Source organism: Cetorhinus maximus, chromosome 1 (genome assembly GCF_964194155.1).
Source record: "Cetorhinus maximus chromosome 1, sCetMax3.hap1.1, whole genome shotgun sequence".
NCBI classification, from domain to species: Eukaryota; Metazoa; Chordata; class Chondrichthyes; order Lamniformes; family Cetorhinidae; genus Cetorhinus; species Cetorhinus maximus.
Window position 1 is genome coordinate 75,258,110 of NC_135879.1, and position 144,179 is coordinate 75,402,288.

Consider the following 144,179-nt stretch of genomic DNA (forward strand, 5'->3'; position numbering starts at 1 on the left):
TGAATCCTCCGGAGTCCTGAACTGAAGCCTCTTATTTCTGTCAAAGCAGCTTTGAAACGAAATGAAGTTGTCCTGTTCACACAAGCAAGCAGCAGCAAATTTTAAGCTAAAGTAGAAATGACTCGCATTAGCAAGCCCACTCACCCCTCTTATCCTGCCGGAGGATGAGGTTTTTGAAAATGTGGCTTGCCCACCTGCCCGTTGCGCCTGTGCGATGGCCTGAAAATCGCACAGGTTATGTAAACTCCTTGACAACTGGTCGACAAGGGCCTTAACCGGCCCATTAATCAATGGTGGGCAAGCATCCATCTTCATCGCGCGTGCGCCTAAGGAAATATCTCGAAGGTACATGTTAACATCGGCATGCTCGGCTGACGTCAACGCACTTTATTTCTCGGTCGATGTGTCGTGCGCAAACCCGCACGCCAACCTAAAAATCCTGCCCTATGTATGACACTCGTTAGACCTCAGCTGGAATATTGTGTACAGTTCTGGGTGCTGCATTATAGGAAGGATGTGAACACATTGGAGAGAGTGCAGAAGACGTTAACAAGAATGGTTCCAGGGATGAGAAACTTCAGCTTTGAGGATAGATTGCAGAGGTTGGAGCTGTTCTCCTTGGAGAGGAGAAGACTAAGAGGAGATTTGATAGAAGTTTTCAAAATCATGAGGGGGCTGGACAGAGTAGATAGGGAGAAACTGTTTGCATTCATAAAAGGATCAAGAACAAAAGGGCACAGATTTAAAGCGATTTGCAAATGAAGCAAATGTGACGTGAGAAAAAACTTTTTCACACAACTAGCGGTTCAGGTCTGGAATACACTGCCTGGAATTGTGGTGGAGGCAGGTTGAATTGAGGTATTCAAGAGGGCATTAGGCGATTATTTGATTAGAAACAATATGCAGGGGTACGGGGAAATGGCAGAGCAATGGCACTAGGTCATAATGCTCATTTGGACAGCTGGTGCAGACACGATGGGCCAAATGGCCTCCTTCTGTGCCATTAAAATCCTGTGGTTCTGGGTTATTGAGGGTGGGTGGGGGGCATGGGTCAGTATGTGTTGGCATGTCTGGGCATGGAGAGTGAGTGGGAGGTTTGAGGGGTAAGGGCTAGAGGGTTTAATGTTTAAGAAAACAACTGGGACAAAGCCCCAGAAAGCCAAGGTGGACTTTTTAAATGCCCTACCCCCGCACTCGGCAGTCCCTGTGGCCGCTTCTGACCTGTGTCTGGCAATGGCAGGCCTGACTCCATCCCTCACCCGCCCGCCCCCAGAATGAAGATCCTGCCTTCCAGGGCACTTTTTCCCCAGGCGGGTGCGGCGAGCCATAAAATTTCCTGTCTCCCACCTGCCAACTCGAGAGCAAAGATCCAGGCCTGTCTGTCAATTTTGTAATTTGCATGTTTGAAATGTTTCTTCAAATTATCTAACTGTTCTCAGTAGAACATTTGCTGCACGGTAACAAACTGCATTTCCCACTCATTGTGAACTTGGTGTCCAGTTTTCAAATGGAAATGCCACTGTTGGATCAGTTTAATCTAAAAAAGAACTATTCACAAAGGCTCTCAATGCTTCTGATTTTCTTATGACAAATCTATCCATTTTCACACTTAGGCAATCCTTTATTTGCTTTTCTTTCCTGAGACTTGTCAAACTCAGCCCAGCTTTCCCCCCATAATGTGGGTTAAATCAGAGGAAGGGGAAGATCTACAGGTAATGTAGGACTGAAGGAAGTTGGTCTCTTCGCCACCAATAAGTCAGAATCCCCAGGTTTATTCCCAAGGGCATTTGGCTTCCTTCAGAAAAAAAGCATGGGACCGTATTATAGCAATATAGGAAGAAGAGTAGGACATTTGGCCCCTTGAGCTGTTCCACCATTGAATTAAGTCATGGCAAAATTAATAATTGACCTAGCATCAATTGCTGTTTGCAGAAGAGGGTTCCACACATCCCATCATGCATCGAAGTTTCCTAATTTTAATCCTGAAAGGCCTGACTATCCTTGTGGGACACAACTTCCAATTAGAGCACCTGCCCATTATCTCCACTTTCTGTCTGCTGCCACTCAGCCAATTTTCTAAACAAGCCAATAATTTGCCTTCAATTATATGAGGTTCAACTTTAGCTAGCAGTCTCTCATAAGGAACTTCAGCAAATGGCTTCCAGAAGTCCATATAAACAACATTACATTCACCTGTCCACTACTTTAGTCCCTTCTTCAAAATAATCAATTGAGTTTCACCAGGCATGACCTTCCCTTTACAAATCAAAGCTGTTTTGTTTTCGGAAACTAGAGTTTTGCTTGCTTAAGGTTATAAACTGGTTCTGTATCACATTAAATCCTTTTTTGAACACCTCATGTTGATCATCTGCCATTTCACCGATTTTCAGATTCATTCAGTTTACTTCGGAGAGTCAGGTGACTTGTGGCAGCATTTTTTAATCAGTGTCTTTTCTTGTACATTTTTTTAAACAGGTCTTCTTTAAATAGTTCAATAAGTCTGGTTAGCTGGTGAAGGTGTCGGTAGCTCTCATTCAGTAACAGTTTCCTGTTGTCGTGACAACATTGAAAAGCACATTCTCCAAACATCTCACAAGACGCTCACTAACACAGATACTACAGGCTTTCATAAGGAAGATTCTTAATTACTTCTGCTAACTTCTGTGAAGATGCAATTGAGTTTATTAATAAGTTTGTTCATTATGCTGGGTTTGATTTTGATGTTGTTGACAAAACCCTCAAGTCTGCAGTGAATGAAGGAAAAAAGTGGCAATAAGGACAATGGTAAGAATTGTGAGATTAAAGGGCTGAATTTTGGTGGAGAACTTTTTTATGTGCCTGTATCTGAAAACACTGGCAACTAGAGGTTGCTGCCTCTTCTCCTCCTCCTTACTCAAGCTGCTGCACTTCTTGCAGCCCCTGTGGTGCTAAATGCTCAACCCTCAAGATGGAGGAGTCGAGGAGAGTGCAACAGATGGCCACAAATGTAGATACCCTCTCAGGAGTAGACTGTTCCTCTGGGACAGAGCAAGGAGCAGAAGCATTCTTGGAGCAAGCTGATTGTCTGAATTGATTTACTGATCGTTCGAATCCCTCCAATCAGGTTTCTGCCTCTCTCACCGTACCAAGATGGCTCCTAACAAAGTCACAAATTGCATCCTATGTGACTGTGACAATGGTAAACTTTCCCTCCTCATCCTTCTTGACCTGTCTGCAGCTTTTGGTATGGTTGGTTACACCATCCTCTCCACGAGCGTCCAGCTGGGTGGGACTGTTCTCGTCTGGTTCCAATTTTATCCATCTAATCGCAGCCAGAGAATTATTTGCAATGGCTTCTCTTTCTGCTCCCACAAAGTTATCCCCAAGGATCTATCCTTGGTCCCCTCCTATTCCCTTCTACATGCTATCCCTTGGTAACATCATCCAAAGAAAGTGTCAGTTTCCACATGTACGCTGATGACACCCAAATCTACCACGCCACCCCCGCTCTTGACCCATTCCAATGTCTCTAAATTGTCAGACTGCTTGTTTGGCACCAAGCAGTGGATGAAAAAAGATTTCCTTCAATTAAGTATTCAGAAAACTGTAGATATTGTCTCAGTCCCACCACTAACTCTATTCCCTAACCACTAACTCCAACTCACTCCCTGACAACTGCTTGAGATTTTACTCCTTGATGAGTTTCCACCACATTTCCATGTCTTCAATAAGAAAACCTACTTCTACTTCCGTAATGTCGCTCGGCTCCAGCCCTGCCTCAGCTCTTCAGCTGCTGAAACCCCCATCCATTCCTTTGTTACCTCTAGACTTGACTATTCCAGCACATTCCTGGCTGGTCTCCTATTTTCTATCCTCCATCAGTTCATCTATGGCTCTGCTGCCCATGGCACCAAATCCTGATCACCCATCATCCTGTGCTTGCTGACACAGTTCCCTGCAGTTAAGCAACATCTTGATTTTCAAACTCCCACCCTTGTTTTCAAGTCCCTTGCTCTCCTTAACTCTATAATCTCCTCCAGCCTCACAACCCTCCGAGATATCTGTACTCCTCTCTTTCTGCCTTCTTGGGCATCCCCAATTTAAATCACTCTACCATTAATGGCTATGCCTTCAGTTGCCTGAGCCTTAAGCTCTGGAATTTCCTCCCTACCTCTCTCCACTTCTCCATCTTTCCACCTTGCTTTCCACCTATTAAACATTCCTTAAAACCTTACCTCTTTGACCATGCTTTTGGTCATCAGCCCTAATTTCTCCTTGTGTAGGTTGGTGTCACATTTTGCTTTATAATGCTTCTATGAAGCTTCTATCAATGTTTTATCACATTAAAAGTGCTGTTTAAATAGAGTAAGGCTTCAGTTATAGACCAACTCTGCATCTGTGCTCGGGTTCTTGACGGGAGTCATGACCCATATCTGGAGTGGATAGCTCTTGTCATCCAATGATTAGTCTGCAACTTACTGGCCTGGCTGGAATGAAGGTGGCACTGAGGACAGGTACAGGGAGTCATACTGTCAGGTTAGCAGACACAAACCTGCATGATTTACTGCCTGTGGTAGCAAAAAAATTATACATTGAGGGAATGGAATTCCTTATGATTGATAAAAAAAATCAAGGTAAAAGCAAAATACTGCAGATGCTGGAAATCTGAAATAAAAACAAAAAATGCTGGAGAAGTTCAACAGGTCTGACAGCATCTGTGAAGAGAGTCAATGTTTTGAGTCCAGTATGACTAAAAATACCAGACTGGTTATAGGGATTATGCAAAACACTGTTGGTGCAGTTTATGGCACCTTGAACGATAGGAAGGCAAAGCCTAGTGCTCCCTTATTCTGCTTTTCTCTGTCCATGAGGAAGGAGATGTGAGTGTTCTTCCTGGCATAGAAAGCCTCGTGACCTCCTGGATAAATTGGTGTACTGTGAACTGGGATGTGTCACTGATATCACCTACTACAACCTGGAAACAGCCCGTGGCATAAAATGTGAGGACCACAGTGACAGGGTCAGACACTGCCGTCCATGCCTGTTTTGAGGTTTGAGTTGTGGGTGCTGCAGCTGACATAGCTTGGTGACAGCCTCCTTGATGAAGTGAAGGCACCAAGACTATTCTCTTAAGTAAAGTTGAGATAGAACTGGTCCCTGACAAGCCACTGTGGATATGGCCCTCCTCCTGTCTATGCAGCTGCTCCTGTTCTGTGGTCTCTTCCATGTTGATTCTCCTCATTCTCCAGCCCCAAAGGCATCCCTAGGAGACCTCCCATGACTTCAGGCAGACTCTCGCTGAGGCAATCAACAGCAGCAGCAGCTTTGTTGTATTTTCTACCTTGCACAAACATACCAACAACACAAAGAGGGTTGGTAACTCAATTTGGTGGGTCTTTTATTTGAAGAGATGAAAATATATAGAGCAATATCCAAGAGGCTAGTTAACACATCTGATCTCTAGGACTGCTCCTATCTCCTGCCTGATGATAACATGAGCAGATACATCACATCCTGTCTGGTGATGTACAGTAGTTTTAGGATGTATGAAGATGTTAATGTCTATAATGTTATTGAGAATTATTTTTTTAAATAGAGTTTAGTGGTGTTTGTGTCTGTTGGCAGAATTTTTCCTTCGTCGGGCGGCCTGGGTGGGAGCAGGTGGGGGCGGTTGTGGAGCCGACCACTGCACGTAATCGGCTCCGCGCCATTTTATGCGGGCGGGCCAATTAAGGCCCACCCAGCGTAATACACGAGTGGTAGCACTGAGCACTCCCAGTGTGGCAGGGGGAGGAGGAAGAGTCGGGTCCAGTGCTCTTTGAAACAGCTCTTCAATCTCCCTGAGGTACGGAGCTGCCTCAGGGAGATTGAAGCGGTTGTTAAAAAAATAAAAACAATGAAAATTTAAACATGTTTTTATTTTTCATTGAAACTTTTTATTTAAGTTGTAAAAGCTTTAGGAAACCTCTTCCCACTCGTGGGTGAGGTTTCCTAAAAAACGTAAAGGCCGTAAGGTTGGATGGGCTGCAAAAAGTTGAACCTAATTACTTCGTTAATGGCCTTAATAGGCCTTTTAAATATCGGCGGGCATGCAGCCAACTCCGGTGCGCACCCGCCGAACGAAACATCGTGAGACAGCGCAATGACATCATGACGCATGCCCGACATCATCGCACATCTTTTTACACACCAATGTGCTGGGCCTGCCCCCGCATGCTGACTGAAAAATCCTGGCCTACGTGGGTGTATGTGTGTATTTCTTAATTGGATAAAGCCAGCTAGTCTGGCTACTTTGTTGTATAGAAAGAAGTAGGTTTGAAATGGTAACTAGATAAACATGGGGAAGTTTAGAAACATTCATGTCAAGCGGGCAATTTGCATTTTAAAATAAGCCATTCAAAAGAATGGGTAAAATCTTGCACCTAGATAGAATTCTCCAAGCAATGTGTTTACTTTTCTCAGTTTACTAATAAAATTGATAGAATCAAAGGATGTCATTTTCAGAAGAGGTAGAATTAAAAACCTAGTGATACAATGGGAAATTTACATTCAAAGGAAAAGTTAGGTATAAACAGAAAGGAGTTTATGTGTGTAAGGCCGAGGCATTTAAGATCTAGCCAGCCTGTACACCTGCAACTGTGTCTGCAAGGAACCTCATTTTGACTTCCTAAGGTCAAATGTGCTTTGCCTGGAGTTTTAAATCTGAATTTTACTGTTGCCTTAACAGGGGTGTTACTGAGAGTCAGATTAATTAAAGGATTTTTGTAGTTATTACAGTAGTAATTTTGTAGCCATATGTATGTGCTTACAATTTTTCTTGTATTAATAAATGTTTAATTTAGTTTTATAAAAAAACCTCTTGAGACTTGGTATCTTATTACTACTGAATTCAAAGCCTGCATCTCAAAACATACAAATTACAAAAATGGGTTATGACAGTTGTTTCAAGTTTCCCTCAGGGATTTGAGAATCAGCCCTTACAATCAGAAAAGTCATAATAAGATACACTCCTTAAAGATATATTATAAAACCCACTTTCTTCTAACTTAAAGTTGTACTCACAATTATTTGTATTACATCAAAAGAAAACTGTTACATGTTTAAATATACAGTTGCACGAAGTGATAAGCTTATGAATCTCTGAAGTGTAATGGCAGTTTACTGATATGTCCAGAATTGGTTACTGTGAAGTTGGTTTGAGATAGCTGTATGTTCTCACAATTCTGGTTTTCTGTAGGAGTGTTGTGCTTGGAACGTGTCTTAGATCATGTTCTACTTGCAATTGGGTTACTTGATGTTTCTCGTTATGGCATTTCTCTGATTTGGCATTGGTTTAATCACAATGTCATGCCATTGGGCTTTCGTCATGGTTCTGGACAGATGCTAATGATTTCTGCTGGATTTCATGTTCCAACGGTCAGGTGTTGTATTCGTACCTTTTCTCCAATGTTTAAGTTGGGTAACTCTTCGTCCACATGCCTGTCATGTGCATCCTTCATTTTCCTGTTTTTCAATGAGTGCGTCTCGTACTCCTAGAAGGTATCAATGAATGGTGACTGAGAAAGGTTGTTGGCACTTGTCTGCCAAACGATAATTCTGTTGGTGAAGGAATGGTTGCACTGAGTGTTGTTGCTTTAGGGTGTAAAATTATCATAGCGACATTCACATGCCATGGATCCCAGGGATAGAACCTCTGAGCCATTGTAGGCTGTGAGCTTAACAGTGGTTAGTTGAGCTTCACTTTCCACTTCTGGGGTGTATGCTTTTCAGCCTGTGACGTGGTAGAATGTTAGCACCTACGCTCATATCAATTTTTGCACACACAGTATGTTTCCAGGCTTCTGTGGGCATACAATGTGAATCGTGGCATAGGCTTCAAACCGTACAACAGTATCAATAAGTTCTATGATATAGACTGTATGGAATGCCTGCTCACTGCCTTTGTTAATGTTCACCATCCAACCTTGCAGTCTAACTGGTCATTTAGTGGATTTGATGTTTGTGATATTTGTTTGCTAGATTGCTGTACCTTTCATGTTTCCGACTATGTCTTGTCATGATGTCGAGCCCTCTGTTATGGCTTTGGTTGCCTGGAAGAGCGAATGCAGTGTCCTCTGGTGCCACATGCTTTGCATATGCTATGGAAAACTGGACAATTTCTGGGTGCCTGTATGAGACTGCACCTCCTGCATGGCTTACTAGGTGGACATAGTACACAGAGCCTGTAAACTCCTTCTATCCGCAATGATTCCTTCATACTTGCATCTGCTGTTTAGCTTTGCTTCCAAACTGTAATCTTTGGGTTGGTCCAAAAAGTTATTTTGCTATCCTTCAGTAGCGGTAGAAGTTATTATGAACTCGATGATTCTATCTGCCAGCTCTGCTTCTGAAAAGTGGTAATCAAGCCCCTTATCTCTGCAGTGACTCACAGAGTGATCTATTATCTCCTTGGATTCCTGTCTGAAAGACATAATTTTGATACGGTGTATATGAAACTCTTAACTGGTCTTCCAGTGTAGACCATATTTTGCTTGGGTCTTTGAGGTCATCTTTTGACAATGGTGATGTGTTCAATCTGCGGAGACCTTCATTTCTTATGGCAATTTTGACTTTGAAGACTTGTTTGTCTGGTTTGGAAACAGATAGGTCCTGAAAACATAGTTCCATCCCTGAGCAAATTGGTCTCAATAAGGAAGTCTGTTGTCTTCCAAGTTTTGTAGTCAACCTGTCAGTATTTGCAAGAGTATCAATGATATTTGTGGTAGGAACAAATTTTCAGGCTTGCACAATTTTTCAGGGCTTAAATTCTGTGGCTCCGCTTGCTTGCGGTTCCTTGGATGGTGACACCCTGTTGTTAGACTTAGGATTGATAGCACAGTTGCTGCTGTCCTCCCTTTTGTTGGGCCCCACCCCCACCCCACTCCCCCACGTAGCTGTGTTTCAGGGAATATGCTCTGGCACCAGAAGAAATTATGTAACGGTGAATGTCATTTTCAGCCTTGTTCAAGCTTTTGGACTCTTTTGCTGGCCATGTGGCAAATGTTTAGCCATCCCCTCCCCTGGTACTCCCGATCTGGTGACCCACAGATGAGTTGCTCCCATTAATAGTCATGTGCTACATGTAATGTCTAGTGCTACACCTCATGGAGTCGGTTGTCTAACAGTTGTTTCTACACAAGCTGTTGCAGCAGTTAGACTCAGGCTTACACTCCCCTGATTTGCAGTTGCTCTATCGGACCCGATGCCTGTCTTTTGGAGCAAGATGTATTGTCCTGACCACGTGAATTTGTTGTGCAATGGACAACTGCTTTGTTGCAGAGTCACTCACACAGAAGCTTCCGCACTGCTGTAACTACTGCGAATATACTTGCTAGGTCTTCAAACTTCCACACACTGGAATTCTGATGCATGTGGAGAGGTTCAGTGTTGCAGGTTCTGCAAAATCTTCAATTCAAATCTTCAAACACCACCAGCTGCTACCATATTATGTTTTCTACCTTAAACAAACATCACACAAAGAGGATTGGTAACTCAATTAGGTAGTGTGGTAACTATGGTTTTATGTAATATGTAGTACACCTTTAAGAAGGATGTTATAAAGGAAGATCACATGATCACAACTGCAAAAAAGGAGGTCCCTGACAAAGCATCTGAAATTTAGGAGCTGAGATATTCTACATGCCAAAGGAAACCCCTAGAAAGACTGAATTTAAAAATTACTTAGCTGTGTAATTTGCTATTTTGAAAAAATTGTACTTGTAAATATAAAATGTATTTCCGAGTAAAGGGTGAGGGAAGTGGTAATTATGGTTTTATGTTACGTGTACTTTAAGAAGAATGTTAGAAATGAAGATCACATGATCTTGTGTAACCAATAGAAGAGTAGCGCGGCTACCTCTGTAGTTAGTAGTCTGTAATTAGTCGTCAGAAGTATGGAGATAGGGTTTGAGTTGAAAGCATAGATCCTTTTGATCCAGCCATGGACGATTGGTCTCATTATGTTGAATGCCTCGCATTGCTTTTCTAAGCAAACGAGATTATGGGGGAAAAAAAGAGGCAAGCGATCCTCTTATCTGTATGTGGGAATAAAGCCTACAGCTGGACTCAAATTTTGATGGCACCCAGTGCCCCAGATTCGAAAATTTTTGATGAATTGGTGGACCACGTGAAGGGTCACTACCAGCCAAAGCTCTCTGGAATAATGCAATGGTTCAAGTTTAACTCCAGAATTAGAGCCCTGGGGGAGACAGTTGCTTGTTATGTGGAAGTTTGAAACAGTTGACAGAACTTTATGAGTTTGGTACATCTCTAAAACAACATGCTCAGAGATCGTTTAGTGTGCGGTGTAAATGAGGGCATGATTTGGAAGCGATTACTGTCCGAAACAAATTTGGGTTTTAAGAAGGCGCGAGAGATAGCACTGGCCACAGAAAGTGCAGTAAGGGATTCAAAAGCCATACAAGGAACGCAAAATGGATCCGTCCTCTATGTTGGGTGGGAAGCCCCAGCCAAAAAGGGCGCGAAAATGCAAGGCTCTGTCGAGAAGCGTAAAACAGCCACTGCTGGTAGTAAAATAAAAATAAATGACTTAGCAACGAAAACAAAGAATAATGGTAATAGAGGCGGAATCAAGCAGTCTTATAACAATTGGCAGTTGAAAAAAATCAAATGATTTTATTGTCATTGAAATGGACACACAATGAGACAGTACAAGGAAAGAATCAGGCAAAATTTCAAACAAAAGAAAAAACCTCATGAAACCTATAATGTAGAAGAGCCTGAAGCGACAAATTTAATTTGAAGGTTGGAAAAACAGAACCAATATATGTAACAGTGAAGGTAAATGGCAGACCTGTTAGAATGTAAGTGGACACAGGAGCTTCCACTACAGTAATTGGCGAACAAACTTTAAATATCTGAATTATGATGAACATCAATTAAATTTAGAACAAACTGATGCCAAATTAAAAACATACACGGGTGAAGACATGCAAGTCAAAGGCATAAGCAGAGTTACTGTCCATTACGAGAGCCGATCAGCAAAGTTGCCAGTGTTGGTATTGAGAGGCAGAGCACCAAGCCTTCTAGGGCGAAATTGGCTAAGTGAAATCAGCCACTGAAATTCCGAAAGGAAGTTGGAAGCGTTCCTGTTTTGATAAAGGAGTGTGTAAGGGCTCAACAACCTGAAGAAATGATGGCTGTCTTAATTCAAAACCTGGTAGAACAGCAAAAGGAAGTTGAAGAGACCATGCTTGATGACAGAGTTCGAGACGAGGTGAGCAACCTCTGAAAGGAAAAATAAAACCTGCTGAAAATACAATACAATATTCCCTCAGGTCAAAGTTTGTACCACTGTAAAAATGCAAAGAGAAACAGAAAGAATTCAGCACTTCTCTGAATAAACTGAAGGGTGTGTTGGCAGAGAAGACACAATGCTCAATTTTCCAGGAGCCAGCAAACAAATACAAAAAAGAGGTGGAAGAGTTGAAGAATCAGCTACATGAAGCCGAAGAGGCAAAAGTCACTGAATTTTCTAAGAAGCAGAGAGATGAAGAAACTTTGGGAGACTCAACCACTGAGTCCACTCAAGTCGAGTTTACATCTGAAAGAAGTCTGGCCATATTGAAGTCGAAAAGAAGACCGAGATTAAAGTCAGCGCTAGAAAGAAGAAAGCATGTAGAAAGAAGACACAGAAATACAAATAAGGCTTTAATCCTGGCAGCATACGAGTATACTTTTGTATATAGGCCTGGAAATCAAATTGCAAACACCAATGTACTTAGTCGTTTGCCTTTACAAGAAAATGATGACCAAGTTCTTGTGAAAAAACTTGTTATATTGTTAAATTTATTAGATTCATCACCGGTACGTGCTAGACAGATCAGAGACTGGACAAGTGGCGACCCAGTCCTATCTTGAGTATGAGAACAAGTGCTTCATGGTTGGTTACAAGAGCCTGTATCTGACAAAATGAAACCATACTTCAACAAAAGACATGAAACAACCAGCCAGGATGATATCTTATTGTGGGGAGCATGAGTGATAGTTCCTCCAAAGGTAAGAAAGCCATTATTAATTGAACTACACAGTGCACATTCGGGAATTTCCCGAATGAAGACCATAGTACACAGTTATCCATGGCGGCCTGGGATGGATAGAAAAATAGAGAGTTTAGTGAAGAATTGTGTGCAGTGTCAGCAATTGCAAAAGTTGCCTTTAGCAGCTCTGTTACACCCTTGGGAGTGGCTAGGAAGACCATGGGTGCGGTTACACATTGACTATGTGGGACCTTTCATGGGAACAAAGTTTCTGCTCATTGTTGATGCCCACTCAAAATGGATGGACATATATGAGGTGAAGTCACCAACGTCTTCTGCTACAATTGAGAAGCTACGTCAAAGTTTTGCCATTAATGGACTGCCAGAAGTGGTTGTATCTGATAACAGCACGGCATTTACGAGTGCAGAGTTTCAACGGTTTATCAGTCTCAACGGTATCAGTCGTGTAAAAACTTTACTGTACCAACCTTCCTCAAACGGATTGGCTGAAAGGGCGATTCAAACGTCCAAGGCTGGCATGCAAAAGCTAATTGGTGATTCCTTGGTGATTCCTTGGCAATCAAGCTAGCATGCTTTATTTTTCATTATAGGACAACCCCTCACACAATAACAGGTGTCACACCTGCGGAGCTATCGCTGAAACGCTGTCTCAGGATGAGATTGAGCTTAATAATGCCAAATTTAAGGGGCAAGGTGGAAAGGAGTCAGAGATGTGAGAAAACTAGACATGACTGGCATAGTCGTGAGAGTATATTTACCGTGGGAGAGATGGTATATATGAAGAACTTTGGAGAAGGACCAAAGTGGTTACTGGGCGAAATAGTGCAGTGACTGGACCTCCATCTTACCATATGGAGGTGGAAGGCCAAGTCATACATGTGGAGACATGTGGATTATCTAAGGAAGAGAGAAACAAATCATCAAGAAATGATTTCACCAGTGTTCACTACCAGGTCAACAATTCCTGTTGAGAGAACTCAACCTAGTACAGATGTGTTTGATGTGTTGGATGAGCTGCAAGAGTTGAGGAAACAGATTTGCAGGTGCTCACCAAAGGACCTGATGTTCAGACAGCTCCAAAAAAAGAGGTTCCTGGCAAGGCATTTGAAGTTGTAGAGCTGAGATGCTCTATACGCCAAAGGAAACCCCCAGAAAGGCTGAATTTGTAAATTACTTATCTGTGTAAATAATTTGCCATTTAAAAAAACATTGTATTTCCGAATAAAGGGGGAGGGGTGTGGTAATTATGGTTTTATGTAGCGTGTAGTATACCTTTAAGAAGAATGTTGTAGTGTGTAGTATACCTTTAAGAAGAATGTTATAAAGGAAGTTCACATGATCTTGTGTAACCAATAGAAGAGCAGCATGGGCTACCTCTGTAGTTAGTAGTCTGTAGTTAGTTGTCAGAAGTATGGAGATGGGGTTTGATGTGAAAGCACACATGAGTAGCTGCTGAGTACCTTTGTAAATAAACAGAATGTGTTCCACCTAAGATATATCTGCTGATCAATTCTATCTATAGTACCAACTCGGCCATCCCTCAACAAGCGTGCAACTGAGATTCACAAGGCCCAACAAACTGGTGATGAGGATCCAAAAGATGGGTCCTAGAGGTCAGACATGTACACTTTTACTCTCGGACTGCTCCAATCTTCTGCTCAATGATCACATGAGCATATACATCTCATCCTGTCTGGTGATACACAGTAGTTTTAGATTTACCCCTTAAAAGTATAAGACATTAATTTTCAGCAGACAAACTTAATTTCGCAGAGTGATAAATAGACCAAGAGATGCCCAGAAGTTAAATAACAAACCAACAACTAACCTGTTGCATTATGCCATTAAATATCGTTGATTAGGAATTGTTGCTGGGTGGGATAACCATGTAGAGAATAACATGATGGCGAAGATCAATATTGAAAACTGGTCTTGCAAGAGGTGTAGCACCCTAATATTAACAAAATATTCTGCAATCTGTATGCCAATTCACCAATAAAGCAGGCAAGGCATATCCAACTAGTAATGTGCCTGCTCTTCCTGCCTGCCAATCTGCGACTTTAGTAGGCCAAAGAATGGGTGCTGCCTGGTGGAACTTCTAGGCCATTGTGTTTAACAGAGTTCTGACCGGGCAGCCTTCTTGATACTGAAAACTTGTTATTGGAAGGAGAGCCAAGGCAATATTATCCACCGTTTAACAAAATAATGAATAAATCTAGTAATTTTGTTTCACTGGGGAAGGGTAGCCTGGTGGTGTGGGCAATGAAAGAGAGATATTGAAGTACTCCAGTCCACTAATATTCTATTTTACTTTAGTAACTTTTTCCAACAATTTTCATCCCATTTCTCTCATTCTTCTTATGAAGAATCGGTTCTTGCTGGGTTACAATTCCTCTTTTATCAGAAATCCTCCAGCACCTCACCAAAATGACAATTGTTCAAGTGTGAGACTAGTTAGTGTCTGTTGCCATAGCAGGGTGAAACCAGGGGCTGAATAATGCGCTCCCAGATCAGGAGCCACATCGTGGAGTGTAATATGGGGTGTGGTGATGTCGAGCGCTGTTTCCGACATCATTATGCCAGCTTGCGATAATATGGGAGGTGGGTGGGTCAAAAAGTTGGAAACCCACCCGTATTATTCAGATGGCAATTGAGAAAGCAATTAAAGTCATTAATGAGCCAACTCACAGCAGTGAAGCAATAATATGCCTTCAGGCTGAGAAGCACAACAGGTGGGGAATCCATTTTTTGATGGACAAGGTTGTTTGGGCAGGTTTAAAACTGCAGCTGAGGCCAGAGTCTCAGCTTTGCAGTTAACCCTTCGGTGACTGCAGAAACTGTTCTTGTGAATGAACAGAGGAACATTTTGGTGATTGTTTCATCAGAAGGACTCTCTGATTCAGACGGCTGCATTCACTACCAAGACCCGTAGCACACTGGACCAAAATTGCTCATACTGATGCCATATTCACCATGACCGACCTCATTAGGTCATTGAGCCTTTTGTCGCACTGGGACCGGCTTCTTCTCACTATACCCACACTGTTGGCCTCTTTAGCCACCTCCTCCCACACAGCACGAGTCTGGCTGGGCTTCCTCCTCTTGCCAATGGTTGGCATGAGCTGGTCATGTCAATCATGAACTGCACACAGGAGGATACCATGTGTAGCATCACTGAATCTGGGGGGCGGTTTGGCTCTTTTGGTAAGCCTCTGCCCTCGCTCCAATCACACTGCCATCTATGTATAGGGACATGTAACAAATGTACAACTTCTCGATGCCAAGAGGTGGGAGGTTTGCTGATTTTTAAAATTTCTGCTACCTTTGAAGATTGGCATGGTTTGCAGAGATTAGCTACAATTTAAATACACTTACCTGGCCAGACTGGCAAATGCACAAATCTTGTCTCTGTATAATAAACCCAGTTTATTCATCTGCTGGGTCACCTGATGCTGTCTCTCGTGCAGGGGGCCCTTTAAAGTGCTGACCGTGACCTTGTTCCGGGATCAAGGCCCGCAGCCTCCGAGACCGGACATTCCACCCTCCAGCACTCATTGGGCAGGATGAAACTCTTTCGAGTTATCAACAGTCACAGATTGCAACTCTTTCGAGTACAATCACAGTTCTTAGTTTTCCAGGAGTGGGACATGAACCCACAACCCTCTGATTCAAAGGCGAGGGTGCTATGAACTGAGCCACAGCTGACACCACCCACCCTTGCTGCTAAGTGGTGGCAATCAACATATTATTGGGCATGCCCTGACAGCAGCCTCAAAAGTCAGAACGATGCTGATTTCCGGGTATGGAACTCACTGTTGGTGCGCGACCATATTATTCAGCCCCAGGAGTGGGGGCTCCCTACATTGTGTATTGCTGCATCCCAGACCCTCGGGCCTGGCATACTACTGATGGAGTTATGCCTGGTCACATCAGGTGTACTTCTCAACAATCTAGAGAAATGGGGTCTCAATAAGGAATACAGGCTGAGATCGTAACATGGACCCCTGAGATATGTAGGGTATTATTATTTTATGTGCTAAAAAGTCCCCTTACAAAGGGACAATGGAGATAACAGGGATTCTTTCTAGGGACTTGGCAACTTCTAGATTGATTGCTCTTCACTGGTTCATTCAACCTTCTTGGTATGGCAAGGATCGCAGGTGGACCGCTAGTGCAATAAGTACCTGCCAATGGCAGCCAAATTAAAAAAAAAAACTCCCAGTAATTTGGAAAATCTACCAGAGCTGGCTGCGCAGGTTCTCAGAAGTTGTGTCCAACACTTACATCAAGGTGCAGATTTTTGAGGCAACATCTTCACTTATTTCAACAATTGTATGAAATCCTGCTCCAGGCAATAATCTTGCTTGTCCAGAGTACGTGCGCATAATTTAGATGCATGTTCCCCCTGACTTTTGTCCATCCGTTTTAATAGATGGATAATTGGGGCCAGCAAGGCTAAATTTCCAGTGTGGACTACTGGCAGATGAGGCTCCCTACTGGAGGTCCAATTTTGTAAAATTGAACCAACCATGTTAATAAGAACTGTTTTGTTTAGTTGTAATTAAGAGGTTTAAAGGCTCTTGAATTCTAGTCTTCCTTTGGAGATGGGAAACAGGAGCCAGTTCTGTTTTTGTGGCAGGAACCTGCTTCCAGTGCGAAACAGACTGGATTTCAAATTTTCCTGGGGGTGAGCCTTTAATTGATATGGGGATAGATTTCCTGTCCAATTTAAAGGGGGCAGGAGTGGAGACAGCTTTCAGACACCCAAGCCAGCCTCACTGAGACTGCTGGTTGCCTTGAAGGAGAGAGTTTCTGTCAAAGCCTGTCACTGCATCATAGGGACCCGAGATGACCCAGGGGAGCTGGAGGACTGGAACCCATGAGGGAACAAAGGGAGATCCTCTCCCCGGAGCATGGCAGGAGAAGGCCACCTCATCATACAGCAGGGGCAACTCACTGTTCAATGTTGTCTCCCTCTGCCTCCAATTTCTCCTTCTATCCTACCTCCTGCCTCTCCCCTGATGAACTGTTACCTTCCTCAAGACCCATACCATCCTGGACAGAGCACAATGACCAAGACCCTTGCAGGAGGGTATTGCAGGACACCACTTTATGGAATCAGGCATCGGACTCAGTGCCATCTGAGCCTATGATGCCTCATCATTTGTTACCCTGATGTGTTGTCCAGCATTGGTCAAGACAGCATCTGTTCACCTGGGTGATGCATCGGTATACAGTCGCCTGTGAGACGCTGCAGAGGTTCACACTGATGAGGGTATTAATACCTGTGGCCATCTTGTCTAGAGAGTCACAGGCCGGAATTTTCTAGTCCCTCACGCCGGCAGGATCTTCCGGTCCTGCCGATGTGAACGGAGATTTTGATGGCTCTCCGGCCCCACCACAGAGGGGCTGGAAAATTCTGGCCACAGTCTTCTTCAGCACTTGTTCACAGTCATCTGGAGGTCTCTGTCTGTAGATCCTGTGCCCAGGATAGCGTCCCATTCTCCTTTGTGCTCCTCGTCCCTCTTTTCTGGCCTCCTGATGCCTGGCACTCTGCCCATCCTGTGCAGGTTGCTGCTCCTCATCCCCAATGGCCTCAAACCCTAAGGGTGCAGCACCCATTTCCTGCTGAACCACCCCTGTGCTCAGATGGGGCTCAAAAGCCAGACCCACTGCTCTGATTCCCACATGATATTGGGTGATGCCAGGCGGGTGATGACCTCCTGAACTGGAAAAGTTCTTAATTCTGGCTTCTTCCCCAGCTGACCTATGATGGGGTGCTGCAACTTTAAATTTAAAGGGTTAAGCCCTTTAAACTTTAAAAAGCATTTTTACTTACCTTTTTAAGCTTTTCCCACCTCCGTGACTTCACACAGACATGATCCTTGCCGCAATGCAGCTTGTCTGAATCAGCCAGCTGCCAAACACTGACCGCCTCCAGGAAAATTGCACACGTTGTAGGAGACGGACTTTTAATAACTTCTCAATGTGTTCATTGGCCTCATAATTGGTGTGGGTGAGTTATGAGCTCCGCGCTCGCCGCCACTCTCAGGAATATCGGGGAGGGTGGAAACGGAGGTGGGAACTCTGGCTACACAATGGGATGAATAACACGCTCCGAGATTGGGAGCGTTTCCTGCTTCGCAGAGTGTATTATGGGGCATGATGACGTCGGGCCCTATCTACGACATCATCATGCTGGGTTCTGCTAATACAGCTTGTGGGCGGGAGAAAAAGTCAAAAACCGGCCCACTACCCGCCCACATTATTTAAATATCAATTTAAAAGGCAATTCAGCTAATTAACTATACACATCTCATTGCAATAATACCCCTTCAAGGTGAGACTTAAGACAGGTGGGGGATCCGTATTTTTGAAGACAAGCTTGTTTGGGTGGGTTTTAAACCTGAAGTTGAGACCAGAGTCTCAGCTTTGCAGTTCAAACTCCATTGACTGCAGGGGCTGCTTATTTCAGTGGGCAGATGAATCATTTGGATATTTGTTCATAAGGAGGACTCCCCTCTGACTCAGAGGGCTCTTGATGAAATATTTTCCTGTCCATTACCCAGGGGTGATGGGTGAAAAGTGTCTGAGACTGATGGAGATTGTTGCCTCAGTTGCAGACACAACCTCCAGTGAGGAGGAGAGAAGGGATAGGAGAAGGAGAAGGGTGAAAGGAAGAAGGGAACACAGGGAGGCTCAGGATGCTGTGGTTCCACAGGAAGGGGGCAGAGCAGCGCCAGACCCCGAGGATCAGGAGGCACCCAGAAACCCTCAGCAGAGGTGCAGGCCAACTTATGGCACTCCAAGGGTATACAGGCAGAGATTTAGCTACCTGCAGCTGACCTCATGAGGTCATTGAGCCTTTTGTGGCACTGGGACCAAGTTCTCCTCACCATGTCAACACTGTTGACCTCGTCACCTTGTCCCATGCAGCAGGAGTCTACCTGGGCTTCCTCCTCTTCCCTGCATTCAGCATGAACTAGTCATGTCTATCATGTACTGCACACAGGAGGGCAACAAGGGCAGTCTCACTGAATTTGGGGGCGGCTTTGCCTCTTCTAGAATGCCTCTCCCCTTGCTCCAATGGTGCAGACATCAATGCATGGAAATACATAATAAATGTACAACTCCTCAATGCCAAAGGGTGGGAGACTTGCTGAATTGTAAACATTGTACTGCCCATGCAGATTGACATGGTTGGCAAAGATTACCTGGCTAGACTGGAAAATTCACAAATTTTCACCTTGTATAGTTCTGCTCTCCAATGATCATCTGATGGGTCACTCGACACTGTCTCATGCCAGGGGGCACTTTAAAGTGCTGGCAGTTACCTTACTACCGGGATAAGGCCCGCAGACTCCGAGACTGGACATCCCACCCTCCAGCACTCATTGGGGGATGACAGTCTGTAACCCGACCTTGATGCTAATTGGCAGCAATTTGCGTATTATCAGGCGCACAGCGACAGCAGGCCGGGAAGTCGGAATACTGCTGACTTCCGGGTGCGGAACCTGCCTTCAGCGTGCGAGCATATATTCAGCCTGATGTCGCAACCATTTCTTTTACCTGTCCACCTCCCTTCGAACCCAATCAGGCCCGGGAAAATCTGACCCGACTGTTTCAACTTTCTCCAAGAGTAAAAGCAATGCAATTGCCATGTCACAATGATATTCTTTTGGATATGCTTTTATGTCACTTTTGATCACTAAAATAAAACAGTTGATAAAAGATTGCATAGAAATAGCTCCATTGTTCATGTTTATTAAATATTCGATTTTCATGAAAGTTTTGTAAATGAGCACCAGTAACAATTGATTTGTGACAACTTTTTCAGAAAAAGAGAGAGGGCCTTATGTAGAGAACTATAAGCCTTGCAGAGCATGAAGTAACTGTCATTTCTGGCTGGTAACAAATCATCACTCTGAATAAAACTAATCATACGGCCAGCTTGAGTCACTCGATGCACTATTATATAACAGAAGTTTTTACTCTTACGTTTAAAAAAAATCACTTGGAAATAAAAAAAGCGTTGGTTATATTAAGCTGTGGAAGATATTAATCTATAGATGATAAACAAAATCATCTACCCATTGTAATTTGTTGTTGTGGAATCTGCATTTATCCTTGGTAAAGGTTGGAAGGATGTCAATTCCACTGATGCAATTGTCTCATTTAACAAGAGCAAGGTGACCCGCCCTTACAAAATTATAGATTTATCCCATCCAGATATTTGTTAGAGTAACAACCTGGCTCAAGCATGCCATGTCGGTTAAATAGTTAGACAGAAAATGTGTCTTTTAATTGTAAAAAAGATACAGGATTTTGCCTTCCAAATCCTTCTTATTAGAAAAAGGCCATCTATGCCATAAAATGCAGGCACACATCAGCCATATAAATTGACAAAGCAATGCACATGGTTTAATGTTCATTTTACAATGTTGTGATCTGTGAGGCCCTCTTGTGTTGAGGCCCTAGAATTATATTTGGCTCCTTCAGGACTAAAAGATTAACACAATATGTTTTCAAAATACATTGTTTTCCCATATCATAAGACGATATGGTTAAGGTTACTGTAATTAACTAAAGTAAGAGTCACAGAAAGTACAATGCATTAATGCCAACTTGCTCATGTATCCTCCATTTAGTATAATACCTACAATGGCAATTAATTGTTCTTCAGAAGCCAGTCTGGTGAAATTGGTCCCAAAGTGGAAAAGAAGGGCCACCACCAAGGCTTTTCTCCACGTGAAGATGGATATTCATCATCTCCATCTTCGTGTCCCTGCTCAGTCCTCTCCAGATGATCTATCAGATCTAATTCATCCATTCCTTCATCAAAAGTTTCAAAATCAATATCAGGCTCTAGGCGACGCAAAACAAAGTCCACACGACCAGCTCCCTCCATCTTTACTGGTAAATATATTCTCTTCAAAACACGTGTGTGACCTCGAGCATATGCGCTTACAAAATGTGTACCTGGAGGTAGTAGTCTCCAATATTCTCCATTAGTAACTACAACCAAAAATAGAAGACAAAGTTATATTAATAAAGCAGCAAGTGTAACCATGTTCTAAGAGTATGTTATGTTTTTTTTTCCAGAAATGATAAACGCATTTACAATGTCATTATTTATGGCAACCAAAGGAACTTTTATTCCTATAACTTGTTCCAATTTTTCACTTTTACCTGAAAGGATATTATGTCGGATTCCTCTGACTTTGATCTCTGCCCCTTTAATTCCTCTTCCTCTGTCATCCTTTACAACTCCTTTTATTCCTTGATGCACCTACAAGACCAGCACAACATTATGAGTTAGTTCCAGTTTTACTGAATAATGATGTCCCCACACAAATGGAAGTTCATTGGGGAGAATTTCAATGGGCGCCCACTTGCAATGGGCCCTTGTAACTTAAGGGGCAAGTATATCCAAAATATCCATCATTGAGTTGCAGGGGAAAACAAAAACATATTTTTTGCAATGGTGGATCTAGAAATTTTCTGAAGGGTGACTTGAGCCCTGAAAGCATGAGAGGGTCTAGGGCAAGTCCCCAAGAAACTTAGATTTTTGATGCTTTTTTCTCGCATTTTCCAGAAAATTTTGGATCATAATGGCTCTTCTTTTGCTGTAATAACAACAGTGAAGCTGTCAGTGCTCACCATTCTTACACAGTAAATCTGACAAAATTCAACAACTGGCACCTGGACATGTGCATTGAAACATGGAAATCTAGAAATTGCTGTCAGGGATACCCACCCCCTCCACGTGGTCCTCACTGATGCACTTGGCATTGAATAATTGCAAGTGTGAGAACTTGGGATAATTACCCTTTAGTTCTGCACTAAAAATAACTGAGAAAGTTAGGGTTGGTATATCTAGGAGTAAGTGAGTGTTTAACAGTGGAAAAAAATGATTATTACGATTGAAAAACCTCTCTGGTCCTGAAAAATTAACTTGCAAATATGAATTTCATTGCTTCTGATGAAAATTAATGCTGGGGATTGAAAAAAAATAAAAATAAAACAATTTTAAAAAAAATTCTGCGTTTTTTTTATTTCTCTCAATTGTATCTGTATTTCTCAATCTTTAATTTGCTTCCTGTAAACGATTTAAATGTAATTCATATTTCCTGCTTTTCTAAATTTCCTTTGCATGGTTCAGTGAGGATTCTTCAATTTGATTTGTTTAAGATTTTTGTTGTTGTTTGCCATGTTCACAGATACCACAGATCTCCTGTGGAGTGTGCCACATTGAAACACATGGCTGATAACAGGAAATCTCCACTGACAAGTCCATGAAAAATCTTTGGGCAACTGTATATGAGGTGAATGGCAAAAACTGGTCCTTCACCGCTGAGAGGAATATCTGGCCAATGTGGTTCAACCTATGAAGCCAAAACTGATGTTTTTTTGGAAGGTTATGTTTTAAATAAAGTAGCTGCACACAATTTGAAATATCTTAAGCATCCAATCAAATTTGACTTTCATCAAAGTTTACTTCTTTTTTACTGCTAGTAGGAGAAGAAGAGTTAAGGATAATATCACTGGGTGCCAAGTGATCATGGCCTAGTACAGCAAGCATGAGTTTGCTCATACCCTCATTGTGCCAGCTTCTGTGTTTTATTTTTATTCTTTCATGAGATGTGGGCATCGCTGGCTAGGCCAGTATTTGTTGCCCATTCCTAATTGCCCTTAAGTGCACACAAGTGTTCCAGTTCTAGGAACATGCACACGTGCTTAAAACCATTAGAGGTTCTAAGCTCTGCGTATATCCATGAATATATTTCTGGAATTTTGGGGGGGATCTTTGGGAAAATGCCCCAAGACTGGAAAAGATGCTGATGTCTATCATATAATGCAGAGATCAAGAAATGACTTATAAATGAATGGTACACGCTGCTCCAAGTTGACTCCCCAAATGGCAGTTGGGGTCCTATTGATATCATTGAAACTCAATTTGTACATCAAAAGTCTTACAGTCTAACTTGGGTGAATGCTCCATCAGTCCAATGGTTGTTCCCCATGAAGGCAACTCCAGGCAGGAATGAGACAGCAGGAAAATTGTCATCTCAGGGATACTACCAGTCTACTTCCATCAAGCAGAAAACCTCAAAGTCTGCGCCACAATTACTCAAATTTTTCTTTCCCCATTTGCTTCAGAATATTTAGGTATACCCATAAGACCCTGGCACTTTGTCCTCCATTAGCTTAACTACCTTCTCTAAAATTTTCCTTTTATTTATTATACCTCAACTTGCCTTAAATCAATTTGGGATTTACCTCTTCCCAAGTCCTTCTCTTTTATAAATGCAAAACCATCGTGGGATTTCCAGACCAATGGAGTTATTATAATTATTTTTTTAAATTAAAATATGGTGCATTAATCTTGCTATGCTGTCAGCTTTGCCATTTTAAATACCATGTAAACTCAGGGAATTGTTTGTCAGAAACCTGCTGTTCCTAGTTTCCCAGCAGAAACTTAGCAAAAAAAGACAATGGTAATTGGTAAGTCATGGTCATGATCACCACTTCACCTTACTCAGAGACAAAGTGAAGTGAAGACAAACTAGCTGGGCTTAAAGGAAAATCTTTGCCCCATTAAAAAGTAAAAAGGTATATATATGTTTTTCTAAAGATATATAAATATATATTTATATATTTTTAAGAACAAGTAAACTCATGGGTCAGAATTTTGCAGGGGGCGGGGCCTGCTCACTGACGTGTAAAATGACACGGGATGGCGTCAGGCAGAACCCCCGACGTCGTCCCGCCCCATTTAAATTTTCAGGAAGGTGGGGACGCAGCAAAATCAGCTGTGCGCCCGCCGACCTGTCAATGGCCAATTGAGGCCATTGACAGGACCATTTAAACAATTAAAGGACCTGCCCGTCCAACCTTAAGGTTGGCGGGCAGGCCAGGAGCCCCGGCAGCAAACAGATAAAACATGAAACTTCATCCACCGGTGGTATGAGATTTCATGCAAGGTTTTAAAATTTTTAATAAAGTTATTATGTTAATTATGAACATGTCCCATCTCTTGTGACATTGTCACATGAGGGGGACATGTTAGGGAATTTTTTTTTCTATTTTTAATCTTTTTAAAAGTGTCAACGATCTCCATGAGGCAGCACTTAGCCTCAGGGAGATGTGCACTCTTTCGTGCGCATGCGTGAAAGAGCGCACACTCGCTTTTAGGGAATCCCCCCGCCCGCACAGGAAGCGCTTAGCGCTTCCCACCGGACGTCACACTGGGCGGGCCTTAATTGGCCTGCCCACGTAAAATGGTGGCAGGGCCCGCTTCTCCGGTGGGGACCGGCTCCCCGCCCGCCGGAGATTGAGTCGGGCCCGCCCGCCCTACACACAGAAAATTCTGCCCATGATGTTTGAGATATCAAAAGTTCAAGTGAGAAAACAAAAGAAAACATTAAAAAGGAATTTAGCTGGTTAGTGCTTTAATGTTGATTTTTTTTTAACGTGGTTTTAGTCAGACAATACCACAGTATTCCCAATTGACACTTGATCCATGGATTAAATTCTTAAAAAAATACCCTTTCAATGTATGTCAAGAGGGCTTCTTTGTTTTCTTGCCAGGCGTCATAGAGGTCTTCTTCAGAAGGATATTTCTCACACCCAAGCTCCAATGTTATCTCAAAACAGTTTGTGTGCAGATAATTAAAATCCTGCATCCCTGAAATTACAAAATAGATGTGACAGTACTTTAAATGTGCCTTAACGTGTACAAAAGACAAACTGTTTCATGACACTCTTGTGACATTTGCACAGTAATCTAATACAAAAAATTAGAAGGAACAATCAAATGTGTTTCTGGAGAGAACTAATTGAGTGATGCGATGAGAAGGAGGGTGGGCTGGGCATCACCATGTGGGAAGTGTGTCAGAGGCAGCAGATTATGTAGATGCAGGGGCATGGTAGAAAATATCCCTGAGAAATTTTCCAATCCTTCCCATCCCAGATAAGCCAAAAAGAGATTTAGGAAATCCCGTCCAGTCCATCAGCACACTGAAGATGCAGGGAGGAGGAAAAGTGTGTATTTGCAGCTTGGCGGGGACAGGATTGGAAAGTTCACTTGAATGTTCATCTAGTAATATTGATGAAATAGGAAGAGGGAAAGAGAAGTCTTGTGATGGGAATGCTAGGTAGGAATCACTTTTTAATTGAGAAGCAGTTTTGCATTCTGTCTAGGGATACAAGCGCAATTTGAAGAATCTCCCAAGAAATGAGAAGAAAGTATTCAAGTCATGGTTGGGCTTGGGTTTGAAAGATAATTAAAATGGGAGAAGAAGCATTTGCCTTGAAAGAGGAACCCAAGCTTTTGGAGACAGCTTTAGCAATGGCAGAAATGGAAGAGTACATTTGACACAACTTTGTGATTGGATGCATCCTGCCAAGCATAACTCAAGTTGTTTTCCCAAAAATTAAGGAATATAGTTAAAGAATTTCTTTCAGGATGAGGTGTGCTGCTCAAAGTGAAGCCAATAGAATTGAGAACTGAGAAAACTTGAATAAGTATAGCAAGTCAAAATGCAATCACAGAGAGGTTTTAATCCAAAGAATTTAGCAGTAATCGGTGTTCGTATCACCTACTGCACAACTGAATGAATTCACATGTAACTGCAGTTAAGTGCTATTCATCTAATTCTTACATAAACTGTGTAAGAACTGAGCTACCTCCAGCAAAACTGTACCACTGTGCTCCATTTATAATGCCTTCTTTATTAGCAAAGTTCCCTCCACATCTTTCGTCTGATATGTCCGACATAATAGGATGCGCATCAGCATATGTCTTAGCCAACATCTTGAACATCTGGAATCAGAAATGCAACAATTAATCTGCTTTTATATTAATTAACTTTTTGATAAAGAACATTTCAAACATTATTCACAATATACCTGATCATCCGGAGTTGGTGAATAAAACTTCTCTTCTTCTGGAAGTCTTGATAAGTCAAAAGGATAACTCGCTACTAAATCTCCACCATGCAAACTTGCAGAGAGAACAAAAGGTATTTTCTTCATCCATTTTATCACTCCTCTTGTCTCAGGTGCTACCTAAAAGTATTAGAAAAGAAGTAACACATGTTGAAACATAATAGATACTCCAGTGTGGAATTTATTAACACTTCATTTCACTTTCCTTGAGGTGAACAGTGTCACATAAGTTATATTTTGCCAGAAGCCAAAACTATTAACTATTATCATAGAATCATCGAATACTGCAGCACAGAAGAGGTCAATTACCTTATCAAATCTGTGGTAGCTCTTTCACAGGGCTTTCTATCTAGCCTCACTCTCCTGCCCTTTCCCCCTTTTGCCTTTTTTTCTCCTTCAAGTATTTCTCCAATTCCCTCTTGAAAGTTACTGTTGAACCTGTAGGCATCAGCTTATCAGGTAGTGCATTCCAAATCCTAACCCCACCCCCCTATTGCATATACAATTTTTCTCATGCTGCCAATTACCTTACATCTGCAACCTTTGGTTATCAACCCTTCAGCCATTGGGAACAATTTTGCATTAGCTAGGAATAACTGGCAAGGGCCTAGATTTTGCATAGCTAATAACGATGAGGCTATCAGTGCTCAATGTTGTTATGGAATAAATCAGACAGCAACTTCCAGCATCTGTACTTGGATAATTGAACATGGAAATCTGGAAAATGCTGTCGGAAATCCCTGTGATTCCACAGAACGTATTATAACAGTACCTCGCCAATACCATTGCATTGATTCAATGTAATGTTATGAAGTTCGAGTGCTTCTCTACTAGTTCCCCAGTAAAGATGCCAGAAAAAGTTAGGCATATTCAGAAGTAAGTGAATTTTTAACCTCACTGGCCATGAAAATTTAATTTTACCAATGTGGAGTTTTATTCCTTCAGAAGCTAATTGGTATTGAAGATTTAATTGTCTGACTATATTATCTCTCTTTCTTAACCCCATCTATCTTTACCAATTGTTACTTCACTTCCTGTATATGAAATTCAGCTCCATAACGCCTGGTTTTTCGATGCTGCAGAGATGGGCTTTGGAGGATGGGTGTTATAAAATAAAGGATAAAGTCCGCAGGGTCTCGTGCTGTCGACCTGGGATTCTCTCGCTTGCTGGTCCTGGTAGATGCCTACAAGTTCCCACCAATTGATCTCAGCTTTGCAGGTCCAAATGCAGACTGCTTAGACTCAGATGTGGGTTCTCTGGCTACAGGTTGATAGCCACACACAATTTTAGGCAAGGTAGAGAGAGGGAGCCTTCTTTTCTCAGCCTGCTCTCCAACAAAATTGCCTCCAAAACAAGCAGGTTCACAACTTAAGTCTTTTTCCCTCTCGCCCATGTGATTTCCAGCAAATTATTAACTTTCCTTTTCTGGTGTTTTTCCTCCATCAATTAAATTGATTGTACTTTAAAACAAACAACCAGATCTTCCTCAAGTACCATATAGGTCAGGTGATTTCTTGGAAGAGGCCTGCTTGCCGACAGTTCCAAGGTGAACTTATGACTTTTAAAAAAAAGATCCCAGGTGAACATCCAAGTATTTAGACCATGCCATGTCCTTCCATTTTGTAAAAGAAAAATTCAGTCTTGAGGGATATGACTCTAACAATCTATTCAGCAGCAGGAAGGACTCTCATCCCAGCCGTACCCAACTCCCAACCCCCACGACCCATGCTATTTAAAGATATCATAAGCAACTTTCAGGTTAGTTGTTGCTTGAATTCTACTGGCTATTATTGTAATTGTAGAAGTGCTTGGTGGTTTTCTCTTGCCAGAGGCAGGCAGAGTGAGCATGCACCTTAACTAGATTGCTGATTTCCCCAAGGTGTAAGGTGCCACTGACTGTATGCACATTGCTTTGCTGGCACCGCGACTGAACTTTGAGATAGACCACATTGGAAGGGATTCCACCTTCTCAATGTTCAGCTGGTGCCAGATCATATGCATTACATATATATCATGCAAGTCAATGCCCAGTATCCTGGCAGCAATCATAATGCCTTCAATCTGTGGCAATTGCTGTTCCATCTGCATTTCAATCATCATGACAAACTAAAGGGACAACAAGGACAACCTGCTGACCATTGGGCTCATGATTTTGGTGCACAGACCACACACACATTGGCAGTGTGCATATTACACAAACCATGCTGTCACACAAATTGTGACATTGGGTACTTGTATAACACGTCACTGCCTGGACCAGACATGGGGGCAGAATTTTCTGCCTGTCGGGTGGGCAGGCCCGACTCAATCTCCAGCGGGCGCGGAGCCGATCCCTGCAAGTGAAGCGGGCCACACCGCCATTTTACAATGTCACATGAGTTGGGACATGTTCATAATTTACAGAATAACTTTATTACAATTTTTAAAACCTTGCATGAAACCTCATCCCGCCGCTGGATGAGGTTTCATGTTTTCTCTATTTGCAGTCGGGGCTCCTGGCCTGCCCGCCAACCTTAAGGTTGGACAGGCAGGTCCTTTAATTGGTTAAATGATCCTTTCAATGGCCTCAATTGGCCATTGACAGGTCGGCAGGCCTGCAGCTGATTTTGCTGTGCCCCCGCCTTCCTGAAAATTTAAATGGGGCAGGGTGACGTTGGGGGTTCCGCCCGACATCATCCATGTCATTTTACACGTCGGTGAGCGGGCCCCGCCCCCTGCTCACTGACAGCAAAAATTCTACCCAGGGAGTCCTGCAGTACTTGACAGAGTGTGTGCCAAGATTCACATTGGTCAGATGCATGCTGCGCAACATTGTCATCATGTGGGTACTGCCCTTGCCACCATCTATACAGCGACCTGCCAAGGAGGAGGAGAAATTGGAGGAGGAAGAAGAGGAAGGGAAGAGACAATCAAGCCAGTCCCTTTCTGGCTGGGCTGTCCATGATCAACTCATCTGACTGCTGTACCAATGAACAAAAGCCTAATTTCCTATTCACCAATTGTTCCACACCTTCCCTCTGTTACTGACCATCACCGCCTCCATTTGGCCAAAATGCTACAATGAAAGCCACCACAGAATAAAATTCCAAACCAAAGTTATAAATAAAACCATCCATTTTTTAATACAAAATGAAATGAAATTAAATCATCCCATACCCCATACAAGGGCCAATTAATTACCCTGTGCATCACCTTCATGCTCATCTTCAGTGCCTCTACCCGTCCTAGCGCTCCTATGCAGTGTTACCCCAATGGCTGCTGCAAGCCTGGTGGAAGGCTGCTGACTTTCTAGGGGGAGACTGCAGATTGCCTCGCAGGATGACCAGGAGCAGCCCTGGATCTCTGAGGCTCAGCCTCAGACTGTACAATCTCAGCATGGGTGTCATCAGTCTGGGTTGGCTGGATGACAGGGCAACACGCCATTAACAGAGTGGTAAGAGGACAAATGCTATTAGCCTGAGAGAGGCAACAGGTTCTTGTGCCATGGAGCCACTGCCACTCCATCAGGAAGGCATACAAGCAATCCTAGTAATGTGCTGGAGGACAGACTTCTGGACTGCAGTAACACATTGAAAGGCCCTTAAGCACTGGTATCTACAGCTATGATGACAGCAGTCTGAGCTTGTATGGAAGTGACTTGACCTTTCACTGCAGCACTATGACTATGGGTAGCTTCTGCTGCAATGGAAGCTAAGTGCATCATGGTTAGGTCCACAAGTGTGCTAACAGATTTGGCCATCATTTCCACATTGGAAGAATGAGATCCAAACTCTGCATAAAGCTCTTTGCCAAGTTAGTGGAAGACTCTTCCATGCACCTTGTCATTGACTTCAGCTTTCTGACAGTCCAACACAAGAACATAAGAAATAGGAGCAAGAATAGGCCATTCGGCCCCTCAAGCCTGCTCTGCCATTCAATAAAATCATGGCTAATCTGACCATTGTCTCAACTCCACTTTACTGTCTGTCCCCATAACCCTTGACTCCCTTATCAATCAAAAATCTAACTCAGCTTTGAATATATTTAATGACTCAGCCTCCACAACTCTCTGGAATAGAGAATTTCAAAAATGTATAATGACCCGCTGAGAGAAAAAAAACAATCCTCCTCATCTCCAACTTAAATGAGGAGTTCCTTATTGTGAAACTGTGCCTCCTAATTCTAGATACCCTTACATCATCTCAGCATCTACCCTGTCAGCACGCTCAGAAGCTTATAAGTTTTAATAAGATCACTTCTCATTCTTCTAAACTCCAATGCGTATCGACCCAACCTGTTCAACCTTTCCTCGTAAGACACCTTCATTTCAGGAATCAGCCTAGTGAACAGCCTCTAATGCAAGTATATCCTTCCTTAATAAGGAGACCAAAACTGCACTCTAGGTGTGGACTCACCAATGCCCACAGTTGTGAAGATTCTACTTTTATACTTCATCCCATTTTCAATAAAGGCCAACATTCCATTTGCCTTCTTAATTGCTTGTTATACCTGCATGCTAAGTTTTTATGATTCATGTATGAGGACATTCAGATCCCCCTGTACTAAAGCATTCTGTATGAACTTCTATGAACTTGCCCTCAAGGTTACCTTTACTAATTTGATTTGTCTGATTGAAATGAAGATTAAAATTGCCATGATTATTACAGTACTTTTCTAACAAGCCCCCATTATTTCTTGATTTATGCTCTGCTCTACAGTGCAGCTACAGTTAAGGGGCCCATAAACTACTCCCATCAGTGACTTATTTTCTTCACAGTAACAAAATCTCTCAAGTGACAGCAATAGCTTCACCATAGTAATACTAACTCTATATCGCAAGAATAAACAAAAGAGATGCTTTTTTAATAAAAATAAATTGAAATTACTTTACCTTCCTTTCCTCTTCCATTTCTCTGTCCATTTTTATTTTCACAATCTTCAGGCACTGTTATCTTTTAAATTATTTCTAACCAATGAAGCCTTGACTATTTTTAGATTTTTTTATTATAAAATAATTAACCTTATTTTCAGTATTTCTTGGTTTGCGCTATTTAGTTTGGAAGTGAGACATCAACTAATAAAACCTGACATCAGTTTCCTTAAAAATGTTTTGAGAGGGCTTTTCTTTCAATAACTATTAAAGCTAATACAGTATAATACAATCACCAAACTATCCTTGGCCACTGATTTTGTGACAAATCAGGAAAAACTGCTGCCTGTAGTTGCCAAAATTACAGTAGAAGATCGATGGAAGCCATAACTGCAAAGTTTATCCATGGGTTCCATTATTAATCCACCAAAGCTATTGCAGCGAATGGAGGAAACACCAAAGAAATTGTCACATGAGCAAAAACTGGCACTTAAAAAGTGCCTTTAAAGGTAGGGAAACGTTCAAAGTCACTTTATATCATAGGTTTCATTAAATGACCCTGACACCGAGTATAATGCTCAACATAGGAAGATTATGCCTCAAAGCATCAGTATGCTTTCAGAGGGCAGGATTTTCCACTCTCATTTCCAATTTCAGCCAGGAGAGTGAAATCTTCAGTCGAGTCATTCCACCAGCTCCCTGATAATCACTGTCAATTTAGGACTAGTAGCATTCAGATGAGAATTTAGCATTAAATTCACCCAGGCTTCACTCTATTGAGGTCGGATTAGGGTTTGGGATTCGCCTCACCTCACCCCTACTGCTGCCCCAGGTCAAAACTGGTATTTAAATGTGGGCCAAATTCAAAGCAGCCTTATACTCTGGATAAATGTTCACTAGTAATTAGATTGAAAATATACACATTAACCTGATATAAGTATCACTCTTCAGTGAGAGCACATTCCATCTGAGTGAGCTGTACTAAAACCCATATCGCAAAAGTAAAAGGCATTACAGAACTCCATTCTTTTTCTTTCATTTGTTCTTAATTATACCTAATGATTTATAATACTGCTGAAAAAAGAGACCTACTAATGAAGCTTTTCATCTTGCACTCATCAGGCCACCTATGCAAGGTAAACCAACAGTAGGAGGAACAACAATTTATACTGTATGAGAAGAGAGTGCTGATTAGTTGGCAAGTTTCCTGATAAGTGCAAGGCAAAAAGCTTTAATAGTATGTCTCTTTTTTCAGCAATACTCAAGTTCTGTACTACCAAATTTATAATACATTCATTATAGAGGACCTGAGAAAGGAAACTATCATTTCACATTTGCTGCTGATGAGCAAGGTTTCCCACCAGAAATTCTAAATCTGTAACAATCTCTGCCTTCTCTGCAAGCAACTTAACTGCAATGGTACACAAAAAAATAAAAGCAACATACAATCAATGAAATTACATGGTGAAAGTCAGCTAGTGTATGTTATATATTGTTGTACTATCTGTAAATATCTGTAAAGAGCTAGGAACTAATTAGCTAGGAACTAATTGTTGCATGTAAATGTTCCAGGGAGCCACATTTCACGGCTGCACAGGAGACTGGTGTGATGTGTAGCAGAACCAGTTCAAACCAGTCCTTTTCTTGTACAAGGCAGCATGGCAAGTTAAAGATAAAGAGCTCTCATCTTTCCAAGCTTAAAGTGTGCTTATTACCAATATTTGGGAACAAAAAGAGAAAAAGAACACATATCAGTAGCTTTAGAATGTAAAACAAAATTCAACATCATCATCAACAGAAAGGGATAAAAGAGTCTAATACAATACAATATGTTAACAGCTCATACCTTACCATTCCAATATGATCTTGGAATTGGGATGTGATCAACACGGCCTCCTCGTTTTCTTCTTTCTTGATAAAATACTGTTGTTAGATCTGGAAAATTTCTGTTCAAATCAATACTTTGCATATTTGACCGTCCAGTGGCCCATCCATTGAACCCAGGACCCTGCATTATTCAGAAAATTAATTTATTAGACGTTATTACAATGGCATGTATTGTTCATTGGACAGTGATAACTGAGTTCAAATTGTTATGTTATTCATTGATTTTTGTTAATGCCACTGACTCTCCTGAGTGGCCTTCTAGCCCCCACTCCTCATAAAGCTCAAGTCATCCAAAACACTGCTGCTTGTACCCCATCCTAAATCAAATCCCAATTCGCCATCACCCAGTCTGCCCTGGCCTAAATTTGCTCCAGCTCACTAAACATGTCAAATTTAACATTTTTGTTATTGTCTTAACATCCTCCATGGCATCTTCCCACCCGATTGGTGGAACATGGAACTTTGTTGGGTGTAAATCCAATGGTAGCAGAAGCCGTTTTGTTAATTTTGTTTCTGTAAAATTAAAAGTGGATGCCAATTATCTTTGCCATTGAAAGTAAATCAGGCAGTATATATAATAGCTAATGGATTTTCTACCACTGGTTTTATATCCCCAGAGAATCTAAGGGTCCTTGTTGACAACTCCTTTTAATTGTACTATCTGTTGTTCATCACCTGCTCCCTTAAGGCCACAATTGGTTGTTGCTCTCTCAACCACCTAGGATTCACACGCTGGAATCTCCCAAACTTTTCCATCTCTCCCTCTTTTAAGATCCCCTTTAAAACCCACCCCTTTGATTAAATTATTAGTCACTCTTCGTGACGTTTTTTTGGATCAGCATTCATTTTCTCCTCTTGCTTCTGCGAAGCACCTTGGAACATTGTTTTTCAACATTACAGGTGCTGGATAAATATAAGCTGTTGTTATTGTATATTTAGTTCATTGCAAATCCAAAATTTTGTTTATAATGTGGCTGTCAATATAAAAACAATGGTGGCAATGATGTACTGAGTGACAACATGTCTTATAAACCCATTAATGTTCCACTGTCCACCAACATTTCATTATGTTCCATTATTTGTTCAAAGTGGATGTTCAAGTATCTATGATAGTGTCAACTAAAAACAAAACAATACTTTTCATCCCATTGGCAGGGTTTCAGATGTTCAGAATGCCATGTTCCTTATCAACTATTTTAGAGCAGTTACTTGTGAGTAGACCTGTTCTCCATAAACCATAGTTGTATCATTCTGTAGCCTGTTCTTGCATGACTGTATGGTTAGCAATTATTTTAGCTGGAGAATTTTCAGGCCAGAATATGCATCATTTGCTTCTGCATCGCCAGAGTATCAAACATAAGATCAGAACTGTTCCTGACTAAAATAGGTATTATATTTATGTGGAAGAAAATAAAGCTTAAACAAATTCGGAAATCACAAAAGATGCAAAACACATAGAGCTGAATTTTGCGAGTCGGCGAGTGGGGGCAGAGCCTGCTCACCGACGCATAAAATTGATGCGTGGTGATGTAGGGGGGAACTCCTGATGCCACCGCGCCCGATTTAAATTTTCAGGAAGGCAGGAGTGCAGCAAAATCAGCTGCGTGCCCGCCGACCTGTCAATGGCCAATTGAAGCCATTGACAGGATCATTTAAGCAATTAAAGGACCTGCCCGTCCAATCTTAAGGTTGGCGGGTCAGCCAGGAGCCCTGGTGGCAACTAGAAAAAACATGAAACCTCATCCACGGGCGGGGTGAGGTTTCATGTAGGTTTTAAAAAAATTTTAATAAAGATTTTGTAAAAATTATGGACATGTTCCAACTCATGTGACATTGTCACATGGGGGGACATGGAAGGAAAATTTTATTTTTCTACTTTTATCTTTTTTACATGTAGAGCCGATCTCCCTGAGGCAGCACTTAGCCTCAGGGAGATGAGTGCGCTCTTTTGTGCGCATGCGCGAAAGAGTGCACTCTCAGTTTTAGGAATCCCACCCCCCCTGCCTGCACAGGGAGCGCATAGCACTTCCCTGCAGACATCACACTGGGTGGGCCTTAACTGGCCCGCCCACGTATAATGGCACCGCTCCTCCGATCGGGAGCGCCGATCAGAAGCGCGCCCGCACACACCCGCCCATCAACTTCACCCCCGACGGGGGGAAAATTCAGCCCATAAATACAACGATCAGGAAAAAGCCCTTTTGAAGTCCAATATTTTGACTTCAAATGAAAATTTAGAAATTCTAACCAGCATTTTAATTTAATCACCAGTTCCTTGTTTGCAGTCAGCCTAGTGGTACGTTAAATTTAAAGATCTCTGACAAGTTATATTTACTGCATTTTTCACAACTATTAGTATCACATTTTTGTTCCTGATATTATAGGTGGAAAGATATACTGCTTTGATTTTGGATATATTTTGGAAAGCATGTTACCAATTGTATTTGTGCTGGAGTCTCAACTATTCATTACATTTATTAATCATTTAGATAACAGAATGAGCCATATATCCAAATTTGCCAATGGCACAAAGATTGGAACCATAGTAAGTAATGCAGACTACAAAGCACTAGTGTACCCATTCTTTGCTTGTCTACAAATAGACATTGATAGATTAAGTGAGTGGGAGAAACTGTGGCAGATGGACCTCAATGCCAGGAAGTGGTATCAATTATATAAAGGGGTAAACGTTTTGTTACATTCACCATTCACTAGGACTCCAAGGATAAAATTACATAATTTAAGCTTATCAAAGTCTAAGGGCAATTTGATTGAGAGTTTTAGGATCTTGAAAGAAATTGATGGGGTAGATAAAGAGAACCTTTTTCTGCCGGAGAGATGTCTAGGGCAAGGGGACATAACTTTAAAATCGGAGCACACCCATTTAGGAGAGCAACTGGGAAACACTTTTTCACACAAAGGGTGGTAGAAATGTGGAACTCTTTCATGCAAAGAGGTAGATGCTAGCTCAATTAATAATTCTAATTCTGAGATTGATAGATTTTTGCAAGTCAGGGGTATTAAGGGATATGGAGCCAAGGTCAGAGCAAAGTTCAAAACACTAAAATCTCCCCTAATACAGATTTTGCATCTCATTGTGAGGACTAATTTGTTTGGGCAGGATCTTTAGGTTGGTAAGTGGGGGGGGGGCAGAGCCCGTTTGCCAACGCGTAAAATAACGCGGGATGAAGTCAGGCAGAACACCCAACATCACCGCGCTCCATTTAAATTTTCAGGTGGGCGGGGGCTCAGCCGAATCAGCTGTGCGCCCGCCGACCTGTCAACAGCTTATTGAGGCCATTGACAGAGTCATCAACCTCATTAATGCACCTGCCCGTCCAGCCTTAAGGTTGGCAAGCAGGCTGGGAGCCCTAGTGGGCTTCAGAAAAAGCATGAAACCTCATCCAGGGGCAGGATGAGGTTTCATGTGGGTTTTTAAAATTTTAATAAAAGTATGATTTAAAGTGATGGACATGTCCCAACTCATGTGACAGTGTTACATGAGGGTACATGTCAGAGAAATTTTGTTTTTGCACCATTACCATTTTTAAATTTGGCGCCGAACTCCCTGAGGCAGCATTTAGCATCAGGGAGATGAGTGTGCTCTAAGAACGCACTCTCAGCTGAGGGAATCCCCCTCGTCCACACAGGGAGCGCATAGCATTTCCCGGGGGAACGTCACGCTGGGCGGGCCTTAATTGGCCCGCCCACGTAAAATGGCAGCCTGATCGGAGGTGCACCTGCCTGCGCCTGCTCCTGCACTTCCCCCCAAACGGGGGGAAAATTCTTCCCTATAAATTATTGATGCAAGTGGATCATTGTTGTTGAGAAAACTTTTCTTAATTACGCTCTACAAATGTATTATATTAAATTAGATCTGCAACATTGCAGTAGTAAATTGGTCACAAGTCCTGCACTGGGTGCGTCAACACAGAAAGATATTCTAGATAAACAGCATTTGAGAAGGAAGAAAACAAAAGGAAGAGGTAGTGTAAATAAGACACATGCAAGACAAGAAATGGAATAACCTGTAGAGCGCTTCAGCAGAAAACAGGGGAAGGTTAAATTGCACGAGCCATAAAGATTGTAAAGATATACATGTGGCTGAGGAATTTAAGGCAGGTAGAAGTTAGAGCGTTAAAACTGGATAAAGTGTGGTAGGGCCAGCAGCCAAGGAGCTGAGAGTGAAGCAACATGTCAACACCAAGAGTGCTGAATAACATGCCAAAATAGTGGTCCAACAAGAGGGTCGCCACCCCAAGCTCCAACTCATTCAATCAACCCATTCCCAGACAGCACATCCAACCTATGGGGAGGATTTTTCTCTCATTGGGTGGGCTCGACAGGGGCAGGTGGGGGCAGTCAGGAAGACGGCCGCTGCCAACGATTGGGGCCTGACTGTGTTTTCACGCTCGCAATCCAATTAAGGTCCGCCCAGCGTGAAACGCATGCATCAGCACTCAGTGCTGCCTATGTTGGGGCGGGTGGGGGGTAGGAGGGCAAGCACAAGCTTTGTGCATGTGCACGGGTGCACACTTGAAAATCTTCCTGAGGCACAGAGCTGCCTTAGGGAGCTGAACAGTTTAAAACATTAAAAATAAAGATTTCTAAAATGTTATAAAACATGTCCCCTCATCTGACTCTGTCACATGAGCTGGGACATGTTATTAATTAAATTTTTAAATATAAATTTTATTTTTATTTGCTGTTGGAAACCTCATCCCGCTCGTGGATGAGGTTTCCTAAAAAATGCAAAGGCCGCTCGGCCTTTTCGCCTGCCCGCCAATCACCAGGTTGGACAGGCAGCGAGAAATTTCATTCAATTACACGTTTAATGGCATTAATAGGCCTTTTAATTGTCGGCGGGTGCGTTGCTGACTCGGGCATGTGCCCGCCAACCGAAATATCGTGCGAGCGCGCGATGACGTCAGGACGCTCACCCGGCATCATCACGCATCATTTTATGCTCAGTCGGGTTGGGTATGCGCCCGATGGGTGGAAAACTCTGGCCTATGTCACCAGTGTTCCCTGTTGAAGAGAAAATGGAATCTGTAGTTTGGTCTGACAGCAATAGTAAGAGGTATGGCCGTTAAGCTTCCACGATTGCCCTGGTCTCCAAGAATTAATGGACATAGCAACTCGTGAACAAAAACTAGGCTCAGTTTCTTTGAACACTTTTTTGCGATGAAATCTCCAGGAATACATCCAATTGAAGATTGTAACTCTAGACAGAGGGCTGCAAAGTGACTAATAGAAAGGAAATGTGTAATGCTGTTGTAATGCTCAGAACAGGGTGGACAACTAAAGACAATAAAGTCAGAATGAAAAGGGGACAGGGGATAAAATGGCAAGCAATGGGGATCCTGGGATCAAACTTGCAAACAGACAAAGATGCTTGGCAGAGTGGTTAACTAACTGGCATCTGGTCTTCTCAGAGTAGAGGAGGTTGCAATAAGAGCAGCAAGTACAGTATGTTAGGATGGAGGGAGTGCACAATAACTTCTCTCTCATCTCGGTGGAGTGTTTTTAACCCTTATTAATGATATAGGAGCTGCATGGCAAGATGCAAGAGGAAGGAGAGCAAATGGTAGGGGTGGTAACAGAATGAATCATGGTGTCATGGAGGGGATGGTCTATTTTGAAAGTGAAGAAGGAAGGATAAAATATATATTGTTTACACTTACAAAAAGAAGAAAAAAATATATATAAAATATATTTTGTAGTTGGACCATATTGGAAATGATGGAAATACCATGTCAAACTCGAAAGCTGGTGGGGCGGACAGTGAAGACAAGTGAGATCCTATTCTAATTTTGGTAAGAGGAAAGAATGAGACTAAAAGCATGGAAAACGTAAAGGACACAGCCTAGAGTCCTGTGTCCAATGGTGGAGGTGAATCCTTGGCTGAGGAAAAGGGAAGTTATTTCAGAAGTCCTGGTGTAGAAGGTGGATCTATTGGAGAAGATGCAACTGAAGCTGAGGACTAAGAAACTGGGAGATTAGAGTCTGAATGGGAGATTGGGGGTCGGGGGGGAGGGGGGTGCGGTGTGGGGGGGGGTGGGGGGGTTGAAAGTGTAATTCATGTAGTTGTGGGAATTGGTAGGTTTTAATTAATTCCCAAAGATGAGAGAGAGAGAATTAAAAGAAGGGGAGGGAAGAAATGGACCACATAAAGATTAAGGAGCGGTGAAAATTTGAAGCAAAATTAGTGGCATTTTCTAGATCATTGTAAGAGCAGGATGCAGCACCCACACATTCATAAATGTAACATGAAAAGAGGTGTGGGGGGGTGTGGGTTGGTGTTGAGAGGACATGAATTGGTTTGGAATAAATAATGCTCAATATATCTACAAAACAGTAAGCATAGATAGGACCTTTTATTGGGAGGAAGTGTTTAGAGTTATGAGAAAAGTTGTTCAATATGAGAACAAGCTGGTACAGGTGGAAAAGGTTAAGGCAGTTAGGACCTCACTGAGCTGTTAGAGGTAGGGAGGCTACAGGCCATTTTGTAAGGGATGAAGTTGTAGAGGGACTGTACATACACAAGGGAGAGGTGATGGTTGGGGTCAAAAAATGATAATTTGTTAAAGTGGGAGATGGTATTGGAAAATCAAGGATGTAGGTAGGTTCAGGATGGACCAGGGATAGGAGGTTGGGTGGGATGGTGGTAGAGTCAAGTTAAATGAAAATAAGTAATGAAGAGGGGCAGGATGAAATTATTGGGGGCATTCCTATTTGCATATCTTAAGTTGAATTTTGTGGCCTTAAAAAACAAGCCAAAGCTGCATGAAAATCATCATAGTAAACTGTAATATACTCTGTTTTGTATGAAATAAAAAGTTTATTGTAAGCAATGCCATGGAAGATCTCCTGGTATTTATGCTATTAGGAACTCAAAAAGAGAAACTAAGTTACCTCTTGAGATGCTATTTCATAGCCATCGGGATTCATAGAAGGCAGTAGATGGATTCTGGTATTATTGATTAAAGTCTGAATCCTTTTGTTTCCATTTAAATATTCAGAGCACAAATACTGTGCAAAATAAATCAGCAGCTCTCTCCCCAATGCTTCATTGCCATGCATATTTGCAATATATTTAAATTCCGGCTTAACTGAGAAAAAAAGTTTCATTATTAAATGATCACATAAATAATGTATTATACTTCTTTTGTCAACAGAGGGGATACTTAACCTAACCTACCCAGTGGAAATTGGCAGGATCAGACCAACCCCCAGTTTTATGCCTAAAGTCAGCATGTTAGGCAGGTTACACAAAGCATGGCTGACTGGAACCCATCACTTACCCACCAGGTAGGTCAGGTTAAGTTTATCTTAAAAGATTTACACATTTTTTCTTTTACACATAACAAAATAATTCATGTAAAATTACAGACTCAATGACCCCAATTTTAAGTCCCCAAGAAGGGAAAATTGGAGGGGTTAAATTTTAAAATTCTACCTTGATGCTCAACTTGTCACCCTTCAGGCCATTTAAATTTTTCTGCTCTAAATCAGCCCTTCAACAAGCCTCCCTTGATGAGCAGGCAGGGGCCCAATTAACAATCAAAAGTCCTGCAATTTAAGGCAGGAGTCTGGCCCTGATGGCTGCCCAACAGTGGATCCAAGGTAGTGGGAGAAGAGGTGGTGATGGGTTCAGGTAAGTATTAAAGATTTGCTACATTTAGGAACTCCTCGTGGACCAGGAGCAGCAGGATTGCTTCTCCAGTGTTCCTCCCCAGTCTATGCTTCCTCTCTAAGCTCACTGGAACCCCTGACCTCCTAAAATGTCCTCTTTCCTTCCACTGGCTGTAGGGGACCATCCTCATGGGTAGTTGGCTACGGCCTCCTTCCAGTCATGTCTGTCCCATCCACACATTCAAGGCTGTCAATCTGACCAGGTGCCAGGTAGGAATCAGTGAACAGCTATTTAAATGATGACCTACAATTAAAATCAACAAGGCCTGCTCGCCCTTGGCATTGCCCAAATGCTTTATACTCAAATCCAATTAAGTCAATGGAAAGTAAAATTCATCAGGTGTAAAATGGGCAGCCCACCTATTCCTGACACTTACTCACCATGTGGCTTAGATTTAAATTTCCCCAGGGCAAAGTAACAAAGACACTGAAAATGAAAGGTAAGAGAAAAAATGGGCAGAATGAATTAGGGAGCTACTTACGAAATTCATGTTCCCCAGGATTACTTGAAAATTCAATCACATAAAGGTCTTTGCCTTCAAAACTGCGGCCAATAGTGTACATTGTTGAAATAGGTGCGCACACAGATGTCGTCTGTTTCAGCAGCTTTGTCATTTCCAAATAACTGTGATATTTGAATTGGAACATAGTAAAGGGTGTTTCAGGTTCATCCGTCAAACTTGAATCTGTCAAAAAAGAAGACTGCTATTTACATTCTAAGCTTGGTATTTTTGTAATTTTAACAGAGTAAATGTCCAGTTTTAAATGGACAAAAAAATGAAACATATGGCTGTACAGGAGTACAATCGTCCCCGGCCTGATTTTCCTCAATGCACTATGTTCATTCTGCAATTATGAAATCATTAAAAGGTTGGTCTGGCAAAAGGCCATCGACCTGAAATATAGGTCAACATTTTCCCCCCGTTAGGGGGGAAGTGCGAGAGTGGGTGCGGGCAGGTGGCCTTCCGATAGGCGCCACCATTTTATGTGGGTGGGCCAATTATGGCCCGCCGATCGTGACATCTTCCAGGAAGTGTTGTGCGCTCCCTGTGTGGGCAGGGGAAATTCCCTCAGCCGGGAGTGCGCTCTTTCGCGCATGCGCGTGAAAGAGCGCACAGATCTCCCTGAGGCTATGTGCTGCCTCAGGGAGCTTGGCTCTGATTGAAAACTTTAAATAAAGGTGATAAAAAAATTTCCCTGCCATGTCCCTCATGTGATACTGTCACATGAGTTGGGACATGCCATAACTTTTATTTTAAAATATTCTGAAATTTTTAAATCCCTCATGAAACCTCCTCCCGCCCGTGGATGAGGTTTCATGTTTTTTCCGAAGCCCACCTGGGCTCCCAGCCTGCCCACCAACCTTAAGGTTGGACGGGCAGGTCCAGTAATCATCTTAATTAGTTTTTTAATGGCCTTAGTAGGCCGTTGCCAGTTCGGCGGGCGTGCAGCCGACTCAGCTGTGCGCCCGCCAAACTGAGGATCTAAGTGATGCGGGGTGACATCAGGACGCACGCCCAACATATCCCCGCGTCATTTTACTTGTCGGCGAGCGGACCCCACCCCCGCTCGCCGACCAGAAGATGCTGCCCATTAACTCTCTTTGTCTTTCCATAGATACTGACTAACCTGCTTTCCAGCATTTTCTTTTTAGGATTATTTTATGAAATAAAGGAGTTTGGAGATTTACATTTGGCCTGGTTTTATGAACCTACTTTTCAGGAGATTGATCAGGTATGCAAACGTACAGCTTCCAGTTCAAATAATAATGAGGTTTCATTATCACAACCCTGGATCATGCTGTCATATAATTAAAATTGGGCAGTAACAGTGAACTCCTACTTAGAAGAGACCTGTGACAGAAAGGTTGGAAAATTTGGTTATGTAGTACCCGTATTTTTGATACATGTACACTTCTGGTGTTAGCCATGCCAGGCGACATTTTGTTGAAGTCATTAGCCTGGGAGTGTAGGGCAGAAATATGCAGAGTAGACAGTTTACGGCGTCAGTCAGTATTTAAAGCTGATTTGACTGTAGCATTGCCAGTTTTGATTTCAACACTCCAGCTAATTCCCCTCCTAATCTCACACGGTTGAACATGTGTTTAGCAGCAGAAAAGATCACTGCACCAGTACTATGTAAAGGTATCATCAACCACTTTTAGGCTAGTTGCTGACTGATTTCCACTGGCTTTTGCTGAGTTAGGAAAACTATTTTGTGGTTTGCCCTGCTCCTTAAAATTGGTGAAGTCTACAGGAAGCTGTATGGCATGTAAACAACATGGTTTTCTAGATCAGTGTGTTGAAGAACCAACTAGAAAATGGGATATTTTAGATCTTGTGTTGTGCAATGGAAAAGGTCTAATTAATAACCTAGTTGCAAAGGAGCCTCTGAGTAAGAGTGACCATAATATGATTGAATTTTACATTAAGTTTGAAAGTGATGTAGTTCAGTCCAAAACTCGGTTTTAAATTTAAACAAAGGAAACCATGGAGATATGAGGGGCAAGTTGGCTGTGGTCGATTGGAAAACTATATTAAAAGTTATGATGGTAGACATGCAATGGCTACCATTTAAAGAATTAATACATGGCTTACAACAAATTCACATTCATTTGAGGCACAAAAATCCAACAGGAGAAGTGATTGAACCATGGCTAACAAGAGAAGTTAAAGATCGTATTAGATCAATGGAAGAAGGCTCTAAAGTTGCCCAAAAAAAAGTAGCAAGTCTGAGAATTGAGAGCATTTCAAAATTCAGCAAACGAGGACCAAGAAACTGATAAAGAAAGAGAAAATTGAATATGAAAGTAAACTAACAATAAACATAAATATGGCATATAAAAAGGAAAAGATTTGCAAAGACAAATGTGAGCACACTACAGGCAGAGAAAGGAGAATTTATAATGGGGAATGAGGAAATGGCAGAGAAACTAAACAAATACTTTGTGTCTGTCTTCACAGATGAAGATACAAAAAACCTCCCAGAAATACTAGAGAACTAAGGGACTGGCGGGAATGAGGAACTGAAAGAAATTAGTATTAGCAAAAAAGTAGTACTGGAGAAATTAATGGGACTAAAGTTTAACAAATCCTATGGGCCTGATGATCTGCATCCCAGAGTGTTGAAAGAGGTGGCTGTAGGGATAGCGAATACATTGATGGTCAACTTCTAAAATTCTAGAGTTTCTGGAACAGTCCCCGCAAATTGGAAGGTAACAATTGTAACCCCACTATTTAAAAAAGGAGGGAGAGAGAAAATTGGTAACTACAGGCCTGATAGCCTGACATCAGTAGTAGGGAAAATGCAAGAATCTATTATAAAGGAAGTGATAACTGGACACTTAGAAAATAATCGTAGCATTGAGCGGAGTCAATGTGGGTTTATGAAAGGGAAATCATGTTTGAGAAACCTGTCATAGTTTTTTGAAGATATAACTAGCAGGGTAGATAAGGGGAACCAGTGGATGTGGTGTATTTGGATTTCCAGAAGGCTTTTGATAAGGTCCTATGCAGGAGGTTAGTGAGCAAAATTAGAGCATATGGGATTGTGGGCAATATATTGGCATGGATTGAGAATTAGTTACTGGACAGGAAACAGAGTAGGAATAGACAGATCATTCTCAGGTTGGCACGCTGTGACAAGTGGGGTACTGCTTGGGCCCTACCTATTCACAATCTATATCAATGATTTGGATGCGAGAACCAAATGTAATATTTCCAAGTTTGCTGATGACAAAGAACTAAGTGGGAATGTGAGTTGTGAGGAGGATGAAAAGAGGATTTAGACAGGCTAAGTGAGGGAGCAAGAACATAGCAGATGGAATATAACGTGGAAAAATGTGAAGTTATCCACATTGGTAGAAAAAACAGAAATGCAGAGTATTTCTTAAATGGTGAGTGATTGAGAAGTGTTGATGTCCAAAGGGACCTGGGCGTCCTTGTTCATAAGTTACTGAAAGCTAACATGCAGGTTCAGCAAGCAATTAGGAAGGCAAATGGTGTATGAGCCTTTATTGAAAGAGGATTTGGGTACAGGGGTCAAGCAGTCTTGCTGAATTGTATAGAGCCTTGGTGAGACTGCACCTGGAGTATTGTGTACAGTTTTGGTCTCCTTGCCTATACTTGCCATAGAGGGAGTACAATGAGGGTTCACTATACTGATCCCTGGATGGCAGGATTGTCCTGTGAGGAGAGATTGAGGAGACTGGGCCTATATTCTCTAGAGTTTAGAAGAATGAGAAGTGGTGTCATTGAAATATACAAAACTCTTACAGGGCTTGACAGGGTAGATGCAGGAAGGATGTTTCCCCTGACTTGGGGTCTAGAACCAGCCGACACAATCTCAGAATAAGGGGTTGGTGATTTAGGACTGAGATGAGGAGGAATTTCTTCATTAAGAGAATGGTCAATCTTTGGAATTCTCTACCCCACTACTGTAGAGGCTGAGTCATTTAGTATATTCAGGACAGAGAGCAATAGATTTTTTAGATATTAAACATATCAAGGGATATGGAGGCCATGCAGGAAAACGGTATTGAGGTAGAAGATCAGCCATGATCTAGTTGAATAGCGGAGCAGCTCAACAGGCTGAATGACCTACTCCTGCTCCTAGTTCCTCTGTAAAGGCCACTACAAGGCTTCTGCTCATGCCACTTGTTCCCAGTAATGGGTGGTGTGGTTTACATCTCCCTTGACCTACAACAGGGAGAAAGAGCAGAGTGATACAGAGGAGGACAAGCTGCTCTAAGGAGGAGGTGTGGGGAAAAGGGCTCTCGGCAGGAGGCCATCTCCTTTTCCAGGGTCTTCAGGGAGCAATTCTCCTATCTGAACCATGAGGCAAGCTAGCACTTGCAGTACCCTTTCCCTGTCCCCTGACTGTAAATTGCTTGTGCCTAGTAAAACACCATGTGCAGATCCTGCCTCTTAAGTTAGCCTCTATATCATGCACAATGCCATTATCTGAGCTGGTGCCTGTGAGCCTGAGAGTGATTGTTCCTTCATCATCACTTGTCTTCCTGCTCTCCCACCCTTGCTCTTCCAACACCACCTGGCCAGGTTGCAGTTCTTGGGTAACTGAAAGGAGAAAGGCACAAGGATAGGCTTGTTGTTAAGGGAAGAGGTGGGAAGTAAGAACATCTGAAGCTTGTAAATCAGGAGATTGTGGGATGAGGTGGGTGGTGAAGTAGGAATTAAGAAGCAGGATTAGATATGAGGATAGTGTCATCTTTACTTTCAGCCTCTCTGCTGGCCACAGTCTCAGTCATTGCCACTGCAATGAGTACTCTCTCCTACATTGGAATAAGGATATGCAGTCATGCCTGCTTCCAACAATTAGGTGTTGCTGCCTCTGGTTATGTACTATCTTGTCCTGCAAGAGAGGGGGAATTGTGTCAATGAATATGGTGAAATCTCTTTGGGTGATGTGGCTGTCATGGTTGAATAGCTGGCAGAGTGTGCAAGCTGTGAGATGTTGGGATGAGGCTCGCAGCAGTGCTAATTGTGTGAGATAAGGTAAAGCTAGAATGTGAGAATATGAGCTGTGACTGATAGAGATTGTTGGTAGGTGTGGTGCATTGAGCAGTGTGTGAGGCTCGTGGTACAATTGGTGGGATAGGGCCTCTGAATATTCATAGAATAATAGAATCATTGCAGCACCGAATGAAATCATTTGGCCCATCGTGTCCTTGCTGGTTCTCTGCGGGAGCAATTCAATTCGTCCCACTTCCCGCCTTTTCCTTGTATCCCGGCAAATTCTTTCCTCAAATAATTATCCGATTCTCTTTAGAAGGCCTCGATTGAATTTGTTTCCACCACATTCTCCAGCAGTGCATTCTAGATCCTAACTACTCGCTGTGTAAAAAAGCTTTTCCTCATGTCGCCAATGCTTCTTTTGCCAATCACCTTAAATCAGTGTTCTCTGGTTCTCAACCCTTCCTCCAATGGAAATAGTTTCTCCCTAACTAATCTGTGCAGACCCCTCATGATTTTGAACATATCTATCAAATCTCATTCTTTTCTTCTCCAAGCAGAATATCCCCAGCTTCTCCAATCTCTTCACATTACTGAAGTTCCTTGTCCATGGAACCATTCTCATGAATCTTTTCTCCACTCCCTCTAATGCCTTCACATCTTTTGTAAAGTGTGGTACACAGAACTGGGCACAATACTCCAGTTAAGGCTGAACCAGTGTTTTATACAGGTTTATCATAGCTTCCTTGCTTTTGTACACGATGCCCCTATTTATAAAACCCAGGATCCCATGTGTTTTATTAACCACTTTTTCAACTTGTTCTGCCACCTTCAGAGATTTACACACATATACACCCAGGTCTCTCTCCTTCTGTACCCCCTTTAGAATTGTACCTTTTATTTTAAATTGTCTCTTCTCATTCTTCCTACAAAAATGTATCACTTCACCCCTCTCTGCATTAAATCGCAACTCCCATGCTCATTCCACCAGCCTGTCTACGTCCTTTTGAAATTTATCACTATCCTCCTTACATTTCACAATAATTCCAAGTTTTGCGCCGTCTGAAAAGTTTGAAATTGTGCCCTGTGCATACAGTCTAAGGTCATTAATATGTATCAAGAAAAGCAGTGGTCCTAATACCAACCCCTGGAGAATACCACCACATACCATTCCTCAGTCCGAGAAACAATTGTTCTCCACTGCTCGCTGTTTCCTGTCACCAGGCGACATCATATCCATGCTGTTACTGCATGTCCCTTTTATTCCATGGGCTTTGACTTTGCTGACAAGCCTGTTGTGTGGCACTTCATAAAATCCTTTTTCAAAGTTGATGTACACCACATGAACAGCATTACCCTCATCAACCTTCTCTGTTACCTCATCAAAAACTTGAATTAGTTAAACAGGAGATGCCCTTAACAAATCTGTGCTGGCTTTTCTTAATTAATCCACATTGGTCCAAGTGACAGTTAATTTTGTCTCAAGTTATCATTTCTAAAAGCTTTCCCTTCACCGATGTTAAACTGACTGGCTTGTAGTTGTTGGGATTATCCTTACACCCTTATATGAGCAAGCGTGTAACACTTGCAATCCTCCAATCCTCTGGCACCACCCCGTATCAAATGAACACTGGAAGATTATGGCAAGTGCCTCCACAATTTCCATTAATTTATTATTTACATTATTCAGCATCCTTGGATGCCTCCCAACTGGTCCTGGTGACTGACCTCGGCCATTTGTCTGAGGTCATTGGATGTCTTGCACTGCATCCAGGCCATCCAGGCTCAACTTCCAGCATTGACCACAGCAGCTATTTGCTACCACTGTCTTTACAGTTTCTGGCTGGAGGTCCTCTTAGTCCCATTTGGATAGAGGACACTTCTATTCTCCTGTCCAACTCCTGCATCGAGGCCTCCAGTGTTGTGGCATAGAACATCGGAGCACATTCTGTGCCCTGATACACCAGTCACTCACCTTGATGGTCAGACACTCTTCCCCAGTCACTTCCAGCATCTCCTCCAGTAAAATTGTGCCTGTTATTTAAAAGGTGCAGGCTGGCTTTAAGTCAGTCGACTTGCTTGAGCTTGTTTTAACTTCTCACAACTTTGTGCCCCTCACTCAGATGTGCAGTCATTTAACAACACACGAAGTGCTGGCTGCACACTGCTATCATATAAATGAGCAGGCAGCACAAAGTTTACCATGCTGTCTGCAATGGAAGCAATGGACGGGGGTTAATCATGCTTCCCCATTCCCATGCCTGTGTTCAGGCCTTATCGAATTTCACGGCAAGAATCTGTGCGAATATCTAGTGCAGATTCACAAATTTGGAATGGTGGGTGGAATTTTTCTAGCCCATTGGAGATGAGCTGGGAGGCAGGTGTGCTGGTAATATGGTGGGTGGAGGTGTCAGAAAGGGAACCCCACATCTTCCCGCCACCACGGCATATTGCTAGCAGTAGTAACCTTTGCAATGCAACAGCCCCCTTGCCAGCCAATTAAGCCACTTAATTTCCCAACTAAGTGCCACCTTCCTAGCCCATGGGCATTGTTCCCACACTGGGAGGGCCTGCTGCTGCACAGGGAGACCACCAGATAAACCCTGGGGCCACCCAGCAGGGCCCTGGTTGGGGACAGCTCTCCTACATGGGCACTCCATGACCAACGGAAGGAGTGGCAATGACAAAGGCCTCTCCCAAGGCAACACAGCCACCGGTGCACCACAAGGGTACATTTGCCCCTCCCCCACCAACCCTGATGTCCAGGGCTTGTGTGCCTGGCTTTAGCTTCTATCCTAAAATCTACTTACTCATCAAGGGTGCCTCGCCATTAAGAAGCCCTCATCTTGGAGCTGCAGCCTCAGCACTGGCCACAACTAGCAGTGGCACTGCTGAGGCTATTGAGCTGCCAGCCCTCTGAATGGGTCTGCAGCTTTATGGGATGGACTGCCGCCCTCCATTGAATGGCAGTCCCAGTGGCAGCCAATTAACAGGGTCAAAGGTTGGCTCCTGCTTTCAGCCCTGGCGGTGGGACTTCACTGTGCACGGAAAAATTCAGCCCATTCTGTCAGGCTGATGGTGTGTGAGATATCACATTCGCATGGATACTTGCAGCTTGAGTCACTGGATAATAGAGCAGACCAGGAATGCTGGCTATTTCTGTTCCTCTAACCTCTTGGTTCAGAGACTTGAGTACAGTGTCACCGCCCACTCCACCCCCCACAGTGCTAGAAGAGATTAGTTGAATCAGGACAGGCAGGGATTAAATATGGATTCTTTCTGTTCTTTCTGGAGGCCATTTTAATCTAATCCAACCTTCAATAAAAAATAAAACCGAGCAGTACATAAACTGGACAGTCAATCTGATCCCATCAGGTCCAGCTGATGGGATAGATTGCAATAGTCCTGATGTCTCAGTGTTGAACACTACAGGACAGTTACCATTGACTCACTGGCTGCTGTGAGACTTCTACCTCTTTTTTCATCTGAATCAACTTTGTAAAGTGTTGTATATGGGACAGAATCTCATTCAGTGTGATAGGAAGAGTATACTCTTTCAGTTAATTATAGCTTCTTACTGAAAATATGCAAGCTAGGTTTCACAGCATAATGTCCAATCTCAAACAAAATTAGTTACCTACCTTTGTATTTTCCTATAGGGTCATAACAACCCTCCTCTTCGCTGACAAAAAACCGATCACAGTCCATGAAATATGGCCATGCCATTTGAATCATTTCAAATGAATGTTGACAGTCTCTTTTAAGTGCCTCACAAGCATATCGACAAGGCTTCAGAATGGTGTTGTTTTCACAACGTGGAGCAATGATGGAACAGCCCAGCAGCTTGAGATCAGTATTGCATTCTCCATTCAGTAAGTTGTCCAAGACACTGATAAGAACGTACTCTGCACTTATCTCAGCTTCTGCTCTCGATATTTGACCAATCAAGTTAGGAAAGATAATCTTTGAGTAAGATACACCAGAACAGTAACTTAGATAGTTATTCGAACACTGTGCTGTAGAAACATAAAATAGAAGTTTGTTTAATCAGCTGCCCATTGCCACGCTCTGAGATAAGTTATGGTAACAGACTGATCAGGTCCTTACTTTAAAGTCCATGCATTAGGGATGAGAATAGATCATACAAAAAAAACACAGAAACCAAAATAAGTTTCATTTTGTTTGGTTTTGTCAGACAGTACTAGATTTAAGGTTTGAATTGTTTAGCTTTAGATGGCCTGGATTTTATGTATGTAAGTAATGATAGCAAAACTGTCAGCGTATGCTGTCATTACCTTGTGAAACTGACAGCTACTACTACAGCATTCACACATGTGCAATGAAGGATGGAAATCCAGAGGTTGCTGTCAGTGACTCCCTGCTCCTCCACAGCGTGTGCTGTTGAAGTCCCTGCTGACAGCAATCTTTTGGAAATCACTGAACTGATAAGATCTCCCCGGTTTTATGCTTTAATATTGTTGTAAACTCCCATCCCGTGAAAAAATTACAACTTGTTAATCAGGTGAAACTTGCATTTTGATAGCCTATTAAGTTGCCACTAGTGCTGAAAAATGTCTTTGCCCCTGGAAGTACTGTGGGTCTGTTGCATTCATTCTGGTGTGTTCTGGCAAAGGATAATTCTGCTCCTCTGCAGCCACTTGACTGAGTGACTGGACAGTTGGGGCAGAATTTTAAGGCCCCGTTTCGGCAGGGATGGGGCCGTAAAATGCGGTGAGACATTCTAAACCTCATTGGCTTCGGCGGGAATGTAAAATCTCGCTGCTGTAAAATTTCGCCCTTGGAGTTTTAATGCAACTGGAGAATCCAGGCATGACCAATAGACTCACTTCATAATTATTACTTCAGCCTCAGTACTTTATTTCCAAGTCTGGAAAATGGTAGTGAGGTTGATCAAAAACATTTTTACTGTGTTGTCATGCCTACGAAAATCAAACTCATGTCTCAGTTTATGAATTAAATCAGCAAAACACAATGTGAGAACACACATGTGTGAGTTAAAAGTATCAGGAAATATTGACCGTGATCTGATAGAGGTTTTTAAGATAATGGGTGGGTTTGACAGGGTAGATATAGAGAAAATGTTCCCACTTGTGGCAGCGACCAGAACTAGAGGCCATAAATATAAGATAAATCCAATAGGGAATTCAGGAGAAGTGTCTTTATGCAAAGAGTAGTAAGAATGTGGAACATCTACCACAAGGAGTAGATGAGGTGAATAGCATAGATACATTTAAGGGTATGCTAGAAAAGCACATGAGGGAGGAAGGAATAGAAGGATATATTCCTGGGATTAGAGGAGTGGGAAGAAGCTTGTTTAAAGCAAAAATATTGGCATGGATCAGTTAGGATGGATTGGGCTGTGCTGTAAACTCTGTGGAGAAACTTGTTTGTGTAATCAGCAGCGCTATGGAGACATTACCTCAGTTTCCCAGGGGCAGGCAGTGTGGCTCTTGTGATCTTCTTCAATGATAAAGCTGAACTGCCTGCCCCTGGGGAATCAAGGTAAGTATGCACAGAGCTGCTAGAACACTAATGAATTTCTCTCCCTCAATGCCACTCGATATGACACACTGCTGTGCAAAATATTACAAGGTAATGAAAAGCATCAGTATAGAAATAAAATAATTGGCTAACATTACTGATGTGAATAGATGAATAATTTTTTTGTACACATCCCACTGTATACAATTATAATCATATTCCTTAAAGAAATGTGAATCAAGATACTTCAATCACCAGTATTTGTACATAAATTGACATTTCTGCCTAGTCTTTAAGTGAATTTGGCTGGGGTAGGGTCATGACTTGCATAACCATTTGGTTAAATTATGTTTCACTGAAATTTTTAACTCCAAAATTGCTTATAGAAGTATGGGGATAATAAAAAAAATTGGCCCTTACCTGTTTTTACAGCTTCAACCTGACATCGTCCTGAAAGAAAAAAGGTATGGTGTTCAGTGAAAAAGAATAATACCAGTGCTAGACATGTGCGAGGGCCATTTGAGGTCAATGGGAATGAAAATTGAGAGAGATGCATAACAGACGGCTTAATCAATATGATGAGTTTTACACTATCACCTGAAGTCAAAATCACCCCCAGGGATTTGAAACATATTTTTATATGTTGCTATTACTTATAGGACACATACTGGTTTCACACAACGGTAAAACCTGGCAGATTAAATGCTCCCAAGAGATCCATAAAGGCTTTAAGGGTTATGGAAGACAAGCAGAAAAATGTAGTTAAGGCCATAATCAGATCAGCTATGATCTTATCGAATGATGGAACAGGCTTGTGGGGCCATATGGACTACTCCTGCTGCAATTACTTATGATCTTATGGACCCTGTAGTGCTCTCAATTTAGATGAAGCAGAACACTGCACATACATGCTTAATACATTCATGATATCCTGCTGAGCAATGACTAAACACCAGTGACACTTTAGTTAAGGGTCAAATGTCCTGTCAACTCTTTACCAGCAGGAAATTTGAATTTCCACCAGGTGGGTAGGGTTAAAATCATTCCTTAAATAAAGCAAGTTCTTCCTTCCTTTTCACTTTATGCTGCATTATCTCATTTCAGTGAGCATGCGGGAAGCAATTCTACAATTGGTCCCTGATCTAGTAGAGATAACTGAACAGTGGTCTAACAATCCCTGAAGTACATGTGGCAGGATGCTGGGTGCTTGGCTTTGGCTGTGATTCACCCTATGATCAAAACTTTTGCTGATACTTAGGACCCAGTAAACCACAGGAAAGGTGCTGGGGAGCATGATAGTGACTGAATAACTCAGCAAAATCCAGTAGAAGCCTGTCAATCTTAATGGGAAGGCCTCATTTAAATACATATGTGCAGCCAACTGCCCAGCAGATTGACAGCCTGGCCAGCAGGAGGGAGTAGGGATTTAGCAGCAGGGAGCTGCAGCTAGGGACCAATGGGAATAGCCCCCAACAGTAGAATACAGGGCAGAAGGCTCCGAGTGTGATTGTGATCGGCATGAGGGAGGTCTGAGCACATTTGGCTGAAGGCTGAGGCAGCTCAAAGCTTTCAGTGTGAACTGGGGGCAAAACATTCCTCCTTCCTATTAGGAGCTTAAAGACAGGCAGCATTATAAAATTTAGCGGAGCCTCTTGTGATCAGTCAGTTCCACCGGCCACTTTTTTGCTAGCAGGTGTGGTGTGGTTAAAAATATGTCACAGCTCCAGCTACATCAATAAGCAGTGACTCCTGAATCTTAAGTCAACCCCCACCTTCTTTTAGAGGAAGCCTCTTCCAGAGTGGGAATTGCTGCCAATGCAGTGAGTTGGAGTTAGGTTGCAAAATTCCAGTATTTTAACTACACCACCCACTCTCCCATCTGCTTGAATTTTAAATATCCTGAGAAAAAAATTGTTGACTGAAGCAAATTTTTAGGAAAGTGCTTTGAGCGATGGGAAGCTGATGGCCAGGTTACACAATCTCAGCATCAGAAAGAACCTAACCATCGTCCCTTGACGTTCAATGGCATTACCATCACTGAATTCCCCCACTATCAACATCCTGAGGGTTACCATTGACCAGAAAGTGAATTGGACTAGCCATATAAATACTGTGGCTACAAGAGCAGGTCAGAGGCTAGGAATCCTCTGACAAGTAACTCACCTCCTGGCTCCCCAAAGTCTGTCCACCAACTACAAGGCACAAGTCAGGAGTGTGATGGAATACTCCCCACTTGCCTGGATGAGGGCAGCTCCCACAACACTCAAGAAGCTTGACACCATCCAAGGCAAAGCAGCCCACTTAATTGGCACCACATCCACAAACATTCACTCCCTCCACCACCGGTGCACAGTAGCAGCAGTGTGTACCATCTACAAGGTGCACTGCAGGAATTCACCAAGGCTCCTCTGACAGCACCTTCCAAACCCACGACCACTGTCATCTAGAAGGACAAGGGCAGCAGCTGGATGGGAACAAGATAGATGGGTTCAAGAAGGCAGCTCACCACCACAATCTCAAGAGCGACTAGGGCTGGGCAACAAATGCTGGCCTAGCCAGCAACGCCCATGTCTCCTGAATGAATAAAAAGAAGAGCCTGGATTTTGTGGTTGTAATGACAGGGAATCTATCACCATTTGCTGTTGTTACAATTGTGAAACTGACAGCAACTTTTGGTATCGTCACATGCACAGTTAAAGGAGGGAATCCAGAAATTGCTGTTGATATTTCCCCTCTTGTCCACAGGACAAGAACAGGGCTGTTGAAGCCCCTATTGGTGGAAATCTTAGAAATCTTTTGAATTGACATGAACTTCCATTTTTCACTGAGTCTCATGTGACAACACTTGAAAAGGCTCTGCCTTGTTGAATAAAGTGTAAAAGCTTTTTTTCAAAACAGTCAACAAAGTTAATAATGAATGCTGAACAACCTCCTTGATCCTGAACAGCTAATGTTACAATTGTAGAATGTTAAATGCATCCATTACTATTAAAAAAAACCCATAGATATTCAAAACAATAAAAAATATCTTTTAAAAATGTTTGTTTAAGATATTTCACCTTCTACCTTAATTCACACAGATATGTCCTGATCTTTATTTCACTGCCTATAAAATGGTTAACAAGTAAAGGATAATCAGTGCTTTTTACTTCCTGGCTTGATGTCTATGAGAATTCTTCAATGTGATTACCAGCTTAGTTTGCTTGATGACAACAATATTGCAGACACCACAGGCTCCCTAGAGGTGTTGGCAAAATTAAAATACCATCAGAAAATGTGAAATCCACACCGCAGAGATTCTTTGTGGGCAGCTTTATTCAAGTTCAGCAGTAAGTGCTTTTGCTTCACCGCTGGCAGCAAAATTTGGGCCATAATAATCTTACTGCAAAGTAACATCTTTAACATTGAAAAAGCCAATCACAACACCACATACACATAACAAATATTACATAGGTTATACAGCGTAGAAACAGGCACAGAAACATTCAGCCAGGCCATTCAGGCCAACCAGTCCATGCCAGCATTTGTGGTCCACTTGAGCCTCCTCCCATCTTTTCTCACTTAAATCTATCATTGTAACTCTCTATTCACTTCTCCCTTATATGCTGTCTAGCATCCCCTTAAGTGAATCTATCATATTTACTTCAACCACTCCCTGCGATAGTGAGTTCAACATTTTTACCACTTTTTGGGTAAAGAATTTTCTTCTGAATTCCCCATTGGATATCACATTAAGGCTTGTACTTTTCCATGGGGGAAGTGCTGATGTAGTGGTATAGTCACTGGACTAGTAATCCAGGGTAATGCTCTGGGGACCCAGGTTTGCATCCTGCCATGGCAAATGATGAAGTTTAAATTCAATAAAAATCTGATCTTAAAAGTCTAATGATGGCCATTGAAACAATTGTTTTACCATCCTTCCCTGGTCTGGCCTACATGTAACTCCAGAACCACAGCCCTCTGAAATGGCCTAGGAAGCCACTCAGTAGTAGCAAACTGCTAAAAAGCCAATAAAAAGGAATGAAATTGGATGGACCACCTGACATCGACCGAGGCACCGGAAATGACAACAGCAAACTCAGCCCTGTTGACCCTGCAAAATCCGTTTTACTAACATCTGGGGGCTAATGCCAAAACTGGGATAGCTGGTTACAGACTAGTCAAGCGACAACCTGATATAATCATACTCACAGACAAACATGGAGCAAGGAAACCTCCTGCTGATTACCACGCGCTGACCCCTCAGTTAATGAATCAGTACTCCTCTATGTTGAACACCACTTGGAAGAAACACTGAGGCTGGCAAGGGCACAGAATGTACTCTGGGTGGGGAGTTTCAATGTCCATCACCAAGAGTGGCTCGGTAGCACCACTACTGACCAAACTGGCCAAGTCATAAAGCACATAGCTGCTAGACTGGGTCTGTGGCAGGTGGTGAGGAAACCAACAAAAGAGAAAAACATTCTCACCAATGTGCCTGCCACAGATGCATTTGTCCATGACAGTATTGGTAGCACTGACCACCACACAGTCATTGTGGAGATAAAGTCCCATCTTCACATTGAGGATACCCTCCATCATGTTGTGTGGCACCACCAGCTTGGGAAATGGGATGGATTTCAAACAGATCTAGCAACTCAAGACTGGGCAACCATGAGGCACTGTGGGCCATCAGCAACAACAGATTTATATACAACCACAATATGTAACCTCATAGCCTGCTTTATCCCCCACTCTACTAATACCACAAAGCCAGGTGATCAACCCCGGTTCAATGAACAGTGCAGGAGAGCATGCCAGGAACAGCACCAGGCATACTTAAAAATGAGGTGTCAACCTGGTGAAGCTATAATACAAGACTACATGTGTGCCAAACAGCATAAGCAGCAAGTGATAAACAGAGCTAAGTGATTCCACAACCAACGGATCAGGTCTAAGCTCTGCAGTCCTGCCACATCCAGTCATGAATGGTGGTGGATAATTAAACAACTAACTGGAGGAGGAGGCTCCACAAATATCCCCAACCTCAATGATGGGGGAGTCCAGCACATCAGTGCAAAGGATAAGGCCGAAGCGTTTGCAACAATGTTCAGCCAGAAGTGAAGGATGGATGATCCATCTTGGCCTCCTCCAGAGGTCCCCAGCATCACAGGTGCCAGTCTTCAGCCAATTCAATTCACTCCACGTGATATTAAGAAATGACTGAAGGTACTGGGTACTGCAAAGGCTATGGGCCCTGACAATATTACGGCAATAGTACTGAAGGCTTTTGCTCCAGAACTTGCTGCACGCCTCACCAAGTTGTTCCAGTAGACCTAAAAAACTGGCATCCATCCAGCAATATGGTAAATTGCCCAGGTATGTCCTGTCCACAAAAGCAGGACAAATCCAACGCGGCCAATTACTGCCCCATCAGTCTACTCTTGGTCAACAATAAAGTGATGGAAGGGGTCATCAACAGTGCTAGCAAGTGACACATGCTTAGCAATAGCCCGCTCACTGGTCAAAATCCTGGGGCTCCCTCTCTAATAGCACTATGGGTGTACCTAGACCACGTGTACTGCAGAATTTCAAGAAGGCAGCTCACCACCACCACCTCTCAAGTGCAATTAGGCACGGGCAATAAATGCTGGCCTAGCCAGCGACACCTACACCCCATGAATGAATAAAAAATACTAATGCTCAGTTTGTGTTCCGTCAGGGTCACTCAGCTCCTGACCTTATTACAGCCTTGGTTCAAACATGGGCAAAAGAGCTGAACTCTAGAGGTGATGTGAGGGTGACTGCCCTTGACATCAAGAAGCCCTAGCAAAACTGGAGTCAGTGGGAATTGGAAGTCAACTTTCACTGGTTGGAGTCATACTTAGCACAAGGGAAGATGATTGTGGTTGTTGGAGGTCAATCATCTCAGTTCCAGGACATCACTACAGGAGTTCCTCAGAGTAGTATCTGAGGCCCAATCATCTTCAGCTGCTTCATCAATGACCTTCCTTCCAACATAAGGTCAGAAGCGGAGATGTTCACTGTTGATTGCGCAATGTTCAACACCATGAGCAACTCCTCAGATACTGAAGCAGTCCATGTCCAAATGCAGCAAGAGCTGGACAATATCCAGGCTTGGACTGACAAGTGGCAAGTAATATTTGCACCACACAAGTGCCAGGCAATGACCATCACCAACAAAAGTGAATTAAACCATCGCTCTTTGACATTCAATGGCATTACCATTTCCGAATTCCCCACTATCAACATCCTGGGGGTTACCATTGACCAGAAACTGAACTGGACCAGCCATATAAATACTGTGGCTACAAGAGGAGGTCAGAGGCTGGGAATTCTGCATGGAATAATTCACCTCCTGACTCCCCAAAGTCTGTCCCCCATCTACAAGGCACAAGTCAGGAGTGTGATGGAATACTCCCTACTTGCCTGGATGAGTGCAGCTCCCACAACACTGAAGAAGCTTGACACCATTCAGGACAAAGCAGCCCATTTGATTGCCACCCAATCCACAAACATTCACTCCCTCCACCACTGACACACAGTGGCAACAGTGTATACCAACTACATAATGCACTGCAGGAACTCACCAAGGCTCCTTAGGCAGCACCTTCCAAACCCACGACCATTCTCATCTAAAAGGACAAGAGCAGCAGACACATGGGAACACCACCATCCGGAAGTGCCCCTCCAAGCTACTCACCATCCTGACTTGGAAACATATCACCGTTCCTTCACTGTCGCTGGGTCAAAATCCTGGAACACCCTCCCTAACGGCACTGTGCATGTACCTACACCACAGGGGCTGTGGCTGTTCAAGAAGGGAGCTCACCAGCAACTTCTCTCGGGCAATTAGGGATGGGCAAAAAATGCTGGCCTAGCCAGCAATGCCCACATCCCATAAATAAAGAAAAAAACGTAGGGAAATGAATCTTCTTGTGAGTCCTGAAGGTAGTTGCACAGGACTACTGTTTGCAAATTGTGGTGGGTCTACTAAATGTTTCAGGTTTATATTTCAGATTTCCATTTTTTATCTTTTTCCCCCACTTTCTCTCCTATTCCCCCCATCTCCTTTCACTTAATTTTTTTTTTCTTTGCCACATCTTCTTTGCCACTTCAGCCAACTGTTTTTATGCCCTTTTGTTCGGTTAATGCATTTTCATTGCCTTCTTGAGATGATCTTCCTACAGCATCCATAAGTTTTCACTACTTTCCAACTTTTTTCAAAAAATCTGTTTGAAGACCACTCAAATGAATAGCTCCTCTCTCTGATGGCCTCAGCATTTCTGAGTCTATTTTAAACTGTTTTTCTCCCTCCCTCATTTCATTAAGGAGTTCCTTTATCCTTCAGTTTCCAGTTGTCATGGTCAGCACTCTAAACATAAGCCTGTCTTTTCTCTTTACAGATGCTGATGGATCTGTTATGTACCTCTAACACGTTCAGAAATGGTTCTGTCTCTATGCTCCCTGTTAGCAGGTTCTGCAGCATTAGCTGTGTATTGATTTGTCAGAACTCAGTCTCAGTTTCAATTAGCTGCTGACCTACAAGGCATCATGGGATTGTAGCCTTTGGATTTAGTGATTGCTCACTTGGGGGCTGTCCAAATCAATCATTATAACCAGACTGCACCATACGCAGCAGCAGAAATAAGGTGCTAGTGAGTGAACAAATATGATGATCTTGCAGACCCCTGAGATTCTCTTACAGAGCCGCTAGGGTGGAAGGTTTCCATTATAAAAACTTAAGGTACTATCTGATATGTCACTGATGGGGAAAAATACACATTGATTGCCTCGGAGACACAGAAGGTCTTGCTTCTGAAGAAGACCAAATGGTTGCAAGTAAGAACATAGGAAATAGGCGCAGGAGTAGACCATACTTGAGCCATTCAATTCGTGGCTGATCTTCTGCCTCACCTCAACTTGCCCGCCCACTCCCCAGATCCTTGTGTTCTGTAGATGAGACTATATTGGTGACCCTCCAATGACATTATTTGGGAAAGGGATGCATATGTTTGACTTTAATTATTATCAATGATGGTACTATTTTACATTTAGAAAGAGCCTATCCTTATAAAATTGGCAAGAGGCCAACGAAAGCAATTTGATATTATTTTCTTGTATTCTAAGCATGGTTTGCACTAATTTCCAACGTCATTCTGCTAGGGTTCCTTCTGCGTAATAATTGCTGCTAATGTATTTTCTATTTTATTCAACGGATAATTGTAATGGTCCCGCAATTCCCGCTTGAAGTCAACAGACCTTTGGCTGGTCCGTCAAATTTTCTCTCCACAGGTGGGACTGGAAAATGCCGGCCAGTGATTCTCTTTTACCAATTGTTTGGCTGGGGTGTACGAAGGAGACAGGTAATGTAGGGAATTATTTTTCTTATACTTTATACCATATGTGCTCTACTTCCTTTCATCTATATGTAATAAAAAAACTCCAACCTTTCCACAAATTTCGGAGTAGTCAGGCCTGACTCACCCAAAATACTTACCATTTTAGGGCTTCCTTGTCTCATCTTGGACTGTTTTAATAACGCTGGCTATGGAATGACAATAGACAAACCCAGAAAGTGTCATTTGGTATCAGCCTGGTTGCTGTTCCAGGGGTACTCAAGCTAGGGAAAGCATTAACTGAACTCGCAGTATAGACCTACACCAACTGATTTGCTGTCACCTTGAAGAAATGTGGTGGTTGTTAAAGCAGCTTAGGTTGTTTCCAAAGCCACAAGGAGGTTTGAAGAAACAGATTATTGATCTGTTCTTCCCAGTCTGAGGTGCAGTATTTATCACGTGTGACAGTGCTTAGTAGATCTATTGATTAAGAAATAGTGCCAGATAAAAGAATGCAGCTAAGTAATTCCTTGAAAGAGAGGAACCTATTGCTTGTCATTCACTTCAATCTTCAATATTAACAACACTGATAAATTATTTTTTCAGAAAACATGAACTAATTGTTCAGCATTAATCCACGTTCACATTTCATACTCCTCATTTGGAATTTAAAATGTGCTACCATTAAAAACAATAAATTATCTATTTCTTATAACATTGAAAAACAACCCACTCCTCTTAATTCAAAGCTACTAATTCAAATGATCAGACTTTTCAGATTTTTGTATTAAATTCACAATTTGTTCTATTGAAATCATTTGATAATTCATAATTTTATGTGCAAAATGGGACTTTGAATCATCAGGAGTAGGTTGTCGTAACAGTGAACTAATTAATTTTACTATCACCATAAGCTTTATGTCAATGGTGGATTAGGATTGCTGTTCTGTGTTTGAGGAGCAGAAAATATGGTGTGAAAAACTCAATTTACTATTACCAAATCATGTGTTGATTTTTTTCTTTGCTACCAGCCCAAGGTGTCGAACGAGTGATAAAGTAATGTGTTCAGCAGTAGTTTAATAGACTGACACTGGGGAATCGATCCCTTCACAGTAGGGGAGCTGGCAGCAGGCCGAGAACCCGCTCATTGCAGCAGTGGATTTTGCCATGGCTCTTGAACTCAGCTACAGTATTAGCACCAACCTCCGAGTTTCCCAGCCAAATACAGAGTGCAACCATAATGACCCGTTCATGTCAATGGAAGGATTTCTATTTAACGGGACGCCAGGCAGAGGGGGTTGCCCTCCAATGACAGGCCTTGGAGATTGGCAGGTTGGCAGAGTCCATGGACATAGGCAACAGAGATGAGGGACACCCGCATACTTGGTGACAGGATTAATATCATACTGCAACTTAGCAACATAACAGTCACTCATGTTGAATTGCTGTCACCATTTAAAGAAATGCCAAGATCTGCTGATTCTAGGTTTGAACCCTCTCCCCATGTCAGTTTTAATTTGTGTCTTTCATCTCCGACAGGTCCTTTCAAGGTTGATGGTAAAACTGGGCTGGGAGGAGGCGAGGTGTCCTCAGATAAGTGTGAGCGCTCTGAGGGTAGCACCGTCACACGACTAATGCCCACCTTCCACCAGTGCAGATATACAAACCTCCATGGGGAGTCCAATAGATGCAGTTATGTTATCTTATGGCAGTGAGGTGTGCATCATATGTGAGCAGGAGCAGATGCTATGGACAGGGACAGCAGTAGAAAGTTCCCGTTGGAGGTCACAGGACTAGCTCTGCTCAGCTGGACACAGGTGCTGAGCCTTGGGGGTCATCCACGAGGACAACTATTCTGTAACAGCAAGGAAATGTGTGAGGATCTGTCAGCATTTCCAGAGGCACAGCCTTCTAGAGAGATTGGAGGGATCTGTCTTTACCATGAGTTCCATGATGTCTCAGGCATTTGTCCGCATGCCCACCACCTGCATGGAGAATCAGATGCGGCAGGCAACTGAGTGTATGTTGGCCCAGACTAATAGCCATCACACCCAGTCTGCCATTTTGAACGGGATGGAGGAAAACCTCGCCTTGGCCATTCAACACCTCACTAAAGGGCAGTAAAGCATTCTCCAACTGTTGGAAGATTGGCAAAGGACACATGGAAGTGGGGACTCTTCTCAAGGTGCTCCCACTTCTTATCTCTTGCCCCCTCACCATCAGACAGAGGTCCATATGTTGCCTCCTGTCCTGTTAACCGAGTCTGCCCCTGGACAGATGCATATGGGGCAGTCTTTGGTGGGGTCCTCACAGACTCCAAAACTCAGAGGATGGGCACCAAGGGCATCTCAGCTGTCAGAGCAAGGGAATGAGCAATTTGTCTCCAGTTCTGTGGCAGCCACAATGGTTATACCGCATAGAAGTAATAGAAAGCAGAAGAGGAAGACTTTATAGTTGCACAAAGGGATTCAAATAGGTGTTCATGACAATGCCAATGTTGTTATGTATACAGAAATATTACTCATCAAGCATTCCATTTGCACTCTCCATTGCCCTGCCTTCTCTATTGTTGCCTCCTGAATTCCAAATGGCCATTAACCTTCAGAGAAGGATATGACTAGACTGGACAATGAGTAGATTGTGTAAATGTGATGGAGGGATTTTTGACTGTGCAAATTATTTGTATTGGCGGGGGTGAGTAGTCAGTGGGTTTAGCACTGTTGTGCCAAATTGCTTCACACGCTCAGGTTATCTGAACTATGCTTGGATGAATCTATCCCGGGCTTATCTGGCAGCTAGGTGAGCATCTGCAGGCACTTGGACCACATCAGATCAGAAGATGCCAAGCAGTCTGTGCCTCCCTCATCCTGTAGCTTCAGTCCTTTCTACAGCACAATATTGTGTAAAGCACTGTAGATCACTGGTATTCTCAACAGCCTCACTGGTTCATACTGAAAGGTACTCCTTGATCTGTCCAGGCACCAGAATTGCTTCAGCACCTGATGCTTGCTCAATGGCCATCCATCAGTTCATGTGTCTCCTGTTACACCTTTCCTGTGCATCAGTGGTAGAGTTCTTTACAGGAGTCATCAGCCAAGTCCCCAGAGGTTAGCCTTTGTCTCCAAGGAGCCATCTGATTATGCTGTGTGGAGTTTGAAAACCTGTGGGAGTTGTGACTGTTGCTGAATGAAGGAATCATAGTAGCACCCAAGATATCTTGTACATGGAACCTTCCACTGGTCATATACCAGCTGTGATGAACAATGTATAATTTTTAAGTTGAATGTTTATATGTGTGTATTTTTGGGTTAAGGAAGGTGGAGTGGTTTCAGTTTCATGCAGTTGGTATATGAGCCTTGGTGCCCAGAAGTCTGGATGGACCTGTGGCTGAAAAGTCAGTCTTTTGGGTTTGTTTATTTTTAAATGAGGTTTTTAAACCCCTGAAGTTAAAGAGTTGGGTTAAAAAGGGGCTAGAAGTTTAGTGATTTGGGGGAAAAAAACAAAGTAGAAAAAACTGGCTGCTGCTTTGCGACAGTGGTAAAGTGACACAGAGGCACAGAGAAAGACAGGGAAGAATTCAGTTAGTGTGTGTCGGAGAGTGAAGACAGGATTTTCAGCTCTCTGAAAAGCTCTCTACAAGGCTACTGGGAAACTGAGTTTAGGGAACTTGCATGTTTGCTCTGCAGTTGAAGCAATGATGAGTTTAGAGTACAGTCCTTGGGGAGAGATATGAGTTGGGTAAGAAGCATCAAGAATTCACTGGAAGAAAACCGTTTGCATCTGTGCCAGTCCCAAGCAAGGAGCCTTTGTGTTAAGCTAGTGGTAACTCTTCACTATTTTGTGTGTCTGTAAAGATATTGCTGTGTAAAGGAACATCGGGGAAATTGAATCATCTTCTTGTGTTTGTATTGAGATCTTTCCAACCTTTATGTCTGGTGTAATATAGTTCATTTTTCATAAATATTTTATTCTTATGTTAAAAGTTCATCAGACTCCTGTGAATTTGTTCAATAGCTTTCCTCTATTGTTTCTAAAAAAAATTAGGATCTATCAAATCAGAATTCACTCTGTGATCTGACTTGCCCAGTATTAACATCAGCTGGGATCATAACACAGCTAAATATTGATGGAATGAAATCCCTTCTGATTGACAGCTGGATGTTCAGAGGGTGCCTTGACTATCACTTGTGTTCAGTCAATGAGTCCATGTACTCTGTGGGTACAGCCACTGCAGCCGATCTGTGAGGCGTCTGTATCTGATAATGTGAAAATAAACAGAAATAGTAGCTTTGGCAAACATGGCATCAGTCACCTGGGAGATACACTTGTTGGCAGCAGATTATGAGATCCTGCAGTTGTCACTAGCAGATCCTTGGAAGGAGCTGGAGGCGAAGAAATTCATGGCTATGCTGACCTTGACAGTGTGGCAACGTATGTACACCTGGCCCTCTTGGAATAAGGTTTGTTTCAGGAGGGTGTAGATATCAGATGTTGCAAAAGTCTGAACCTCCTGAGGCACTGTTGGTCCATCATGTCGAGGAAACTGATCTTCCACCTGTACGTCTTGTGCTAGGGGTATCAGCTCCTTCAAGTTGGATCTCAGTGTCCATCCTCTCAGTCCTGTGACATTGCTCTTGCTGGTGCTGATGTGTTAGTGTGGCTGCTGCTCCTGTTCCTCACCAGAGGACCAGGGTGGAGCTGCATAAGCAGCTCCCATGCTGCAGTGAAGGCTGACAGTAGGGAAACACCTCTGACCTGCCCTTGTAGCTGCAGTATTTATATGGCTGGTCCAGTTCAGTCTCTGGTCAATAATAACCCCAGGATGTTGATAGTGGGGGATTCAGCAATGGTAATGCCATTGAATGTCAAGGGTTGATGCTTACATTCTCTCTTGATGGAGATGGTCATTTCCTGGCACTTATGTGGCATGAATGTTACTTGCCACTTGTCAGCCCAAGCCAGAATATTGTCCAGGTCTTGCTGCATTTGGGCATGGACTGCTTCAGTATCTGAGGAGTCGCAAATGATGCTGAAAATTGTGCAATTATCAGCTAATAACCACACTTCTGACTTTATGATGGAAGGAAGGTCATTGATGAAGCAGCTGAAGATGGTTGGGCCGAGGACACTACCCTGAGGAACTCCTGCAGTGATGTCCTGGAGCTGAGATGATTGACCTCCAACAACCAAAACCATTTTCCTTTGTGCTAGGCATGACTCCAACCAGTGGAGAGTTTCCCCCTGATTCCTATTGATTCCAGTTTTGCTAGGGCTCCTTGATGCCACACTTGGTCAACTGCTGCCTTGATGTCAAGGGAAAGTCACTCTCACCTCACAGCTTGAGCTCAGCTCTTTTGTCCATGTTTGGACTAAAGCTGTAATAAGAGCAGGAGCTGAGTGACCCTGGCGGAACCCAAACTGAGTGTCAGTGAGCAGGTTATTGCTAAGTAAGTGTCGCGAGATAGCACTGTTGATGACCCCTTCCATTACTTTATCGATGATCGAGAGTAGGCTGATGGGGCTATAATTGGCCGGGTTGGATTTGTCCTGCTTTTTGTGTACAGGACATACCTGGACAATTTTCCACATTGCTGGGTAGATGCCAGTGTGGTAGCTGTACTGGAACAGCAATGGCTAGGGGCGCGTCAGGTTCTGGAGCACAAGTCTTCAGGACTATTACCGGGATGTTGTCAGGGCCCATATCCTTTGCAGTATCCAGTGCCTTCAGCTGTTTCTTGATATCACGTGGAGTGAATCGAATTGGCTGAAGACTGGCATCTGTGATGCTGGGGACCTCTGGAGGAAGCCAAGATTGATCATCCATTTGGCACTTCTGGCTGAAGGTGGCTGCAAATGCTTCAGCCAAGTCTTTAGCATTGATGTGCTGCGATCCTCCATCACTGAGAATGGGGATATTTGTGGAGCATCCTCCTCCAATGAGTTGTTTAATTATCCACTACCAATCATGACTGGATGTGGCAAGATTGCAGAGCTTATTTCTGCTCCAACCTACCCATGACCTCCTATTTTGCTCCACCTGCTCCACCCCCTCTCTTCAACAGCATGAAACCCACCACATTTCTACCTCTCTTCAGCTCTGAAGAAGAATCATATGGACAGGAAACGTTAACTGTTTCTCTCTCCACAGATGCTGTCAGAGCTGCTGAGCTTTTCCAGCATTTCCTGTTTTATTTCAGATTTTCAGTATCTGCAGTATTTTACTTTTATTTTAGATCTGATCTGTAAGTTGTTGGATTTCTTAGCTTTCTCTATCGCATGCTGCTTTTGCTGTTTGACCTGCCAGTAGTCCTGTGTTGTAGCTTCACCAGGTTGACACCTCATTTATGGATGTGCCTGGTGCTGCTCCTGCCATGTTTACCTGCCCTCTTCATTGAACCAGGTTGTTTCCCATGGTAATGGTAGAGTTGGGGATATTGTGGGCCATGAGATTACAGATTGTGTTTCAGTACAATTCTGCTGCTGCTGATGCCTCGCAATGCCTCCTGGGTGCCCAGTCTTGAGTTGCTAGATCTGTTCAAAATCTATCCCATTAAGCATGGTGGTAGTGCCACTCAACACAATGGAGGGTATCCTCAAAGTGAAGACTGGTCTTTGTCTCCACATGTCTGTTCATTAGTTACTGCTACCAATACAGTCATGGATAGATACATGTGCAACAGGTAGATTTATGAATACAAGGTCATATAAGGTTTTTCCCTCTTGTTGGTTCCCCCACCACCTCCTGAAGAACCTGCCTAGCAGCTATGAGCTTTAGGACTTAGCAGCTCCATCAGTAGTGGTACTACTGAGCTACTCTTGGTGATGAAGATTGAGGTCCCTACCCAGAGTACATTCTGCGCCCTTGCCACCCTCAGTGCTTCCTCCAAGTGGTGTTCAACGTGGAGGAGCACTGATTCATTAGCTGAGATGGTGGTGGAGGGGGGAAGGGGTGCGGAAGGAGGGAGGCGGTAGGTGTAATCAGCAGGAGATTTCCTGGCCCATGTTTGACCTGATGCCATGAGACTTCATGGGGTCCAGGGTCGATGTTAAGGACTCCCAGGGCAACTCCCTCCTGACTGTATACCCCTGTGGTGCCGTTTCTGGTGGGTCTGTCCTGCCGGTGGGATAGGGCATACCCAGGGATGGTGATGGTGGTGTCTAGGATGTTGCCTGTAAGGGATGACTATGACTATGAGTATGATTATATTAGGATGTTGCTTGACTAGTTTGGGGAACAGCTCTCCCAATTTTGGCACAAGCCCTCAGATGTTATTATGGAGGACTTTGCAGGGTCAGTGGGGCTGGGTTTTCTGTTGTCTTTTCCGGTGCCTAGGTCGATGCCAGATGGTCCGCCCGGTTTCATTCCTTTTAGACTTCTTTGTGGTTTTCATACAACAGAGTGGCTTGCTAGCCCATTTCTGAGGGCATTTTAAAGGTTAACCATATTACTTTGGGTATGGAGTCACACCTCGGCCAGGCCAGGTAAGGACAGCAGGTTTTCTTCCCTAAAGGACATTAGTGAACCAGATGGGTTTTTTTGTGACAATCGACAATGGTTTCATGGTGGCCATTAGACCAGCTCAGATGACTGTACCAGTACCACTTCATGCTCTTGCTTGGACCTGGGAAAATCGATCAATTTTGCTTCCAATTTCCACCCCTCTATCACCTTCACATGGTCCATCTCCGACACTCCTCTTCCCTTCCTTGACCTCTGTCTCCATTTCTTGTGATAGACTGTCCACCAATACTCATTACAAGCCCACCAACTCCCACAGCTACCTCGACTACAGCTGCTCACACTCTGCTTCCTGTAAGGACTCCACCCCATTCTCTCAGTTCCTTCGCCTCCATCGCATCTGTTCCAATGATGCCACTTTCAAAAACTGCACTTCTGACATGTCTTCTTTCTTCCTTAAGTGAGGTTTTCCACCTACAGTGGTTGACAGGGCCCTCAACCCTGTCCGACCCATCACCCATGCCTTTGCCCTTACACCTTCCCCTCCATCCCAGGACCATGATAGGATCCCACTTGTCCTCACTTTTCATCCCATCAGCCTCTGCATTCATAGGATCATTCTCCGCCATTTCCACCAACTCCAGCATGATGCCACCACCAAACACACCTTCCCCTTAACCTCCCCCCCGCTCCCCCACCACCACCACTGTCAGCATTCCGTAGGGACCATTCCCTCTGGGATACCTTGGTCCATTCCTCCATCACCCCCAACACCTCATCCCCTTCCCACAATGCCTGCCCCTTTACCTCCTCACTCCTCACTGTCCAAGGGCCCAAAGACTCCTTTCAGGTGAAGCAGTACTTCAGTTGCACCTCCTTCAATTTGGTTCTGTGCATTCATTGCTACCAATGTGGTCTCCTCTACATTGGGGTGACCAAATGCAGACTGGGTGACCACTTTGCGGAACACCTTCGGTCTGTTCGTAATTATGACCCAGACCTACCTGTCGCTTGTCATTTCAACACACCATCTTGCTCTCATGCTCACATGTCTGTCCTTGGCTTGCTGCAATGTTCCAGTGAAGCTCAACGCAAACTGGAGGAACAGCACCTCATCTTCCGATTAGGCACTTTACAGCCTTCTGGACTTAACATTGAGTTCAACAACTTCAGACCATGAGCTCTCTCCTCCATCTTCACCCCATTTTTATCCCTTTTTAAAAATGTATTTTTTATTTTTCATTTACTTACTTTTATTTTTATTCATTCTTTTATCCCTTTTTTAAATCCCTTTTTCTATCCTTTTTCCCCAACCACCACACCCCTCCCCAAAAGGGCCATCTGTTACTTGTTCCATGTTGTTCTTTCACGGAGTGCTTACCCTTGTTTTGCTATTAACACATTCTGCTCTTACCTTTATGCCACTATCAGCACCTTCTTCAGCCCTTACCACTGCCATTAACACTCCCTATGTCTTGTGTGCATGACATCTTTGTCAATCTCTCCTTCGCCCCCACCTATCGCTGACCTTCTATCTTGCTTTACCTGCTCCACCCCCCATTAAACAGTATAAATCCATCACTTTCTACTTCTCTTTAGCCCAGAAGAAGGGTCAAGCGAACTTAAAACGTTAACTCTGTTTCCCTCTCCACAGATGCTGTCAGACCTGCTGAGTTTTTCAACATTTTCTGTTTTTATTTTACACTGTCATACAAATTCATATCTCTCCAGTTCGACCTCTTCCAATCCCATCTCAACAGCCAAAATCATACATTCATCCTTATCCTATTGCCCTTTTCCCCATTCATCAGTTGCCCTCCGCAAAAATTCACCCTCCACCCTCAGGTTCCATTTCTCACATTCATGATTCTCCCTCTCCTCTGTGCAGGAGACGAAAGCCCAAAACTCCAGAGAGAGAGAGAGAGAGAGAGGCAAGGAACTAGGAGTGACCACAATGGAGGACAAAGCACTTGAGATCACCAGGGTGAGACTGGAACGGGCTGTTGGCGATGGAGAGATGGGGGTGGCCCAGAGACCTGGAGACAGCATTAGATTAAGTGCTGCCACTTGGCCCTGAACTGCCCCTCACATTAAATCCATGTCACCAATAAATTAAATATCATGATCTGCACTATGCTAACTTGAACCTTATTTCACCTATTTTCAGTGCTAATCATTATCCTTCATCTCCCACAGGTGCATAACAGGCCCCCACAGAAGATATGAGGGAGGAGCCCGAGGAGCCCTCAGAGGAGGACCAGCGGTCTGCGGATGCACTGTCACATGACTCCTGCACACTGTCCGCCAGCGCAGATACACACACCTCGGAGGGACCGCTTTTCAGTCAGATGAGATAGCACATGGTGAGACACGTTGCATGTGGGCAGCATAAGGTGCTGGAGACTGGGACAGCAGTGGAAAGTCCCCGTCGGAGTGCACAGGACACTCCGCGCTCTGCTCAGCTGAACACAGATGCAGAGCCTCAGGGCTCATTCACTAAAGGAGTACCTGTGGAGCAGCAATGGGAAACGTGTGTGCATCTGTCAGAACAGGGGCAGTGTGCACCGTCACACAGAAAATGGAAGAGCCCATCTTCGGCAAGAGTGTAATAATGTCCCAGGCGTTTGTGCTGATGACCACCTCCACGGAAGGAGTGACCAACCTCGGAGAGAGTTAAACGTGGGAAGACACTAAGTGTATGCTGTCCCACACCAAGACCCGGCACACCCTGACTGCCAGTTTATACAAGATTGAACAAAGTCTCTGCAGCGAAGTCTGAGAGCAGGTGAGTTTATAGCAAGAAAAGTAAGGTCCAAGGAAGTCAAATGACTTCGAAAAAGTTGTTCCTGTCCTGTAAATCAGGGAAACCACACTCTGAAGTGCCGAGAATACAAGCCTTTTCCGTAGGCATGGCTGTAGCTGTTCAGTTTCTCTGTTTAAACACTTCCGAGCAAGTCAATTGCATTAATATAAAAACAAAAAGCTAAAAGCTACTGCGGATGCTGGAAATCCAAAACAAAAACAGAATTACCTGGAAAAACTCAGCAGGTCTGGCAGCATCGGTGGAGAAGAAATCAGTTAACGTTTCGGGTCTTCATGACCCTTCGGCAGAACTGAGTATAGTTAGGAGAAAAGTGAAATATAAGCTGGTCTAAGGTGGGGGCGGGGGGGAGAGAGAAGTTGAGGGTGTGGTGATTGTGGAGATAAGCAAGCAGTGATAGGAGCAGATAATCAAAAGATGTCACAGACAAAAGGATCAAAGAGGTGTTGAAGGTGGTGATATTGTCTGAGAAAAGTGCTAATTAAGAATGGAAGACAGGATACTCAAGGTACAGCTCTAGTGGGGGTGGGGTGGAAAGACTAAAAAAGTTTTAGTTTTAGATTTAAAAATAATGGAAATAGGTGGGAAAAGAAGAATCTATATAAATTATTGAAAAAAAAGGGAAGGGGGAGAAACGGGGTGGGGATGGGGGGATGGGGAGTTTAAGATCTAAAGTTGTTGAATTCAATATTCCGCCCGGAAGGCTGTAAAGTGCCTAGTCGGAAGATGAGGTGCTGTTCCTCCAGTTTGCGTTGGGCTTCACTGGAACAATGCAGCAAGCCAAGGACAGACATGTGGGCAAGAGAACAGGGTGGAGTGTTAAAATGGCAAGCGACAGGGAGGTTTGGGTCTTTCTTGCGGACAGACCGCAGGTGTTCTGCAAAGCGGTCGCCCAGTTTGCGTTTGGTCTCTCCAATGTAGAGGAGACAGCATTGGGAGCAACGAATGCAGTAGACTAAGTTAGGGGAAATGCAAGTGAAATGCTGCTTCACTCGAAAGGAGTGTTTGAGCCCTTGGACGGTGAGGAGAGAGGAAGTGAAGGGGCAGGTGTTGCATCTTCTGCGTGGGCATGGGGTGGTGCCATAGGTGGGGGTTGAGGAGTAGGGGGTGATGGAGGAGTGGACCAGGGTGTCCCGGAGGGAACGGTCCCTACGGAATGCCGTCAGGGGGGGTGAAGGGAAGATGTGTTTGGTGGTGGAGTCAACTCACAGACAATTCCTCCTACCTCTCCCTGGTCCATGGCCCCACCACAGAACATCAAGCCATTGTTTCCAGGACTGTCACTGACCTCATCTCCTCTGGAGATCTTCCTCCCACAGCTTCCAACTTGATAGTCGCCCAACCTCGGACGGCCCGCTTCTACCTCCTACCCAAAATCCACAAACAGAACTGTCCTGGCAGACCGATCGTGTCAGCCTGTTCCTGCCCCACGGAACTCATTTCTCGTTATCTTGACTCCCTTCTCTCTCCCCTTGTCCAGTCCCTTCCCACCTACATCCGTGATTCCTCTGACACTTTACGTCACATCAACAATTTCCAGTTCCCTGGCCCCAACTGCTTCCTCTTCACCATGGATGTCCAATCCCTCTACACCTCCATCCCCCACCAGGATGGTCTGAGGGCCCTTAGCTTCTTCCTTGAACAGAGGCCCCAACAATCCCCATCCACCACTACTCTCCTCCGTCTGGCTGAACTTGTTCTCACACTGAACAATTTCTCCTTTAACTCCTCTCACTTCCTCCAAATAAAAGGTGTGGCTATGGGTACCCGCATGGGCCCCAGTTATACCTGTCTCTTTATGGGGTATGTGGAACATTCCTTGTTCCAGTCCTACTCCGGCCCCCTCCCACAACTCTTTCTCCAGTACATCGATGATTACTTCGGTGCTGCTTCATGCTCTCGTCGGGACCTGGAAAAATTTATTAATTTTGCTTCCAATCTCCACCCCTCCATCATTTTCACATGGTCCATCTCTGACACTTCTCTTCCCTTCCTTGACCTCTCTGTCTCAATTTCTGATGATAGACTGTCCACCAATATCCATTACAAGCCTACCGACTCCCACAGCTACCTCGACTACAGCTCCTCACACCCCGCTTCCTGTAAGGACTCCATCCCATTCTCTCAGTTCCTTCGCCTCCGTCGCATCTGTTCTGATGACGCTACCTTCAAAAACAGCTCCTCTGACATGTCCTCCTTCTTCCTTAACCGAGGTTTTCCACCCACGGTCGTTGACAAGGCCCTCAACCGTGTCCGGCCCATATCCCGCGCATCCTCCCTCACGCCTTCTCCTCCTTCCCAGAAACATGATAGGGTCCCCCTTGTCCTCACTTATCACCCCACCAGCCTCCACATTCAAAGGATCATCCTCCGCCATTTCCGCCAACTCCAGCATGATGCCACCACCAAACACATCTTCCCTTCACCCCCCCTGACGGCATTCCGTAGGGATCGTTCCCTCCGGGACACCCTGGTCCACTCCTCCATCACCCCCTACTCCTCAACCCCCACCTATGGCACCTCCCCATGCCCACGCAGAAGTTGCAACCCCCGCCCCTTCACTTCCTCTCTCCTCACCGTCCAAGGGCCCAAACACTCCTTTCGAGTGAAGCAGCATTTCACTTGCATTTCCCCTAACTTAGTCTACTGCATTCGTTGCTCCCAATGCTGTCTCCTCTACATTGGAGAGACCAAACGCAAACTGGGCGACCGCTTTGCAGAACACCTGCGGTCTGTCCGCAAGAAAGACCCAAACCTCCCTGTCGCTTGCCATTTTAACACTCCACCCTGTTCTCTTGCCCACATGTCTGTCCTTGGCTTGCTGCATTGTTCCAGTGAAGCCCAACGCAAACTGGAGGAACAGCACCTCATCTTCCGACTAGGCACTTTACAGCCTTCCGGGCTGAATATTGAATTCAACAACTTTAGATCTTAAACTCCCCCTCCCCCCATCCCCACCCCGTTTCTCCCCCCTCCCTTTTTTTTCAATAATTTATATAGATTCTTCTTTTCCCACCTATTTCCATTATTTTTAAATGTAAAACTAAAACTTTTTTAGTCTTTCCACCCCACCCCCACTAGAGCTGTACCTTGAGTATCCTGTCTTCCATTCTTAATTAGCACTTTTCTCAGACAATATCACTACCTTCAACACCTCTTTGATCCTTTTGTCTGTGACATCTTTTGATTATCTGCTCCTATCACTGCTTGCTTATCTCCACAATCACCACACCCTCAACTTCTCTCTCCCGCCCCCCCCACCTTAGACCAGCTTATATTTCACTTTTCTCCTAACTATACTCAGTTCTGCCGAAGGGTCATGAAGACCCGAAACGTTAACTGATTTCTTCTCCACCGATGCTGCCAGACCTGCTGAGTTTTTCCAGGTAATTCTGTTTTTGAAGTCAATTGCATTGATCTATCACCTCCCACTGAGCTCTCACCTTGTGGATTCTGGGATGGATCCTCAGAGTTTGGGAAATCTGTGCACTGGCTGTTACAGACAGATTAGAAAGTTAAATTGCCACTTAATTGCTACTTAATATATTTAGGTCTCTGACCCAACAACATCAAAGGGGTTGATGCATGTGCCAGAAAAAAGAATAAACTGAAACCAACTGAACACAGCAACTGTATCTAACCGGCTGTCACTGGGATTAACCGGCTAGGAGCAACCGAAACAATTGAGAAATCCAACCGGAAATCTGGTGGCAAAACATTTGTCAGGTGACTTTGGTCCTGGCCAGTTGTGATTTACTGAAAACAGTTGGTTGTGAATTGGCGACTGGCTGAAGCCTGCTCCCTATTCCAGTGTGTCACTTATCAGACTGTGCACACACTGTTCTCCATTCCTGTGTGTCACTTATCAGACTGTGCACATTGTTCCCTTTCCTGTGTGTCATATATCAGCCTGTGCACACGCTGTTTCTCATTCCTACGTGTCACTTATTAGACTGTGCATACGCTGTTCCTCATTCCTGTGTGTCACTTAACAGACTGTGCACACTGTTTCCCATTACTGTGTGTCGGTTATCAAACTTTACAAACACTGTTCCCATTCCTGTGTGTCAGTTATCAGACTGTCTGCACACTGTTCCCCATTTCTGTGCATCACTTATCAAACTGTACACTTGCTGCCCCCCACCCCCCCTTTCCTGTGCGTCACTTATCAGGCTATACACTCACTGTTTCCCATTCCTGTATGTCACTTATCAGACTGTACACTCGCTGCCCCCCCCCCATTCCTGTGCATCACTTATCAGGCTGTACACTCACTGTTTCCCATTCCTGTGTGTCACTTTTCAGACTGTAAACACACTGCTCCCAATTTCTGTGTGTCAGTTATCAGACTGTACACTCTCTGTCCCTCATTCCTGTGCGTCACTTATCAGACTGAGCTCACACTTTTCCCCATTCCCTGTGTGTTACTTATCAGACTGTATATACAAGAGTTCATCATTCCTGTGTGTCACTATCAGACTGTATTCACACTGTTCCCCATTCCTGTGTGTCAGTTATCAGACTGTACATACATTGTTCCCCATTCCTGTCTATCAGTTACCAGACTGTGCACACACTGTTCCCCATTCCTGTGTGTCACTTATGAGACTGTGCACACACTGTTCCCCATTCCTGTGTGTCACTTATGAGACTGTGCACACACTGTTCCCCATTCCTCTGTGTGTTATTTATCAGGCTATACACACACTGTTCCCCATTCCTGTGTGTCAGTTATCAGACTGTACAAACACTGTTCCCCATTCCTGTGTGTCACATATCAGACTGTATACACACTGTTACCTATTCCTGTGTGTCACTTATCATTCTGTACACACACTGCACCCATTCCTGTGTATCAGTTATTTGCTGTAATCACACTGTTCCACGTTCCTATGTGCCATTAATCAGACTGAACACATACTGTCCCACATTCCAGTGTGTCAGTTATCAGATTGTGCACACACTATTCACCATTCCTGTTTGTCCGTTATCAGACCTTACAACCACTGTTCCCCATTACTGTGCATCACTTATCAGGCTGTACGCTCACTGTTCCCCATCCCTGTGTGTCACTTATCGGACTGCGCACACACTGTTCCCCATTCCTCTATGTGTTACTTATCGGACTGTATACACACTGTTCCCCATTCCTCTATGTGTTACTTATCGGACTGTATACACACTGTTCCCCATTCCTCTATGTGTTACTTATCAGACTGTATACACACTGTTCCCCGTTCCTGTGTGTCAGTTATCAGACTGTACAAACACTGTTCCCCATCCTTGTGTGTCAGTTTACCAAACTGTGCACACACTGTTCCCCATTCCTGTGTGTCACATATCAGACTGTATACACGCTGTTCCCTGTTCCTGGTGTCACTTGCCATACTGTACATACACTGCGCCCCATTCCTGTGTATCAGTTATTAGCTGTAATCACACTGTTCCACATTCCTGTGTGCCATTTATTAGACTGAACACTCACTGTTCCACATTCCAGTGTGTCAGTTATCAGATTGTGCACACACTATTTACCATTCCTGTTTGTCAGTTACCAGACTGTACACCCACTGTTCCCCATTCCTGTGTGTCACTGATCAGACTGCGCACACACTGTTCCCCATCCCTCTGTGCAACTTATTAGACTGTACACACACTGTTTCCCATTCCTTTGTGTGTTACTTATCAGGGTATGCACACACTGCTCCCCATTCCTGTGTGTCCGTTATCAGGCTGTACAAACACTGTTTCCTATTCCTACGTGTCACCTATCAGGCTGTATACATATTGTTCACCATTCCCGTGTGTCAGTTATCAGGCTGTACAGACACTGTCCCCCATTCATGCGTGTCACTTGTCAGAATGTACACTCACTGTCCCCCATTCATATGTGTCACTTATCAGACTGTGCACACACTGTTCCCTGTTCCTGTGTGTCGGTTATCAAAATGTACATCCACTGCTCCCCATTCCTCTGTATCAGTTATTGGACTGTACACACACTAACCCCAATCCTGTGTGTCAGCTATCAGACTGTACACACACTGCTCCCCATTCTTGTGTGTCACTTATCAGACTGTACACACACTGTTCTCCATATCTGTGCATCACCTGTGCTGGTTATTAAATGTTGCCAGGCATAGTTGTGTGGTATCAGATAGTTTATACAGACTCTTTCCCGAGTCTCCATCTTCTCTGACTGTACTGACACGTCACAGTACAGCAGCTTGAAACTGTGGTACTGAGGGCAACTTCCAGTCTGTTCAACTTCTGTCTCGTTGGAAATGTTTCCCCTGACTTGGCCCCCCGGCCCACAATATACTGCTCCTTCCTGCCTGGAGTGAAGTGATGCGGAGGAGCCTGCATGAAGTGCCCTGGCCTGGTAAGTTTGTTTTTAAAATACTTAATTCATACACATTTCAAGCATTGGTCTGAATGAAATACCATGTTGTCAGAAACTTAATCTGCAGGTTAAGTAAAGCCAGCAGAACTGGAACCAGTAAAACTGCTCTTATACTGGTCTGAACTGGTTTTGTATTCCCCAAAATAGAACTCCAGAAAAGCTGTTATTTTGACTGCTTTGAAGTGGTCTGAACTGATTTTTCCTCCCATGGATAATTGTGATTAGCCTCAGTTGTCCCAGGATCACAACAGCTGCAGATATGAGACCTCCTTCAGAGAGATCCAGACCTGCCTGCTTCCGAACATGCCCTGGTTGGGCGGTGTGGATGTTATTTTAAAAAATATTTTGAGGAATATTGTGTTATTCTGTAAAGAAGGCTGGGTGTCTGTGTATGTGTGTGATTTAATTAAACTGGGCAAGAGATTGATAGGAGTCAGATTGTCTGCGGGGTGGGGGGGGCGGGGTGTGGGTAGGTTGGAAACACGAAAAGGTTACAAGTGTTAAGTTTGAAGTCCAAGTAAATAGGTTAGATCTAACATTTGCATTTTTAGATACATTGAGAGTTTGTATGAATATCAAAGGGAAGTCAGAGGTAGCAAGAAACATGTTTGTATCTTTCAAGGGTTCCAAAGGTAAACAGCACTAAGGATACTATATTTTATTGACCTGAAAGCAAAGACAAGGTGGAAACATGAGAGATCTTATATTTGGAAGGGTTTGAGTTTCAAAGAGGTATGAGAATCATGGAACTGAGATGAACAAGGAAAAAAGAGTATTTTAGAGTTGCTGTTGAGCTGGAATTATGGAGATAGGTGCAGATAGCTGGAGCTGTTTGAGCTGTTCAGCTATAGCTGGAGCTCTGGGCTGGGAGAGGATGCAGTTTGAATCACCCATCCAGTCAAGCCAGAAAAGTCTTGGGCTGCAGCAAGCAATTTCAATCTGAAGTGGATTCCACCCCAGAGTGGAAGAGGGTAAAGGTCATGTGGTGTACCTTTATTGAAATTACAGCAGTTTGCCTTGTGTAATATTACTGGATTTCATAGTAGACATTTATAAGGGAGTGTTGCCTGTGAGTTTCACCAAGTGGAGAGTTTTGGGGGGAATGTTTTGTAAGACTAACCTTAATTGTGTAACTGTAATCTTGTGTGCTTAAGTTTTCTATTTTGTCAATCAAACTTTTACTTTTAATTTCTAAAATCCCGAAAGTGTTACTGGACCTCTTACTGCTAACATCGGTACATCGTCTTCTCATTTTCAGAGTACAAAAAAAGGGTATGGCCTGTAAACCAAGTTTCTCACTGGGATTTGGTTCATGCAGCAATTAACACAGGCTGTGGTCACAGCAGGCAGAATCTTCCCCATCCAACTGGGACAGGTTTAAAGGCAGGACATTCAGATATCCTGGCAGTGGGTCAGCAATCCGACACGTTCTTGCCTCTGGGTGATCTTCCTGGCAGTGGGTCATCGCCAGCACAGGTCTCCCAACCAGCAGCAGCGGGTAGCCAATTTGAAGAATCAACTGCCCATTTTTGGGGGCTGTTTGTGGATGATGCCAAACCCACACGTGCCAGTGGGTGAACAGCATTGATCAGCAGGCCACAGCTACAGCCGCTGTCCATCCTTTGGAGAGGTTTCCACTTAACAGCCTGGCAGCTGCGGCCAGGGTTTAGTTTTTAAAAAATCAAACCCCTTCAGGGGACATCTCAAGATGGTGGCGCCCTTGTAGCCCCCCATCCTGCAGCAGAAGCGCCTGCCTCTGCTGGTGGGACTGCCATCCTCCCCAAGGTTGCAAGACCCTCTGACTGAACTTGCAGCATCAGGAACCCACCCAACCAGTGCGGGAACCACGGAAATGGCTGAGGCCCTCAATTATTTTTAAAGCGGATAAAATTTCGGCCCATTAAATGCGGAGGAGAGTGGGAAATTTGGATTTTCCACACACCCACATTTGGGGGGGGGGGGGGGGGGGGGAGTGGGTGGTGTTTAACCCCTGGCTAGCACCCAAATTCCACCTCTCCTTGGCAGGGAAAAATCCACCCCCTCTCTCCCACAGATGCTGCCAGACATGCAGAGTATTTCCAGCATTTTCCTTCTTTTATTTCAGATTTCCAGCAGTCGACAGTGTTTTTTTTTTGCGGTAACTAAAACAATTCTGGGTTTGGTCCGTACATTTTTACATTTTACCCTACGGGCACTAGGCGGCAGCAGAGACTACGTCAGCTTTTGTTCAATCCTGAACAAATCACCACGGGGGGGGGGAAAACTAGCAAAAGGCAAAGCTGTTAACCAAGGATGAGAGTTTTTCGAACTAAAGTCTCCGGAGACCCAAAGCAGAACCGAAGTGATTGATTTTGATTTGGAAAAGAATGCGCCGAAGTGATATCTGCTCATTTCGTTTTAGCTTCATGCTTTATAAATGTACTCGCTGCCTCGGGACAGAGCAGGAACAGGGCTCCGGGATCAGTACTTACAGACATCCAGAGTGTGATGTACCTTTAGTTTGTACTAAAAGTATTTCAGAAATTACATTCCCTGAGCTGTTTCTATCATGGTTTATTCCACCTTCACACTCAGAAGTATTCTCGAAATGAGCCATAATGGATGTAATATCGTGAGTTCAGCCATTCTCATTCGATTTGAACCCAACTCCTTTGTAAATTCTGAGGGCAATCTCAAACTGCCGGTATTTGAGATTGATGGGGAGGGACCGTTTTCTCGACTGATTTCTCCAGCAGCCTGTGAACATCTGGTGAATGCGAGCATTAGGTGTGGGGTGGAAGTGGGGGTATCCCTGTTGTACGTGCCCCAGATGTGACTGGAATTGTGCCTGCCAGATGTGGATGCCAATATAACAGCGAATATAGCGTTTGCTGTCGCAGGTAACCTCAGCGACACGCTGGTTCCTGGCATTAGGGCAGATTCCCTAACTAACCCAGACAGTATGCGCTTTAAAAATGACAAATCATATGTGTGTGGCCGGGATGGGGGAAGCTGCAAAGTTAAAGTGAAAGTTTTCTTAAAGTTTTTCCAAAGTGCGATAACTGCATTTCCAAATCGCCACGATGGCACAAGCAATGCACCATTTGGGTCATCTTGAAGATTTATATACAAACTCTTTGGATTAACCTTATCCTTCAAGAACAAAAAGTTACACGTCTCATAACGAATCTCCTGACCGAACGCTCCAGCTTTGGCGATTGCACATTTTTATATAATGCATAATTCCCCCAGAGAGCAGTACATATGTTTCCCATACAGCGCTGTCTGACTGATGGAGACAGCCCTTGTCTGAGATCACAGGCCACAGTATCACAGCACAGGGCGTAGCGAACAATTCTTTCAAAAACATCGAGAGGTGAGAGTCAAAACGTAAACTGGTGTTTTACAAATAGCTCAGTGTTAAAGCTGCGCCCCGATATTGTGACTGGAGTAACAGGGTACAGTGAAGCACGCTCGGTGGTTAGTTCAGTAAGTCCCGGAATGCGGCCTTAATGGAGACATGCACACGGTTAATACTCGTTCTTACCTAGTGCTTCATCAGCGGGTTCACACCGTGGAGCGCAATGCACCATTGCCACAAGAAGGACAGGCAGAGCAAACGCGACCGGGTTCATTTCGCTCCGTTTGTCTGCACTGCTCTCTGATAAATGGCACTAGACGTCAGCCTTGAATTATATGTGTGCAACCTTGCGAAGTGGTATCTGAAAGGCAATGTGCATGTTTTATAAGAAATACGGCGGAATATCATATTACCGTATTGCCACGTGGAGGTACAATTGCAATTGTGAAATTACTAGAGAGCGACGGACCAAGTTAGCCTCGATGGGAAAGTGGCTATTCGTCATGCGCTGTCACACAGAGAAAGCTCTTAAACCATTGAATGAAATGTAGAAAGTATTAAATTTAGGTAGCAACTATAATCTTTACCGTACGTCGCAATTACTTCGTTTTTGTAATGATTTCTTCAAACGACAGACTCATGTTTAAGTAAAATTCCTATGGACACAGCAAGTGGTCTCATGAAACGTTTATTGTTGCTTCATTATCTGTCGCGAAGCTCACATCGAATGTAAACACCGTAAACAAGTTCAGTATTAATCTCACAGCGGGTTCCGCCGCCCTGAAATCTAGTCTAAATCAAGGACTTGGAGAGTACACTGTGGGCACCGTTCAACTCAAATGTTTGAAGGAGTTGCATCGATCTTTAACAGCGTTCCATTTTCCTTTATTTATTTTTAGTTATTGTTTTAAACAGGATCATGAATGCTTTAACTTTTGGCACAGGACTTAGGTTAATGAATAACATCTTACTCTTCAAGAAGTGTATTCATTCTGTAACTGCTCTATAGAAAGCCTAACGAAGTTTAAGTGATACAATGCAAACAGATAGTCTCGACTGACAACTCCTTCCCTATATATATATATATATATAAATACTCAAGCTGGATAATAATAATTTGCACAAAACTGCGAAAATACAAATATTTACAGAAAAAAGACGGAAACTCGGACCAGAATACATTCTTTCAATAAAATATGTAATATCATAAAAAGACATTTGCCTTTGGCTCTTATAGTTTCCTTCACAACATTGGAATGATCAAAAAGTGCATGTAGTCTCCCCACTGGCAGAATTTTCACTTACAGTTGGTGAAATTAAGGGATCACTTGGACGGCTAAAGGCGCCGCTCAGATTCTCTGCAGGCAGTAATCGTTCTCTGTATCCAAGGAGCTGTTGTGTCCAGAGGAAGGATACAAATCCTTTTTGAGTATCCGGTTGACTATGTTGACCAGGACTTTCTTGTACTGTTGACGCAGCAGCGAGTAGACAAAAGGATCCGAAGCAGCTTTGGAGTAGGCGAGGCACTTACTCAGAACTCCCCAGTAGTAGTTAATGGTCACAAAGGGAAGCAGTTCTATCAACCTGTGCGTCAGGGCAGAAAACCAGACGGGCTTCATTAACGGTGTTGTAAAGGTCTGCAATTTATATTGCAATCAAATCACCAGCGGGAATACCATCCCCTTCCTATTGCATAACTTAGAGCACAGAAAGAGGCCACTGGGTCCAGCTGATCTATACCGGTGTGTATGCTCCCCACCAGCTCCTTCCCACCCTACTCCATCTATCGGAATATCCCCATATAGTCTTCCTAGTTGGAGGGGCCACTGTTATCTTTACTTCCCACACAAAAAATTCCCTCCTCCCAATTAGTCGGTGCAATCATCCATTTGAATATTTTCAGCACCATCTGCTTCAGAAACACAAGAGGACACGAGATAGGAGCAGGAGTAGACGGTATGCCCCCTCCAGCCTACTCCACCATTCAATACCATCATGGCTGATCTTGGGCTTCAACTCCATGATCCTGCCCAATCCCCATCTCCCTTAATTCCCTGACAGACAAAAAATCTGTCTATCCCAGCCTTAAATATATTCAATGATGGAGATCCAGAACTCTCGGTTTGAGAATTCCAAAGGTTCACAGCCCTTTGAGTGAAGTAATTCCTCCTCAACTCAGTCCTAAATGATCTGCCCCTTATCCTGAGACTGTGCCCCTGTGTTCTGTATTCCCCAACCAGTGGAAACAACCTCTCAGTGTCTACCCTATCAAGCCCCTTCAGGATCTTGTACGTTTCAATGAGATTGCCTCTCATTATTCGAAACTCCAGAGAAATATAAGCCCAATTTACTCCACCTCATCATAGGGCAAGCCCCTTTTCCCAGGGAGCAATTTAGTGCACCTTCATTGTGCTTTCTCTAATGCAAGTATATCCTTAAATGTGGAGACCAAGCCTGCACACACTATTCCAAAACCCTGTGGAACTGTAGTAAGACTTCTTTATTTTTGTACTCCAATCCCCTTGCAATAAAGGCCAACATGCCATTTGCCTTCCTAATTACTTGCTGCCCCTGCATACTAACTTTCTGCATTCCTGTAGGAGCACATCCAAGCTTCTTTGAAACAACAACTTGGGATGTAAAACTTGCTTGCTATTTGATTGATTATAACCTGTAATGAAAATGTTAATCTAGAAATGCATTTAGCATGCTGGGCCGGTCCTCAGTTTTGGACTTAAGATTCACATCAGTTCTTCACGTTCCATTTGGAACTGCATGGCCCTCCTCAGCTTCGAAGCAAACCACATGGCTCTCTGCCCCCTCCATGCATTTCACATTGCACACACTAGAATAGCGTACACTGGTTTATTTATTTACAGTTCAGAGTTGGTCGAGAGTTACCAGCTAAGGCACAAGGGGTTACTAAATATCATCCCCCACACTGCAGCATGGATTTTTGTCTGTCATGTTTCTCATTCCTTCTAGGCCAAGCTATCCTCCTGTTTGTCATATGTCTTTTAGATTGAATCCACTCTCAACACAGGATTGGCTTTTCACAGTGTGTCCTGTCACGCTATTCTCCAGCACTAATTTAGCAATATTGTTTGATTAAAACAACAGGTGCATTTACTATGCTTGAAGAAAAACTGGAGTTATATCTCATCATTTTCACGACATCTGCACAGTGCACCAAAGGCTATATGGGTCTTTTTGTGTCTGAACAGCAATACGTGTTCAATGTTACCTGTAAGTAAGTTGAATGGACTACCACCTTTTCTATTGGTTTTGAGGCTGTTGGCCCATATCAGTGTATTTATTGCACACACATGTCAGCGGCAGTTTTCTTTGTTTCAATTGTGCTTCTGGTGTACTATTGGCATAGGATCAAAACAATGGAGGATGCTGTTAACTTGGGAAAACTCTCCAGCTTCACTAAATCAATGCTGATTATCGTTAAGTGTAAGGACCCATTATGGTCATGTTGTTTTGAGGAACTATGAACCATTTATGCATTATGCAAATGCTAAAACAGGGCCTATAGTGTGTCATGAAGAGCTTAATGTCTATAATGTTATTGGAAATTATTTTTAAATTGGAATTGTAGTAGGGTCTGTGTCTATGTCCATGTGTGGCTTAATTGGACTAAAGCCACCTCACCTGGGCGCTTTGATGTATAATAATTTGAGATGTTAATCAGATAAACATAAGGATAGCAGGTAAAGAGTACATTTGCATTTGTTGAATGAACCATTCTAAAGAAAGGGTAAAATCTTGCACCTAGCTGGGAGACACCAAGCAATGTGTTTATATTACTAATACAATTGGTGAAATGAAAGGATTATTGTTAGGAGAGGTAACATTAAAAAACCTCGTAGTAATACAATGAAAATTTTACATTCAAAGGGAAAGCTAGGTATAAACCGAGAGGGGATTTTGTGTGTGAGTCAGAGGCATTTAACATCTAACCAGTCTGTAAGCCTACAACTGTCTGGAAAGGAAACAAATTGCAAGATTTGTTTCCTCATTTTGAATTTGTAAAGTCAAATGTGCTTTGCCTGGTGTCTGTTTAAAGTCTTTGGGTTATTGTTGCCTTGGTGAATATTTACGTGGGAGTGATTAATTTGAGGATTTGTTTAAAAGTTATTATGGTAGTAATTTGTAGACATGTGTATGTGTTTAATTTCTTGTTAAATTAATAAAAGTTTAATTTAGTTTTATATAAAAAAAACCTCACGAAGCTTGGTGGTCTTACTACTGAATTTAGAGCTGCACCTCAAACATACCAATTGAAAATATAGGTTATGACAGTTGTTCAAGTTTCCCTCTGGGATTTGAACAACTCCGCCTTTACTAACTGCTGTGCCTTAACAAGTGTCATTAAGTTGTTCTGGAGTTTCAGTGCAATTCATCCAAATTCAGTCAAACCAATACAAAAGATCATGGAATTTCAAGCACAAATTCAATCCAGGCCACATCAGTTTCTGTGATCTTTGGAGTTGGTTTTGAAAATCATGGGATTAGAAGTTGGCCCCACCCACATAACTGGCCATGGCCCCCAGTCAATTTAGTTACTATTGTGAGTCTTCACTAATCACATTCAGTTCTTTGAGGCAGCCTATAAAATTGAACTTTTTTTAGGTACAGGGCACTAATAGGCACCTTTTAAAAGTTTTTAAATATTTAGTTTATAAGGATCTGAATAGGGTACACCAATGCAGAATGCAGAGTAAAATTTCAAAATTTGCTGATGATATCAAACTTGGAGGTGTGGCAAACAGTAATGCCAATCAATTGGATATAGATAGACTAGTAGAATGGGCAATCAAGTGGCAGATGGAATTTAATACAGAAAAATGTGCAGTGATGCATTTTGGCAGAAGGAGTGGGAGAGGCAATATAGATGAAATGGCATACAGTTCTAAAGAAGATGCAGAGATTGACGGACCTTGGGGTTCATTGTGCATAGATCCTCGAAAGTGGCAGGACGTATTCAGAGATTAGTTAGCAGAGCATATGGAATCTTGGGCTTCAGAAATAGAAGTATTGACAAAAGCAGGGAAGGTGTGCTGAACTTTTGTAAAGCTCTGGTTAGCCCACAACTAGAGTATGGTATCTAATTCTGACCAGCACACTTTAGGAAGGATGTGAGGGTCTTAGTGAGGGTGCAGAGGAGATGTATTTACTAGAATGGATTTTTAGCTACAAGGTTTGGTTGGAGGAGCTGTGGTTGTTCTCTTTGGGGCAAAGGAGGTTGAGAGGAGATTTGAAAGAGGTGTACAAGATTATGACAGGTTTAAATAAGGTAGACCAAGAAAAGCTAGTCCCATTAGTTGGTGGTACAGGGACTAAGGTTTTAGACAAGAGATGCAGGGGGAATGTGAGGAAGGACTATTTTACACAGCAAATTTTAATGACCTAGAATTCATGGCCTACAGGGGCTGGTGGAAGTGGAAATAATTAACTATTTCAAAAGGAAATGGGATTGGTCTTTTGAAAGAAATAAACTTGCAGGGTAAAAGGGATAGAGTGGGGAAGTGGAACTGACTGGATTACTCTGCAGACAGCAGGCATGAAGTTGACAGGCTGAATGGCCTCCTATTCTGTTATGACTCTATGACAGTTGAACTGGTAAGTGGCTCTGTACAGTTTTCTAAAGTCACTTTCAGTGAGTTGAAATTAAGTTTGGTAGATGAGGCACTCCTGAAAAATGTTAAGTTTTCAGGCTCAATTTATTTTCAGCGGTACTAATAAAACTGCACCAGGTTACCATGCTTAAAAGCATCACAAAATATTAACGCAAGAAAAATAAAAAATAATTGCATTCTAAAACATTGCTTGATTGCGCTAGTTCATGGAAGATTTGACATTTGCAGATGTCGAGTTGAAATTTGAGCAAAAGTTAATTTAGCCAATTAGTGCAATTTTGAGTGCAATTTGTGTCTGGATTGTCAATTTCACCAAAGTGGAAACTATAGGCTGGTCATTCCCTCTCCACAAATGCTGCCTGAACTGCCGTGTGTTTCTAGACTATTCTGTCTTATTTTGTGCTAGTTGTATTAATCGTCGGTCTCATTTTACCTCCTGAGAATCGCTGTCAGCCTGGCAAGACAAGGCCAGAAGCACCAAACGACAACAATATGGGCTAATGAATACTTCACACATTTTTAATTGGATTTAACAGATCCCAAGGAATCTCAAATCAAGCCATGGTGAAGCTGGCAGTCCTTATCCAACTCATGTGATGGAATTTTTCAACAACAAAAATAACATCTTAAATGTTAATGGAATGTCCCAAGGCCTTTATCAACCAAAATCTGTCACATAAGGAGTTATTAGGACAGATGATAAAAAGTCTGGTCAAAAAGATGGATTTTAAGAGTTGTTTTAAAGGAGGAAAGGGAGGTAGAGAAGTGGAAAGGCTTGGGGAGGAATGCCCAGAGTTTAGCGCCTTGCCAGCTGAAAGTACGGCCACCAATATTGTTGTGATTAAAATAAGCAACATGCAAGAGGATTGAATTGGCAAGCACAGGCATCTTGGAGGGTTAACGAGTTGGAGCAGGTTACAGAGCTACTAACGGGTGAGGCCATGGAGGGATTTGAAAGCAAGGATGAAAATTTTAAAATCAAGACAGTGTTTAACAGGGAGCCTATGCAGGTCAGCAAGCACAAGGGTGATAAGTAAACATGACTTGGCAGAAGTAAGGAAATGGGCACTAGAGATTTGGATGACCACATATTTATGGAGGGTAGAGTGTGGGATGCCATTCAGGAGAGTGTTCGAATAGTCAGGGCTAGGAGGTAACAAAGGCATGGGTGGAAATTTCAGCAGCAGATGTGTTGAGGCAGGGGCAGAGTTGGGCAATGTTATGGCAGTGAAGATAGGCTGTCTTAGTTATGGCGCGGATATGTAGTCGGAAGCCATCCCAAGGTCAAAAAGCTAACATTAAGATTCAGAACAGTCTGATTCAGCCTCAGACAATGCCAGGGATAAAGGACGGAGTCAGTCGCTAGAAAAAAAAAGTCTTTTGGTGGGGGCCAAAGAAAATGGTGTTGGCCTTCCCAATATTTAGTTAGAGGAAAGCTTTGCTCATCCAATAGTAGATGTTCGGCAAGCAGTCTGAGAATCTGGAGATAGTGATGGAGCCAAGAGAAGTGGTGGTGAGGTAAAGCTGGGTGTTATGGGAATTGACACTGTTTGAGTATTACCACTGAGGGCAGCATGTTGATGAGAAATAGAAGGGGCCAAGGATAGATCTTGGGGGACACCAGAGGTAATGATGTGGAAGCGGCAAGATAAGCCATTGCAAGTGGCTTACTCTAGAAAACCTGAACTTTCCAAGGGAAAGGAAGGAGAAGGACTGGTTCATACTTCAGTAATGAGGACTGCTCATGAGGTGGATAATGCATTGTTAGTAATCTTTTCTTTCAGACCAATGTTCTGCTCAGTACTAACAACTTTAAAGTGGCATCCAGCCTTGCCATTTTATTCTGATTAGGCACAGTCAAATGGCTCAACTGTTCCAATGGGAACAACCTTTTGTTGATTAACAAGAACTTTCAGCAACTTAATTAAAATGTGCAGATACATTTTCCATGAGCTTTTCTGAAAGTCCACATCCTGACTTGGAACTATGTCACTGTTCCTTCACTGTCACTGGGTCAAAATCCTGGAACTCCCTCCCTAACAGCATTGTGGATGTTCCTAAACCACAGGGACTGCAGTGGTTCAAGAAGGCAGCTCACCACCGCCTTCTCAAGGGCAACTAGGGATGGGCAATAAATGCTGGACTAGCCAGTGCCACCCACACCCCATGAACAAATATATATAAAAATATTCGCATCAAGAGTGGCATATACAATGATTCCCACTTTAACAATCTGAAAGTTAAATAACCTGTCAAAATTCCAAGTTTCTCACACAAATAAAAATATAGTATATATTCCATAACTTCAAGAGAATTGCTGTAACTTTGTTGTATAAAGCCCAGCCTGTTATGGTGCAGATTACAGTCAAACAGCATACTGCCTTGTAAAGATATAATTGCAATGATTACTGGGATTTCATTGTGATAAAAGAAATGTTCAGCCTTTTCAATTGTTTTTTCCAGCAATAGACAATCCTACTGTAAAACTTAAATAAATAATGAATGTAATTGTGAGCCTTTCAAAGCTTAGATTTACCATTGCCTGACAAAATCAAAGTGAAACTTGCTTTCTGTTTTTTTGTGAATCAGTACTCATCCCTAATGCACACATTTGAAAATAGGGATCTGATCAGCCTGTTACCATAACTTATCTCAGAGCGTGGCTATGGGCAGCTAATTAAACAAACTTCTATTTTATGTTTCTACAGCACAGTGTTTGAATAACTATCCAAGTTACTGTTCTGGTGTATCTTACTCAAAGATTATCTTTCCTAACTTGATTGGTCAAATATCGAGAGCAGAAGCTGAGATAAGTGCAGAGTATGTTCTTATCAGTGTCTTGGACAACTTGCTGAATTGGAGAATGCAATATTGATCTCAAGCTGCTGGGCTGTTCCATCATTGCTCCACGTTGTGAAAACAATACGATTCTGAAGCCTTGTCGATATGCTTGTGAGGCACTTAAAAGAGACTGTCAACATTCATTTGAACTGATTCAAATTGCATGGCCATATTTCATGGACTGTGATCAGTTTTTTGTCAGCGAAGAGGAGGGTTGTTATGACCCTATAGGAAAATACAGAGGTAGGTAACTAATTTTGTTTGAGATTGGACATTATGCTGTGAAACCTAGCTTGTATATTTTCAGTAAGAAGCTATAATTAACTGAAAGAGTATACTCTTCCTATCACACTGAATGAGATTCTGTCCCATATACAACACTTTACAAAGTTGATTCTGATGAAAAGGAGGTCGAAGTTTCACAGCAGCCAGTGAGTCAATGGTAACTGTCCTGTAGTGTTCAACACTGAGACATCAGGACTATTGCAATCTATCCCACCAGCTGGACCTGATGGGATCGGATTGACTGTCCAGTTTATGTACTGCTCGGTTTTACTTTTTATTGAAGGTTGGTTTAGGTTAAAATGACCTCCAGAAAGAACAGAAAGAATCCATATTTAATCTCTGTCTGTCCTGATTTAGCTAATCTCTTCTAGCACCGTGGGGGTTGGGGGGTGGAGTGGACGGTGACACTGTAGTCAAGTCTCTGAACTAAGAGGTTAGAGAGGGACAGAAATAGCCAGCATTCCAGGTCTGCTCTATTATCCAGTGACTCAAGCTGCAAGTATCCATGGGCTCGCGATTGTTTGTGATGCCCCGCATACCGTCCAGTCCAGCACATGCAGTCTGCACTGATCCTCCGCTTCCCTCCCCCATGTTATTGTAAACCTGTGACAGGGATTTCCGCTGTGCCCACACATCCATTTTGCATCAACTGAAGCTTTTTTCTCTTGGGCGGGTGGATGGATCAATCTAGATTGCAGTTGACACTATCTGTTAAGAATGTTTTCTGGTACGCTCTTAGCCAGCGCGAGGTAAGGCATGAGGCAAAGTTTGCGGTCCACGTTGCTATTGGCTGCGGACGCTGCTGGTGTGTAAAAGGCAAGATCGATGCATGCCACCTTTATGGGCTCTGGAAGGGATCTCAATGTGCATTCATTGACACCTTGCAAATAACTACCCTGGGCATGTATCATTCTAGGATGTAGCGTGAAACTTGCTGCTTTTAGATACGGCTTGCAGTCAACTTGGATCTGTCTCCCCTTTTCTACCACCTACTATGATAAGTGCCTTGAATCGCTGAAAATACCCATTTATACATTTCACCATTTGTACCCAGAACTAGAAAATCATATTTACTGTGTAATCACATGATGGCCACGTTGTCAGTCAGTAAAAGACGGGATGTGTCATGTAAACCTGTGTGGATCACATGACATCTTTTAAAGTTGTTCCCTGTGGCCCGAAAATGTTTACGTGAAAGTGGCGAAGTGCAAATGAGGCATTCAAATAGCTACTCAGCACGGTACTTGGTCTTTGCAATGCAGTAGTGCGGTGTTTGCTTTGTGTTTCAGTGTTCTTACTGACATTGACACAACCTAAGGATGGGCACAGGAGGGCAATCGATTCGCATGGAGGCGTACTGCTAACTTTGACTTGTGACTTTGAGGGAGAGGCAGCGGGTTACAATGCACTGCTGTTTGTTTAACAGGGCGGGCCTAAATGTAACTACCGTTGGGGGAAAAACAACGATCATTCCCGTTAACTTGGATATGCTTCACTGGGTTGGACGTGTGTACTGGTTACGAATTACAGTCCCAGAATTGCACAACCGCTGTGACTAATCCTGTGGTTGTATTATTTCATTGTGCGTAAACAAACCCACGTCCGTCCTCCCCTGAACTGGCAAGACAATTAATAATGCAAAGCAAGGGACTGCTTTATGTTATAGCAGCTCTTTTACTAATACATCATTATTTCTGATTTTGCCAATTAAATTGTATTACTTCTTATCCGTTCTTAATAAGAAAATCTCAATTATTTGGAAAACTGTCGATAGCCAAGAGGGAGGAGGGTCAGAATTTTTTTTACCTGGTTATAATATATGGTGCAAAACAGACAATAAACGACCCTATAAAAATGCTGATCTTCTTGGTTGCACGTTGTCTTCTACTTCTTTGCTCCGCGAGGCAACGCTGTTTCACACTGAAATGAGAGGAAAAGCAGCACTTAATTTCACAGTTAACAGGTACACCTATGTGGTGAGTTCCGAGGCACTCTGAACCATGAAAATAATCACTTGAGTAAATACTTCACCTTGCTTGTTCAAAAAAAAATCCAATCAGCACGAAGAGATGCAAAAGACGAGAAATTTTAATCAAATGATTTCATGTCCAACTGTAACAGCGTTGTTGCCTTAATATAGCATGACTGTGTTTCTAAGCAAGTCGTATTGGTAGCTATGACTGCTCACGGAACAATCCGGGGAACATTCTTAATCCTTTCTATTTTCTCTGTCACAATAGAAGCTAAATCATTTGCAAAACCAAATTGTCTTCTATTCTACAGCATACCCTCCTTCATCTTCAAAACGATAGTTTGCTGTACTTTTTTTTTGGTGGGGTGGGGTGGGGGGGGGGGGGAGGAAATGCTCTTCGTAACAAAACTACGATATCAAATATTATCATAGCTATGACGGAAACAAACGTACCTATATTCTGCTATGAGAGCTTATTATGGCACTCTGTATATATAATACACATATAATAATGCCGATAATATAAAATTGAGGTTTAAACCAGCAACCGTTGAAAGTTAATTTTCGGTTGGGAAAGATTATGGTGAGAACTTTATAGCCTCTTTGGTAGCGGGATACACTGCCTGGAAGATTGGTAGAGATGAAATAGTGACTTTCCAAAGGGAAATGAGTGCATTATTGAAAAGGAAACAAGAAGATCCTGGGCTATAAGGAAAATGCTGGGGATTTGGTTAATTAGATAACTCTTTCAAAGAGCCAGCACAGGGAAAATGAACCGAATGGCCTCCTTCTATGGAAGAACATTATATGATTATTTAACCTTATTTGATAACAAGGCGCAAGACAGAGTGGAATTGTTGCATATGACGGTTAGCCTCCCCTAGAACACATAGGTGTTTATGCTCACGTCAAACAATACACGTTTAGTTCACTTGAAATGCATTCTGCGGCACCCACACTGCATTGCATTGTCTTCAGTAGTTATGGCGCCCACATCATAGGAAACCTGTTGCAACGGACTTTAAAAACAGTTTGAAAAGTCAGACGGTATTACCTGGGGTGGATATCCACCAGTAAAACCAAAGTCTGCATGGTGATAATGTCTATTCTTTTGCAATGAAAGCGTGCAACCTTCAGGACCTTCAGATATGTAAAGCACAATATTGCGAGGGAAAGCATAAAGCTGGTGGCGTGAAAGACGATGGTGAACACTGTAAACTGTCTCCTCCCCACTTCTTCTTGCAGATGCAAAGTGCACGATGTGTATATATTATTGAAACCGACCCAGGTAAAGAAAACTGCGACCACGGGGAAACTGAGAGAATGGACCCAAGTGTAGCTCATCATAAGCACGGCGTCCTTGTACCTCATCTTACTGGCATAGCTTAAGGGGAACACCACGGCAATCCATTTGTCTATACTTAATGCTGCCATGCTCAGCATAGTGTTCGTGGTGAGAAACGTTTCCAAAAACCCAACTGTTTGACAGATGCAATCGCCAAATGGCTGTTGTTTTTTGACAATCCCCAGCAATGTCGCTGGCATATTCAAAACAGTGATAAGCAGATTGCAGAAAGACAAGTTAACTATAAATATGCCCGGCACTTGCTTGCGGATGTCGGAGCTGTAGATGAAGCATATCAACACCAACAAGTTAGACAACAAGGAGATGATCAGCACCACAACGATGAACAGCACCAGTAGAACTTCTGCCAAGTCCATCTCTCAAAGGGTCGCTTTATAGCAATAGGTCAGAGCCCATCTTTTTAGCTTGAGAAAGATTCAGTTGAAACATCAGCACCTTCTCTGATGCCCATTTTTCTTCCTCTCCGCAATCGCACTCAACGGATGCTGAAGAAAGCGTCCCTGAATCGGAGCTGTCCAAAGTCCCGGACCGGATTGGAGGAGGGAGAATTGAAGACTTTAAAAGGGACAGACGGTAACCCCAGTCCCTGCACTTCTCACCAGTGCAGCCGGGCTCCTTTAACAACGACTTCAGCACTGCACAGCCGACCAGCTTCTCCTGCTCAAGCTTTAGCCCCCCTCCCTCCCGTCCCCACCCTTCAACCGCTCTTAACTGAGCCAACAGAGCGGTGATCGCTCCCCAAAATAGACAGCGGTTGTCACCTTCTCATCACCAGCTCCGTCCAACAACACTGCTCGAGTAATGCGCATAGGGACCCCCGGCACAAATGCACACATCAGACTGAATGGCATTGCAAAGAGACAGTGAGCGAGGGCTGCTTGTCACCTTCGAAAGTGCAAGGCATTCTCCTGAAGACATCAAGCTGCTCGCCAAGTCAGGCTGGCGCGCTGTGCCCTTTCTCCTTATTGGAGTTGTCTTATTTCCATGCCAGCTGTGACGTTTTGTAGCCTTAGCACCACCACCAAAGTACACGTAGACAGGGATATTATTCAACCATCAGCGATAACGGTTTGAGCAAGCACAGGGCAAGCGCGGTCACCAGGAGAATTCTGTTGGAGGGTGTGCTTTAGCTTGTTCGGCAAAAAAAAGTAAAATAAACCATTAACGGGCAATCGAGCGACAGCAAATAGTTAGTTTACAATGCCCACCTGTTTCTCTTGCCTTGTATGAGCTGCTTGGGGTGGTGAGCGGGGAATGAACGTTAAGCTGCCGAATGATTGTAAGCTGGCTACGTTCTCCCAACCGTGTACTGATATGTGTGGTGTCACCTTATCGACTGTAACAAGCATGCTGCATTAAACACTGCAAATTCAACCTGCTTCAGTGATAGGTAGCCACACGTCTAACAACAGATACTCATATACGCATGAAAATATACTATTTTGTATTTCAACCCTCTTATACAATATCAATTTGATTTGGATACAGTTGCACTGTGAGGGTACGGGAGTAACCATCTTGTTTCGGACCTCAGAGTAGTTGATTATTCTGAAATGCATAGGAAGGTCATGTTAGAATGATTGGCTGCAACAGTTGATGTAAAATTCTAAAGGAACCGTTTTATTGGGGCCAATGACCTCCTTTTGCCAAGGTATTTACATCGTGGTGCACATTTCCAAATATATTGATTGCCTGAAGGAATTATTTTCAGCTTCATAACGGCGCCAGCAATTCAGACACAATTGAGCGTGATTAATGTGTTGTTTAAAAAGTGGAAAATATAATGCCGATTGAGTTAAATATTGAAGAAAACACGATTCAATTAAGTTTCAATTGAGAAAAAAGACAAGAGCCTGCAAGTTTAATGAACATTGTAATAGATGCAGATATTAATAAAAATAGCAAAGTGGGAAACAAAATTTTCGTTTTAGGATTAATTAATTCCAGTGAGGTTCTTGTGATTGATATTTCCACTATTGCAGATGCAGTTTCCAAATTAACTTCATTTATAAAGGGCATTACCTAAAAAATTCAAAATAGCTCACAATCTGTGAGAAGATGTGAGCAATACATATATTTGAAGTAATTATATTTAACCTAGCAAAATCGTTTTGCAATATTTGAGGCTCTTTATTTCCCATTTTTCTAGTTGATCATGCTTAATTGAATTCTTATTGAAAGAAAGGCAGTCTCTTAAAATTCTATCTGCCTAACTGCCTGTCTATCTACACAACTTACATTTGTATTCCACCTTTAACATAGATTTGCAAAACGATTTTGCTGGGTTAAATATACTTATTCAGATGCATGTATTGCTCACTTATCTTCTCATAGATTGTGAGCTCGTTTGAAAATTTTGCATAACGCCCTTTTTTGCAATAGTGGAAATAACGATCACAACAAATGATCCAAGGTGCTTCACAGGAACACTGGCAAACAAAATTTGACACTCATCTACATAAGGAGCTATTAGGACAGATGACCAGAAGGTTGCCCAGAGGTGGGTTTTAAGGGGTGTCTTAAAGAAGGAGAGACAGAGAGGTGTAGGGAGGGAATTACAGAGCTTAATGCTCAGGCAACGGAAGGCATAGCTGCCAATGGTGGAGCAATTAAAATTGAAGATGTTCAAGAGGGCATAATTGGAGGAGTACAGAGATCTTGGAGGGTGGTAGGATTGGAGGAGGTTGCAGAGTTTTGGAAGGTTGAGGCTACAGAGGGATTTGAAAACAAGGAAGATAATTTAAAAATTGAAGCATTGCTTCATGGGAACCAAAGTAGGTCAGCAAGTGCAGGAGTGATGGATAAACTGGACTTGGCACGAGTTAGGCTTTCCATTTATTTATCCAATTATCTACCCTAATAATTACATCCTCAAAAAACTCTAATAAATTAGTCAAACAGGGTCTTCCTTTTGTAAAACAATGTTGATTTGTTCTAATCATACTCTGCTTTTTTAAGTGCATTGTTAAGACTTCCTTAATAATAGATTCCAGCATTTCCCCGATGACAGATGTCTGGCTAGCTGGCCTGTAGTTCTTTTTTCTTTCTCCCTCTTTTCTTGAATAATGGTTTAAGGTTTGCTTACTTGTAATCTGCTGGGGTCATTCCAGAATCTAGGGAATTTTGTAAAATCATAACCATCACATCCACTATATCTGCAGCTCTCTCTTTTAGAACCGTAGGATGTAAGCCATCAGGTCCTGGGGATTTGTTGGATTTTAGGTCCTTAAGTTTCTCCAGTACTTTTTCTCTGCTGATATTACTTACCTTAATTTTCTAACTCTTATGAGCCTCTAGGTTACCCTAACTTGCATTTTCTACTCTAAAGACAGACACAAATTTTCCCCTTTTTATCAGCTTTTGATGGCCTCTTCCTGGGTTCTTGGGTTCTAAAACATTCCCAATCCTCTGACTTACTCCTAATATTTGCAACATTATAAGCCTCTTCTTTTAACCTAATACTACCCTTAACTTACTTAGTAAACCACAAATGGTTCTTTGTCATTAAGTTTTTAGTTTTCCAAATGGTATTTTTGTTGAATGTTTTGGATTGTTCCTTTAAATGTTTCTTGCTGTTTATTTACTGCCATACATTTTAGCCTATTTACCCAATCAACTTTAGCCAGCTCTCCCCTCATACCTTTGTAATTGGCTTTGTTTAAGTTTAAGATTTTTATTTGTGATTGGAGTATGTTGTTTCCAAACTAAATCTGGAATTCAATTGTATTATGATTACCATCTCCCAGTGGATCTTTTACAATGAGATTACTAATTAACACTCATTGCATATTATAAGGTCTAACATAGCTTTATCCCTAGTTGGTTTCGTAGCATATTGCTCCAGGAAACTGTCACAAAAGCATTCTACAAACTCATCTTCCAGACCATCTTTGGAAATTTGATTGGTCCAGTCTATATGAAGATTAAAATCCCCCAGAATAATTACATTGGGCGGAATTTTCCCAGATTTGCACTAAGTGCGGCAGTGGGCAGGTAAAATGACATTTTACCTGTTGGCCATGATGACGGATTTTCATGCTGTAGCATCCCAAGCCCGCCACATTATTTATGCACTCCCAGGAAACATGTCATTTCCATGGCGGGTGGGCTCTCGTTCACCCGCCCGCCATCACCCTACCAATGCATCACGCTGGGCGCCATATTTAAAGTCCAGCCGCAAGCACACGTCTCAGCACTTCCAGACCACCACTGCTGCACGGAAGACATGGCCCTGAAACTGAAAAAGACTGCAGCTCCCAGGTTCAGCGATGTACCCTTTGAGAACCTTTGGATGCCGTGCAGGCCCGCCATGATGTCCTCGACCCCTGCTCTGGCCACAGGATGGGCAGCAACAGCACTAACCCAAGTTGGGAGTCTGTGGCAATGACCTTCAAAAGAGGACAGTTACCCAGTGCTGCAAAGGATGAATGATCTCCTCCGTTCTGCCAGGGTAAGTCACTCTTCTCATCACTCTCAACTCACACACTCACAAACCCATCACACATCAACAGTAATCTCACTCACTGCCAGTTCAAGGGGCATCACCATTCACTCTCTCACACACACCGTCATTGTCCTCATCCCAACCATAGGACCACTCACCTCCCACACAGGCCAAGCATACTTATCATCTGTCCTGCTAAGCATCCTGCTTATACTTTCTCCATCTCCATTCATGCAGGACAAGCTGGCACACAACAACAGGGAAAGGACGCAGACCGATGGAGGAATGCCTGAAATCAAGGTCCCCACGGACTTTGAAAACTTAGCCATCCAGCTGGCTGGCGATGACCGGGACTGGTCCTGTGCTGACGGTGAGGTTGGCGCTGCTCTACCAAGTGAAGATCCAGCAGTGCAACACCCATCAGACAACCATGCTGTGAGTGATGTGTCCTCTTTCACAGGCCACCGCCATGCAGTAATTATCTCTCCTTGCTTTCACAGGCACGTCTGCCAAGTGACTGACAGAGTTCATGACCCAGGGCCTCCAATCAAGCCCCAAAGAAACCTCTGAAGAGGAATCTGGAGGCACACTCCCTGAAGACCCATCACACGCTCACCTACACCCTCCACAGGTGCAAAGACAAACACCGCGGTGGGACCAGGCTTTGGAATAGCCCCGGGAGCACATTGCACTGTCTGATCCACAGCAAGTGGAGGCAGGGACTTCCCAGGTGTCCAGCAATTGGAGGACTGCTGGAGGCCAGAATGTTGCTGAGTCCGAGTCAGATAACGAGCCTCTGGACTCGGTCATGTCACAGTTGCTGGAGCTGCAAAGGTAAGCTCGGGAACATCAGGAAGGGATGTGCGCTGCACTCCTCAGATTGCAAGGCACAATGGAGGAGTCCGTCCGCCTTCAGTCTGAGGTGATAGTGCCGGCATGCCAATGCACCAAAGTCAACACTGGTAGGATGGAATCTGTGATGAAGACCTTGGTCCAGGACTTCGCGCCTGCACTGCTGCGCGGGCTCAACTCCATTGCTGATGCCACAGTTGGCCTCCAACAGTGTGTATGCAAGAGGAGTGATGGACAGCTCAATCTCACTCCAGCTACCCCTGCTCCTCAAGGAGTCTGCCTAGGCCCCCCCCCGCGCACCTACAGGAAGGTGCACACTCCGGGCCCATCCATCCAGGTGACTCCAAGAGCATCCAGCCAATCCAACTCCCCTCTTCCTGTGACCTCAGCAGCTCCAACTCCACAGGCCGAGGAGGGTGCCACTGCCACACAGCAACAACCTGAAAGCAGGCCGGGGCCTTCCAAGACCTAGCCCTCCAGGGGATGGCCGCCAAAGTCATCACAGACAGGGTATTGCCATCAGCTGGCTACCTCCACCTCTGCAGTGGATGTCTGAGGAGCACCAAGACGTAGCAGCAGGGTTGGAAAAGTTAAGGAGAATTAGCTGCACAGCCTGGGCACAGGTGTTAATCACTTGTACATAATGTTCACTATTGTCAATGAACTCCCAAGAAAATCTCCCTGCCTATGGCTCCTTGTTCTGATGAGCAGTGTTCTTGTCACTCAGGTGTGAAATCTTTCTGCACAAGATAAAGGCAAGTATCTCAACCCAGGGCTTCTTCCCTGTGCTCTGTGTAGCCTTCAGACCAAAGTGATGGTCCGGCCTCACACTCCCTGGAAACATTACTGATGCCTGCACCTCAGCGGTGCTTGTCATTGCTGCCAGAATGTAGTGGGCAGGTGTCACAGAGTTCCGCCATTCTCTCTGTGTGCTCTCAGCGCCTTTTAGGTGGGGCTGGCCCCCATCACATCAGCGTCTGTGACCACTGATGCTGTGCTCCTGAAGGGCTCAGTTGTTGAAGGCAGACAAAGGATCAGATGATTGTAAAGTTTCATGGCTGTGTCTCTATGATATGACCCTGATCACAGAGTGCAAGCAGTCTGCCCTCGGCGAGACAGGAGTCAGGCATTTTCAGAGGCTGTGTGAAGATCTATGGAGTGTCCTCCATGCATGTCGTCATCATCATCCAGCGACCGAGCAACTATTAGGGTCACCACTGCATCTCCATGACAGGAGCATTCTTACAGAGGGTATTCGCATTGACATAAGTCAGACTGGAGTCAAATGTTTACAGATGCAATGTGAGGATCTATGGGGTCACCTCACTGCATGTCATCATCATCCTCCACAAATCTAGCAGCTATGAAGGCCTCCCAAGCATGTTTGACTCATCTGGCCAGTGCAAGGGCCTCATCCCCTTCATTGTCACCTCCGAGGACCTCCTCACCCTCATCCTCATCAGCGTCCTTCTCAAGAGAGAGGACCTCCAGCTCCTCATCTCCTCCTCTGCCAGCTTGTCTCCCTGTTGCAGCGCCAGGTTGTAAAGGGCGCAGCAGGTGACGACGATGCATGACACCCTCTGAAGACTGTATTGCAGGGCTCCACCAGACCGTCCAGACACCGGAACCCCATCTTCAGCATCCCGATGGTTTGCTCCATCAAGTTGCGAGTTGCAGCATGAGCCTCATTATTCCTTCACTCTGCTGCAGTCTGAGGCCACCGCACGGGTGTCATCAGCCTCTGTGGGTAGCCCTTGTCCCCGAGGAGCCATCCCTGCAGTTTCTGTGGACCCTGGCAGACTCCGGTGATCTGTGACCGACTGAGGATATAGGCATCGTGCACACTCCTTGGAAATTGTATGCACACCTGTAGGATGCATTTCTTGTGGTCGCACACCAGCTGCACATTCAACGAATGGAACCCCTTGTGGTTGATATAGTTGACCGTGTGTTGCAACTGAAATCTGAATGCCACATGAGTGCATCGATTGCACCCTACACCTGTGGGAAACCCGAGATCTGGGTGAATCTAATCGCTCTTGCATTCTGGCTTTCCTGGTCCCAGGCGAAATGTACGAAGTTGTGTGCCTTTGCGAAGATGGCATCCGTGACCTCATGGATGCATTTGTAGGTGGAGGCTTGTGAGATTCCACAGAGGTCATCTGTGGAGCCATGAAAGGAGCCACTGGCATAGAAATTGAGTGCTGCCATCGCTTTCATGGCCAATGGCAGTGGACGCCCTCCATTTGCCTGTGGTGCCAAATCCTGCAGTAGCTGGCAGATGTGACCAGCCAGTTCCCTAGACATGCGCAGTATTCGGCGACACTGTGTCTTGGTCACCTAAGGAATGAAAGGCAGCATCTATAGACCCTGGGTGTCCCTAGGCGCCGGCCAGCAAAGGCTCGCTGTGGCTTTTGGGCAGCATGTGCGGGAGCCTTCTTCCTGAGGCTGCTGCTCCTGCCTCTGTGCAGCCAGAAGTCTCAGTTCCTCTCTCCTCCGTCGTCTTCGCTCTCTATAGGCCCAGACATACAGCTAGTTCACCAGGCTCCATGATCCTGATGTACTCCTCCTGCAGGATGAAAGAGAAAGACAAATGGTTAGCATGGGTGTGCTAAGAACCTGTCATGGTTAAGTGTGAAGGCCCCTTAATGCTTCCCAGAGAGTGCTGGCCGCCATTTGGATGGCCAGAGATTAGTGCGCTGCATGGCTGCCCTGTTAGCTTGAACCATGGGGGAGATTGGTCCAAACTGGGATGATGACATTGCAAGGAGCTGAGAGCACCTCCACCAGTGACTGTTCCATGGCCAGCTTTACTGAGGAAATTGCACAACTTGTGCAGTCGTCCAACTGTTCAGCAGTCCACTTAAATGCTCATGACCTTGCAGTCTGTGTCCAGGGCCGGGGAGGGGGGTGTGGGGGTGGGAGGAAGTTCTGGAGCAGATGGTTGCACTTTGATGTCTCTGCGTTGCTTGAGTGGGCAGATAAGCTAGGAGCCTGACCGCAATCGTATCAATGTGGCTGCACCTGAACCGCCTCAGTTGCAGAGGAATGGTTACTTCATGCAACTTCCCTGGATGCGTGGCTGCTTCCCTCACCCACCCAACTTCCGACCACGAATGCTTGTGCTGCCCTTAACCCCCACCCCATGCCATGAGTCGCCTCAACGGAAAGACTGCCCTTAAGCCCCCCCTCCACCCATGATTCACCTCCACGACAAGGCTGCACTTAACCCTGAGCCGCGACGCCCCTCAAGCTTGAAGTCCAACAGGCAACCCTGTCAAGTACTGCACACCATTACTGTGTACTCACCTCTGAGTTCCCCTCAAAGTGCAGGCCGCCAAGTGCACGCCTTTTATGTGCTGTTGTGAAACACGTTGGTGTGCTTTCCTGCTGTCGTGGATGAGCGATCCGGCGGGGGGTGGGGGTGGGCTCATGCCACCGATCACGCCCGCCTCAGCGGGCATGGAAAATTCCACTCATTCCCTTTGTTACAAGCTCCAATAATTTCTTTTTTAATACTCTGTCTAATAGTCGAACTATTGTTAGGGGGCCTGTAAATGACTCCCAGCAATGTTTTTTCGACCCTTGCTTTCCCTAATCTCCACACATACTGATGCTACTTCCTGATTTACAGAGCCAAGATCCTTTCCCACTAATGTCCTTATGTTATCCGTTATCATCAGGGCTGACCCTTCTACTTCCCATTCAGTCTGTCTTTCTGAACAGTTGTGTAATTTGGAATATTTATTTCCCAACCTTGTTCACCTTGTAACCATGTCTCTGCAATGGTGATTAGATCCAAACTATTTATCTCTATTAGTGCTACTCGTTCATCTATATTCTTGTGGATGTTTCACACATTCAGATAAAGTGACTTAATTTTTTTTTACTACTATTCCCTGCATGGACCTTACTCTCCGATGCATTGTTACTCTGAAACTCTCCAACCCTTCCTCTCTCACTTAATTTGTTTTTATCCACATCGATACACTTTCCTGGTGCCTGAATGTTTATTTTTGGATTTCTAAATCTCCCTTCACCTGAACTCTCCTCCTTTGTTAGTTTAAAACCATTTTCCCTACTCTGACCATATCTGCGGGTGCACTCTTATGTTTTGATGCTCAGTCCCTTCCAGCCACACATTGGTAACCAATACCAGAATTGCTACCCTGCACTATTACTTTGTCCTTTCTCTTTACCTTTCCAAATCCACTGTCACATGAACTTTCCCACCAGCCCAGAGGAAACATACCCTTAACCCTGGCACCAAGAAGACAAAACAGCTATTGGTACTCAAGCTCTTAGCTGCGGAGAACAACATCTATCCCCCTAACTATACTGTTTCCTATTACTACCACATTCCTTTTTACTTCTCCTACTTGAATGACCCCTTGCACCAGGGTGTCATGGCTAGTTTGCTGATTCACTTTGCAGCCGCTGCTCTCGTCCACACAAGTTACAAGAACTTTGAACCTGTTGGACAATTGCAGGGGCTGATGTTCCTCCATTTCCACCCTCTGGGTCTCCATACCTGCCTCACTCACAGTCACACCCTCCTGTCCCTGGCCAAGAGCCAAATCAGAAGTACCTTGCTTAAGGGGTGTGACTGCCTCCTGGAACAAAAAGTCCTTCTTCCTGATGCGTTGTAGTATCTGAAGCCCAGACTCCAGCTCATCAACTCTGAGCTAAAGTTCCTTGAGCTGCAGACACTGCAGATGTGGATCACACTGGTGTTCACCAGCTCCTACATGCTGCAGCTGCAACACAGCACTTTGCCCTGCCATCTTCATTGTGGTTTATTAAATTAATTAGTTTTCAAGTTTAGAAATATCACTTAATTGTTATCGGTTATTATATTAAGTTTTCTTTTTTTATTCATTCATATGATATGGATGTCACTGGCTAAACAAGCATTTATTGCCCATCCCTAGTTGCCCTTGAGAACTGAATGGCTTGCTAGGCCATTTCAGAGAGCATTTAAGAATCAACCACATTGCTACAGGTCTGGAGTCACATATATGCCAGACCAGGTAAGAATGACAGATTCCCTTCTCTAGAAACACCAGTGAACCAGATGGGTTTTTATAACAATTAACAGTGGTTTTATGGTCGTCATTAGAACTTTAATTCCAGATTTTTAATTGAATTCAAATTTCACTATCTGGTGAGATTCCCCAGAGCATTACCCTGGGTCTCTGAAGTACTAGTCCAGTGATAATACCACTACACCACTGCCTCCCTATAAATCTAATGCGATACTTCTATCTCCCCAGTACCAGTTTAAACTACTGCCCCTGTTTAAAGAGATAAAATCTTAAAACTCACCAACTAATCACCTAGCATTTTTTTTATTCATTCAAGGGATGTGGGCTTCACTGGCTGGGCCAGCATTTATTCCCCATCCCCAATTGGGCTTGAAAAGGTGGTGGTGAGCTGCCTTCTTGAACTTCTGAAGTCCGTGTCGTGTAGGTGGTGTAGCTCACCTTTGAACACTCACCAGACGGTGGAGCCTGAACAAAAGGCAACAAAACAGAACCTCCTTCCACCTTTCCAGAGAATTGCCATCTCAACAAATTCCCAAATTCGCACTCATACCTCTTTGCACTCAGGCCTCATCATCTCCACTCTGTGCTCCCACTCTGTGCGCTCTAAAAAAAAACAGTCTGTTTTTATAGAGGGCAGGTGACTCACATTCCAGCTGCAACTGCTATGTCAGCTTCCTGTTACAGTAATTAACACATTTTTAAAAATTGTTATTCATTCACAGGACGTGGGCTTCAATAGCTGGGCCAGTATTTATTGTCCATCCCTAGTTGTCCTTGAGAAGGTGGCCGTGAGTTGCCATCTTGAACTGCTGCAGTCCAAGTGGTGTAGGTACACCCACAGTGCTGTTAGACAGGGAGTTCCAGGATTTTCACCCAGTAACAGTGAAGGAACGGCGATATATTTCCAAGTCAGGATGGCAAGTGACTTGGAGGGGAACTTCCATCTATCTGTAGCCCTTGTCCTTCTAGATGGTAGCGGTCATGGGTTTGGAAGGTGCTGTCTAAGGAACCTTCGTGAATTCCTGCAGTGCACCTTGTAGATGGTACACACCGCTGTCACTGTGTGTCGGTGGTGGAGGGAGTGAATGTTTGTGGATGTGGTGTCAATCAAGTGGGCTGCTTTGTCCTAGATGGTGTCAAGCTTCTTGAGTGTTGTGGGAACTGCGCTCATCCAGGCAAGTGGGGAGTTTTTCATCACACTCCTGACTTGTGACTTGTAGATGGTGGACAGGATTTGGGGAGTCAGGAGGTGAGTTACACATCGCAGGATTCCTAGCCTCTGACCTCCTCTTTGTGCTAGGCATGACTCCAACCTTTGGAAAGTTTTCCCCCTGATTCCCATTGACTCCAGTTTTGCTGGGGTTCCTTGATGCCACACTCGGTCAAATGCTTCCTTGATGTCAAGGGCAGTCACTCTTACCTCACCTCGGTAGTTCAGCTCTTTTGCCCATGTTTGAACCAAGGCTGTAATGAGGTCAGGAGCTGAGTGGCCCTGGCGGAACCCAAACTGGGCGTCAGTGAGCAGGTTATTGCTAAGCAAGTGCTGGCTGATAGTTCTGTTGTTGACCCCTTCCAGTACTTTACTGATTATCGAGAGTAGACTGATGGGACGGTAATTGGCCGGGTTGGATTTGTGCTGCGTTTTGTGTACAGGACATACCTGGGCAATTTTCCACGTAGACAGATGCCAGTGTTGTGGCTGTAATGAAACAGCTTGGCTAGGGGTGTGCCAAGTTCTGGAGCACAAGCCTTCAGTATTATTGCAGGAATATTGTCAGGGCCCATAGCCTTTGCAGCATCCAGTGCCTTCAGCCATTTCTTTATATCACTTGGAGTGAATTGAATTGGCTGAAGACTGGCATCTATGATACTGGGGACCTCCGGAGGAGGCCGGGATTGATCATCCACTTGGCACTTCTGGCTGAAGATTGTAGCAAATGCTGCAGCCTTATCTTTAGCACTGATGTGCTGGGCTCCCCCATCATTGAGGACGGGGATATTTGTGGAGCCTCCTCCTCCAGTGAGTTGTTTAATTGTCCACCACTATTCATGTTTGGATGTGGCAGGACTGCAGAGCTTAGATCTGATCTGTTTGTTGTGGGATCACTTAGTTCTGTCTTTCACTTGCTGCTTATGGTGTTTGGCACGCAAGTAGTCCTGTGTTGTAGCTTCACCAGGCTGACACCTCATTTTTAGGTATGCCTGGTGCTACTCCTGGCATGCCCTCCTGCACTCTTCATTGAACCAGGGTTGATCCCCTGGCTTGGTGGAGTGGGGGATATTCCAGGCCCCCCATGAGGTTACAGATTGTGTTGAACTACAATTCTGCTGCTGCTGATGGCCCACAGTGCCTCATGGATGCCCAGACTTGAGTTGTTAGATCTGTTTGAAATCTATCCCATTTAGCATGGTGGTATTGCAGCACAACACAACGGAGGGTACCCTCAATGTGAAGGCGGGACTTTGTCTCCACAATGACTGTGCGGTGGTCACTCCTACCAATACTGTCATGGACAGATGCATCTACGGCAGGCAGGTTGGTGAGAATGAGACCAAGTATGTTTTTCTTTCTTGTTAGTTCCCCCACCACCTGCTGCAGACTCAATCTAACCGATATGTCCTTTAGGACTCAGCCAGCCCAGTCCATAGTGTTGCTACTGAGCCACTCTTTGTAACGGCCATTGAAGTCCCTCACCCAGAGTACATTCTGTGACATTGCCACCTTCAGTGGCATTGAACATAGAAGAGCACTGATTCATCAGCTGAGGGAGGATGGTACGTAGTATTCAACAGGAGGTTTCCTTGCCCATGTTTGACCTGATGCCATGAGACTTTAGTCCAGAGTCGATGTTGAGGACTCCCAGGGCAATTCCCTCCCGACTATATACCACTGTGCCACCACCTCTGCTGGGTCTGTCCTCCTGGTGGGACAGAACATACCCAAGGATTGTGATGGTGGTGTCTGGGACATTATCTGTAAGATATGATTCCGTGGGGATGACTATTTCAGACTGTTGCTTGACTCGTCCGTGAGACAGCTCTCCCAATTTTGGCACTAGCTCCCATATGTTAGTAAGGAGGACTTTGCAGGGTCGATAGGGCTGAGTTTGCCATTGTCGTTTCCGGTGTCTAGGTCGATGCCGGGTGGTCCGTCTGGTTTCATTCCTTTTTTGAGACTTTGTAGCAGTTTGATAAAACTGAGTGGCTTGCTAGGCCATTTCAGAGGGCATTTAAGAGTCAACCACATTGCTGTGGGTCTGGAGTCACATGTAGGCCAGACCACATAAAGATGACAAATTTCCTTCCCTAAAGTTAGTGAACCAGGTAGGTTTTTATTTATAACAATTGGCAATGGTTTCATGGTCATCATTAAACTTTTAATTCCAGATCTTCGTTAAATTCAAATTCTAGCATTTGCTATGGCAGGATTTGAACCCATATCCCCAAAGCATAACTTTGGGTTTCTGGATTACTAGTCTAGTGACAATACCACTGCATCATCACCGCTGCATGCAGCCATTTTCAATAGATTGACAGATAACTGCCACAATCAGGCAGTTCCTTTTAAAGTAGGCTTTTGAATTAGCTTGCAATTTTTAAGTTTCAAGTCAGAGTCTGACTGTTAAACTATATTATAACGGAAAAGAATTTACCAGAGACATTCCATGTGCACCAATTTCCCAAGTTAGCACTTATTCCTTGTCACTCTCAGGCCTTATTTTCTGCACTCTGTGTTCCTACTCTCTCACTTCCTCTAATAGCTTCTGGTTACTCTATCATGTCATTCTGCTTTCTATCAGCATTATCCGTCATACTTAATTGGAAGTAAACAATAGCAACCAGATTCAAGAGGTATGCAATGTAGGAATTGAAAGCGAGGTACATTGCTCAAAAACTACCTAGAAAAGGTACAAAGAGCCTTTGAAATCATGTCATTTTTTCAGCAACTGAGATTTCGATGTTCAAAGTAAGATTTGGAAAGTAAAGAATATATTAAAATTACATCTTTCACAATAACATGGAGACACCTAACTACAAAGTGGCCTTTTGTGTCTTTGACTAACTTTATTAATGCTTCTTCATGGAGACCTCAATTTTTGACTTGATATTTTTTTGCCCAGTGTTAAGATTCTGTTGGCTGAAGCTATTTAGCTACCATAGGTGTGATGAGCCACACGGTCCCCTTCTGTGCTGTGTGATTCTGTGATATCATAGCCCGAGCATGTGCACCATACATAATGTTCCAGAATTCGCTGTACCATTTTGTCAGCCATTGAAATAATGGTTTTGATATTAATCCACTCAGTGCTGACAAGAGATGGGTTAATTTTAAAATGTAGAATAAGAACATATGAAAATAAGAAATAGGAGCAAGCATCAGTCATTTGATATTTGGTGCCTGCTCCACCACTCAGTAAGACTATGGCTGATCTCCCTCCTCAACTCCATCTTCCTGCACAACCCCAGGGGCAGAATTTTATGTTCCCCGATGACAGGTTTGTAGGTGGGGGTGGTCTTAAATTTTTTGGATCACGTTCCCGCCAGGCTCCCACTACCCTTGAGCCCAACAGAGACTCTTAAGTGGCAAACTGTTGACCACTTAAGGCTCATTTCTCACCCAGCCTCAATTTTTAGGCTGGCAGGAGGAGTTCAGGAGCAGGGGGGAAAGCCCAAAAAGTAACCCTGTTAAATCGGATGGGGAGGTTAGGGGGTAGGGGGGCTCCATCAGCAGCCTCCTTTAACATCGGGCGCCACCCCACCTCAAAGTTCAGGTGCTCCCTCCCTGCCCACCACCCACACCCCCCACCCCGGCTCTACCCCCGCCCCATTCTGCCCATGCTTTCTGGGCCTCAGTTCCCCACGCTGCCCTGAAACCCCCACAATTATTAGGCCCTGGACTCCCGGAACCTACACTGTGGGGACTGCTTGCAGTCCAAGTCCTGTCCACTGCAGGGACTAGAGAGCTACCAGCCAATCAGATTGGCCGGCAGCTCTCTGAGGCAGGACTTCCCCCTGATTTAGGTGGGGAAGTTCCGCTTCCAGCCAATTAACATTTATTAGAGCATTAAATGGCTGTGGAGCAGGCAGTAACATCGGGGGTGTGTTCTCTGCCGGTTCCTTGGATGGCAGAAAGGGGAACCCCATCATCCTAAAATCCTGGTCCATATCCCTTAATTGACTTCTAGCCCCAAAACTATCAAACTCTGTTTTGAATATATTCAGTGGCTGGGCATCTGTGGCTCTTTGCAGGAGAGATTTCCAAAGATTCACAACACTCTGAGTGCACACTCACACCAATGTCTCCACTCCACAGCCTACCTGCCAGCTGCCATTTTCATATTCATCGCAGGAGCACATTTTAACTTCAGACATTGCTACATGCATTTCCCAAAGCCCTGTAAACCCGATTGTAAAAAGGGGTAAGAGTTTAAGAAGCTAATTGCCATTTGCAGCATTCTTTGTGGGCTAGCAGGCGAAGGACAGCTCCCTTCTGCTCCTCAAGGAAACCTTAGGTCTCCCATCCGCTGATCGCAGTCTTGTAGGGGGTGGTGGTGTGTGTCATCTTCACCTTTGACTTCTGAGCGGTCCGAATCACTCCCACTCCCTGGGTTCTAGACCTTGGACTTATTTGGGGGTTGTGACAAAGTGCAGCAGACAACTGGTTTTGGTGCAAGAAAAAGACTGAGTTTATTGAAGTCACAAATGAACTTATAACATTAGAATTACACTGAGATTATACAGGCCTACAAAATACACTTAGTTAAGAATGGGGAACACACGGCATAACGAGGGAAAATCACGCTACTAATCCCCTTACCCTTGTCTCACCCCCAAAACCTAACTAAATTGAACTAGGAGAGGTCAGGGATCATGCTCACCAACCAGGGTTCCTTGACAGTTCGAAATCCAGCCAGGTAAGCCGGTTGCAGCTTTGGGGTACGGTCTTTGTGTCCTCTGGGGCCTGCCGTCCCCACGTGGTCCTGGTCTGTGGAATCTTCCAAGGTTCTTCAGTTGGGTGGAGGGTGCAGTTGTGGGTGGTCGATCTTTGTGGAGGGCTGCGGTTACGGCCTTGTTGTCTTTGGTTGAGCCTGCCACCCCGTGCCCCTCGCCGTAATGTTGCCTGCAGGCCTGCAAACCTCCAGATCTCCTCCCTGCTTAAACTCTGCTTCAACCACTCCAAAAACTGCTCACCCTCCTGTGTCCTCTTCCCCCTCATTACTCCTGGCCCAGTTATACTGTTTTTTTTCGAATTTCCTATCTCAATCCAAATCAAGGTTAGTTCCATGTCTGATTTTTGGTGGGCCTCTTCAGGTGATTATTGTCTCATTGTTTTTAATGGGCTCGCATGATATTTATCGTTGTCTTCATGCCCCCGTAACTAGTCTTGAACTGAAAGCCATTGTATATGTGGAGTATTGATGGGTTCGCATAATTGCATTGATTGTTGTCTTCCTGCCTTAGTAGTTAGTAACGATTATTTATGTAAGATTTTGATGGGCTTTAGTTTCGTGTAAGATGAAGTCTTTCTCTGGGTCGATTGTTTTAAAGGGAAGAATGCGTATTCTGTCTCCTCTCGTTGTCTGGTTTCAGGTCAAAGTCCAAAAGTCATATCCTTGTTGATGATATGAAAAATGTGGGAATTTTGAGAACCCTTCAGTCTGTTACCCCTTTCCCCCATCCCCCAGCTGTGTTCCCTTACTGTTTCCACCCTCTCCTCAAACCCTTTCCTAATATTCATAAATAGCATGTTCAATGTTTCTCTTTAGCCTTTTAGCAGTATATACGAACATAAAAACAGGAGTAGCCACTTAGCCACTTGAGCCATCATTCGATTAGATCAGGGCTATTCTGTGACCTAACTACATGTGTCTACATATAGGACTGTGTCCTATATCCCTTACAGTACTCTAGGTGTATTCTAGGGCTTTGTATAGCTGAAGCATGACTTCTATCTAATTGTGTCCTCATCCTCTGGATATAATGGCCAGCATTCCATCAGCTTTTTGATTAGTCTCTGCACTCGCTCATGACATTTTAACAATCTGTTTACCTATATTCCCAAGACACCTTGGACTTCCACTGTTTCTAGCTTTTCACCATTTAGAAAGCACCTTGCTCTATTCCTTCATAAGAACATAAGAAATATGAGAGGGAGTAGGCCATTTGGCCCCTCAAGCCTGCCCTGCCATTCAATAAGATCATGGCTGATCTGCCCCAGGCCTCAACTCCTCTTTCGTGCCAGCTCCTCATAGCCTTCAACTCCCCAATATTTCAAAAATCTTTCCACCTCCTCTTTAAATACTTTCAGTGATCTAGCCTCCACAACTCCCTGGGGTAGAGAATTCCAGATATCCACTACCCTCTGAGAGAATAAATTCCTTCACATCTCAGTTTTAAATGAGTGTCCCCTTATTCTGTAATGATGTCCCCTAGTTTGAGGTTCCCCCACGAGTGGAAACATCTTCTCAACATCTACCCTGCCAAACCCCCTCAGAATCTTGTATGCTTCAATAAGATCACCCCTCATTCTTATTAGCTTCAATGAATAAAGGCCTAAGCTGTTCAACCGTTCTTGATAAGTCAACCCCTTCACCCCAGGAATCAGCCTAGTGAATCTCTTTTAAACAGTCTCCAATGCCAATATATCCTTTCTTAAAAATGGGGACCAAAACTGTACACAGTACTCCAGGAGCGGCCTCACCAACACCTTGTACAGTTGTAACAAGACTTCCCTATTTTTAAACTCCAACCCCCTAGCAATACAGGCCAAAATTCCATTTGCCTTCTTAATTACTTGCTGCACCTACATGCTAACTTTTTGTGTTTCATGCACAAGAACACCCAGATCCCTCTGTGCTGCACTTTTTTGGAGTCTCTCTCCATTTAAATAATAGTCTGCCTTTTGATTCTTCCTATCAAAGTGCATGACCTCACACTTTCCTACATTAAACTCCATCTGCTAAGTTTTTGCTCACTCACTCAACCTGTCTATATCCCCTTGCAGATTCCTAATGTCCTCATCACAACATAGCCTTCCACCTATTTTTGTATCATCAGCAAATTTGGATACATTACGCTCTGCCCCCTCCTCCAAGTCATTAATATAGATAATAAATAATTGAGGCCCCAGGACAGATCCTTGTGGCACTCCACTAGTTATGTCATTCCAACCTGAAAAAGGACCATTAATCCTGACTCTCTGTCTTCTGTGTGTTAACCAATCCTCAATCCATGCTAATATATTACCCTCAATACCGTGAGCTCCTATCTTGTGCAATAATCTTTTATGTGGCACTTTATTGAATATCTTCTGGAAATCCAAATACATTACATCTACTGGTTCCTCCTTATCAACTCTGCTTGTTATATCCTCAAAGAACTCTAGCAAATTTGTCAAACATGATTTCCCTTTCACAAAGCCATGTTGACTCTGTTTGATTGCATTAAGCTTTTCTAAATGTCCTGGTATTTCTTCCTTAATAATGGACTCTAGCATTTTCCGAATGACAGATGTTAGGCTGCCTATAGTTTCCTGCTTTTTCTCTCCCCCCCTTCTTCAGCAGGGGCATCACATTAGTGGGGACCCTCCCGGAATCCAATGAGATCTGGAATATTTTGACCAATGCCTCCACTATCCCTGCAGCCACTTCCCTTAAAACCTTTGGATGTAGGCCATCAGGTCCTGGTGACTTGTTTGCATTTAGTCCCATTAGTTTGTCAAATACTTTGTCCCTCGTGACAGAGAGTATTACAAGACCTTTCCTCCCATTAGCTCCTCGCTTATCTAATATCTTTGGGATGTTTCTAGCGTCCTCCACCGTGAAGACTGATGCAAAATATTGGTTTAAATTATCTGCCATTTCCCTGTTCCCATTATCAATTCTCTGGTTGCATCCTCCAAGGGTCCCATGCTCACCTAAGCTATTCTCTCTTTTTATATGTCTGTAGAAGCTTTTGCTGTTTGTTTTTATATTTCTTGCCAATTTACTTTCATAATCAATTTTCTCCCTCTTTATTAGCTTTTTAGTCATCCACTGCTGGTTTCTAAAATGTTACCAATGCTCTAACCTACCACTAGTTTTTGCCGCTTTGTATGCCTTAGTTTTTGATTGGATACTCTCCTTGACCACCTTTGTTAACCATGGGTGATTCATCCTTCTCATCGAGTCCTTCTTTTTGACCGAGATACATTTTTGCTGAACTTTATGAAATATCTGCTTAAACGTCTGCCACTGCTCATCCACTGACCTTCCCCTTAGACTATTTTCCCAGCCCACTTGCCCACTTTAGACAACTCTTTCTTCATACCTCTGTAATTGGCCTTATTTAAGTTGAGGACACTGGTTTGAGACCTGAGTTGCTTGCCCTCAAACTGAATTTGAAAATCTACAATGTTGTGATCGCTTCCCCTAGAGGGTCCTTAACTATGATATCGCTTATTAATACCACCTCATTACACATTACTAGATGTAAAATAGCCTGTTCCCAGGTAGGTTCTACAATATATTGCTCTAAGAAACAATCCCTGATGCACTCTACAAATTTGTCTTCCATGTTACCCCTGCCAATCTGATTTGCCCAGTCAATCTGCAGATTAAAGCTAGCCATGACAATTGTAGTGCCCTTCTTACACACATCCATTATTTCCTGATTTATACTTTGTCCTACAGTGAGGCAATTCTTCGGGGCCCTATAGACGACCCCTATCCATGACTTCTTCCCCTTGCTATTCCTTATTTTCACCCAAACTTATTGCACATCACAATCTATTGCACCTATATCACTACTCACTGCAGCACTGATCCCTTCCTTTATTAACAAAGCTACCCCACCTCCTTTTCCTTTTTGCCTATTTTTCCGGAACATCGAGTACCCTTGAATATTGAGTTCCCAGTCTTGGTCATCCTGCAACCATATCTCTGTAATAACTATCAAGTCACATTCATTTATTTCTATTTGTGCCGTCAACTCATCTATCTTGTTACAAATGCTGCATGCATTCAGATAAAGAGCCTTAAACTTTGACTTTTTACCATTATTACTCATTCTGGTTCTGATTTCTGCTGCCCTCTTCTGCTTATATTTTCTGCCCCTTCCTGTCACATTTAGATTATTGTTCGCCCCTTCACTACCCTGCACCTCTGCTCTCTCGTTTCTTTTTGATTTTTTAAACTTCCCTTCAATTGATCCCTCCTCCCAACTAATTAGTTTTAAGTCCTATCTACAAGCCTATTTATACGATTCGCCAGGACTCTGGCCCCAGCATGGTTCAAACGAAACCCATCCCAACGGAACAACTCTCTGCTTCCCCAGTACTGTTACCAATGCACCAGAATTGGAACCTATTTCTCCCACACCAATATTTGAGCCACTTATTTACCTTTCTAATCTTATTTACCCGACGCCAATTTTCACATGGCTCAGGTAGTAATCCGGAGACTATTATCTTTATGGTTCTGCTTTTTAATTTAGCCCCGAGCTGCTCATAGTCCCTCAGCAGAACTTCCTTTCTAGTCCTACCTATATCGTTGGTACCTATTTGGGCCACAACAATTGGATCCTTCCCCTCCCACTCTATGTTCCTCTCCAGCCCAGAAGGGATGTCCTTAGCCTTGGCACCAGGTAGGCAACACAGTCTTTGGGACTCTCTGTCTTTGTTGCTGAGAACAGGATCTATTCCCCTAACTATGCTATCCCCTATTACTACTTCATTTCTCTTTTCTCCCCGCCACTTGAATGGTGCTCTGTACCATGGTGTTGTGGTCAGTTTGCTCATCCTCCCTGCAGCCTGTGCCCTCGTCCACACCAGGAGCAAGAACCTTGTACCTATTGGACAAGGGTATTGGCTGAGGCTGCTCCAAAGCTAAATTCTGGATCTCCATATCTACCTCACTCGCAGTCACATCCTCCTGTCCCTGACCACTGTCTAAATTTGATGTAATTAATGTAAGGGGTGTGACTCTTCTGAAGCACAGTGTCCAGGTAACTCTCCCCCTCCCTGATATGTCACAGTGTCCATAGCTCAGACTCCAGCTCATCAACTCTGAGCCGAAGTTCCTCGAGCAGCCAACACTTGCCTCAGATGTGGTCACCATGGATCACACCGGCATCCACCAGCACCCACATACTGCAGCTGCAACACATCGCTTGCCCAGCCATCTCTATTCTATTTAATTAATTAATTTGGCTGTTAAATATTTCAAAAATGAATTTCTTAACTGTAATTTTCAGCTGTAATAACATTTCCTGATTTAAACCACTTGGCCAATCAAAAGAGGAACAGAAGAGATACCCACCAATCACCTACCTGTTTTCCTTTGGTGTCACACTTCGGCCCCCACTGCCTACGGAAATCCCCCCTGGCCAGGCTCGATTCCCCACCTCCTACTGCCGCCAGGCCCTACTACTGACCTGCCCTCGAATCCTGCTGCTAGGCCCCACTCTCACTCCCACCACTCCCCACATCCCACATCCCCACGTCCTACCCGACCTGATCGCCACCCACACCAAGGCCAGACCCGATCCGACATGCACCCGCAAGGCCCGACCTGACCCCCTTCACCAAGGCCTGGCCTGACCCCCACACCCACAAGGCCCGGCCCAACCCAACACCGCATGCCAATACTACCCACTTACCTTCTCCCTGCCTTCTCAAGGACCTTTAAATCTGGCTGGACCTTAAACTTACCTGGCTTACCACAGCTAGTGCCATAAAAAAGAGGGCATGACTTACTTACCTGTGAATCTGCAGCCCTTGACACTAGGCCCCAGGGATGTACTATGCTACCCAGATCACGCCTGGGCTGAGGCAGAAGGTCGGGCAAGAAAGGATCGCCTGGATTTCAAGGTAAGAACATTTGAGAGGATTGGCAATCCAACTCAATTGCCACTCCATCAGAAGTTACGTCCCATAAATATCTCTTTGTAATCTTATGATTCCATCTTTATTTGTGTTCTTTCATGGGATGTGGGCATCACTGACAAGACCAATATTTGTTGCCCATCCCTAATTGCCCTTGATAATATGGTGGTGAGCTGCCTTCTTGAGATACTGTAGTCCATTTGGTGCAGGTACACCCACAGTGCTGTTAGGGAGGGAGTTCCAAGGTTTTGACCCAGCGACAGTGGAGGAACAATGATATAGTTCCAAGTCAGGGTGGTGAGTGTCTTGGAGGGGAACTTGCTCCCATGCATCAGATGTCCTTGTCCTTCAAGGTAGTAGAAGTCATGGGTTTGGAAGGAGCTATTGCAGTGGCGAGTTACTGTAGTGTGCCTTTTATAGAATACACACTGCTGCCACCATGCAACATTGGTGGAGGGAGCAAGTAGTTAAGTTGGTGGATGCGGTGACAATCAAGCGGATGCTTTGTCTTGGATGGTGTTGAGATTCTTGCTGCATATGGACAGGGACTGTTTCAGCATATGAGGAATCGCAAATCATCAGCAAACATCCTCAATTATGACCTTACGATGGAGGGAAGGTCATTGTAGAAGCAGCTAAAGATGGTTGGGCCTAGGATACTACGCTGGGGAGCTCCTGCTTTGATGTCCTGGGACTGAAATGATTGGCCCCCCAACACCACAACCATCTTGCTTTGTGCTAGATGTGACTCCAACCAATGAAGATTTTTTCCCTCCTGATTTTCATTGACTTCAATTTTGCTAGGGCTCCTTAATGCCACACTTGGTCTGTTTTGATACAGCAGTTGGTAAAGGCTGAGTTGTTCAAATCCCAGAGGGAAACTTGAACATCTGTCATAACCTATATTTCTAATTGGTACGTTTGAGAAACAGCTCTGAATTCAGGACTAAGGCCAGCAAGCCTCAAGAGGCTTTTTATATAAAACTAAATTAAACATTTATTAATTTAACAACAAATTAAATACATACACATGTCTACAAATTACTACCATAATAACTTTTAAACGAATCCCCAAATTAATCACTCCCATGTAAATCTTCACCAAGGCAACAGTAGCCCATAGACTTTAAACAGGTACCAGGCAAATCACGTTTATCCTTATGAATTCAAACTGAGATCCCTTGCAATTTGTTTCCTTTGCAGTCACAGTTGTAGGCTTACACGCTGGTTAGATCTTAAATGCCTCTGACTCACACACACAAACTCCTTTCTGTTTATACCTAGCTTCCCCTTTGAATGTAAATTTTTCATTGTATTACTAGGTTTTTTAATTTTACCTCTCCTAACAACAATCCTTTCATTCCACCAATCTTATTAGTAATATAAACACATTGCTTGGTGTCTCCCAGCTAGGTGAAAAATTTTACTCCCACTCTTGAATGCTTTATTCAACAAATGCAAATGTACACTTTACCTTTTCTTCCTTGCATTTATCTAATTAACATTTCAAAACTACTATACAGCAAAGCACCCAGACTAGCTGGCTTTAATCTAATTAAGACACACATATAGACACGCACATAGACACAGACCCTACTACAACTGCAATTTAAAAATAATTTCCAATAACATTATAGACATTAATATCTCTTTATGACATCCCCCTCTGTATCGAAAAATGAACCGTCATAATTTTAAATGATGGCTTCATTTTTTTTTAACTCACTCGCTCTATCTCCCATACTTATTGCACTGTTATGTTTCCAGATGCATGCATTAACATAATATATATACACAAGTCCTTGGTATCAATAGAAATCAGTGTCCAGGTTTTTAAAAATGTCCAATTTTCCTTTTAAGCTTCAAAGTCTTGATAACACATCTGCGAACAGATTTTCTCTACCAGCAACATGTATAATCCGTAGATTAAATGGTTGTAATCATCAACTCCGCCTGAAAAGTCTTGTACTTTAGTCTCGAAATTTGAAGTCAAAAACTTCAAAGGAGTGTTCTCTGTATAGACAATTTTTTCGAATGAATTGTTTGCAACATAAATTTCAAAACGCTGCAATTCTAACACCAAAGCCAAGGGCCAGGATCTTTAGGTCGGCGAGCGGGGTGGCGGGGCCTGCTCGCCTACGCGTAAAATGACGTGGAATGATGTCAGGCAGAGCTCCTGACGTCACCCCGCGTCATTTCAATTTTCAGGTCGGTGGGGGCGCAGCTGAATCAGCTGTGCGCCCGCCGACCTGTCAATGGCCTTAAGGTTGGCAGGTAGGCCGGGAGCCCTGGCGGGCTTCAGAAAAAGCATGAAACCACATCCACGGGCGGGATGAGGTTTCATGAGGGTTTTAGAAAAATTAATAAATGTTTGATTTAAAGTGATGGACATGCCCCAACTCATGTGACTGTCAGGGAAATTTTGTTTGTGCACCTTTACCATTTTAAAATTTCGTGCAGCATTTAGCATCAGGGAGATGAGCGCGAAAGAGCACACTCTCGGCTGTGGGAATCACCCCCTGCCCACACAGGGAGCGCATAGTGCTTCCTGGCAGACGTCACACTGGGCGGGCCTTAATTGGCCCACCCGCTTAAAATGGCAGTATTCCCCCAATCGGGGGCACTGATCAGAGGTGCGCCTGCCCGTGCCCGCTCCTGCACTTACCCCACTCCAACAGGAGGAAAATTCTTCCCAAGGTCCCTTTTTTGATCATTGAATATCTTCTCTGTTGTGCATTCAGCTTCTTTGAAAAATACCCTATCAGTTTACCAATTCCAGTGTCATCTTCTTGTAACAGTACGGCCCCAATGCCTATATCGCTTGCATCAACGGCCAACTTAAATTGCTTGGCGTAATTGGGTACTCCCAAAACTGGTGTCATAGGTAATACAGTTTTCAAACTGTTAAATGACTTCTGACACTACTGTGTCCCTTGAAATTCTTGTTCTTTTTTAATAGTTCAGTCAGTGGAGTAACCACACTGCTAAGATTTTGGTACACATTTCCAGTAAAACCGACTCATGCCCAGAAATCTCAAACTTCTCATTTTATTGTAGACACTGGGAAATCCACGATAGCCTTGACTTTCACATCTCACAGAACCACCTTATCATAACCAATGGTATGGCCGAGATATGTAACTTGCGCTTTTGCAAATTCACTTTTAGCTAAGTTCATCACCAAATTAGCTTCTTGTAATCAAGAAAATAATTCTTCCAGATGATGTAAATGCTCCTTCCATGCATGTCTGACTAAAAACTGTTAAGTCATCAATATAAACAGCACAATTGCTTAGACCTGCAGTTACTTTGTTCGTCAGTCTTTGAAACATCGCAGGTATAATTCTTCGTACCAAATGGCATGACTTTAAACTGATATAGTCCACTTGGCATTACGGAAGCTGATATCTCCTTTGCTCTTTCCGACAATGGTGCTTGCCAATACCATTTTAGCAAGTCAATCTTTGTGATAAATTTTGATTGTCCCACTTTCTCAATACAATTCTCCAACCATGGTATAGGATATGAATTCGCTTTTGTCACCGCATTCACCTCTCAATAGTTAACACACAGTCTTTGTGTTCCATTTGGTTTCGGTACCAGTACAATAGGTGAACTCCAGTTACTGTAACTAGACTCAATGATATCATTTTGAAGCATGAAATCAATTTCTTTCTGTACTTGTGATAGCTTTGCCAGATTTAATCTATAAGGATGTTGCCTTATTGAAGATGAAACCTGTACAGAGAGATCACGTGTAGCTAAACCTATCTTCCCCAACTAGGTTTCTGTGAATGTAACAGCTTTTCCAAATCACTTTGGTACTTGTTTGGAAGGTAACAAAATATTTCATTTAAATTTTGAAGCATCCCCTCATTATCCAATTTGATTGGAAGAAAATCAATTTCAGAGTCCTGCATTTCTGCCTTTCTCATCATCCACTAACACCAATACCTTTTTTTTGTTCCCCTTCCATGCCAAAGTACTTTTTAAGCATATTTACATGACACACCCTCTGCTTCTTTATTCTATCTAGAGTGTTTATTAAATCATTTACTTCACTCAATTTCTTTTCAACCCTGTAAGGCCCACTAAATCTTGCATTTAATGAATCACCTAGAACTGATAACAGAACTAGTGCTTTCTCTCCAGAAATAAAACTGCGAGCTGTCGCTTTCTAACCTGCCTTCATTTTTATTTCTTGCTGTGACATCTTTAAATGTTCCCTAACCAACTCATGTGCTCTGTTCAATCTTTCCCTGAAGTTTGACTCAGGAGAATAGTTTCTGAACATTGACCCACCAATTTCTCATGAATCAATTTCAGTGGTCCCCTTACCCCATGACCATAAACTAGTTCAAAAGGGCTAAAACTAATCGATGCATTAGGACCGTCTCTAATAGCAAATAACAAGAATGGAATTCCCCTATCCCAATCCTGTGGATAATCCTGACAGTACGTTCTCATCATACTTTTAAAAATTTGATGCCTTCTTTCCAAAGCCACTTGTGACTCAGATTGATAAGCATTTGACTTAAATTGTTTTATTCCCAAACTTCCTTAAATTACTTCCTTAAACAGCTGCAATATAAAATGTGAATCCTGTTCTGATTGTATTTCCTTAGGTAAACCATATCTTGTAAAAAAATGTAGTTAACTCTTTCACAATCTTCTTGGCTGTAATATTTTTTAAAGTCATTGCTTCAGGAAATCTGGTAGACACATCCATTATTCTCAGTATGTACAATAGTTTTTAGTCTTGGGAGGGTGGGGGGGGGGGGGCGGGTCCTACACAATCAATCATGACCTAGTAAAAGGCTCTTTAAATGCTGGAATTGGAGTTAAAGGTGCTAGCTTAATCACTGTTTGTGGTTTCCCTATCACCTGACATGTGTGACATGTTATACATAATTTCACTATATCCCTATGCAAACCAGGCCAATAAAAATATTTCTGTATTTTCACCTATGTTTTCCTAATTCCTAAATATTGCCCCATTGGAATTTCATGAGCAATCTTCAGAATCTCATTTCTATACCCATTTGGGATAACAATCTGATGTACCTCCCCCCAGTTTTCATTTGTTGAGACATGATCCAGCCTCCACTTTCTCATTAAAATATCACCCTTAAGGTAATAACATTCTGAAATACGTTTTGCCCCTGTTTCTGATTAAGTTGTCTGATATATGTTTTAATTACAAATCCTTTTGCTGCAACTCAATTAACTGCCTTGAGCTAAACACTTCAGCTGAATAGTCCTCTGCTGTGTCTTTCTGAACAATGTTATCACAGTGCCTGCTAATTGGATTTCAATGCATTCTTCCTGTCTTTGAACTGCCTGTCCTTCTTGTTTTTCTCGTTTCAACCTATGTTCCTGTGATCTCGTTATCACACAATCTGGAAATAATCCAGGATGCTCTCTCTGTAACACTTCCGTTGAAGACACCTCTACAGGCTGCACTAGCATAGGCATCACCCACATCTGTGATCCAGCTATATCATTACCCAGAATAAATTGAACCCCTGCAATGGGTAAATTTCCCACCACTCCAATAGTCACTTCACCAGTTTTATACTTCCTCTTTAAATTTACTTTCCAAAATGGAATAGGTTTAGCATCTCCATGAGTCTGTTCCTGCAGTACTCCCTCTGAACAACGAATCTCACTATCACACAACATTAAGGATTAACTAACCCTGTGTCCCTTAGAATTTTAACATCTTTACCTACTCCACCTTATAGACATGAAAAGACTTTCCCTTCACACACAAAATCTTGATAAACATTTCTGCAATCTGCTCCTCAGAACTCCCTTGAGTGAATTGTGAACGCATTCCCACGTCTTTACCTATCACTGATTCTTCCATTAATTACTTTTGTGCCTGAATCTCCGAACCCATAGTGCTTTTACTTCCAGAACCTTTCTGCACCCCAAATTTCCAACATGCTGACTTTGCATGGCCCACTTTATTACAATGAAAATACCTCAATTTTCAAATGTCACTCCTATCCTCAGCACCTTTTTTATCGTGAGAAAAATCTTCCTGGGAATTTCCAGCTACTCCTTCTCTTCCCTGACAACCTACCTTCCTTTCACCTTCCCACTTTCTATCCTTTTCCGATTTGGAAGAGTGACAGAGAAAAGGTTTAGCTCTAAGAACTAACTCATAATCATCATCTACCTCTGCTGCTTGCCTTATAGAATCAACCCTCTGTTCCTCCACTTCAGTTCTCACTATCAAAGGGATTGAGTCTTTAAATTTTTCCAAAAGAATTACTTCCCTAAGAGCTGCATATGTTGTCTCCATTTTTAATTCCCATATCCATCACTCAAAATTATTTTGTTTTACTCTCTCAATCTCAATATAAGTTTGCCCAGGCTGATTTCTCATATTCCTAAATTTCTGCTTGTATGCCTTAAGAACCAACTCAGATGTACTCAAAATGGCCTTTGTCACCACATCATAATTCCCTGATACTTCTTCAGACAGTGAAGCATATACCTCATGCGCTCTACCCACCAATTTAGACTGTAACACTAACATCCAGTTTTCCTGTGGCCATTTCATCTGTTTATCCATCTCCTCAAATGAAATAAATAATGCTTCAACATCTTTTTCCTCAATATTTGGAAGAGTTTGTACAAATCTAAACATCTCCCCACTGGGTTCTGCCCTGGAGATGAGTCCATTCTCACCTCATGGCATCACTTTTTTAACTACTAAAGTTTTAGTTGAAATTCTCTCTGTCTTTGGATCTTTCCTCCTTCTATATCTTCACAATTTCTAACTCCCTTTGAAATGCAATTTCTCTGTTCATTGCTTCTAATTCACATTTTTCAAATTCCTTTGCTTGTTCAAGTTCAAGCGTCTTCATTTGTAACTGAAGTGTCACTACCTCCAGCTGTGACTCACTAGTGTCAGGTATCACTTCCAACTGTAGATGCTGTGCTATACCTTTAATTATATCTGCTTTCTTCACCCCGACTAATTTTAATCCTAATTAATCCTCATTTTAATTTATCTTCGAACTCTGTTAACATATCCTTGGATGCATTTTGTAACACAATCAGAGTTATACCTTCTATTCTCACACAAGTCTGAGCAATTTCCAAAGCCATCTTGCAGTCTCACCACTTCAAAAAACCTCACCGACTTTGAATTCAAAGTACGTCTCGTATTTGTAACCTTAAGATTCACCAATTCCAAACCAACAAGGAATTACAAATATTATCCTGCCAAGAGCCCCCATTTGGAATTTCACAGCCTTTGGTAAAGGCTGAGTTGTTTAAATCCCAGAGGGAAACTTGAACAACTGTCACAACCTATATTTTCAATTGGTATGTTTGAGATGCAACTCTGAATTCAGGAATGAAACCACCAAGCCTCAAGAGGTTTTTTTATATAAAACTAAATTAAACAGTTATTAATTTAACAACAAATTAAACACATACACATGTCTACAAATTACTACCATAATAACTTTTAAACAAATCCCCAATTTAATCACTCCCCGGTAAATCTTCACCAAGGCAACAGTAACCCATAGACTTTAAACCGATACCAGGCAAATCACATTTGGCTTTACAAATTCAAAATAAGGTCCCTTGCAATTTGTTTCATTTGCAGACACAGTTGTAAGCTTACAGGCTGGTTAGATCTTAAATGCCTCTGACATACACATACAAACTCATTTCTGTTTATACCTAGCTTTCCCTTTGAATGTAAATTTTCCATTGTATCACTAGTTTTTTAGTTTTCCCTCTCCTAACAATAATCCTTTCGTTCCACTAATTTTATTAGTAATATATACACATTGCTTGGTGTCTCCCAGCTAGGTGCAAGATTTTACTCCCACTCTTGAATGCTTTATTCAACAAATGCAAATGTACACTTTACTTTTTCCTCCTTACATTTATCTAATTGACATTTCAAAACTACTATACATCAAAGTACTCAGACTAGCTGGCTTTAATCTAATTAAGACACACACAGACACACACATAGACACACACTTAGCCACAGGCCCTACTACAATTCCAATTTAAAAATAATTTCTAAAAGCTTTATAGATATTAATATCTCTTCATGGCATGGCCAAATGTTGCCTTGATGTCAATGGTGGTCACTCTCACTTTACAATGCTTAAAATGCTGCCTACCTTTGTGTCATCAGCAAAATTGGGTTTGGGCTTTCTATCCCATCATTTGACCCATTAATAAATACTGTGAATGGTTGAAGCCCCAACACAGAGCTGTGCAAGGCATCACTAGCCACATGCCACCAGTTAAGAGTACTTGTCCATTATCCGTGCTCTCTGCCTCCTGTCACGCAGTTAATTTTCTGACCAGGCCAATAATTTGATTTCAGTTTCATGAATTTAAAATTTAGTCAACATTGTCTTATGTGGAACTTTGTCAGTTGCTTTCTGGAAGTCCATATTAATAAGCTCCATAGACATTCTCCTGTCCACTACTTTAATTCCCTTCTCATCAGGTTCTTCAGATGTGACCTACCCTTTGCAAATCCATGCTGGCTCTATGAAAATTTTCAAGGTTTTCAGTCATCCCATCCTTAGTTATTTGCTCCAGAAATTTCCCGACAACTGATGTAAGACCAACTGGTCTGTAATCTCTTGGTGGTCATCTTTAAATTGTGGACTGACATGCACAATTGTTCAATCCAAACTAACAGACACTAAATTGAGAGAACTTCAGAAGATTATCGTTAGGGCAGCTGTAATATTCTCACCTACTTCCTTTAAAGTGTTGTGATGGAAACCATCTGGTCCTGGGGACTTGTCACTCCTTTGTGCCATTATTTCCTTCATTGATGTTGTTTTGCTTCACTTAATTTTGGTGCATATCTGACCCCATTTTAAGATTAGTTTTCTTGGGATTTCAGGTATGCTAATCTGTCACTCTGCTCCAAATACTGATGCAAAGTAATTATTCAACATGTCCACTACTTCCTTCTTCTCATTAGCATTATTACTGTTGTCAAATGGCCCACATTGCTCCTGACCGCCCTCTTTTTCTGAATATAGTTATAAAACTTTTTTGTGTTGATTTCAATCTCTCTTGCAAGTTTCGTTTCATACTCCTACTATGTATTTCTATTCTTAGTATCCTTTTCATTCACCAAGATCTATGCTTTTATTTTCATGTATGCTTTTACTTTAATCTTTTTATTACTAATTCGTGGGATGTGGGCATCACTGGCTAGGCCAGCATTTATTGCCCATCCCTAATTGCCCTTAAGAAGGTGGTAGTGAGCTGTCTTCTTGAACTGCTGCAGTCTCTGTGGTGTAGGTACATTCACAATGCTGTTTGGAAGGAGTTCCAGGATTTTGACCCAGTGACAGCGAAGGAACAGTGATATATTTCCAAGTCAGGGTGGTGAGCAGCTTGGAGGGGAACTTCCAGGTGGCAGTGTTCCCATGTGTCTACTTCCCTTGTCCTTCTAGATGGTAGTGGTTGGGGGTTTGGAAGCTACTGTATAAGGATGCTTGATGAGTTCCTGCAGTGCATCTTGTAGATGGTACACACTGTTGCCACTGTGCGTCGGTGTTCGAGGAAGTGAATGTTTATGGATGCGGTGCCAATCAAGTGGGCTGCTTTGTCCTGGATGGTGGCAAGCTTCTTGAGTGTTGCTGTAGCTGCACTCTTATCCTTTTAGTTACTATGACTTTTCTTTGTGAAGTAGAGTTTTGGCCTCTTAGGGATATAACCTGGTTCTGTATCACATTAAATTATTTTTTGAACACCTCCCACTGATTTTCTGTTGTTTTAACAAGGTTACTGTGAACAGTCTGACTCATCTCATTGAAGTCATCCTGAATTAAGAATCTTAGCAGCAGTATTTTTTAAGAAAATCTGCCAGGGGAGGGGCGGTGGTGGTGGTGGGGGTGGGGGGTGGGGGGGGAGAAAAAATAATTAATTAAACAGTACACTTAGAGATTTTGTAATAATTGTATGTCTTTTATAAGCTTTTCAATCATATTTCAATGCCACATTTCAATGTCCCCCATACTTCAGATAGTTACAATATTAATTTATAAAAAATAAGTTGATTAGACTTAATTCATTTTCATAAAAAAACGACAGATCACGACTCAAAACTATTAACACTGAGAAAAGTTGATCAATGAAAAGCAAAAATTAATCCAATTGAATCAATGCATTTTTCTAAAGACCAGTGCCAGGCTGACGCTAGGTATGTAGGCCGCACGTCCCAAAAACTGGTGAATCATATCAAACAGCATGTCCATTCTGCTGTTCGTAACAGGCAAGATACAGACCATACCCAACCACCCTGTGCTTGCAAAACCCAAAACACAATGTCCAACATTAGATGTGATCCCATGATTGTGTGTTTGTGTGTGTTTTAATTGGATTAAATGACCCTCAGTGTGCTAAAAATGACACTGACAACCAATTTAAGATTGTTATTTGGGTTTGCAGTGTGGCACATTTGCATGTGCTGGAAGCTACATACATTAATACACAGGGCCCTGTTCTTTGCAGACAGAAAGAACATGTACATACATTGCGCCTGTTTCAGCTAAACAAAATAAGCGTTAGCCATTCGTTGGTTCATTCCTCAGGACAATGCTTTGACCAGTCAGAGTCAAGCTGCCTGGTGTAAATTTCAAACAATGCTTGGCAGCTAACTGTCAGTCACCTTTAACTGGTGTATTCTCCATAGCAATGCCTCTGTCATTCAGAGTCCACTTGCCAACCAATTAGTCAGATTTTAGATCTCCTCAAGTCATTCATCTCTTATAAAAAGAAACAAGCTTCTATTCCGTTCCCAAATCAAAAGCAGCTAATCCTTTAATGGACTCATAAAACTGTCAATATGACTGTGACCGTGGAACCCCCGCTGAGATCATTTTAACTTTTGAAAATCAGCCAAGCATCCATAATGGCATAATGGAAGCCACTGGGAAACTTCAACAAAGAGGTCTATTAAAATTGCACCACCAAATGCCATCATTTTTGCCTAACCTACACCTGACAATCAAAGCAGTCCAGCAGAGGGTTTTTTTTTAAAACTCTCACTGAAAGCTGTAGCCTGTTTTAACATGTTTAAAGATCAGGGCATTTGAAAAGCTTCAGGTCATGACAATTATTGCAGGCTTCAGCTGCCCCTCAAGAGTGTTTGTACTTTCTCCATCAATTTATGATTATCACACGGCAGGTTAAGGCCCTGCAACTGCTAAAATGGGGTCTGTTTGAACTCAGCACTAAGTTCAAATGGCCCTGCTAATTCGGGTTTCCCTCCTGTGTGAATCACACCCCTCTCCATACCGGCAAATAATTTGATCTGTCAGGAATGGGGGTGGGGCTTCCACATCTGTATCATGCCCTCCATTTTTAAAGCCTTCTCAACTCCATGAAAACCCAGCCCAAAGAGATGACACTAGAGCCCTTCAAAAAACAGCCATTGCTTACTACCTTAGTGCGAATTTGAAGCTTGCCTCTGCATTGGCTATCACAATATTTTAACTCATTCAAATTGTTCCAAACAATTTGAAATCTGAAAGATGAATGTAAGAACTTTTTTTGAAGTAAAGCTTTACGTATTATCAGGTGCTTTTTTTTTACTTCAGTGGGGAAGGAGCTGACTGACATAGAGATCAACCAATAGAAAGAGGGATAAAGAGTGCAAAGTGCTTAGCACATCTGTGTGTTTTATTGTTTACAATTAGAACTTGAAGCCAATCATTATTCAGATAAATATTTGGTTGTACAACTGCAGTTGGTGAGAGAAACACCAGTTACTTTACAGGAAGCAATAAAAAAAAGCTTCCTTTACAGCTTCTGATCCAAAGTCTTACATATTTCTTTCTAAAGTCTTTCACCAGATATATGCATACTTCCATGCTCCATTACCAACAAGGAAACAGCATAAAGCATGAGCTTTTAAACATATTCCATAATGACACGATAAAAAATGTATGTAGTTGGAGTGGTGTCTATGCTTTCAGATGCACTAAAGAAATCATACTGATGTTTCCTGGGGAATTAGAATAGCATGTGTCTGTTTACTGTTAGTGTCTGCAAAAATAACCCATTTGCAATTTCCAAGAGCTCATCAGTTACTTTACCACTTCTGCTATGACTTCTTACAGAACTCTTTCCTGATTTTTTTCGCTTCATGTGCTGCCAGGCACTGAGGGCGGAATTGTCCGTGCCCGCTGGCGTCGGGGGTGTTTGGCGGTGTGAGTGGACAACATGGCGAGAAGGCCAAAAATTAGTTTCTTGACGTTGTGAAACCAGTTTGCGATTGTCGACTCAGCCCTTTGATGGCGGGCTGCGTTTCCCACCATCAGACGTTGGGAAGCTCATTTAAGCCATTGGGCTGAATTTTCCCGTTGGCATGCAGGGGCGGGGCCCACACACCGACGCGTAAAATGATGCATGGTGACGTCGGGCGAACGTCCTGGCATCACCATGCACCATCACGATATTTCATTAGGCAGGCACGCAATGATGTCCGATACATGCCCGCCATTAATTAACAGGCCACTTAAGACCCTTGAGGTGCCAACTGATGATTTTTTTGGCACCGGTGCTATCCTCAAGTCGTCACACGGGCGGAACGGGCAGGCGGGTAGGACACATTTGCATTAAGGGGCCTTCAGACTTAATCAAGAGAGGTTCTTAGCTTACCCAAGCTAACCCACGCATCTCTCTCTTTCATCCTGCAGGAAGAGTACACCAGGAGCATGGAGACTGGTGAACTAGTTGTGTGTCTCATGGCTTACAGAGAGTGAAGACGATGGAGAAGAGGGTGACGGAGGCACCTGGCTGCGCAGAGGGAGGAGCAGCATCCCCAGGAAGAAGGGGCCTGGGGCTCGCACACATGCCACTGAAGAGGCACAGTTGCTGGTTAGCACCTAGCTAAACCCAGGGTCTTTGGACGCCGCCTTTCATTCCTGCAGATGACCGAGAAGCAATGTCGCTGGAGACAGCGCATATCTAGAGAGCTGGTCACATTTGCCAGCTACTGAAGATTTTGGCGCTACCTGGACATGGAGGACACCCACTGGCAGTGGCCGATCAGAGTAAGCTGATGGGGTGGTAATTGGCTGGGTTCAATTTGTCGTGCTTTCTGTGTACAGGACATATCTGGGCAATTTTCCACATTTCTGGATAGATGCCAGTGTTGTAGCTGTATTGGAACAGCTTGGCTAGGGGCACGGCAAGTTCTGGGGCACAAGTCTTCAGTACTATTGTCAGAATATTGTCAGGGCCCATAGCCTTTGCAGATCAAGTACCTTCAGCTGTTTTTTGATATCATGTGGAGTGAATCAAATTGGCTGAAGACTGGTATCTGTGATGTTGGGGACCTCCGGAGGAGGCCGAGATGGATCATCACTTGGCATTTCTGGCTGAAGATTGTTGCAAAAGCTTCAGCTTTATCTTTTGCACTGATGTGCTGGGCTCTCCCATCATTGAGGATGGGGATATTTGTGGAGCCTCCTCCTCCAGTGAGTTGTTTAATTGTCCACCACCATTCACGCCTGGATGTAGCAGGACTGCAGAGCTTAGATCTGATCTGTTGGCTGTGGGATCGCTTAGCTCTGTCTATCACTTTCTGCTTATGCTGTTTGTCATGCAAGCAGTCCTGTGTTGTAGCTTCACCAGGTTGACACCTCATTTTTACATATGCCTGGTGCTGCTCCTGGCATGCCCTCCTGCACTCTTCATTGAATCAGGGTTGATTCCCTGGCTTGGTGGTAAAGGTAGAGTGGGGGATATGCCAGGCCATGAGATTACAGATGATGGTTGAATACAATTCTGCTGCTGCTGATGACCCACAGCGCCTCATGGTTTCCCAGTCTTGAGTTGCTAGATCTGTTTTAAATCTATCCCATTTAGTAGTACCACACAACATGATGGAGGGTATCCTCATTGTGAAGATGGAACTATGTCTCCGCAAGGACAGTGTGGTGGTAACTCCTATCGATATTGTCATGGGTAAATATATCTGTGGCAGGCAGGTTGGTGAGGATGAGGCCAAGTATATTTGTCCCTCTTGTTGGTTCCCTCACCACCTGCCGCAGGCCCAGTCTAGCAGCTAGGTCCTTTAGGACTCAGCCAGCTCTGGTGCTATCGAGCCAATCTTGGTGCTGGATATTGAAGTCCCCCACCCAGAGTACATTCTGTACCTTTGTCACCCTCAGTGCTTTCTCCAAGTGGTGTTGACCATGGAGGAGCACTGATTTATCAGTTGAGCGGAGGGCGGTATATGGTAACCAGCAGGAGGTTCCCTTGCTTGACCTGGTGCCCTGAGACCCTGGAAGACTCCAAGGGCAACTCCCTTCTGACTGTATACCACTATGCTACCAAGTCACCACTGGGACAGGATATACCCAGGGATGGTGATGGTGGCAGCCGGGACATTGTCTGTAAGTATGGCTATATCAGGCTGTTGTTTGCCTCCAGATGTTATGAAGGACGATTTTGCAGGGTTGAATTTGCCTTTTCCAGTAGCCCAGATCAATGCCAGGCAGTCCATCCCTTTTCATTCTTTTGAGAGATTTTTGGAGGTTTGATAAACCTGAGAGGCTTGTAAGGCAATTTCAGAGTCAGCCAACATTGTGATGGGTCTGGAGTCACATGTAGGTCAGACCAGCAGATTTCCTTCCCTCAAGGGAAACCAGGTTGGTTTTTGCAACAATCAGCAATGGTTTCATCATTAGACTTTTAATTCCAGATTTTTATTGAATTCAAATTTCACCATCTGCCATGGTGGGATTCAAACCCAGGATCCCCAGAACATTACCCTAGACCTCTGGATTGTCCAGCAACAATACCACTCTGCACTGCCTCCCCATCACCTTGATTGCAGGAGAATGATGATGACATGCAGTGAGGACACCTCATAGATCTTCACATAGCCTTGAGAATGTCTGACTCCTGTCTGGCCAAGCGCAGCTCGCTTGCGCTCTGTGAACAGCGTCACATCATAGGGATGCAGCCATGAAACTTGAAAGGACCTGATCCTTTGTCCGCCTTCAGCACCTGACCCCTTCAGGGGTCACATATGCTGAAGAGATGGGTGCCAACCCGACCTCAAAGGTGCTGATAGCACACAGAGAGAACTAGAGAACTCTGTGACACCTGTCCATGACATTCAGGCAGCAATGACAAGCACCATCGAGGTGCAGGCATCACAAATAAGTCCAGTGAGTGTGAGGATGGGCCATCACTTTGGTCTGAAGGCTGCACAGAGCATAAGGAAGAAGTCCTGGACTGAGACATAGAGTCATTGAGTCAAAGAGGTCTACAGCACAGAAAAAGGCCCTTCAGCCCATTGAGTTTGCGCTGGCCAAACAAGTACCTAGCTATTCTAATCCCATTTTCCAGCACTAGGCCCATAGCCATGTGTGCCATGGCATCGCTAGTGCACATCCAAATACTTCTTAAATGTTATGAGGCTTTCTGCCTCTACCACCTTTTCAGGCAGCGAGTTCCAGATTCCCACCACCCTTTGGGTGAAAAAATTCTTCCTTACATCCCCTCTAAATCTCCTGCCCCTTACCTTAAATCTATGCCCCCTGGTTATTGATCCCTCCACCAAGGGGAAAAGTTCCTTCCTGTTTACCCTATCTATGCCCCTCATAATTTTATACGCCTCAATCATGTTCCCCCTCAATCTTCTCTGCTCCAGGGAAAACAACCCCAGTCTATCCAATCTCTCCTCATAACTAAAACTCTCCAGCCCAGGCAACATCCTGGTAAATTTCCTCTGCACTCTCTCTAGTGCAATCACATCCTTCCTATAATACGGATTCCAGAACTGCACGCAATAATTTAGCTGTGGCCTAACCAGCATTTTATACAGTTCCAGCATAACCTCCCTGCTCTTATATTCTTTGCCTCGGCTAATAAAGGCAAGTATCCCATATGCCTTCTTAACCACATTATCTACGCTACCTTAAGGGACCGGTGGACATGTACACCAAGATCCCTCTGATCCTTCCCAGGGTCCTACAATGCATCGTGTATTCCCGTGCCTTGCTTGTCCTGCCCACGTGCATTACCTCACACATATCTGGATGAAATTCCATTTGCCACTGATCAGCCCATCTGACCAGCCCATCTATATCCTCTTGTAATCTAAGACTATCCTCCTCACTATTTACCACCCCACCAATTTTCGTGTCATCCACAAACTTACTGACCAACCCTCCTACATTCAAATCTAAATTGTTTATATATACCACAAACAGCAAGGGACCCAACACCGATCCCTGTGGAACCCCACTGGACACAAGCATCCAGTCACAAAAACACCCCTCGACCATCACCGTCTGCTTACTGCCACTCAGCCAATTCTGGACCCAATTTGCCAAATTGCCTTGGATCCCATGGGCTCTTACCTTCGTTATCAGTCTCCCAAGACCTTATCAAAAGTCTTGCTGAAGCCCAAATAGACTACGTCAAATGCATTGCCCTCATCTACACATCTGGTCACCTCTTCGAAAAATTGAATCAGATTGGTCAGGCATGACCTCCCCTTAACAAAACCATGCTGACTGTCCTTGTTTAATCCCTGCCTCTCCAAGTGTAGATTAATTCTGTCCTTCAGAATTACTTCCAATAGTTTCCCCACGACTGAGGTTAGACTCATTGGCCTGTAGTTCCCTGGTTTACCCCTTCCTCCCTTCTTGAATTACGGTACCACATTGGCTGTCCTCCAATCCTCTGGCACCACTCCTGTGGCCAGTGAGGTATTGAAAATTGCCAGCTTCTCTGCTATCTCCTCCCTTGCCTCACTCAACAGCTTGGGATACATTTCATCAGGGCCTGGAGATTTATCTACTTTTAAGCCTGCCAGACCACATAGAACCTCCTCCCTTTCAGTGCTAATTTCTTTAATTATATCATAGTTCATCTGCCTGATTTCGATATCTACATCATCCCTCTCACTTGTGAACACTGTTACAAAGTATTTATTTAGAACCCTACCTACGTCTTCTGGCTCCACAAATTATCACTATGGTCCTTAATGGACCCTACTCTTTCTCTAGTTATCCTTTTACTCTTAATGTACTTGTAAAATAACTTTGGATTTTCCTTTATTTTACCTGCCAATGTTTTTTCATGCACCTTTTTGCTCTCCTAATTTCCTTTTTAAGTTCCCCCCTACACATTCTACACTCCTCTAGGGCTTCCGCTGTTTTGAGCCCTCGGTATTTGCCATAAGCCTCCCTTTTTCTCTTTATCCTACCCTGTCTATCCCTCGACATCCAGGGTTCCCTTGCATTTGTTGGTCCCACCCTTTCTCTTTACTGGAATATGTTAGCTCTGTGCTCTACCTATTTCCTTCTTGAATGAGTCCCACTGCTCTGACGCAGATTTACCTAAAAGTAGCTGCTCCCAGTCCACTCTAGCCAAATCATATCTGATCTTATTAAAATTGGCCTTCCCCCAATTTAGAACTCTGATTTTGGCCCATCCTTTTCCTTTTCCATAACAACCTTGAATCCAACGAATTTATGATCACTCTGTACAAAATGCTCCCCCACTGATACCTCTACCACTTGTCTGGCTTCATTCCCTAAAATTAAGTCCAGGACCACCCCCTCTCTTGTAGGACCTTCTACGTACTGGCTTAAAAAGCTCTCCTGGATGCATTTTAAAAATTTCACTCCCTCTAAACCTATCACACTATGACTAACCCAGTTAATGTTGGGGAAGTTGAAATCCCCCACTATTACTACCCTATTATTTTTACACTTCTCTGAAATTTGCCTACATATCTGGTCTCCTATTTCTTTTTGACTGTTTGGGGGCCTATAATACACTCCCAGTAATGCGATTGCTCATTTTTTTTTGTTTTTCAGTTCTACCCATATGGCTTCATTTGAGGAGCCTCCTAAGATGTCATCCCTCCTTACTGCTGTAATTGATTCTTTGATCAATATTGCAATACCCCCTCCTCTTTTACCTCCTTCCCTGTCTCGCCTGAAGACCCTATATCCTGTAATATTGTGCTGCCAATCCTGCCCATCTCTCAATCATGTCTCTGTGACAGGAATGACATCATACTTCCATGAGACACCTGCCTTCATCTTGTGCAGAAAGTTTTCACATCTGAATGACAAGAACACTGCTCATCAGAACAAGGAGCCATAGGCAGGGAGACATTCTTGGGAGTTTACTGACAATAGTGAACAGTAAAAACCCTTGCCCAGGCTGTGCAACTACATCTTCTTAACTTTCCTAACCCTGTTGCTATGTCTTGTTGCTCGCCAGACATCCGCAGCGGAGGTGGAGGCAGCATGCTGACTGCTACGCCCTGTCTGTACTGACCTTGACAGGCGTCATCTGGAGGGCCGAGACCTAGAGGGCCCCAGTCTGCTTTCGGGGTCCAGCTGTGTGGCAGAGTGATCCTTCTATAGCTGTGGAGCTAGAGCTGCTGGGGCAACAGGAAGAGGGGATTTGGATGGTCTGGACACTCTGGGAGTCACCTGGGTGGATGGTCCCGGGGTGTGCGTCTGCAGATCCTCTTCCCTATGGGTCCCCAAGGGCCCCAGCTGACTCCTTGAGGAGCAGGGGTAGTTGGAGTGAGATTGAGCTGCCCAGCACCCCTCTCACATACACACTGTTGGAGGCCAACTATGGCATCAGTGATGGAGTTAAGCCATGCAGGAGTGACGTCCTGGATCAAGGTCTCCATGGAGGCCGGCATCCTACCAATGTTGGCCTCAGTGCGTTGGCATGCCGGCGCTATCGCCTCAGCCTGAAGATGGATGGACTCTTTCATCATGCCTTGCAATCTGAGGAGTGCAGCGGACATCCCTTCCTGATGTTCCCGAGCTTGCCTTTGCAGCTCCAGCAACTGTGACATGACCGAGTCCAGAGGCTCATCATCTGACTCGGTCTCATCAAATTTCTGGCCTCCAGCAGCCTTGCTGGACCTCTGGGAAATCCCTGCTGCCGCCTGCTGTGGATTAGACAGTGTGATGTGCTCACCAGATTCTGATCCCGAGGCTACTCTAAAGCTAGGTCCAACCGAGGTGTGTGTCTCTGCGCTGGTGGAGGGTATGGATGAGCGCTGTGATGGCACTTCAGGGAGGGCGCATCCAGTTTCCTCTTCAGAGTTTCTTTGGTGCTTGATTGAAGGTCCTGAGTCATGGACTCTGTTGGCTGTTTCCCAGATGTGCTTGCAAAAGCAAGGAGAGATAAATACTGCATGGCAGTGGCCTGAGAAAGAGGGCAAATCACTCACAGCATGGTTGTCTGATGGATGTTGCACTGCTAGATCCTCACTTAGTAGAGCAGCACTGATCTCACCATCAGCACAGGAATTGTCTAGATCCTCACCAGTCAGCTGGATGGTTCTGTTTTCAAAGTCCGTGAGGACCTGATTTCAAACATTCCCCCACTGGTAAGCGATCTCTCTCTCTTGTTGTGTGCCAGCTTGTCCTGCATGAATAGAGATGGAGAAAGTATAAGCAGGATGCCTGCCAGGCCAGATGATAAGTATGCCTGGCATGTGTGGGTGGTGAGTGGTCCCATGGACGGGATATGGACAATGAAGGTGTGTGTGAGAGAGTGAATGGTGATGTCCCATGCACTGGCAGTAAGTAAGGGCCCTGTGGATGTGTGATGGGTTTGTGAGTGTGTGAGTTGAGGATGATGAGAAGAGGGACTGTCCTCTTTTGCAGGGTGTTGGCGCTGACCACCGCTGCTACCATCTCCCAAGCCAGATTAGTGAGGTTGGTGCTCATCTTGTGGCCAGAGCTGGGGTACAGGACATCACGGTGGGCCTCCACTGCGTCCAGAAGGCACTCGGGGGACGCGTCACTGGCCATTGGGGCTGCAGCCTTTTTGCCCTTCAGGGCCATGTTTTCTTTGCAGCAGTCCTGGGCTGGAAGCACTGAGGTGTGCACATGTGGCTGCACTTTAAATATGATGAAGCGACGAGGTGATGGCATGACGGGCAAATGTCAGCCACCCTGCCCTGGAAATGGCGTGTTTCCTGGGAATGCATAATTAATGCAGTGTGTTTTGGACGATACGGCATGAAAATCCATCATTGCGGCTGGCGGGTAAAACATCGTTTTACTCGCCCACTACTGCACTGCACTTGGTGCGATTTCACCCTGAGATTCTACCTTTAGTGCTGCAAACTCTACCCACCACCCAGCTCCTCCACTTTACCAAGTTGGAACGTTGCCTCTCTGTGCTGCTGCAAAATCGCAGGATGCCCACAACAACTGTCCCAAAGGCTAGAATCCTCCTATGCTGCCAAACACAAGGTCTGCACCAAAATGCTACCAAATGCCAGGCAGCATGGTCTTAGTGCTACCAAACCTCACAATATCTCTCTAATGTTGTCAAATTACAGAAACAACATCCCTGTTTTGACAAATCTTAATGCAAATCCGGTGCTCAAAACAGGACCTCACTGGTGCAAAACTCCAAGATGTCATGTCCCCTGTACTGCTAAACAACAAGCATTTACCTTTAACCTGATGTGTCATGGCCACCTTCCCACAGGCATTCATTTTTATAAAGTGATAAAGAATGGAGTGCATAAGTAAAATAATTTAGCAATGATAAAGACAATTGGTTTAAGGCTTTCATGAACATAATGCCTAAAATACCGTTAAATACCCTAGAGTGCTATGTCATAAGACTTTTGAATCATCAGAAATTAATGACAATTATATTACACCTGGTTATATGACAGAACACCCTTGTGAAAAAAACACCATCTCTGACTCTGAATGAGCAATACCACAGGAAATCCACATCATATCTGCCTGTATAGTTATGAAGACCAAACATTTATAGAAAGTTAGTTATCACAACAGTTAGCAGTACAAAAAAAAGTCTAATTACATCCAAACACTCAAAATATGTTTCTCAAAATTCCTTTGGCTGCACTCTGTTTTCTGAGGGCAAAATTGTCCCAGATTTGCACTAAGCGCGGTAGCGGGCTAGGAAAAAAGACGTGTTACCCGCTGGCCACAATGTGGCTTTTCACGCTGTATTGTCCTGGTTCTGCTGCATTAATTATGCATTCCCAGGAAACAGGCTGCTTTGATGGTGGGTGGGCGGGCTCCAATTCGCCCATCATGCTGTCACCTCGCCGCTTCATCACACTGGGCGCCGCATTTAAAGTACAGCCGCGTGCACACCTCCCAGTGCTTCTAGCCCAGGACTGCTGCAAATAAGACATGGCCCGGAAAGGCATGAAGACTGCAGCCCCCAGGTTCAATGATACATCTCTTGATCACCTTTTGGATGCTGTGGATGCCCGCGTGATGTCTTCTACCCCCACTCTGGCCACTGGAGGGGCAGCAATATTACTACTCTGGCTTGGTAGGCGATGGCAGTGGCGATCAGTGCCAATGCTGTACCGAAGAGATTGGCCATCCAATGCAAATAGAGGATGAATAATCTCATCCATGCCATCAGGGTAAGGCAACTACCGCATCACTCTATACTCACACACTCAAGCCCATCACACATTCACTGGCATCTCACTCACTGCCAGCTGAAGGGACATCACCACTCACTCTCTCACACACACCCTCACATCTCCATCTAGCCTCATCTGCTCTGGAGGCTGCCTCCTCAGCCCTCACCATCTTGAGGCTACTTGCACAATATGTGCCCCCATAAACACCCTGGGATACCCCCCTACCACAGTACAGCCCTCACCCTGCCGTCTCTTCCCTGTCTGAGGCCACTCTCCCTCTTCGCCAAGCAAGCCCTAGCCCTGCACCCATACAAAGCCATCCCCTCATATGGCTGGTCTGGTAGGTAAAGACCTGCCTGTGAGCAACCCCTAAGAGTGATGTGGCACTCTATGCGAAGCCTGGTGCTGATGACTGTGAGCGCTGCCCGAAGCAAGGTAGGCTAACATACCTCAAAGTCCCGAGCGAAGTGCAGCTCGCCAGGTGCACGTCACTTATGTGCTGTTGTGAAACACGTCGGCGTGATTGGGTGGACAATCCAGCGTGGGGGGGGGGGAATGAGTCCGATGGGCTAGCCTTATAATGATATGCAGATGTTTAAAATGAGGTTCCTGACGTTCAATGGCAGGAAATGCAGCCAGCTGTTTATGGGCTGAGCGGACGATCGCCAACTGGTTCCATGACATTGTGAAACCGATTTTTGGTCTTTTTGCCATATTGTACGATCACACCGCTGAGCACTCCCAACGCCAGCGGGCACGGAAATTCCCGCTCTTAGCGACTGAGCCATCTAAAAATAAGTTTCATGATATGATTTGTAACACAATCAAAATGTAAAGTATTTATTATCCTGATAATATAATTACATTTGTCAATAAGATTATTTTTTGCATCTCTGAGTATGAAATGGCATTACTTTTGAGACCTGGCAGCTGAGGGCACTTAACAACTGCAAGTTTCAGCAAACATCTGTTCCTAGCATTCCCAGTATGTCACAGTCTGAGTGTCTGCGTTGTGGAGCAATTCTCAGCATGCATCGGTTTCATTTTCAGCAGCTAAATTGTTCCCTGCTACTTGAAGCCTGAGACTCGAGGAATAGTAATAAATGTGTTTGTTTTGGACATCCAAACAATCTCAAGCATAAACTTTGGAACTTCGCTTGAGGCAAGTCTTGACACAGATGCTATTTTCAAGAATATATTTTTACTGTTGAAAGACTGATTCGGTATGTGAGTGAGGGGAAAAGAGAGAGACAGGAAGCATTGTGTGTTTGAGTGAGACAGACAAAGAGGATCAGAGACAAAGAATGCAACTGATAGAGAGGCAGAGAGCCAAAGAAATAGTAATAGAATCAATGACAAAGAAAGGGAGCTAGACAGAGAGAGACAGTCAGCTTACCAGTTAAAGAGACAGACAGACTGAAATAAAGAAAAATGGTGACAAACAGATCCGAAAACAGAGCGAAACAAGAAGGTTGTGACAGATAGTGACAAATAGCAGGTGGTGGAATTTGAATTCAATAAATATCTGGAATTTAAATTCTAATGATGACCATGAAATCATTGTCGATTGCCGTAAAAACCCATCTGGTTCACTAATATCCTTTAGGGAAGGAAATCTGCCACCTTTACCTGGTCTGGCCTACATGTGACTCCAGGCCCACAGCAATGTGGTTGACTCTTAAATGTCCTTTGAACAGGAGCAATTAGGGATGGGCAATAAATGCTGGCCTAGCCAGTGACGCCCACTCCCATAAGCGAATTTTTAAAAAAAATAAGCAGACAGAGGCGGAGACCTGAATTTCCGTAATGTTGGAAGGGCTCCAAGCTTTAGCCAAAATGGCACTGGAGCCCCAATTCTGGAAGTCCTGCCCCAAACCTCGTACCACCATTTTCTCTGGGGAATGGCGGGGTAAGACAAATTTCGCAAATCCTCAGTTCACAGAGGCAGCTGCAAATTTAAAAGTGCAGCTGTCTTCAAACAGAAGCAATTTTGGTCATCAAAGTTTCAGAAACCTGACAAGTAGGCTTTGGACATTTGAGGAAAAGGTCTAAAGCTGCTGGAGTTATTTGGTGAGGTAAGATACCCTTTTAGAGAGCTCAGATACGCTCTTGGAAGAAGCGAGGTACCCTTTTGGAGAGGTTAAGTAACCTTTGGGAAAGGTAAGGTACCTTTATGATTGTTAAGAGTAGACATGAATGTGCATATAAAGTGGATAAGCTCTGTGGAACTGTCAAGCTGTCATCGTTTAAATCTCCAGCCCTTTAAATTTTGAAATAAAAGCCAGCCGGCAGTTGAAAAACATTGATGCTTACAATTTCAATAAATGTTTGTTGACATAAGCCTGAGTGTTATCATTATTGTATTATTTCTGTTTGACTGCCTCTATAACCTATCATTATCACAGTGGGGAGCTTGCAAATTTTCAGTTTGATTGATAGCTTCAAGTTGTTATAAAGAGATTAGCCAACTAAAATACTTGTTTTGATAGAGAATTAAGTAATTGAAGCAATTTAAATGTATTGAATGAGCTTATATCAATTAGAATATTTTTGTTTTATATAGTTAAGTCTAAAATAAATACTTAGAACTTTATTTCAACTCACTATGAGGTCAACTCCTGAGGTCTAACCATGGTGGATACTGGATGAGTTAGCATGGAGGATTGGAAGGTGTAAGGGCAAAGGGTGGTGCATGAGAGTCAAGGATTGGCATGGATTGACACTAAGTTGGCATAGAGTCTATAAAGGGCTATGAGGATGAGTTAAGGTTACGGTATGAAAATAAAAGCAAAATACTACGGATGCTGGAAAACGGGAAGAAAAACAAAAAGTGCTGGAACAGTTCAGCAGGTCTGGCAGTATCTGTGGAGAGAGAAACAGAGTTAACAAGTACAATATGACTCTTATTTCTGTTTTCATTCATTATGGGTTAGTATAAGTTGGCACTGTGTTAGCATAAGGGCTACAAAGGGTTATGGAGATGTGGGGTCATGGGTTGGCCTGGAGGGTGGGTAGAGAGGCACAGGTTGGCATGGAGAGTGGGAGGGACTACGGGGGTAAGTGGGGGGCATGAGTTGACATGGTTGGGGCAAGGGGAATGTGTGGGTATGAGGGTTGGTGGGCTGTTTTTGGTTTTACTGCTGTTTTTACAACTGGGATGAAGTCCCAGGTCACAGAGGTGGGTTTTTAAACTAGCCTGCCTCGGTATCCAGCAGCCCCTGTGGCTGCCTCCAAACTCTTTCTAGGGGGGTCAGCGCTGACTCCAGTTAACACCCACTCCCCCTGGAATAAACATCCGGCTGTTTGGGACACTTTCTACCGAGTCAAGTTTGAGGAGTCATGAATTTTCCTTCCCTAAGAGACATTAGTGAACCAGATGGTTTTTATGGCAATTGATGATAGTTTAATGATCAACATTACAGATTTATTAATTGAATTTAAATTCCACCAGCTGCTGTGGTGGGATTTGAACCCCTGCTCCCAGAGCTTTAGCCTGGGCCTCAGGATTACTAGTCCAGTGTCATTACCACTATGCCACTATACCACTATCTCCCCCTGTGGTGCCATTTGGAAAGATGCCTATCTCTTCGTGCCCAGAGGGCAGTATGGCCTTTGATAAACCAATCACTGAGCAGTCTGCTGGACTTGACACTCCGTGACTGTCGCCAATCTCTCCAGGAAGGAAGCCATGCACTCACACACCTGAAACATGGCAGAATTCATGGCCTAGATGGCTTCCTCCATTGTCCATGTATGGCTGCGCATAATCTCTGATGGCTCTGCCAGATGGTCTCCTGAGAGTTGCTGCAACTCCAGCAGGTTGAATGTGGCTGCAACCAGAGACCCATCATCAGCCTGGGGCTCAGTATGGGCCTGGCCTCCAACAGCCTTCTGGCTGTCAGGGACTTTGTCAGCTGCTCCAGCATTCCTGTGAGCATGTGACCCCGAACCAATTCGCAAAGCATACCCACCAAGGTGAATGTATTGTGCTGGTGGAGGGTGTTGGGGAAAGATGTGTTGCTGTATCCTCTAAGCTTTGGATGCCCTCTTCCTTAGAGGTGGATTGCAGGGTCTTTGTCCAGGCAGCAACCTGCCACTCCAGGTGTGGGTACCTGCATGGGAGAACATGAACAATTAGATCCTGGGCCCTCCCATTCATGCATGTTGCACTTTTTCTTTCTGTCCACATTTCAGCCCTCCTCACTCTCATCACACATCACTCAACCTCTCCATCAGTGATTGCCCGGCCGCTCTGCTCTCTTGCCAGGTTGAGTTGCTCCAGCTCTGTGACTGTCAGGGTTCTCAGATCTGGCACACCTCCACCCATCTTCCCTGGTGTTGTGGGCCATTTTCTCCTCAGGAAGAAGGCAAAAGTGAGTCCCCAGAAAAACTGCCCCCTCCTCGCCTGGCATCCTTCAGGCTCATCGGTGTCTCTCTCATGCGTCCACTGTCATGGGACATGGAGGGCATTGAGACCGAGAGGTAGATGCCTGGCACATTCATACAACCATTTCTCCTGAGGCAACTGCAGATGGGGCACATTATCCTTTTGACAAAAGCAAAATGCTGCAGATGCTGGAAATCTCAAATAAAAACAGAAAGTACTGGAAAAACTCAGCAGTCCACCAGCATCTGTGGAGAGAGAAAGAGAGTTAATGTTTCGACTCCGTATGGCTCTTCTTCAGAGCTTTGAAAAAGAGTCATATGGACTCGAAACATTAAATCTCTTTCTCTCTCCACAGATGCTCCCAGAATTGCTGAGTTTTGCCAGCGTTTTCTGTTTTTATTTTATTCTTTTGACCACCTGGCTGCGCTCTCTCCACTTTGAGACACATCAGGCATGGCCCACCCGGCAGCCACACTGTGCTCATCATTCCCTCACACTCACTCTGGTGGTGCGGAGGAGGTCATCGACTCACTTCTGACATTTGACCCAGGGGTGAGGGGATATGAGGGATGAGGGCTGTTTTTGGTTTCACTGCTGCTTTTCAAATGGAAGGAAGTCACAGGTCAGCGAGACTAGTCTTTTAGCCACCTGCCTCAGTACCTAGCTGCCCCTGTGGCTGCCTCTGACCCCTTTCCAGGGGGTCTGCGGGCCCAACTCCAGTTAAACCCACTCCCCTGGAGTGAAAATCTGGCCATTCGGGGCACTTTCTCCCAAGTCAGGTTTGCAGAGTTGGGAATTTTCCCTTCCTAAATGACATTAGTGAACCAGATGGGTTTTAACAACACTTGGTGATAATTTCATGGTCACCATTACTGAGGCTAGCTTTTTATTCCAGATTTATTAATTTAATTCAAATTCCACAAGTTGCCATGCTGGGATTTGAATCCCTGATCCCAGAGCATTAACCTGGCCCTCGGGCTTACTAGTCCAGTGATATTACCACTATAACACTTTCTCCCCCAGTGGTGCCATTCAGAAAGGTGCCTCCTCATACCCAGTGGGCAGTAGGTCCTTTGATATACAAATCAGTGCCCTCAGAACAGTTGCCATTTCAGGTTGGAACTGTTGCCCCGGACCCGTGATTGTGACCCCGCCAACTCTTACCTTGCGGATGGCCCAGGATCACAATCATGGCCAGCCCGTACGGGATTCCACAGATTGCCGCAACAATTCGAATGGGACCCGAGCTGCAAAATCATGACTGTTACGTTGCAATGTGTATGAGTGACTGACTGGTGCGCTCTACTAGTTGATTACTCAAAAATCCTCCCTCTTGGTGTGCAATGGCACTTTTCTGTCCACTAGAGATGGTGGGGACTCTAGATGCCCCCGTCCCCCTCTCGCCAGGCCATTGCTGCCTAGAACTCATGACCAAAGTAATGGTATGCACGTCTGTGCACTGCTGGGCTAGTTGCTAACCTCCGCCGCCACTTGCTCCCAGGCTTCCTTCTTTCTATCAGCTGGGAACAAGACCTCCCACTGTTCCTGGGCTGCCTGGAGGAGAATATGGGGGGTTGTGGGGGGCATTGCTGTACTATCGGGCCATCCTCTGTCTGTCCAGTGCCATTCCCCAGCTTACAACCTCTTGCCTCGCTTTCTCCACTGAAAGCTGAAGAGACTGGAGATGCAGGATGCTGATGCGGCCTATGATGGGTCCAGATGTTACTGTTCAATTCTTTCTGGCTTGGAGCTGAAGTCTGGTGTTCTGAGCTACACTGTGGGTTCGCTCAGCTGTAGTTACAAAAGAGTCAGAAACCTTGGAACCACTGCAGGCAGGTTTGGCTGCCATTTAAAAATGGCAGCAGCACGTGTGCTACCATCAGCCGATGCCAGCGTTTCCACCTTCCTGTCCACCAGGACTCACGTCACCTGCATTAAATTTCACCCAATGTATGTGAGAGGGATGCTGAGTGCCCAGTCATAATGAAAGCATAAAATGCATATACAGAACATGAGATTAAGATAGACATTTTTTGTGAATGAAGCAAAGTGGAGATGAAGTCAAGGCGTAATTTCATAAGAGAGGGAGAGTGAGAGAAAGAGAGAGTCAGAGAGAAAACACGTCAGCTGCATTTTTGCAACTCATTGTGTTACAACTCACATACAGGCCATAATGTCAAATTTTGTAGATGACATGAAACTTGGAAATGTACTAAACAGCGAGTAGGATAATAACAGACTTCAGGAGGACTTAGACAGATTGGTGAAATGGGTAGCCACATGGCAGCTGAAATTTAGTTCAGAGAAATGTGAAATGATTCATTTTGGTAGGAAGAATGAGGAGAGGCAATGTAAAATGAAAGCTGCAATATTAAAGCACACACGGACATAAGAGCTAGGGTCACACGTGCACAAATCTTTGCGGGTGGCAGGACAAGTTGACAAGGCTATTAAAAAAGCATATTAGGATCCTTGGCTTTCTAAACAGAGGCATAGAGTATAAAGGTAAGGAAATTATGTCAAATCTTTATAAATCATTGATTGGACTCCAGCTAAGTATTTTGACCAATTATGGGTGCCATATTTTAGGAAGGATGTAGAGGGCTCAGAGTGGCTGTTGAGAATATGGCACCAGAGGTGAGCGACTGCAGTTATGTGGAGAGACTGGAGAAGCTAGGATTACCCTTCTCAGAGCAGAGAAAGTTAAGGTGATATAGAAGTGTTCAAAATCATGAAGGGTTTTGATAGTGTAAATGAGGAGAAACTGTTTCCAGTAGCGGGAGAGTTGATAACCAAACAAACTTAAAGTAATTAGAAAGAGAACGAGGGGTGAGATGAGGAAAAAGCTTTTTTATGTTGTGATTTATGATGACCTGGAATTCACTGCCCGAAAGGCACTGCCTGAAAAGACTGTGAAAACAGATATCATAATAACTTTCTAACAGGAGTTGATGAATACTTGAAGTGGAAAAAATTGCAGGACTGTAGGAAAGAGCAGGGGAACAGGACTATTTTAGATAGTTCTTTCCAAGTCAGATGCTTGATGGGCCAAATGACCTTGTCAGCTTTATTTCACAAGAACACAACAAATAGTGGCAGCAGTAGACCATATGGCCCTTCGATCCTGCTCCACCATTCAATAGAAACATGTCTGATATTAGGCTGCAATTCCACTTCTCTGCCCATTCCCCATATCCCTTGATTCCCTGAGAGACCAAAAACCTGTCTATCCTAGCCTTAAATGTATTCAATGATGGAGCATCCACAACCCTCTGGGGCAGAGGATTCCAAAGATTCACACCCCTTTGAGTGAAGTAATTTCTCCTCATCTCATTCCTAAATGATCAGCCCCTTATCCTGAGACTGAGCCTCTGTATTTTAGATTCTCCGATCAGCGGAAAGAGTCTGTCAGCATGCACCCTACCAAGCCCTTCAGAATCTTATACATTTCAACGGGATCGCCTCTCATTCTTCTAAATTCCAGAGAAAATAGACCTAATTTGCTCAGCCTGTCATTATGGGAGAACCCCCTCATTCCAGGGACCAATTTAGTAAACCTTCGCTGTACCGCCTCCAATGCAAGTATATCTTTTCTTAAATGTGGAGACTAAAACTGTACACAGTACTGTACCATTCTATGATTATCCAAATAGAAAACATCAAAGTAAGTTTCTAGTGGGTTATTATGTTGTCTCGCCATTCAGTTGGCAAGAGTTGAGCTTTAAAATTTGTTTGAACTAAGTTGCCAGTAACCAGAGAAAATGACAACTGTGTGAATGGATGTTACATCAGCTCTTTAGATGTTTTCCTTTATTGTTATGCAGGTTGACAGATGTAAGCTTGAGGACTTTAGAGCACAAATTGAAGTAATGTGGCATATGCTCCTATCCTTATTAAATGGGGAACATATCCTCTGACTTATTATGAGGAATATACAAGGAATCTATGACTTGATCTCTTGTGGTGTTACACCTGATTGAGAATAGCGTCTGGGAAGTTCCTCAGATATGGTCCCACTCCACCAGCTTTGCCTTGCTGGACATGCAGAGAAACCCGGTTTATGTCCACAAATTCTGCCAAGGCGGGAGCTGTTCCCAGGAATTTTCAGGTCATGTCCTTTCTTTTTCGTTGCTCTATGTTTTTTATAATTGCTATTTCTCTCTTGGTCTCCATTTATGTTTGTATCTCTCTCTTTCTCATCTTGCCTTGTAATGCTCAATATTCTTTAGGTGGGAAGTGATGGGTGGTATGGCATGGCGGTATTGTGGGG

General features: G+C 43.7%; 2 protein-coding genes across 2 annotated transcripts; both read right to left on the reverse strand.

The window, feature by feature from the left end:
* Positions 1-19,771: 19,771 nt before the first annotated feature.
* Positions 19,772-80,080, reverse strand: cpz (carboxypeptidase Z). The gene is made up of 11 exons (XM_078542513.1): positions 79,942-80,080; positions 51,814-51,843; positions 49,533-49,907; positions 40,903-41,106; positions 39,641-39,837; positions 32,685-32,846; positions 25,950-26,108; positions 25,728-25,863; positions 24,587-24,726; positions 21,228-21,327; positions 19,772-21,053 (listed from the first exon to the last, which is right to left on the reverse strand). Exons 1-11 carry the CDS (start codon positions 80,027-80,029, stop codon positions 20,707-20,709), a joined length of 1,938 nt encoding a protein of 645 aa, XP_078398639.1. The 5' UTR covers positions 80,030-80,080; the 3' UTR covers positions 19,772-20,706.
* A 1,024-nt stretch (positions 80,081-81,104) lies between these two features.
* gpr78a (G protein-coupled receptor 78a) lies at positions 81,105-92,257 on the reverse strand. The gene is made up of 3 exons (XM_078542525.1): positions 91,553-92,257; positions 90,333-90,446; positions 81,105-81,339 (listed from the first exon to the last, which is right to left on the reverse strand). Exons 1-3 carry the CDS (start codon positions 92,218-92,220, stop codon positions 81,105-81,107), a joined length of 1,017 nt encoding a protein of 338 aa, XP_078398651.1. The 5' UTR covers positions 92,221-92,257.
* Between the last annotated feature and the right edge of the window lie 51,922 nt (positions 92,258-144,179).

Bases quoted from the DNA above. Each gene is read 5' to 3' on its own strand.
- cpz (XM_078542513.1), bottom strand. From the start codon at position 80,029: ATGAACCCGGTCGCGTTTGCTCTGCCTGTCCTTCTTGTGGCAATGGTG. The intron at 51,844-79,941 runs GTAAGAACGAGT...TTTTTCTTTCAG, and splicing joins ACCCGCTGATGAAGCACTAG to GACGATGTCAGGTTGAAGCT. The intron at 41,107-49,532 runs GTAGGTAACTAA...CTTTTTTGACAG, and splicing joins CCCTATAGGAAAATACAAAG to ATTCAAGTTTGACGGATGAA.
- gpr78a (XM_078542525.1), bottom strand. From the start codon at position 92,220: ATGGACTTGGCAGAAGTTCTACTGGTGCTGTTCATCGTTGTGGTGCTG. The intron at 90,447-91,552 runs GTAATACCGTCT...CTCTCATTTCAG, and splicing joins CTGGTGGATATCCACCCCAG to TGTGAAACAGCGTTGCCTCG. The intron at 81,340-90,332 runs GTAAAAAAAATT...CCTGACGCACAG, and splicing joins GCACCATATATTATAACCAG to GTTGATAGAACTGCTTCCCT.